Consider the following 144179-nt stretch of genomic DNA (forward strand, 5'->3'; position numbering starts at 1 on the left):
ACGCAAAAGGAGGCCCTGACCATACTACAGTGACTTTCCTTGCCAAGCACAAACTGTGCATCAGTGACATCAGCAACTCTTTTGCAGGGATTAGGATATCAAAGTGTCAATCCAGCAGCCTGGCAACATCTTCCACAACAGATGAATTAGAGATTCTGCTTCTACAGTAATAAGACATCTACTAATGGCCAAATGAAAGTCAAGGAAAGTCAACAGTCTTTCTGTGGTGGTCTGCCGATAGACAACATATTCAACGAAGTCATCTGCGGCGTCCCTCAAGGATCCTCGCTGAGCCCCACCCTCTTCAACGTCTACATGAGCCCCCTCGCGGCCATCGCACGCCAACACAACCTCAACATCATCTCCTACGCCGACGACACCCAGCTGATCCTCTCCCTGACCAACGACCCCGCCGCCGCCAGAGCCAACCTGCACGAAGGGATGAAAGAAGTAGCCGAGTGGATGACGACCAGCCGCCTGAAACTGAACTCAGACAAGACGGAAGTCCTCATCCTGGGCTCCTCGCCCTCCGCCTGGGACGGCTCCTGGTGGCCCCCGCCCTGGGCACCGCACCCAAACCGACAGACCACGCACGCAACCTGGGCTTCATCCTGGACTCCTCCCTCTCCATGACCAGACAAGTCAACGCCGTCTCTGCATCCTGCTTTAACATCCTGCGCATGCTACGGAAGATCTTCCGGTGGATCCCCACCGAGACCAGGAAGACGGTCACCCAGGCCCTCGTCACCAGCCGACTGGACTACGGCAACGCCCTCTACACCGGAACCACCGCCAAGCTCCAGAAGAGACTCCAGCGGATCCAGAACGTCTCAGCCAGACTGATCCTCGACATCCACCGACGCAGCCACATCTCAGGACATCTAAGAGACCTGCACTGGCTCCCCGTCAACAAGAGAATCACCTTCCGTCTCCTCACCCACGCACACAAAGCCCTACACGACCAAGGCCCGAGCTACCTCAACAACCGCCTCAACTTCTACGCCCCCAAACGCCACCTCCGATCGACCAACCACGCCCTCGCCGCCGTCCCCCGCATCCGAAGAGCGACAACAGGAGGAAGGTCCTTCTCCTACCTGGCCGCCAAGACCTGGAACTCCCTCCAGACCGACCTGCGCCTGACCCAAGACCACCTCTCCTTCAGGAAGAAGCTCAAGACCTGGCTGTTCGAGCAGTAGCAGCGCCCCACCCCCCCCCCAAGTGCCTTGAGACCCCCCGGGTAAGTAGTGCGCTCTACAAATGTCTTTGATTGATTGATTGATTGATTGTATGTTGCCAACTACATTAGGTAGGCAGTCAATTTCTTATAGAATGTACAAGTTTTGCTACTTGCATTATATAGCTGAAAAATCTTGTCATTTATTTATCCAATATACTTCATGTCATGAAGTATATGGGTGGGCTAGTGGATGTCTGCCAACTGACCCCAAACAATGGCCAGAGATGTGCTCCCATGTGAAGTGTAGTGAAAACATATACTTCCACCTATCTCGGAATCTGACTTCAAGCAGATTGTTGCAACACAACACACTACTCTGGCCTTCTTAGAGCTTCTTACAAACATGTTCCAGAGGAAATCCTTAGCTGTGCTTTCAAAATACACGGCAAACTGCAGTACCAGTTTTGCACTGTTAAGTAAAAATCTGAACTCCTGTATAGCATACAAGTTATAACCTTTATGTATGATAGATTGGATAAGCTCCCTTACAATCTTCTCATGGATTTCTAATGTAGAAGGGCAACCTGAAGGATTTATTGTTGAGTCATTTCCTATATATATTCTCTGGTTATGTACATAACCTGTATAGCTCTTGCTCGGCATGTGCAACTTGATGCCGTAACAAGGTCTTTTGCTGGGCGGTGCACTGCCTGAACAGCAATTACACTTTGTACAGAATCAATGACTCATCAACAACTACATTCTTTTCAGGAGTATAAATCTCTGGAAAAGTGGCATAAAAATCTTCAACAAAAGGCCAAAGTTTGAACAATCTGTCATGATTTGGGTGACCTGGGCGCTATGCAGCAGAATTATCATTCAAATGCATCATACACTGCAAAACCAAAAACCTATCTCTGCTTATGACTAGTGCAAAGTGCAAGAAATATGAGTAGACCAGTATGACTGTTTGGTTGGTTTGTGCTCTGTTTTCATGTTGAGTGCTAGGCCTAGATTGTTTTTCCAACTTCCCTAGTGTAGTGGAAGCCCACAGGTGTGCCCCAGGGTGAGGGCTCCAGAGTGAAGCCATGTTTCCTCAGAACTGTTTTGCACGCAAAATATTGTGATTTAGAATATTTTAAATGTCCTACTACTCAACATAGGTACAGGAATTACAGTATTGACTTTAGTCTGACAGTCAGACATTTGTTTGTTCAGGGTTTTACTCCATTAAACAACACACAAATAAATACAGTCTTTCAATTGTATGTAAGCAAAAAAAGAGATAATATACATATATTATGAAAAGATGTAAGTGTTTAAAATCATAATACTACAATAAAATGTAGGTTTCGACTTTAGTGCAAAATGTCTGTCCTGTATGCCACACAGATGTTGAAAACCTAGCTATACTATGGACTATTGTCTCTCGTGTATCTGATATCAAAATTCCTTCAGTAACACTATACAGTGTCACTCCAATCTATTAAGAAATTGAGACAATTATTTTCTTGTGACTGTGCATGAGAATAAGCCGTGAAGAAAAATAACAAATGAGACACTGTCTCACTTGTAGAATTACTGTGACTGTGCATGAGAATAAGCCGTGAAGAAAAATAACAAATGAGCCACTGTCTCACTTGTAGAATTACAAGTCAAACTACTTTTGACAATTAGAGAGGTGGTCAGTCATCTGGTGCAAAAATTATTTACTAGGAGAATCTCATATCTAAATTTAAGATTGAGATGTTTGGCAAAAGATGGCATCATTTTGTGTACAAACAACTCAAATTCTATTACACACATAAGGGACAGATTTACTCAAATATGATGCAGTACAACACAGCAAGACAGCTTTCTGCATTGTGCTGTGGCAGATGGAAAGGAGAGGATTTCACCATATCTATTAAGATATGGCACATTCCTGCTCTCTCACTGCGCTGGTGCACTATGTGCTGCCTAGCGCCAACACAGTCACCTTTGCGCGAAGTTGCAAGAGTACCTGTGTTGCAGTCAGGATTGTTTTTTAGCAGAAAGGGACACCTTCCATAGCGACATATTCCTCTTTCTAAGTGTGTTATGGAATGCAACACACTTAGAAAGAGGAAATAACGAGGAAAAATAAAGATATTTCTCCTCATTGCACCTCTACCTGGAAGGTGTACAATTTTGACGTATTCCTAGGTTAACTAATCTTTGTAAATCTGGGAATGCACTGAATGCATGGGAACACTGACTCTCCTCTCATGAAATGGCTTCCAAGGGATGAGTAATGCAAGGGAGAGACTTGTGGTGCCTTGTGTTACTCTGGATTTACAAAGCCACGCAAGGTGGCTTTGTGTGGCTTGATACATTTAATTTAAGGATTGTGTTGTGCCTGCATCACCTTGCATGACACAAGGGCAACACAATCCTTTAGTAAATCTGGCCTTTAAAGTCTAGAAATGTATTAGTGAGGGATCAGTATCTCAGGCATCTCTAGGGTTATTCCATAAGACTTCCAGACCTAGTATGTACAATTCCAAGTGTATACATTTCAGCCAATGTAGTCAACCATGGCCATCTGGCTGAGTACTTACTCAAGTGCTTTTATATAAATGGCCAGATTCTCTGTCAGATTCACAGCCACTAGAGTAAAAGTCTAAGATTTAACTACTACAAAATAGGTATAATGCCCATATTGAAATATAAAGGCAATAACTGGGTGCTCTGCAGAAGTTTAACCAAGGCCTAAATGTCCCGACAATTCCACACTCTAGAAGGCTGCCACCACATCTTGGCTATTGTAAATCTGCAATGTAGGTGAAAATTACCTAACTACAGTAAAACTATGTATTACCAATATCCCAGAACTATAGTGTATCTGTTTTGGTACATCTTTTTTCATCTTCATATTCCATGTCACCATAGCTGCCATGTTTCAGATTGCTTATGTGTGATATTACCATTGTTTATGTGTGACATACCATGCTTTATGAGTGACACTATGTATGAAACTACATTGCGAATAAAACCAGGTAAAAAATCCCTGCAAAGATAAATATCAGACATTACCCCACTTGGAGCCATATGAAGTTTTAGAAGTACTTGCTACTTTTTGTTCAAATGTACTTGCACTGAGGCTGTGCTGCTCACTGGTGGAATTCTCGTAAAACAGTGCACAATGTCTCAAGTCTGAGTGTGCATCCATGTTTTGTTGTGCAGCATACCATCTACTACAAAGTCTCATTTAATAAAGTGTGCTGTCTGATACAGCATGTCATCTAGTACTGTATTAATTGGGATGAGTTAGCAGTGCAGTGTTTGGACTCGTGGGCCGGATATGTTGTACCCATGCGTTCGGGCCTGGTGTGGTCTGGGTGTGCCTAATAAACGGGGGCGTGGTCACACGAGGCCAATCGCGACCCAACTGCGATACAGTGTGGAAGTGTATTTTGTCCTGAGTATGCGCAAATGTACTAGGTCTCAGGTGCCCCACAGTGCACTACATTACACTGGCAATGAGTGCGGAGCCGGATTCAGGCTCTTGCCCAATCGCCGCGGAGCCGGCGTCACGCTCTCAACACCGTGCACGTAGTCTGTGCATCAGAGAGGGGCGGGAGTGCTGTCTGCACTCCTCGGCCTACGCCAACCTTGGAATTCACTGAGGAGGTTCCCGCTTGAACAACAACGCACACAAGCAGTCGTCTGCAGCCGGTTAGAGCGCGGCCCCCACAGTATCTTTAGGCCTCCTCCAGCCAGCGCAAGATGCTTGGCTCAGGCCTGCAGAACGACCAGAAGTCAAGACATACAAATGGGGAACTGGCATTGGGCACTACACCCCCAGAAGAAGGGCAGAAGCACAGCAGCTGTGACTGGGGACCCCAGAGATGACACTGTATCCCACAACTGGGTGCAGCCTGAAGCGCCGCCAACCTGGAGAAATTACAAGGGATGCTGCTCCACACAAGGCTCTGGTCCTTCACTGTGGCAAGCCTAAAGCGGAGGAGCTCACCTACACCATGGCCCTGAACCCACAAGGGCAAATAGGCCAACCACCACCAAGCAAGAGCGGCACCCTGGGAGGACAAAATGGGAGTCCCCGATCCCAACACCAATCAGCCACCTGCCTGCGTGATCACGCAACACACCCCAACATGGGTGCTTCCCCATTCAGCGAGGTAGCCGACCCTGCCACTGCGTCCCCATGATGGAAGACATTGTTGGGGTTGCTAGAAAACAGTCTCTATTGCTCCACTACGCAGGAGAAGAGGTTTACCTCCTGTTCAAACATCTCCCGAATACAGGCGTAAGCACCAACTATGAGGCCACTTTGGCAGCGCTCGATGCCCACTTTGACCCACAGTTGAACCCCGACTTCAAGAGCTCAAGATGCACCAGGTCCGGCAGAGGGAAGGAAAATCAATTGATGCATTCTACGGATGACTGAGAGAGCTGGCAGGTACCTACACCACAGATGACCCAGCCACAGAAGAGATTTGTGCCCAAATAATCCAAGGCATCCGCAGAAAGAAACTGCGTGGACTGACATTGAGGCAGCCGAACATACCCCTTAATGACATACTGGTCCTGGCCAGGACACATGACCTCTCGGCAGCCAGAGCTGTACAGATGGACCTAGCCTTGACGAGACTGTCAAAGAAAAACACGACCATCAAGACGGAGAAGGTTAACGCCGTGAGGACGTGAGACAGAGGGAACATGGCCACAGGGCCGTCCACCCCAACCCAAAAGGCCAATGTTGGTACTGCGAACGCAAATAACACCCTGTCCACGCGTGCCCCTTCCAGGGTCAGATATGCTCCCACTGTGGGATCCCAAACCATTTTGCGTCAGTATGTCAGCGTAAGGACAACCGATTGGTAAAACCAATGCGGAAACCAGTGCACCAAATGTCGAGCGCCTCATTGACAACATTGAGCAGAAACGGACAGAACAAGTGACTTACCGAGTAGAAGATATGTCAACTGAAGACGATGAGGTTGAGACTTACCTGGAGATAACCACAGCCCACTTTCACCGTGAGGATAGCCGGATTGGAGGTAAAAGCGGTTATTGACACTGGTGCCTCCGTGAACGTTATGGGGATCCAGCAATATCATAGACTATGACCCAAGACCGAGCTGACACCTTCCAGGACAAAGATCTTTGCGCATGGGAGTGACTCACCTCTGCCGCTGCGTGGCAAGATGACCATGCCAATCCAGTCGGAAGACAATGAAATTATCACAGTCGTCCATGTCATCGACCAAGGGGCCAAAACGCTGCTCAGCAGCCACGATGCTGAGGACCTAAGGCTGGTGAAGTTCTCAAGAAGCGTAAACGCAAACCAGATGGAGGAGCTGCTGGGCCAGTTCGCAGATCTCTTCAAGGGAGACCCCAAGTAAAACTCCACATTGACCAAGCAGTCGCCCTAACAACCTGACGCCACAGGCAGATCGCCTTCCATCGCCGACCGCTCATTGAGCAAGTCCTACAAAAGCTTGAAGACCAAGGGGTCATCAAGAAGGTATCTGGACTGACCCCATGGGTGTCACCTATGGTCACAGCAGAGAAGCCAAGGCAGCCAGGGAAGATCCGATTATGTATTAATATGCACCTCCCCAACAAGGCAATCCGGGGGGGACGCCACATCACGCCAACAATGGACGAAATTGTGGCTGACGTCAATGGATCCCTGTGGTTTTCAAAGTTGGACCTGAACGCAGGAGGCCACCAGCTGGTTCTGGATAAAGAGAGCAGGTACATCACTACATTCAGCACCCTCCTGGGGCTACAACAATACAAGTGCCTCAATTTCAGAATATCCTCAGCAGCGGAGGTGTTCCAGGACACAGTGAAGGAGATCCTGACAGGTCTACCAGGGGTGCTGAATGTAAGTGAAGATGTCCTCATCCACTCCGCCACGCAGATGAGCACTACCAGCATCTAAGGGACACATTGAAGGGGTTCCAGGAGCATGGAGTCACCCTGCACAGCGAAAATGTGTCTTCTTTCAGAGGGAGATAGAGTTCTTCGGCTACCTTTTCAACCAGGAGGGAATACAAGTAGACCAACAAAAGTCCCATGCCATAAAGGACGCACCACGTCCCTCGACAGTGTCGGAGGTCTGAAGCTTCCTTGGAATGGCCACGTACTGTGGCGGATTCATCCCACATCTGGCCACCACAGCAGAACCCCTTTAAAATCTCACTTGCTCCGACGCCACGTGGAAGTGGAAACATCAAGAAGAGGTGGTGTTCCAGAAGGTCAAGAGTGCCCCCCCTCAAAAACACCACATTGGTGTATTTTGACCCTGCCAAGCGTATAGAATTCATTGTTGATGCCAGCCAGGTGGGCATTGGTGTGGTGTTCCTCCAGGAGCAGGAGCCGGAAAGATGGGCCACGTTAGCCTAGGCCAGCAAAGCCCCGCTCACCCATGAAACACTCTATACACAAGTTGAGCTTGAAGCCCTGGCCCTCGGGTGGGCATGTTGGCATTTCCACTTGTACGCCTGCGGCCAACCGTTCAAGGTCAGCACGGACCACCAGCCATTGGTGCCCCTGTTCAAGGTGTCGTGGTGAGCCTTAGCTAGTCCTACCAGTGCTAGGGGTTCGCCCTTCCATGCACAAAGTCCTTAGACCAATGGGAAGAAGTTGGCAGGGAAACTGCAATACAAAACAGAGCTCTTTATTAACCTCAAGAGGTGGAACTACATTCACACAACACCCTTCGGTAGTGTATGAAGTAGCACCCCGAACAGTAGGAACATGGACCTTATATACCCACACAGGGGCTCAAAAGAAGGCGGTATAAGAACAGAAAGAACGTTTTAGGTACATATAAGTTCATACAGAAAATGCACAATCAACAAGTGGGAGGAGTTAACAGTTGCTAATTCTAGTAAACACATCCTGACAGTTACAGACTAATAGCAGCTGCATAGACAGCTGCAAGCTCAACTGAGCATGTGCAAAGCAGAAAAGGCTAAATATAACTTGTCACTAGGCAGAGTACAAGAACAGACGACAGAAAGGTAGGACAGAGCACATGGTGAGCACGTGGTAGCACATGGCATACAAAACGGCTGCCAAATCCAAGATGGCTTCAGCTAGATGCTAACCCCGATCGCTGCCAAATTACAACAGATTACCCTTTTAGCATTAGCTGAAGACATATTTGCAAATTTTCAGTAATTTCTTTATTCAGCATTTGTTGGGCTTCTATTTCTGCACATTTCTCTCAACAGGTGTACAAGCAGTAATGCACGTAGAGCAAAGCATTGGACCACATTGTATACATACACAGCATGTAAATCACCAGCAGTATATATAGGATAGTCAGTAGCTTCCAGCCCCAAGTAACAAACAGTGTCCAGAACCAGCTCGAGAAAGTCCAGGTACCAGTCACTGGGTGAATCTCTGCAGCAATTTTATGCAGTTTTGATATTGCTTCATATACTGAAGGTGAGTGATCGGGAATGTAAACATAACAACTGCTGCCGATCATGCAACATGCACCACCTCTATCAACTAGAACCACATCAAGAACCATACAATTTTGGAGTGCTACAATCCCTGCAACTTGCAGCTCTTCTGTAATGTTCCCAAGTGCCATAGCTGTCTGATTAGTAACAGCTTTCACAACACGAGTCAATCGCCTTATCTTTCTACTGTTCAATGCATCACCCACAAAGAAAAACAAGCCCAAATTAAAGTCTACATATTGTTGCAAAGTGGTGTCAGTGTGATCAACCTCATCTGTACCTATTGTTCTTTTGTATCCGTTCATGGAGATATCATTATATAGTATGAAATCACAGTCATACAATGGAGGTGCCAGGAACACAGGGGGTAACAAAAAAGATACATAACATACTCCGGACCATCCAATTGGGCGTTGATAATATCCCTTATTACCACTTAGAAAATATGTATTATGTGACGATGTAAAACTACTATTATTGGCACCTTCAATGGTTAATGTCACAGTACACCCACTCCTTCCACTGGAATTTTCCCAACGCTTTCTATACATAAATCTGCTTTAGCTCTTGTCACAGAAATTACAAATGGTCCAGTATTCTTTATAGTTCTTTATAGTTCTTGTGTTTGTGAAAACATATGGTACAGAAATATTGTCCGGTTGATACTCTTCCCATTCCCATTTAGTTCCTTTAGCTTGAGGATCACCATCTTCATCAGGGTAACAAACTTTATCAAACTGATAGTTAATCCTTCCAACTGTCGCTTTTTTTGAAGCAATCAGAAGCGCAAACCAAGCTTGAGAAGAACCATTGTGCGAGAAAGGAAGAGCAATAAAGGGTGTTCCCCCTTTCTTCTGGTGAGCAGGTATCATCCCACACACCCAACAGTCGGTGGTATTTGTGGCATTAAGCGTATGATGCAACATCTGAATAAATGTGTTATTTAGGTAGGATTGTCGATGCTTCTGCGTATGGTAGGGAAGCGTAAAGTAATGATGCTCAACTGGAACAGGAGTAGTTGCAATCAGCAATTGTCGAGCAGGAGCCACTTTCTCTACGAACCAAGTTATTACTGCTATAGCCACCATAGCAACAACAAACCCTACAGCATAAATGATCTTTTTGGTATTCATTTTAGCAACAGTTAATCTCTCTGCAGACATGATTTGTCCATTATTGAAGTAATCGTTCGAGCTCTAAAGATCTGGGCAGCCATTGATTTCTTCACCAAGGGTCAAGACGGGTGTCACTACGCAGGACTGATCCCCCCTTGCCACATTGGTGCTCCGTTTCACCAACCCAGGACGGCAGCTCAACCTGTCTTTTTCAGCAAAGCAGATTCTATCCTCGGTCTCAGTTGGTATCGCGATTTTCCAGGGATCGTGTGGTCCGGGAAGACTCCCTTAGATTCGTTAGATGGAATAGCGTGGCTCTTCTCCGTTTCCAGGATCTCTCGATGATCGGTCAACACAGCAGGTTCCACCAAGGCAGGCGACACTCGCTTACAGTGAGTGCTATGGACCCAATTCTTTCTGTTCGTCACTCGAACTGCTGTCCTCGATGCTAGGAGCACCTGCTCCGATCCTCGCCACCTCGGTTCCAAACTGTTCGATCTCTCAAAGGCCTTGACCATCACATGGTCTCCAGGTCAGAGTTCGAGGGCCTCACCTGTAGGAAGAACTTCTCGAACGTGTTGATGAATAGAGATCAAACTATCAGTCAACTGTGCCAAATATTTATTCATCAGAACATATGGCACATCATGTACGGGGCGTGGCTTTGGAACTCCCCAAATATTCATAGGTCTCCCAAATACCACTTCATATGGAGTAAGCCCAGATCGTGAATGTGGCACTGATCTTATGGACAACAATGCCAAGGGTAGTGCATCTGGCCATTTCAAAGACGTGGAAGCAAGTATTTTCGTTAACTTCAATTTCAACGTAGCGTTATACCTCTCCACCAATCCTGCTGATTGTGGGTGGAAAACTGCATGGAATTTCTGTTTGATCCCCAATACTTTCAGAACATGCTCAACAACTTGCCCAATAAAATGAGGTCCGTTGTCACTCCATAAAAGTTTGCAAACACAATATCTAGGAAAAAACTCTTTTAAAAGCACCCAGGCTGTAGTAAGAGCTGTGTTATCCTTTGTAGGGTACTCCTCTATCCATTTACTGAAAGCACATAACACCACTAGAAAATACTTCAAGTTATTGCAACGTTCAAGTTGGATGTAATCCATTTGCAAAACTTCAAAAGGTGCAGTTAGTGTAGCAACCCCTCCTGTAGGAGTTTGTGTCCCTTTTCCAGGATTATACTGCCAACAGATCAAACAGGATTTTAATATCCTTTTAGCTGTACCGGCAATCTCTGGATGCTCCCAAACTTGCGTAAGCAATTTCGTTATCGCTAGAGCTCCAACATGTGCCGGCCCATGTGCCATTTGAACCATAGGCTGTAAATAAGGAGCAGGCAATTTCCACTTATTCATCTCATTGTTACGCCAACAGCCCTCATCATCTAACATTCCTTCTTTAGACCATTGCTCAAGTTCTTCCACAGAGGCAGATCTCTGTATATCAAATACTTCTTGTCTAGCATCATGCCAACGCTCAGCTTGTGATTTCACTACATACATGGATGTAGTGCTTTGTTGCATCGCAGTCTAATGAGCTACGCAGTCTGCGAAGGTGTTGCCTTGTCCTGTCTTATCAATGACTTTCTTGTTCGCTCTACACTTAACAATAGCTATTTTCTTTGGATATGTCAGTGCAGTCAAAAGATTATGCACTAATTCTCCATGCATCATCTGCATCCCGTGGGATGTAAGAAAGCCTCTTTCCTTCCAGAGTAGGCCAAAATCATGAGCCACTCAAAAAGCATAGCGGCTATCTGTATAGATGTTCACACATAAATCAGTGCTAAGTTCACACTCTTGTGTTAAAGCTATTAACTCAACTGCTTGAGCCTACTTTTGTGATATACGAGCTATCTCCACAACTGTCTCAAGTGTCGTAATTGCATATGCAGCTGAAGTCGTGCCATCTGGTAACTTCAAACAGGACCCATCAACCCACAGTTCCCCATCTACATCTAAAAGGGTTGTATCTTGCTAATCGACGCAACCCTTTGTCTGTTCCTCAGTAAGGAAGATACAATCATGAGATTCCTGTGACTGAGCCTGAGTCACTGGATATGGTAACAAAGTAGCTGGGTTAAGTGTCGCACATCTCTTCAGTGTAATGTGAGGTGCTAACAATGTTAATTCGTATCCTGTCAAGCGAGCACTAGTTAAGTGTTGGGTTTTGGTCTAATCAAAAGGGCATCAACCGCATGGGGTACTAGCACCAACAGTTTATGTGACAAAACGATCCCTTCACTCTGACGTATGGACACAGCTGTTGCTGCAACTGAACAGAAGCATCCAGGCAATGCACAAGCAACAGGGTCAAGAACCGCTGAAAAATATGCACAAGGCCGCTGCTTGTCACATTGTGTCTGTACTAAAACTGACAATGCACACCTATCTTTCTCGTGTACATAGAGTGTAAAAGCCTTCGTGTAATCTGGAGTGCCTAACACTGGTGCAGAACAAAGAGCTTGTCTTAGCTGACGAAAAGCATCCTGGTATTCATCTGTCCATGGAAGGGGCATTGGAGTGTCTTTAGTCAAAAGCGCTAGCAAGGGTTTATCAATGTGTGAAAAACCTAATATCCATTGCTGCATAACGAGGTCAAACCAATGAATGCATGGACATCTTTCTGAGTAGAAGGCACTGGTGTGTCTAAAATTGCTTGTATGCGATCTGGTGTAAGTGCACACCCCTCCTTAGACAGAAGATAACCTAAGTAGGTAACCTTTGGTCTACAATATTGCAATTTCTTCCGTGGCACTTTATGGCGGTGTGTAGCAAGAAAAGAAAGTAGAGACAAAGTACATTTTTCACACTGCTCAGGAGTATCGGCTGCCAAGATGTCATCGACATATTGTATGAGAGCCACTCCTTCAGGCAAAGTAAAAGAATTAAGTTGTCGTTTCAGTGCTTGACTGTAAATGCTCGAACTCTCAGTGTACCCTTGAGGAATTCTACAAAATCTGTTCGATCTATTATTCAAAGTGAAACCGAACAAATATCGGCTATCAGGATGAATAGGAATCGAGAAGAAAGCATTCTTCAGATCTATTACAGAAAATGTAGTTGCTGTTGGATGAACTAAGGTAAGCAGCGTTGTTATGTCAGAAACCACAGGGTATTGCGGTACTACAATCTTGTTGACTTCTCGTAAATCAATAATGAATCTGTAAAGCCTAGTGTCAGTGTCTTTTTTCAAAATGGGAAGAATAGGACTATTGCAAACATTATAAGGAACTTCTTCCACAACCCCCACCTTAATCAAATCCTGGACAATGCGTTTAAGTGCTTCTTTGCCTTCTTGAGAAATTTTATATTGAGGCAACCGTGGCAATAAAGTGCCCTCCTTGACACTAATATGTACTGGCAGAATAACCATTTGCCCTACATCGGTATCTGAAGTAGCCCACAAAGTACTAGGGAGTGAAGCTAATGCAATGTCCTCTTTAACAATAAAGGATCTCTCAATCACGGGGTAGTTGTCATTCAAAATGACACGTACTCCTTCCGGAGAACATTGTATCGTAGCCCTGACATATTTGAACATATCAAGACCCACAATATTGTCTGGGGTGTTTGGAGAAAGCAAAAATGGACATGGAGTAGTAAACTTGTCAACATGAAATCCAAGTGGTCATGATAGTGGGCTACGGTAAGGTGTTCCATTGAAACCTATCGAGTTAATAGTTAAGCCAGACAGGGGAGCCCTTGGAACCAAGTTTTTAGATAAGGCGCTACAAATAGCTCCTGTATCAACCAGAAACGGATCAGTAGAACCCAAATCATGTGCTGTAACATAGGGACCCTACTGATCTACTTGAATTTCAACTGATTTCTTACCCCATCCTTGGCAATCCTATGCATAAACTGAATCTTTGAAATCGGACGGCATATAATCTGACATTTGATATTGATTTTGTCTGTCAAAAGTGTTAAACCCATTCTGTCCACGCATATTAGAATCAAACCTAGCACGATCATCCGTGTTCCCTCTAGGCTTTGGATATCCTGAACGATTTCGCGTTTTTCCCCGTCCACGTGGATACTGCTGAGCACGTAGTGCCGGACAATCGGAAGCCCAATGTCCAAATTTCCTGCAGTACGCACACTGGTCAACAGACAAATTTGAACGAGTATAAGAAGGAAAGGACAAAAATAAAATCCATGTACACCTCTATCATTGCCTCTAGAAGGCGGACCAGAAGCCTGAGCCAACATAACCTTTGGTTTGAACTCTTTAGTTTTTTTATCCTCACTGTCCTTTGCTTCTAACTCCTGTCGTTCATGATACTGAGCCATAGTTAAAAGGGAAACCAGAGAAGAGGTAGTCCATGAACTCTCACTGGCCTTTAGGCGACTAGCTATTCCAGGCAACAGGTTGGCGACATATTTATCGACAAACAGATGCCTGCCCATGTCATCTGTCAATGACTGACCACTAAAATCGTGGAATGCCTCCTCAAAGCGTGTGAAGAAATCAGAAACCGATTCATCTACCTTTTGCTTACAAGATGCTAATACTGTTCAGTCTATCTTTTTAGGAGGAATAATCGTCTTCAATTTTACTATAATAGCTGCAGGTAGATCTAAAATTAACTGACATGGTTTCTGTGTGGGTTCCCTTTCTTCATCCATTTGTTCTAAATCTTTCCATTCCGCACCAAAAGCTGTACGATCATTAACTTTACGAACAGTTCTCCACATATCAGGTGGTAATATCAATCCGAAAAACAGGTCAATATCAGGCAGAGTCATAGTACAAGAGCTAAGAGCACTCTCAACTTGCTAATAAAAGGCTGCTGGATTCTTCTGTAGATCAGGTAATGCAGTTTTAAGAGCCATGACATCCGTTCTATTCCAAGGAGTGTAAACCCAATTATAAACAAAATAACCCTTTGTATCTGTAGCATCTTTATCATCACTAGTTCCTGTACCTCTAGGAGGAACATACAAAGGTGCGGCTTCCCGCATAGGTTTCACATGAACTATCATAGTGTTATCTATTCCAAAGATAGAAGCTTGTGTCATGACGGTCTGAGATGTATTTGGAGCTGCTTCTGCTGCCTTTTTCTCCTCTCGCAAACGGACTGAATCAGCACGCAGTTTAACCAAATGTCTGATTGTGTCAGCCACCTGGGATAAGACAAAAATACCATCACGCATTTGCTTACAGTCATTTGCTACATCATTGGGCTCAATTTCCTCAGAATGTCTCCTAAACCGCTCAATGACCTCTGCAGCAAATACCTCGGAAAAATATATTTGCTCCCTTTCAAGACATCTTTCATGTCATCTAAAAGGTCAGTAGCAGGGGTAACACTACAAACGGCTTTACAAGCAGCAGATCTATGTTCAGACGCATGCTCAGCGGACAACATAGAATGAGTTACCCATGCTCTCTCCTGCTCCGTAGAAGAGTCTTGATCTGACTCATGAAGAGCAGAAGGAAGAGTATACGGAGGCGTAGAGCGGTCTAACAAAAGAAAATCATCTTGGGGTTTATTAAGGAAAGGATAGAGAGGTCTACCAACAGCATATTGGCCATTTACCTGTAAATGACGCTCCCTATCTTCTCTCTCTTCAATTTCTTTATTTTTCATTTCTAATGCTTTTGCATGAATGCTCTTACGCTGTTCCTTTTCAATCAAGGCTTGTTCACGCTTCATTCATTCATGCACTTCTTTCTCCCACATTCGTACACAGTCAAACATATCTTGCCTTGCCTTTTGCTTAAACACTCGTTGTTCCCCATACTGAATCTTTTGCAAATCAAATGACCCATGCATAGGCCAACGCAACTCCGGATCCTTACAAGAATATTTATTCCATAACGTGCTGTACATTACAGAAGAAATGCCATATTTAATATACATATCCCTATTAGGCGTTCCTTCCGGGGTGCTGGTTGTGCTTCCTCAATTCCAAAACTGGTACCACTACAAAAGCAACACATTCTACGAAGTGTGATAGAAACAGGCATGCCAAAAATAGTGCAGAATATGCAGTATTATATGCAAAGTAGCACTTAAAGTACTCTTGTACGTTGTGCCATTCAAATCAATTCAAAACAGAGAAAGTTCTCCTCATTATCTGCCTATATAAATTGCAATTCATATATATCAACTATTCACATATCCAAATTGGCCAATACAAATTCCAAAAGCCACAGCAAGCGTCGCAAAAAGACCTTACCAATCCCAGGTGTCTAGATTCCAACTGCCAAGTTCTTGAATCGACCAAATGGTCACTGCACGGCGAATCAACAGAAGAGATCTCAGTCGAGGACCGGCACCATCTGAATGGTCAGATCAGAAAGAGAGGAAAAACGCTGTGGTTTGCCAAGACGCGGGTCTCCTCGGGATATGATCGTCCGTAGCGAGATTCCAATCCTTCGTTTCAACCACTCCTTCGGGCATCCGACTTGGCGATGAGCTCCACTGGTTGGGCGCCAATTTGTTGTGGTGAGCCTCAGCTAGGCCTACCAGTGCTAGAGGTTCATACTTCTCTGCACAAAGTCCTTAGACCAATAGGAAGGAGTTGGCACGGAAACTGCAATACAAAACAGAGCTCTTTATTAACCTCAAGAGGTGGAACTACATTCACACAACACCCTTCGGTAGTGTATGAAGTAGCACCCCGAACAGTAGGAACATGGACCTTTTATACCCACACAGGGGCTCAAAGGAAGGCGGGATAAGAAAAGAAAGAAGGGTTTAGGTACATATAAGGTCATACAGAAAATACACAATCAACAAGTGGGAGGAGTTAACAGTTGCTAATTCTAGTACAGTTACAAACTAATAGCAGCTGCTTAGACAGCTGCAAGCTCAACTGAGCTAGTGCAAAGCAGAAAAGGATAAATATAACTTGTCACTAGGCAGAGTACAAGAGCAGACGACAGAAAGTTAGGACTGAGCATATGGTGAGCACGTGGTAGCACATGGCATACAAAGGGCTGCCAAATCCAAGATGGCTTTAGCTAGATGCTAACCCCGATCGCTGCCAAATTACAACAAAGGGATTGCCACCACACCTACCCCTGATGAACGAACGGTGGGCCATCGGACTTCAACAGTACAAGATGGAGGTAGTGTACTGGCCAGGTGCCAAAAACCTACCCGATTTCCTCTCTTGACACCCAACCCCAAAAGAAGGAGAAGGAAGTCGAAGCACTGGAGGCCCATCCAAACAAGATCTCGATGATCACATGTCCCAAAGCGTTAACCCTGGCAGACATCACAGCGGCAGTTGAGCTGGACCCAGTCTTCACCAGAGTGTGCAGGACGGTCCAAAGAGGCAACTGGAATCAGTTCCTGCAGATGGCCAACGACTGGTTGGGGCCTGACAGGGTATACCTCACAAAAATGTGGAGGATCCGACATGAGCTGATCGTGACCAAGGAGGGGATCCTGCTCCAACGATTTTGCATAGTCATCCCTGCTGTGCTACAACATCAACCAACCCAACTGGCCCACTGGGACATCAGGGGATTGAAAAGATGAAAGCCAGGATGCAGGAGAAGATCTGGTTCCCAGGGCTTGAAGGTCGAGTGGAAGAGATGGTGAAGAAGTGCCTGACGTGCCTGTTAACCAGTGCACCAGAGCAACCTACTCCTGTCCAGACGGAAGAGCATGGGAAGGCCCATGGGAGAAAGTGAGCATCGACTTTGGTAGTTTCCCTTATGTCCGGGCGACCCTGGTCATGGTGGACAGCTAGTCCAAATATCCAATAGTGGAAGTAGTCAGCTCTACTGCCTTCACTGTGATTGCCCCGATACTATAGAAGACATTCGCGATGTTCGGATGTCCGAGCGAGATCAAAATGACAATGGACCCCCATTCCAGGGAGGAGAGTTTCGTGAATTTATGCAACACCATGGGATACAACATCTCCACATCACCGCTCAATGGCCACAGGCCAAGAGAGAAATTGAGAGGTTTAGGAGGACTCTCAACAAGGCCCTGCGCATCGCCGTAGCAGAAAATGCAGACCCTGGACGCCACATGCAGCTGTTACTCCGAGAGTACTGAAGCACACCACATAGTACCACACGTCAAGACCCGTAGGTGCTGTTGTTCAACGGTCCACACTGCGACCCCATCCCTACCTGCCCTGGGTGGACCCCGCCTCCTTACAATGAGGACAAAGCCCTAGGAAGAAGAGAACATCAGAACCAAAGGTTCAGTCACAGGAAGAGAGCCAGGCCCCGTGATCTGATGCCCATCGAGTAATCATGCGAGATCAGAGACCAGAAGGATAGTTCCGGACCCCTTATGAACAGGGATACTGCTCCATGACCAGCGTCAAGAGGAACATGATCAACGTGGAGAGAGGGGCAGAGGAAGTAAACAGAAATGTCTTGTGATTCAAGAAAGTAGACGTAACCACGGGTGAAGAAAGGGACTCTTCTGCAGGAGATGAGTATTCTGAGATGGAATGCCTGGGCCTCCCACCAAGCGACAACCCAGGGGGACTGAGAGAAGCCCATCAGGAGACCAATGTGGCTTCCCTGAACTCAGGAGACCAAGCTGAAACGCCGGTGACAGCCGCGGCTTGGCCCCAGGGTCGGGGCTATCACCCCAGGTACAGACTGAGAGACAATCCTGTCCCGAGCGCCCGACTAAAAGACTTTACATGCCAAGCCAGCACGCGAAGCAAAGAAAAAGAGACTGAGTTAAGATGGGATGTAAGGAGTTAGCAGTGCAGTCATTGGACCCAGCGTGGGCTGGATATGTCGCACCCATGCGCTCGGACCAGGCGTGGACCGGGGGTGCCTAATAAACGGGTGCGTGGTCGCACGGGGCCAGTTGCAACCCAACTGCTATACTGTGTAGTAGTGTATTTTGTCCATGGTAACCGCAAATCTACTAGGCCTCAGTGCCCCACAGTGCACCACATTACATTAACCAGTATACAGTCAGGGTGTAGGAGAGATAAGAGCCCGGCAATCCCATCCCGATTGGACCTATATCAAATGCCCAGGCCTAAGTGAACTGTGCAATCTGTGGCGGCACTGGGTACTCTGAGCATGTGTTCAAAGCCCTGGGAGATGGCACAAGATGGAGGAGAAGAAATGTCAGTGCTGCCCTTGAAACAAGCAAGAACTTTATTAGCAAGTGTGTCCTCGAAAGGCTGCCTTTGGATAAACCTGAGAATTTACAGAGATTATGAATGCATAATCCAGAATATATAATCTACTCACCCGTGCATGACCTCTCTTGCTGCCACAACAACCCCACAAGGTATGGCCCAGCCACTGACTTATGTGGCAGCCATCTCATGTTGTAAGAGACATGCATTTGTTAAAATAACTCACTAAATTAGAAAGGTCTGTGCAACAGCCAAGTGAAACAGACAGATGGGTGATGTTGCCGAATTCTTATGCTTCCTATAGTTTGCCTGTTCCTTTCCCTTGAGCTGTGACGAGCCTTGGAAGACCTTCAACCAAACTGGACAGGGAAACCGGCTACAGCAGAAGTGTGTTGTACTTGTAAGGCGCACGGCTCCCTCAGCAACGGGGCGTCCCGGCGCTTCACTCATACCGCTGTGGAACCCTCCCTGGCTTTCCCCTGTGAAATATCCACTCCTCGGCACCCCCAAGGAGAAGCCAGGCATCCCAGCGCCGTTGGGGCCGTTGTGGAGATTAAGCAAGCTATTGCCCAGAGTTGCAGTGTGGGACCCATGATTAGAATAGGCACCGAAGCGAGAATTGTCCGGTCCGAGGAAATTAGGCCCAAGTCCTGCCGAGGCAGGAATTGAACCCTGGTCCCAGGCCAGACCTCTGCATCAGGGTCTGCCTCTCTAACCATTGAGCCACACTTCTCCACACACTTAACCAGAGGAAAAACAGCCTCACTTGACGACTTTAAATGTAGCTCCCCTGCCTTTGTCGAAAATCCAGCAACCCCCAGGTGTCTCAGAGAGGCCAGGCAGTCAGGGCTGACAGAGGGAGCACAATCTATGTTTGCGGCACGAGAAAGAAATGTATCTCACTGGCAGTTAACCATAACAATGAGTCCTCCACGGCCGGTGCCGGCAGGATGCATTTCTTTGCAGGCAGAGCAGGAGTGCAACGATTAAGTGCCGCACATGGGGCCCCAGAGTGTGTCTGGGACCTATTTATACACGACTAATGCATTTTAATGCAGTGATGCAGACACCAGCATTAAAATGCGTTAGTCTCACCACTGATGCATAGTACTTGACAGGGCTGTGTCATATTATCAGTCAGTTTGACACTCAAATATTCAAATATTTCACCCTCTCAGGCTTTGCCCCTTCCAGTAGTGATGCACCTCTATAGCTTTTATACAAATATAGGACATGACTTTGGTCTTAGCAATGTTCGCCTTCAGCCCTTGCTTCCAGCAGAAATCTCCTAAGTGATCTATCAGTGCTTGTAGGCCATACGTACTAATCACATGCCAGTTATGAAAAAAAGATTTGCTTGTCCTATTTTGTGCATTGACCATGGTGTACTGGCTAACGTGATCAATTTGCCTTTGAAGCCTCTGTTTTATCTGGGGCCTCCTTGATTCTTACCTCTTATTCTATCTCATCCTGAAAGTTTATATCATTTCTATTTTCTTTACCTGGTTTTTCTGCACTCTTTGTGTGCTGTTTTCATTACTTTTGGAAATATATTAACTTGGGCCACTTTAGAGAGCTACAGGATTTTTTTAATTAATATTTCCATTTACAACTTCTGAAGTTACCCAAGCTTTCCTGTCCTCTAGTTGGCTTCTGTCACAATAAGACTGGATGAAGTGATCAATGCCTGCAAGTCATTTACTGGTATATGGGAAAGTCAGTGACTTGAGGTCCCCAGATTTATTAGGGAGTTTATGTTTTCGAATATTAGAAACAAACATGTGGACTTTGCTTTGCTTCCTCCTCTATAGATCTTGAAATTTGCCATGATTTGCTCATTTCAACCTTTTCATTTGACTTTTCCTTGCTTTCATTGACAAAATTGAGATATAGGTGAAAAAATTGATGGGGCAGGAAACCTAAAATATATAAAGACATACGTTTTAACCAATCAAGGTTCAGATGAACAATAAATATTTGTAGACAACTACTAAAAAGTTATATGTCTGTACCTATTACCCCTTAGAAGGGAATAGATAAATACTGAATGTGTTACCAACCATCACCCACACCAAAGACTTCATTCACCACCTATCCCTTGCATCAAATCCCTCCCGACCTCTGTGTGATGGTAGCACAGGCTACATGCATATCTGTACCTTCATTGCAAAATCCACACTACATCTACCAATGGAGTTAAGCTAGAACACAAATTGTGCCCCTTATTTACCTATGATGTGGGATCCTATGCTCTCCAAAATAGGTTTCACACATATAGGATTCAAAATTCTATAAATGGTGAAAGTTATCCCTGCAACACACAAACAACTTCTCTAAGCTACCTCGCCTCCTAGTACCATCACGTTTTCTAAGTATCCTAAGCTGACAATAAAACTACATATATGAATGCAGCCTGTGCTGTGTAAAATCACAGAGGGAAAGATGTGACGGAAGAAATAGGTGGTCAATTAAGTCCTTTGGTGATGGTAAACCGTTGAGTATGTTTTGTAATGTGTGGTGGTGATCTTACTTGGCATGTGATGAGTTAAGTCTTTGGGTTTTGGTGACCATTAGTAACGTTTTGGCCATTTTTCTATAACATGGTGGTGTTTTTTCTAGGCACATGTACTTCTTAGGTGTTATAGGTACACACATGGAACCTTTTAGTTGTTTTTTATCTAGTGCTTAATCATTATTGTTTCGCTGAGCCTTATTTGTTCAAAATGTATGTTTTTATATGTCTCAGGCTCCCCTAGTTTTTTTGTAGTACTTCGCTCATGCCTTTTGATAACATTGATGTCCTAATGGCGCTGAGTGGTCTGGTGACTGTGGCACACCGAAACGTGAGTCAACAAAAAAAGGAGTGACATTAATGAGTGAAATGAATACATTAAAGGACTATTGGTGTGATAAGGAAATGTGACACAACCTATGGCTGTAGTCAACCATGATCAATAACTACTTTCTTCTGATAAGATGCCTTGTGATCTTGAGTTGTTTTTGGAGTGTGCGGAATGCCTGTTGGGAATGAATGACTGAATTTGCACGATTCATTAGATTGTTCCTGTGTGCCAGGATGTTTTCTCATTGATATATAAATAGCAAATATGTAATGCGATTATAAGGTTCTTCTGTACAAAAGTCATGTGATATTAAAGTAGATTTTGAATATTACATGTATGGTATAGTTACAAACAATATGACATTTTGTTTAAATATAATTTACTAATGAGGAATGTTATGAATTTTTGGCTTTGTGAATTTTGATGGTAAAGTTTGGGAACTGTGTACTATTACAAAAGTAATTTAGGATAGTACGTTTGTTTATACTCTAATTTGTTATTTCCCTGTCCAGCAACCCTTGTTAGGAATTTAAGAATCCCTTGGTTTTGCTTAGTAGATGAAAACTCCAACTTGCAGTTAGGCATTCCAAAGGGTGGATGCATTACACAATTTTTCTTTTAAACCCTGGAAGGCCTGGAAACATTCATCTTTAAATGGTATTGGATCTCTGCAGTCACTGTGGGTCAGCCATACTACATGCTTTACAATCAAGGAAAATATTGGAATCCACTGATGACAGTAGCCAACAATTTCCAGAAACATCCTCACCTCCTTCTGGATGGTAGGAGGACCCATCTTCGTAACTGCAGAAAACCAATCTTTTTGGACTTTCCTTGCCCTTTCTCAATGTGATGACCAAGATAAATCACTTCTTTCTTCCAGTACTGTATTTTTGTTGGGGAAACATTGTGACCATTGTCAGCTAAATGATTCATTAGTGCAATTGTGTCAATTTTACAGTTTTCTTTCATCTTAGATGACCCAGGGCTGAGTTACAGGGCAACCGCAAACATTCCAAATCTTTCTTACGATTCTGACATAAAATTGAAGGAATTGCAGTATACCCCTGAAGGATTTAACACCAAACAAAAACTATATTTTGGAACAAGAACCTAAAAAGATATTGGCTATCCTCATGCAGAGGAATAGAAAAGGACACTACATACCATTCTGTATGAGTTGGAATCTGGAACAAGATTACTGCAGGATTTTGTATCACAGGAGAACATAGAATCAATATTTCATTTATTTTTCCAACATCCTGCATAATTTTCTATTTACCACTTGGGTTTTTAATGCCCACCACAAGAGATTTGCAAGGATTACGAAGCACGTTCTGCAAAATTCTTTGTTCAATCATTTTCACAGTGACAGACTTCATTCCTTCTTCTCCCTCTTTTAAAAGTTTGTACTGTTTAATTCTAAAGGAAAGCTGCATTTGGTTTCACATTTATCTTGACACGCTTTGCATATTTTATCGGGTCCTATCTCTTTTCCTGTGAAACCACATACCTCTTGTCTTACAGTATATCTTGAGTCCAGAGGCAAATTCTTTTTGATTACAACTGGAAACAACTAAATCTTGATCTTGGGTCGTAATTGCAACACCATCCGGTGTACAATAAATCACGCAGTTGCTCTTGCAAAGCAGATCCTTGCCCAACAAATTGGCAGGACTCAAATCTCACAATTTGTACTTAAGATCATTTTCCATTGATTCTATTTTTACATGAATATGTGCTGTAACCTGGTTAACAATCTGTTTATTGCTAATACCTATAACTTGAATTTTTCTTCTGGAGATGAGAAGGTTTGGAACCTCTACAGAATGAACTGTAGAGGCGGTAGGTCCTGTATGTATCAAGAAAGACACTGAGAGTGGCCAGTAACTTCACCATCGATGTATAGGACACTTTGGTCTACCTCCGGGACTGCTCCGAGTAAGTAATCCTCCTTGTCCCTCAGGCACTGTCACTGGGAATTCATCTTTCAGAAAAACTGAGGAAAATCATTATTCAGAATCAATGGATTATGCTAGAACCCTCAATTGTGAGGCATTTTATTTATCATGTTTGATGCAACACGTTTGCTGTGGGAATATTCATATAAAACTGCTCTGGAGTTTGCACATTGTGCCCAGACGCTGGCTGGGCTTGTGCCACTGACTACATCTGCACCTGACTCACATTTTGCTTCATCTGTGGAGCAAAATCATTCAGGTTTCTACCTGAATTCTACATCTCGGCTTCCAATGGCTGAAAAATGACAAGCAGTGCTCTTATTTAGCAGATCAATATTTGTATTAATTCCAGAATAATTCACCCCTCTTCCATGTCGTTGCATCTGCACCATCTCATTTCCAGTTCTCACTCCTTTCAGCGGATATATTCCATTTATTCCAGACTTGTCAGACAACACAAAACCCATTGAAATCCATCATCTGATTCATGTAATTTCTCTGAAACTGCTTAAATCAGTGTTGCTTTGTTCTGTTTCTGATTCACATGAAACCAGTCACTATTGTATTTGGCATATTTTAAAATCTCATCAATACATATCTCATCAATACCTTCAGTTTGCCAGTGCATCACACTCTTGTGAATATGAGAAATAAGCTCAGGACACAAGCCAATAAAAAAAGTGGATCCTAAACCGCTAGCGACATCTTTTTCAGCATCTTTGACTCCATTGTGTTTCCTAAAAATGTGCATGACCCTCTTGTAATAAGCATGCACTGACTCCTTCGGCTCTTGTGTAGATCTTAATGTTTTTGTTCAGTTAATTTCTTTCAGTGGCACCTTCTTTTTCAAAAGCTCTATCGCTGCTTTGTATTGATCACTAACCACTTCAGACAGAACATTAATAGCACCTTCGCTGCACTTGTCAACCTCAATTTATACCAAAGCAGACACTGTGCAGTGGCAATCCACCTGTAGAGAGTGTATTTACACATTTGTAAGAGAAGCAAAAGACACTACCCAGGTAAGATATGCAAATCCTTATACAGGAAAATGCGTTAATTCAGAAAAAAACTTGCTGTGTGTATTCAGTACCTCACAAAACACACTACATACAAGTGCAACAAGAATATGTTGAGTTCTTGAATTTGTCAATTCCGATAATCAAATAATAATAAAACTCAAAACTCATTTGACGCAAATTACAATTATAAAAAGCACATCAAAATCATAGGGATGAAACCACCAATTGAACGCAGAATCAACATTGCATAACCAAAAGCCTCATATAGAGCATAGCAAACTATCACATAACACAAGATTCAGCAATTCATTAATACACTAGAACCCCATAACCCTCTAAAGAACACAAATAATGATGTCCTATTCATACTTTCAATCCAATTCAGTGAGGAACAGCAAGTCAGGTACTTAACAAATTGCACGAGAATGATCCACACCAGGAAATCTACTAACACCAGGGTCTGGGCAGAAACAGAGCATTTCTAAAGCAGAAAGTAGAGGCTCCTAACTCACAACCATCCTCCGTTACCGCAAATTTGTGAGCACTGGGACTCCGTCATTTTTACACCCCCAAAATATTACCTCAACAGAATGCCACCAATTCAATGAATCAAAGACAATGTTAAACCCCCATTTCATTAGCAATGTGTCCACCAGGTAAGGCACCTCCCAGCATATCAAAATATCAGAAATACAGTCAATTAAGTAACAGAGCCCCTCAATAGCTGACTTCTAGCTCCATAGAATAGTTTAAAGGATGTATTACAGAAATTGACAGAAAATAAGTTACAGGGATAATTGCCATGAAGGCTCTTCAGCAAATAGAGTATTACAGAGAAGTACATAATCAGAAACAATCTAAATGGTGCATAGCAAAATCAGTAGAGAAACAAACAGCATCCCTAGTAACATAGAAAAGGTTTCTGGCTCACCCCAATATTGAGGGTTTTTATTATTTTAGAATATGAAATTACCAAAACTGCAGAATCACTGTGGTGTGAGCAAATGTATGATTTCATTAGCAAACACGAATACAGTTCTATTAAGATTCATATTGCTTTAGCACCTAATCACTATAGTACTATATGAATTATTACTATGCCCACTCTATGTGAATACCATCCGTAGATAGTGGAACAAGCTAGTTACATGAAAAATAGCAGCCTGCTATGAATGAACAGAGTACAGCGAGCTAATAGAAGTATCTTGAAATGTAATTAAAGTTTGTGACTGAGCTCTGAAAGGTCATCAAAACCAACATTAACGCCTTAACCGCGGCGGTTTTTCCGCCGCTGTGCGGGCGTGCTATAGGGTGGGCGGGGCTGCGTTGGTCGTTGGCCGACGGCAGCACTGGGGAGGGAGTGCTCCCGTCGGCCAATGGCCGACGGGAGCACGGAAGGGGTTAACAATGTAAATAGCAATAACTAATATGGTTCTTTTTGTGTTTGTACAGCAGTAATATTAAGAAATGAGAAGTGCAGGGGAAAGACAAGAGTGATAAGAATGACATCCATTTTGAACAATATGCTATTAGGCCCAAATTGAGGCCTACTTAACAAAGGTTGGGAAAACACACTTCTACAGGTCATAGAAAATTAGTTTAAACAATAACAGTACTGTATTAATGTGTACATGTGTTACCAATTGACAAACTACATTCTGCATATTGTTAATGATTCACAAAGATAAATTAATGCATACAATTCCTCTACAGTATTTTAAAGATTATATTTTCAATCAATCCAGGTGGAGATCAAACACTCTCAAATTAATATACCTTAACTAAATTCCACTCCTATCCCTGATTAGTGGACTTACAATATGAGACCCGTAAAAAATAAATATTTCCCTTGCTTACATAATCAAAGTGCATGATGTATTAAGCCAGTTGAGTAGTTTGGTGCTATATTTGATGGGTGTCCCTAAACTGTAATGTGACCAGTGGGAAAATCAAGCCTCTTTACTAAATACACTTATTTGTGGGTTCAGTTTATACACATAATGCCTCTCATAAATAGAGTAGATATTGCAAAAGTTTTAAAGTTCATCTAAGTGCATTCTTGTAACAACTTCCTTGATGTTTCTATTAGACCTGTCAGCCTTATGGTGGTTGTCACCAAAGTTTTTTTGCCTTACTCCTCCATTTTTGCTGAGCTTGTTTTTGCTGGCCTTAGGACACTGCACATCTTACCAAAGCCAATTAGTGCTAAAGTGCATGTGCCCATTCTTTTATACATGGTAGCATTGGTTTATCCCCAATTGGCATATCTAATTTACTTGCAAGTCCGTAGTAAAGGGACACTACATGTGCCCTGGGCCTGTAAATTAAATGCTACTTAGTGCGGGTGAGTATCTAGGTGTACCCCCTACGCCACCAATGTTAGAACTTTATTTTGAGAAAGCGCCTCACTTTAATTTCCCAAATGATCAAGACATGACCAGTGCCAAATGTTCATGTACTTATGTGTCCTCCCAGATTCAAGAAACAACAAAAGATTGTTTTTGTGATTTGATATTCTTCTTTTTCAATGATATACATAAAGTTTGTTACATATAATTTGGTCAATAAATATGTACGATTAAAAACAAAATTCAAAGGGACATACACATACAAGGATTATGATCAAAACAAATATCAGACAAGAGTTAAACATTTAATGTGTCAAATCAACATGAAGTAAATACAAATTAACAGTAGTTTCCTGTGGCATTTACTTAAACAAAGGATACATGAATTTACTCTCTGAAGTATAGTCCTATTGGTCCTAAGTGGTCCTTGGTTTGGTGGTCGGGAATCTTTAATTACTACTCATAGCTTTTCCTTTTGAAATCACCGTTATAATTAGTTAATTCATTCCGTTATGGTATTAGATATATCCTGGCCACACCAATATGTACGCAGACGCGTTTTGACCTTCCTATAGGGCCTTGTTCATAGTTGATGAAGGTCTTCCTCAGGGCTTGCAGGCTTTTTGTGAGACAAATTCACGTAGGACAAAACTACATCCTCAGATAGGTAGTAGACAGCAACCAGCACATGGCCATCTCATTTAGTGAGTGCACGGATCCGTCGCTGGACCCCTTGTTCATAACAGGGCAGGTAGTGTCAGGTAACGGGTTTCAGATTCTTCTGCGAAGGTTCTGTCCTCCTTATGGTGGTTAATGCTACCGGAAACATGGTCTGTCAGTTCCTCTCTAAACAGCGATAGATCTGTGCACTCACTAAAAGGGATGGCCATGGTGCTTTCATGTCTACTAGCTAACTGAAGATGTAGGATTGTCATATCGTCAAAATCAACCCCATTTTTTTAACCCAAAACTAATCATTCACACACTTCTACTGTTCCCATGTTTACTATTTATCTTCTTTCTATATGGTTTTGTCTAAACTCTTGATTTCTTTGAAGTATATTTATAAAATTGGCATCTGACTTCTTTTTCTCTTCGATCTCGCATTTCTACCTTTCTTACTTGCAACAACTACACTGGTTACCTTTCTCGTTACAATACACATTTAATTTTCTATGTATTGTCTTTAAATACAGCAAGCCCCTCATTTCTTCTCTGATCTGTCCCTATATAACTAGTCATCCACTTCCTCCTGCCTCTGTTATCTGCTGCTACACCCAGCTCTCTCTGTGCTCCTTCTCATTTTGTTCATTTCAATGTATTAGCGCCCTCCAGGTGGAATTACCTTTGTCGAACAGTAAGGTCAGCCCCTACCATGTTATTTTTTATTATTTTGTTAAATGAATGTCTTTTGTCTTTCTGTTCTACTCTTAGCCTTGCATCATGTGACGTGAGTATGTTTTTCTACACTTGCACTTCTTTTGTACAGCACTAAGGATAAAATCACTATAATAAATAATTAGTGCATAAAATGTATAGCAGTGTCAAAGAAGATGCCCTCGCTTGTCCTTCCCTGTACAATCCCTGTCTTGTGGTAGAATTTCATAGATTTTGTCGCTCGGTATCTGTACCCAGTTGAGATGTCGTCTTGTCTGCCTGTAAATTAAGGGAGGGACCTTTGGGTAGAAGGCAGATCCCTAATGATTAGTTTAGTGTGTCTTTGAGATGTTCATGAACATGATGTGCACAGTTTGTGCAGCACAGATTGGGATCCTTGGAATGTGGATGCACGATAAATGTTTGAATGACACTAGCAGTGTACTTTTAAGAATGGTAGGAGAGAATGGACAATGGATGCTGCAAATAGAGAGTGCTAAGGGAAGCATTATCCCTCACTTCTTTTCCCTTTGCTGCTTCATTGTTTTCACGATACAAAAGGGGATGATGGACGGAGCGTTTGAGCAAATCAAACACTCACCCCCAGTCAACTAATCTGGGTTTAATCCATCACCATTCTTTAGCTCACTCGGCCACCCCAGTTCAGACATGGCTATATGCAAATCAGTCTGACCCTGTGCCTCATGGGAACAGTCCAGCCCGAACTGCCAAGCAATGTCTTCCCTGGACCGGAAACAAGCATCCTGGGACCGGTTTCGGATTCATAATCCTCATCAGCCAGGCTATCTTGAATCCAGTGGCCAAGTGAGCAAGGGACTCACGTCTGAGCATACCCTGCCACACTTAGGGCGAACAAAGCGATACCAAAGGGGATGATGGACGGAGCGTTTGAGCAAATCAAACACTCACCCCCAGTCAACTGATCTGGGTTTAATCCATCACCATTCTTTAGCTCACTCGGCCACCCCAGTTCAGACATGGCTATATGCAAATCAGTCTGACCCTGTGCCTCATGGGAACAGTCCAGCCCGAACTGCCAAGCCATGTCTTCCCAGGACCGGAAACAAGCATCCTGGGACCGGTTTCGGATTCATAATCCTCATCAGCCAGGCTATCTTGAATCCAGTGGCCAAGTGGGCAAGGGACTCACGTCTGAGCATACCCTGCCACACTTAGGGCGAACAAAGCGATACAAAAGGGGATGATGGACGGAGCGTTTGAGCAAATCAAACACTCACCCCCAGTCAACTGATCTCGGTTTAATCCATCACCATTCTTTAGCTCACTCGGCCACCCCAGTTCAGACATGGCTATATGCAAATCAGTCTGACCCTGTGCCTTATGGGAACAGTCCAGCCCGAACTGCCAAGCCATGTCTTCCCTGGACCGGAAACAAGCATCCTGGGACCGGTATCGGATTCATAATCCTCATCAGCCAGGCTATCTTGAATCCAGTGGCCAAGTGAGCAAGGGACTCACGTCTGAGCATACCCTGCCACACTTAGGGCGAACAAAGCGATACAAAAGGGGATGATGGACGGAGCGTTTGAACAAATCAAACAATAACCCCCAGTCAACTGATCTGGGTTTAATCCATCACCATTCTTTAGCTCACTCGGCCACCCCTGTTCAGACATGGCTATATGTAAATCAGTCTGACCCTGTGCCTCATGGGAACAGTCCAGCCCAAACTGCCAAGCCATGTCTTCCCTGGACCGGAAACAAGCATCCTGGGACCGGTTTCGGATTCATAATCCTTATCAGCCAGGCTATCTTGAATCCCGTGGCCAAGTGCGCAAGGGACTCACGTCTGAGCATACCCTGCCACACTTAGGGCGAACAAAGCGATACAAAAGGGGATGATGGACGGAGCGTTTGAGCAAATCAAACACTCACCCCCAGTCAACTGATCTGGGTTTAATCCATCACCATTCTTTAGCTCACTCGGCCACCCCAGTTCAGACATGGCTAAATGCAAATCAGTCTGACCCTGTGCCTCAAGACATGGCTGATGGATTAAACCCAGATCAGTTGACTGGGGGTGAGTGTTTGATTTGTTCGAACGCTCCGTCCATCATCCCCTTTTGTATCGCTTTGTTTGCCCTAAGTGTGGCAGGGTATGCTCAGACGTGAGTCCCTTGTTCACTTGGCCACTGGATTCAAGATAGCCTGGCTGATGAGGATTATGAATCCGAAACCGGTCCCAGGATGCTTGTTTCCGGTCCAGGGAAGACATGGCTTGGCAGTTCGGGCTGGACTGTTCCCATGAGGCACAGGGTCAGACTGATTTGCATATAGCCATGTATGAACTGGGGTGGCTGAGTGAACTAAAGAATGGTGATGGATTAAACCCAGATCAGTTGACTGGGGGTGAGTGTTTGATTTGTTCAAACGCTCCGTCCATCATCCCCTTTTGTATCGCTTCATTGTTTTCAGGCATGCCTTATGAGAAATTCCTGATGAGTTAGAATCTGGAAGATGTACCTAGCCACTTGCATGTACACAGATGCAATGACACTATATTCCAGGAAGAGAGTCTATAAAACACCTATCTGATGAGAAAAACTATGCCCAGGCCTCAATGCATGAACCTGCTCTTTATCTTGTAGAATGCACTGTTTGAAAACTGTGGTTCATGGCCTAGTTGCCTGAATTTGTAAATGTAAGGTGGGGCGTCCCTTTGACTTGATGAACAAAAACCTGCCTGGACCCTATTGCTTTTGGTGCCAGAAAGTGACCTGGGCCAGTCTTCTGCTCCCTAGGTTAAAGCTTGATGATGATGCTGAAGCACTCAATTCTGCTGATCTTGCCTTCATTGCAGTCCTGAGCCAGCAGAAGGAGTTAAATGATGCAATCACAGCACCTTTCAGCCCGCTCTGTCAATTATCAGAGACAAGTCCAGGGCTGCCCCAAGAATATTTCTTCTTATGGAGTTCCAGCACCAAGGTGGAATAGCAGCTATGCATAAAGAGAGGTATCTGTGTGCTTGAAAGCTTGCTCTTTTGTGCCTGTTGATTTGGCCAACTGCATAGGTCTGCCCCTGTTCATCATCAACATTGGTCACCTTGACTGAGGAGCTGCTGACCTGGTGCATTTAGGAGCTGCTGAGTTGCCACATTTGGGACCCCAAATCGGGAGATGTCGTTATTTAACTTTAACAGACAAACAGACCCTAAACTAAGAGATATCCTTATGTTCCTGGCTACAGTAACTTACTTTCCTGATGGATTCAAGCGGAGGAGTAACACCCAGGTATTTGCAAAAAGCCTGGAAATTCAATGTTTTTCAGAGCTGGACAAGAATGTTTTTAAAAGATATGAGCATCCAACCTGCCCACTAGGAGTTCAACATTGATCCAAAACTCAAGGGCATTCCCTCCAAGGCAGTCTTGGTGTCATGTGTCTTAGCTGGGCCCTGATAGAAATGCTGCCATTTTGCCATAAACACTTTTCTTAAGTTGCATTCTCTTTCACAAAATGACTTTTGACACACCTTTGCAAGTGTGAAAATACAGGACTAATATCTCTGAAAATACATTGCTTGCGAATGCCTCTTAGTAGGAACTATATCATGACACCTGGAACAGCACGCACAAGGCCTCGACAATTGTACAAATCTCGTTATTCGTTTTCATCCATAAGGAGACTAAGATATCAATAGAGCATAACACTGTCAGCCTCACTAGGGTCTTGGCTCCAGGTCAAGGATGCTGTTCATTTTAAATAAAGAAGCATTTCCAGGTTTGGCCAGAGGAGCACTCGCTGTTGTTTGCAAGGTCACTACATGCTCAAACCTCAAACCAGCTGCTTGCTGATCCCTCTGCGAGCGATGTCCAACTTGTGACCACGATGGGGACCTACATTATTTCCCTTGAGTTATGCGGTTGGATCTTCTCATGAGGATTCCTGGCAGAACACATACAAACACCCTAGGCATCTAGGTTAGGGAGCACATAGCAGGAGTACTATGGTTTTTTCTGTGAATTTCTATGGTGTTTTAAATGCTAATTTCTAACTATAACGTACCTGAAACCTATGTTTTTTTCAGTGAATATAGATATAGATATATATCCGTTATGCCTCCACATTGATCAAATGTTTCTTATTGAATGAGGCAATTTGCCACATTCTCATTTTGACTGTGATCCGCCCCTTTGTAATGGTATAAGACTGGCCAGTGTCAATCATTCTGTATGACCAAGATATTGCAAGTTTTTTTAAATGGACCCTGTGTGAGTAAAAGGTATATTTTATATTATATATTGTTTTGATATACCTGAATCACCACTTGTAACAAGATATATTGGTTCAGGAACAGTACGGTTTCATGTGGTGTATTTCGTTAACATGTACATTTTGGATATTTTAGAGCACTGTAACTTTAAGCCGAATGAAGTTTAGGCCCATGGCTGTGTGTATGAAAACAATAACATGGCGACTTGCAGTTGTTGTGAGAAAGACCGTGATGATGGTCGAAATGCGTCACCGGAGCCACAAATAAAGCCTGCTTGATTGTGAACCCAAGCATGCTGGAGCCTGTTTGCAGATGTTAATGGGCATGTTGAAAAAAACGATATATCTCCCTTTGGCGTCCTCCTCCCGAACACCGAATCCGGCTACACCCAGTTAGCAAAATACAACATCACTGCGTTCCAGGTTGGGTTCTTAAAAGCTCAATGTATTGTTCTTTTTCAATGGTAAATACACACAATCAACTCCATCTGTATGATTGAACCCACACTTTTCGGTGAATTGCCCTCCACTGACTTACCCGGACTAGGAAGAAGGGTCCCTACTTAGAGAAATGTGCAAACCATTGCCAACTAAAGACCCCCATTTCTAAAAATATATAAATATATTATATATTCACTGAAAAAACCATAGGTTTCACACACGTTATAGTTAGCTGGACATTTCACTCATACAAAACCTTTGAAATTCCACCGTTATAGTTAGTTCAGCTAACTATAACTCGCGCGCCCGCAATGCACTGCTGATAACGTCACATATTACATCACTCATGACATGATCAGTGACATCACTCATGACATCACTGATGACATCTCAAATGACATCACTGATGACATCATCCAGTGAATGTGTGTCTTTCTGAAAAATAAATAATTTTTATATATGTATATCTAAAGGTCGATGGGAGAATAAATTGAAAAATGTGTGTAAATGGATTTTTTTTGTAAAATTGATTGTATAACTGAATTATTAAGTGTATCTTAGTGAATAGATGTATTCGCGAGTTATGTTTAAACATTTAAATATCTGTATCAGTGTCTCACTTTGTGTATAAGTGGGTGCATGGGTTGGTGAGTAGCTACATGAGTGTGCATATGGGTTATTAGTTGTTTTTTTGTATCAGTATGAGTTTCTGTATAGTTCAGTGGGGGATATTACTTAGCGTATAGATTAAGTATGGGCGAAATTTGCGAATTCGCGTTCTGCGAATTCGCGCAAAATCAAATTCGCAATCCGCAAAATCCGCGAATTTGTGCGAATTTGCTGATCTTTGTTTTTTTGCGTATTCGCGGGGTTTTTTGCGTGTTCGCGGGGTTTTTTGCGTGTTCGCGGGGCTTTTTGCGTGTTCGCTGGCCGCTTGCATGGAGAAGTTACCCATGCGATCATGTATGGGCACAGCACCCTCTGGTTCATCACAGCACCTCTGGTTCACCATTGCCACCCTCTGGTTCACCACTGCCACCATCTGGTTCACCCCTGCCACCCTCTGGTTCACCCCTGCCACCTTCTGGTTCACCACTGCCACCCTCTGGTTCAGCACTGCCACTCTCTGGTTCACCCCTGCCACCCTCTGGTTCAGCCCTGTCACCCTCTGGTTCACCACTGCCACCCTCTGGTTCACGACTGCCACCCTCTGGTTCATCACAGCACCTCTGGTTCACCACTGCCACCCTCTGGTTAACCACTGTCACCCTCTGGTTCAGCACTGCCACCCTCTGGTTCACCACTGCCACCCACTGGTTCACCCCTGCCACCCTCTGGTTCACCACTGCCACCCTCTGGTTCATCACAGCACCCTCTGGTTCACCCCTGCCACCCTCTGGTTCACCACTGCCACCCTCTGGTTCACGACTGCCACCCGCTGGTTCATCACAGCTCCTCTGGTTCACCACTGCCACCCTCTGGTTAACCACTGTCACCCTCTGGTTCAGCACTGCCATCCTCTGGTTCACCCCTGCCACCCTCTGGTTCAGCACTGCCACCCTCTGGTCCAGCACTGTCACCCTCTGGTTCACCCCTGCCACCCTCTGGTTCATCACTGTCACCCTCTGGTTCATCACTGCCACCCTCTGGTTCACCACTGCAACCCTCTACCGAGACCTTTTGTGACGCAGCGGCAGCACAAAAGATGCGCCATGGTGCTGGGTATTAACAACGTGACGCATCAGAGAGATGCGTCACGTTGTAAAGCCCTGCGCCATCAGGAGGCGTTCCGGCGCAGGGGAGGGCGTTTCTGCGCAGGAACGCCTCCTAAAAGCGGCTGAGTGAAATGTACAAGATTTCACTCAGTCACTTTTAGGCCAATGCTGCGTCAAAACCCTGCGCCTGCTTGAAGCAGGCGCAAGGCTTGATGCAGCATTGGGGAGATAAGGCCCCCCAGAGCATTGCTGGAGCTGCGTCGCAAGCGCGACGCAGCTCCAGCAATGCGCTGCTTTTACAGCACTTACTGATTAGACAGTAGAAAGTACTCCAGTTGAGTAGAGGTATTGCACAAAAAGGTGGCATCTTCGTGGACAAACACGCAGGGCGGGATTCATTCTGCCCCCTGTTAGACTCGTTTTTGTGCCCTTCTGCCCTCTGTTAGACTCGTTTTTCCCTTCTTTTTCTGCCCTTCTGCCCTCTGTTAGACTCCTTTTTCCCTTGTTTTTCTGCCCTCTGCCCCTTGTTAGACTTGTTTTTTGTGCCCTTGTGCCCTCTGTTAGACTCATTTTTCCCTTGTTTTTCTGCCCTTCTGCCCTCTGTCAGACTCGTTTTTTGTGCCCTTCTGCCCTCTGTTATTCCCTTGTTCTTGTGCCCTTCTGCCCTCTGTTAGACTCATTTTTTGTGCCCTTCTGCCCTCTGTTAGACTCGTTTTTGTGCCCTTCTGCCCTCTGTTAGACTCGTTTTTCCCTTGTTGTTCTGCCCTTCTGTCCTCTGTTAGACTGTTTTTTGTGCCCTTCTGCCCTCTATTAGACTCGTTTTTCCCTTGTTTTTCTGCACTTCTGCCCTTTGTTAGACTACTTTTTGTGCCTTTCTGCCCTCTGCTTCACCACCTCATCACTCAGCGCTACCCCAGCATCACTCAGCACCACCACATTATCACTCAGCACCACCACATTATCACTCAGCACCACCACAGCACCACTCAGCACCACCACAGCACCACTCAGTGCCACCACAGCATCACTCAGCGCCACCACATCATCCCTCAGCACCACCACATTATCACTCAGCACCACTCAGCACCACCACAGCATCACTCAGCACCACCACAGCATCACTCAGCACCACCACAGCACCACTCAGCACAACGACAGCACCACTCAGCACAACCACAGCACCACTCAGCGCCACCACAGCATCACTCAGCGCCACCACAGCATCGCTCAGCGCCACCACATTATCACTCAGCACCACCACAGCACCACTCAGCACCACCACAGCATCACTCAGCACCACCACAGCATCACTCAGCACCACCACAGCACCTATCAGCACCACCACAGCACCACTCCGCGCCACCACAGCATCACTCAGCACCACCACAGCATCACTCAGCACCACCACAGCACCACTCAGCACCACCCCAGCATCACTCAGCACCACCCCAGCATCACTCAGCACTATCCCAGTATCACTCCGCACCACCACAGCACCACTCAGCATCACCACAGCACCACTCAGCACCAGCACAGCATCACTCAGCACCACCACAGCACCAATCAGCACCACCACATCACCACTCCGCGCCACCACAGCATCACTCAGCACCACCACAGCATCACTCAGCACCACCACATTATCACTCAGCACCACCACAGCACCACTCAGCACCACCACAGCATCACTCAGCACCTACACAGTATCACTCAGCACCACCACAGCACCACTCAGCACCACCCCAGCATCACTCAGCACTATCCCAGTATCACTCAGCACCACCACAGCACCACTCAGCATCACCACAGCACCACCACAGCACCACTCAGCACCACCCCAGCATCAATCTGCGCAACCATTCAACAACAACTGGTTCAAATATGTTCTCTTAATGTTTCAAACTTTATTACAAATGTCACAAAAAGATGTTAATATTTCACTTCGGTTCTTGGATTTTCGTCACAATAAAATACACTGAACATAATCTTCACAAAAGTTATTTACAAAAGTTTAAGCTATTGCCATTATAAATTAAAATCACTTTTATTTAAGTATTAATTATTTAAAAAAATTAAAAGCCATTGTAATTTGTAATATCAATACAGCTAAGTAACGTAAATACAAAACATGTTGCATTACAAATGCTATAGGTGTCACATTTGCGAAAGTTATAACTATTGGCATTGTATATGACAAAGCTATTAATTTAGCTATTTTCAAAACCAACACATAAATAAAAAAAATTGTCATTTACAAGACCAATAGCTCAAACTTTCCTAATGCGAGACCTATTGCATTGCAAATGCTTGTTTTTATATCTGTCAGTGCTTCCTGTTGAGGTTTAATTTTCGTGACAGGCGCCTCATTGCCTACTTGTAACTATTCTCTAACCCTGCTTCAAGGGTCAGAGCAGGGTCAGAGAACAGTAGGCAACGAGGCGCCAGGAAGCACTTACAGGCTTACAGCAGCAGGTGTCCAAGTTGAAGTTAATTTCTTTGTAACCCTTTTGTAAAAGGTTACAAAAAATTAGCTTCAACTTTTGCACCTGCTGCTGTTACCCTGTAAGTGCTTGGCTGAAAATTCGTCCCCGCTGATTCGCGCATTTTACCGAGATTTCGCTAGATTTGCGGATCGCAAAGTTACGGAAAATCCGCAAATTCCGCGAGCGGAACGAATTTTCAGCCCATGCTTAGTATAGATGCATGAATGAGTGACTCACTGTTTGTATGTGTTTTGAAGAGAGCATGTGTGCAGAACAGTATGGGTGGATGAGTGTGTGTATGGGTATGTTAGAGAGTGAATGACTGTCTCAATAGTGTCTTTATGAGTAACTACATATGTTTTACACTAGTATATGTGCGTATTGATGTATATAAGTGAGTATATGTGAGAGGGAGAGTTTGGAAGAGTTCCTGTATAAATAAGTATGTGTTTCTATAAGTGATTGTTTAAGAGAGTAACTATGTGTACGTTTCTGTAAAAGTAAGTGTAGTGGTGTGTGTATGGCTGTATATGCAAGTAAATGGATGTTTGATAGTTTATTTGCATATGTGAGTTTGAGTGTAAGTAACTCTATGGATGAGTAACGGTGTGTAACAGGATGTATAGGTGTTTGAGTACATATGATGAGTGAGTACATGTATGAGTGAATATATAGAACTGTTGGTGAATGAGTGGATGTGTATGTAGATGTTGGAATTACTGAATAGGTTATTGTAACTGGTATTGGTATCTCCATTTTTTCGAAAATTTTAGTTTCTATTTTTGAATGTGTGTATCAAAGGTTATATTACGCTGAGAGGAGGTCTGCCATTCTGTCACAAGTATGATGTCAAAAGTGATATCATTTGAGATGTCATCAGTGATGTCATGAGTGATGTCACGGACCATGTCATGAGTGATGTAATATGTGACGTCATCAAAAGTGCATTGCGGGCGCACAAGTTATAGTTAGCTGAAGTAACTATAACAGGGGAATTTCAAAGGTTTTGTATGAGTGAAATGTCCAGCTAACTATAACGTGTAAAACCTATGGTTTTTTCAGTGAATTTCTAAGGTTTTTTAAATGCTAATTCCTAACTATAACATGTGTGAAACTTATGGCTTTTTCAGTGAATTTGCAAGGTTTTTTAAATGCTAATTCCTAACTATAACATGTGTGAAACCTATCATTTTTTCAGTGAATTTCAAAGGTTTGGTAAATGATAATTAATAAATGTATTAATTATTGCATTTCTTTCTTTTTATACTAATTTCTTACATTTTTATTATGAATATTTATATTTATTTTATTTTTATAATTATATTTCACATTCTTAATATAAAATAATAACAAAACTAAATTCAAAAATACTTTTTATTGATTACATTTTTAAATAGTATTTTAAAATTAAATTCTATATCATTCCTTTTTTATTGTTTTTTTTGTAATCTTACGGTACGCGTACTGTGATCGCACCTTACTTTGTACAGCAGATTGAACTCTGTGCGTCCCCGCGCATACGTTACGAATGCGCTTTGACGTTATGCATCGCATCAACGCTTCCGTGTGACGTCATGTACGGCGCCCCGTGCGCCTACGGTGCAAAAGTTTCTAATCGTTTAAAAACGTATATTTATGTATTTAATGTACATACTAAGGGAAGACATTCTCTGGGATAATCATGAAAATACTTATTTTAACTTTTAATAAGCGGATATTACTTTTGAAAGCAATTACGAAAATCACAACGGTACGTCGTACGTACTAGCAGCGTAAACGCACCGTAAATGCACCGTAAGCATACGCAAAGCCATGTGACCATAAAAGGAAAGTTTTGATTGGTTCTTAATACTTCCTATTTCAACTGTTGAAAGACCCTTCCCATTATGATCATTCTACTTGGACTTTCTCAGGAGAAGCATCTATCCTGTGGAGCTGTAGTCCTTTAGAGCCAAACTATACAATGGCTGCTCTTTTTGAGACTTCATCAGAACATTCCTCTGAGGAAGAATTTGTTGCTGAGCAACCTTAGAAAAAGAGAAAAGAAGCTTTCATTTGGAAGTTTTTTACATATCCTGATGGACAGAAAAAAGTCAATGCACCGAAAGTAACTTGCAAGATCTGTGAGGTTACTCTTTCCAGGTGTGATCCCACTTAAAAGTACTCTTTCGGTACAGCCAGCATGGTTCGCCATGTCAAAAATTTGCATCCAAATAACTATGCAAGGATGGCACCACAAAGGTCTCAGGAGAATCCTCAACCTGCAGTTCCTAGTACCTCAACTGCACCACCACCTCCTCCGGGCAGTCCGCATCCTATTATTGTGCCACAGTTTGCGGATCTGAAATTTCTTTGTAAATATTGCAACAAATTACTTTGTTACGGTGAGCAGTCTATTGATCTCATTGTGAAGAGGAAAGAAGAACACCGTTGTCCAAAACATTCATTTTATTGTTTACTATTTTGTTCCTGTTCCACAGTTTTTTTGTTTCCAGTTCCATTTTTTTTTTAAACTTGTTGAAAAAATACAAAAAAATAGAAAACTAAAAAGACAAAAAAACAGTTCTTTTCAGAACTACCTTCATTGGTCAAAGAAAGAACTATATTTCTATGTTAGTGTGTAAAAGTTTGTCAAAATGAATGTGTAGTTCATAAATGAATTAATGAATACATTAGTACTGTTTGGTGAATGTGAAAGTGCCAAGTGAGAGTGAAAGTGACAGTGTCTGGCTGAATGTATATCAGCTTCACTTTTAGAACAGTATATACATGAGCACATACTGTTGAATGACTCACTACAACATTGAAACAGTAGTGTGAGAGTGTTTGGTGAAAGTCTAATGATACAGACTGGGGAATAGAAGCTATAAAAGACAAGTTTGCCGGTGCATAAAAAAATACATATGTAGTCTATAAGGGTTTGAAGCAGTCTATATCCTAAGGCCCACTTTCCACCATGAGTACTTGGGTATTAGCTGAATGATTACAATTCTGGAAGCAGAGTGTCTCAAAATGTTATTATTATATAATAATAAATGTATTCTTGTAACATTTCATGATTTAATACAGCTTCTAAAATAATTTCATCAGATATTTCATTTTCCTGGTTATCAATTTCAAAAGTCATCTGATGAATCCTAATCTCATCTAATGCTTCCACAAAAGCATCATCCAAGGTTTCATCAAGAAAATCACAGCTGATATCTCCAGCATTCATTTCTTCCACTTCATTAACGTTGCTTGTAAAAGATATGTTCATCTCTTCTTCGACAGTGTTAGTATTTTCAAAATCGTGTTCCATATTGTTTTCTTGATTTTCCATTGTAAATTTGTTATGCTGAGGTCCTTATACAAAAATATAAACACTTTATTTTATCATTTTTCCTAATATAGAACACAAAACTAACTTTAACAACTAATATGCCCTTTAAAAAACTAATTTATAAATACCATTCTCAACTACTTTATAACATTTTCCAATTATAATTATTTATATGAACGTTCAGTTTTAAAATTTCTTAAATTATCAAACCAGTCACTCCTATCCAAAAAATCCAGGCTGTTATTATAAAATGCAGTACTAAAAAAAAGTACAATATATCTATTCACCTTACCTGGTCCAAACTAGCAGATGTGTTGTAGTAAAATACAAACAATACTGGAACACTCAGTATATTTATATTTTAAGTTTTTCAAATGTATATAAAAGATACAAACCATCTTTGAACACTTATGTACTCCATCCATGTTTTGTTATTTCACCTCTGTAGAAGCACACTCCATTGGCCATTCTTAACAGTTATTTATACTTACCTTAAACATAATAAATAATATTACAATTATATATTAAAAAATGAGCATCTGTGGAAGACAAAAAAATACAGTTACAATATATCCTTTACAACACCAAATAATTTGTAAAACATTTAATTTGCCTTTTTTGCTGTTCTCAGAATATATTGAATTTCACTAGAAATAGTGAATTCAATAGTACTCATCACATAACAGCGGGCAAAAAATAGCCAATCAATAAGATTATCTTAAAAAAAAACAATCAACATTCTCAATAACAATAGAAAAAATTGAAATAAAACATATGTTAAATGTTTTTTTTCAAACAGCAATTTCTTACGTAACTATGAAATATCTCAAAGAATCTTCAAATACCAAAACACTATCATTAATTTTCAAACACTGTAAAGAAAGTTACTTTTAAATATATGCTGAGAAAATAGACAATAAATAGTCCTTAATAGTTTTATACACTTTTCCTCATGGCCAAATAGTGTATCTCAAATTCTTAGTAAAAAAAAAGTCCTCAATAGTAATTCTCACAATCCGTCTCCCACCTTTCTAATGCAAAACCTCTGACATCATTAGCAACATCCCCTAGGGATCATTCTTGAACTTGTCGCTATTCAACATCTACATGGCACCCTTACACAAGTGGCCCACCATCACAACCTCAACATTATCTGCTAAGGCAACAACACCCAACTCATATTCTCCCTCACCAAGGAGCCACACACCACTGAAAGATGTACCCAAATGCATAAGGATCAACTCTCTAAATCTCAACTCAAACAAACACCTACAATGAGTTCAACGAATCCAAAACACCTCCACCCGACTGATCATCAATGTCCCCTGCCGCAGGCACATCCCCACCCACCTGAGAGACCTACACTGGCTGCACGTCAACAAGAGGATCATGTTCAAGCTGCTCACCCTCACTTACAAAGTACTCTAGAACACCAGTCCAACCAACATTAACAGCAGTAATCCTGAAAGGCCAAATTCTGTTCTTAAAATTTTGGCTTTAAAAATATTAGGTAAGAATTTGGTATCTCTTTAGGCAAACGTGGTTTAAAAACCAATCGACTATCATTACAATGTATCCAAACTTTCAATAAACAGTGTAATGTCCACATGTTGTAGAAGGCCCATCATGAAAAATGATTGCAACAGCTACAAAAGTTCTTCCTGATATTGATATTTGACCAGCTACAAAATCTTTAATTAAAGTTTCCAATTTTCTTCCATCAGCTCTACAACATTGCAGCATTAAAATAACATATTGTCCATATCTTTGTATAAATAATGTTGATGACATTTCTGATTTACATTGTCTACACTCCATGTTTTGACTTGCTCGTCTAATTACATTGTTAAAAGACACTGATTCACAGTCAGGTAAAGTCAAATAGGTAAAGTCAAATATATGAACCTTTCACTGTCAATGTTACTTCTACATGTAAACAAACAATTTTCACAGTTATGTTCCCATTTATAAGAAAGGCCAAAAAGATTTTCAATATTTATACCTTCATCTTCCAACACAACAAGCATATACATTAGAAATTCCTGACAATCTTGCTGAATATTCTGCGTAAATTGAGTAGAACCAGAACATATGTCCAAAACAATTCGAATATCAGAAACACTTCCTATTTTACTTTTATCACTACTACATTTCTCATAAACAGAATACAACAACGAACAGAATCTTTCTTTCTGATTTTCAACAATTTGTTGTTGCAAACTTTCAGGAAAAAAAACAACATTAACAACTACATTAGCATTAGCATAGCAGTTGACACCAGAACTATTTTCAAACTGATAACCAACATTCTCTTCAATACTGTCCTTTTGCTTATTTGCCTCCAATCACAACTTCATCTTTTTTTTTTCTTTCTCTACAGCTTCACTACAAATATTCTCAAATCTTCTTTTTCTAACTACCACACACTTTTCAAATATTGGATATTGACCTAGATTGAGTGCATATTCTCTTCTTAACCTATTATACTCTTTCACACAACTTGCATCTGCACTAATCTTTGCTCATCAAAATCAATCAAGTACAATCCAGATACTCAAGACAAAGCAACATATGCCATACCCTCTTTAAAGACAGTACTTCCAATATTCACTAAAGCACTATCTACACTTAAACCTTGAGATTTATGAATGGTCACCGCATACACCAAATTAATAGGAAACTGTTTTCTGCGAACATACAAATCTTTTACAAGCAAAAACCGAGCTGAACAACGACTAAATTGTTGTACTTCTTTAATTTCATCAAATTTGATTTTCAAAAATTCTGTACCAGCTCTATTTACATAAATAACAAAATCAACAATTTTATCCATTGCTCCATTTACTAAACCTTTTTCCACATGCAAATTAGGTCGTAAAATTACCCTACAGTTTACACATGCGTATAAATTATTTTCTAAACCAGCAGTTTTACTTATAGATTTCTCTAAAGAATCCAATTTCCTTTTCAACTTTTCAGTCAAAATAATAGTGATTCCTTCATGTTCTATTTTATCAATAGCTTCCAATTTTATAATTTCTTCATTTTCCAACTTTAACATTTCTTCATTGAATATAGAACATTCACGCAGTGTTGGCATTAAGCAGATTACAGATTTGTTTTCTGCAATTCTCACATATATTTTCTCTGGGACAATATTTTTATTTGGAAACAAATTAGAAAGTAATCTTCTCTGTAAAGCTTCTTTGCCATGTGTAGTCACTTTTTCAATTCTTATATCTTGAAGAATAGTTCCATAATCAACATCATTTGCCTGTCGCATATTTGTAATAAGTTCCTTATACTCCAAATATGACCAAATGTTTACATTTCCAATGCTCCCCAAAGACTTTCTGGTATCTTCATGCGCCAGTGTTTTAAACACTGGTTGTCCTTTTACAGGAGTAAGTTGTAGTAGATTTCCAAAAACTATGACGTGTTTTCCTCCAAATAATACATCATACTCTGTTTTAAGAATTTGCTGCATTCTTAAATGCACAAAGGCAAGCATTAAGTTTGATACCATGCTTACCTCATCAATAATGAGAAGTTTCATTTTCCTCAAGACTCTTGAAACTTCACAACAAGCTTCTCCAGATAGATTGTGGTATTCTAATTTGTTTTCATGCTCTACTGGTAGCATTAATAAATGATGTAAAATAATTCCCTTAATAATGTGGGCTGCTAATCCAGTTGGAGCAGTGACAACACAAGACAAATGCGACTCAGTTGTTTTCTGTAGAAAGGTTGTGATTAATTTAATTAAATAACTTTTCCCTGCCCCAGCTTGTCCACTTACGTACATTCGGATAGGTTCAAATGTTGAGCAAGAACATTCTTTCTTCTTATGAAGTAATCCATGGTGAATCTGTTCTCTCACTTGCTCATATATTTGTTTCTGCTCAACATTTAGTTGTTCTTCCAAGTTTTCTAAGTTTGTTACATCTCCTTGAGCTTGAAACATTGCTGTTTCCACCTCTTCCTTAGCAGTTGCTGCTTCATTTTGAACAATTGGTTCTCCTAGTGGGTCCTGACTCAACGGAGCAGAAGTTTGACCGTCTTGAGAACTGTCTCTAGCAATCTCAGCTGCAATTGTAGCTTCTTTCTCAATTTCGTCGTTCAACATTTTCACATAATTAGCAAAAACAGGACATTCTATAGTATCTTTACTTGCGTTGAAGGAATCTTCATAGCTCTCAAAATCTCCAAGTAATTCCAATTCTGAACGCCATGGCTTGAAAAGTTGCAAAAGAGCTAAGTAGTAAAATTACCTTTTGTCAGGAGTTTCATAACCCAGTTTACGGTGATTAATCAAATGTCCTTTTCTTTGTTTCACCAAACATCCTTCAGAACCAACCACAGTATATATACCATTATTAAAGGTTTTCTGTAACATGCCGTTTAAAAATATACGTTTGAAGCACTTCATAGAGACACATGTTCTCAAGATGATGACTTCTATTTGGATAATATGTATCCAACATATTTGTTTTCACAATATCTGTACTTTCTGGCTCATTTTCAGCTAAATATTCAATATCTTGTACAGATTGAGTACTCGATTTCATGTTGCAGCGAGACCTAGACTCACCCAAATGATTCTTCTAGATTTGGAGTAAAGACTTGCAGATGATAAGCGATCTGAACATTCATACGCTCCAATTTCGCGATGAGATAACATCTTCAAACTGTAACTATATCATTTCTTACTTAGACTCTTCTCGTGGGAAATCTCTTCCCACATCTCCTTCAATTCTGTCTTTTCTGATTTTCTTATGTAGGATGTTACATATCGAGTAACAGCAATTAAATTGTCTGCAACATATTGAATATCCATGTTAGCATTCCACATGGACAAGATGACTGGGTTGTAGTCATTTATGCATTTTGACTCTTCATTTCTTCTTAAGTTGTAGGTATTTTTGGGAGACTTTCTTGTGATAGTAGGTCGCAAAGATGACATAAAACTGTTCACTCTTCCTTTCAATATTACAGGACGTGGAAATCCAAAACGACATTTGGTGTAGAACTTGTCCTTCGATTTGTACTTTCGATGACAGTATTTCCCACAACGATGGCTTTGGAATCGTAAGACTTGTTGTCTTAAGTCCTTATCTTGTGTACTTTTGGGTATATCACATGTAGCATATTCTTCAATAAAAGACAACATAGTATCATCTGAGTCTGTTCCAAATTTGGGAGCATCTTTGATCCATATTAGCAAATGTATGTGAGGAGCACCTCTCGCTTGATACTCCTTTCTCCAAAAGAAATCCAGAACCTCTCCAAGAGGAGGATTTTTTTTATTGGTGATAAAAGACATCATAGCTTTGAATCTATGATTGAAATACTTGCATACATTAACTGGATCCAAAGAGCTCAATTCTCCAGGTGTCTTGTATTCAATATTTAGAATATTCGGATTTGCCTCTCGAAGAAATTGAAGTAAATCATCCCAAGCGTACTCAGCACAGCTTAGAGTAAGGAACCATGTAGGAGTTACTAAGTTCCTTAGCATACATTTCAGTTTTCCATGACGACGGTACCAGTACTCATTAGTACCACGCTGACATGCCATGAGATTAATCAGCTGAGATTCCAAAACATTATCTTTCTGCAGTACTTTATCCATAAATTCCTTTGCCGAAACATTTTGCAGATGTACACCTGTTTTCAATATATGGTTTACTGCATAAGAAAGTCCAGACAAATCACTCTCAAACAAAAGATGAAACAAATATGGAATACATTGTCGAAATCTTGGATCTTCTGCATATAATCTTGATGTCCGGTATTCAGATGCAGGAATCTGCACAGGTCGGTCATCATATCATACCTGTGGGAAACAACTGAGGGAAACAACGAGCTTCCAAGATTTTATCCCATACACTAATGGGACTTCCCTTTGCTTCTTTCATTTGGAATAACTCTATAGTATTCCCTATCACTTCTTTAGAATGAAGTGGATGAACACTGTAATGTTCGTAGATTTCTTCAGTTCTGGACACATCCACTTTTTCAATTTGTCCAGATGGCGACTCACTATCTTCTTCTTCAGTTATTTCTTCTTCTCTCACATACACATTTTTATAATATTGATTATTTTTTAACAGATACAACGTTGCCTTTTTCACTTTCATAACATCCACTAGTTCTTGCCAGATTTTTTTACTCTTTGTAGGAACGCCATTAACAAGAATAACTAGAGGTTCATCTTCTACAATTTCTACACCAATTGTTTTAATATTTTTCTTTAAATCTAGAGGCAAATATACAACTCTTCCCTTTAATCCTCTCTGTAAATCTGAAGGAGTCAATTTTCCTGTTTTAGGCTCCATATGAACAATAGCCTGAAAGGGATGCACACATTGAATAAGAATAGACTCATAGGTATTTAAATCCATCAGTTCAGAAGGAATACTTAACAACTCAAGAATATTATGCACAGCTCTAGCAGACATTTTGTTCTCATCTAATTTATTATAACAATATTTACAAATACGCTGATCAGAACCCAAATCAAAACAATTCTCTACCAACAAATAAGTTTCAAAATCCTTCCACTCATTATTATTTTCCTTTTCACTTTTTAAATACAGATCAACAGTCCTGGTCTGGGGAGGAGCCAAGCTCGCGAGCGAAATGGTCGCCTTGTAGCTCGGCTCCGTCAGCCCTCTGGCCTGACTCAAATATCCTGCTGCATATCCTGCCCAGAGACGACATATTTTTGAAGATATAGAAACGCAACATTACGCTTTCACTCACCGTTTGACCTGGAGGCTCCGGCTTGCGGTGATTCCGGAGTTGTGTCCCCCCGAGGAAACCGGGGCCTTCGTGGAGCTGAGACCGGGGATTCGCCTGTTGGATCCGACCTGGCGCTGTGATGATTGTTGGCCCCGGCCGAGAGACTGCACCACGGGAGAAAGCCACTGTGAGAACTTCCCGGTGATCCCGAACCGGGCCTGTCTTGACGGCCGTGAGGCTGGTGCGGGGCGAGGTGCTCCGTGGACTAACCGTGTGAAGGGGTCCCCCCGCCGCCGCTACGTCCATCGACCCTGGACCCTCGCGCACGGGCTCTACATTTGAGGAGCGCCGGCTCTAATATCGGCGGCCCTCTGCCTCGTGGGGCTCTCCTTCTGCACCGAGGCGACCATTGCTGGGACCCCCCCGGACATCTGTAAAGGCCCACATTTGTGGACTGCTCCGGGGGTGACGGAGAGTGAGGAAGGATCTAAGTCTACAAGAGGGCCGCCGACGACCGGAGAGGTGGATTTCCTCTTGATGGCGGTCTCCGGTTGCAGGATTGCACGGGAGCATGGCCGTGTGGGCGTGAGCCTACGATTGGCGACGTTCTTGCTGCTTTGCGATCTTTACAAGCGACCTTGGCCCCCGGTGCTCCTGAAGACTCGTCGCGATCCACCGCCATCTTGAGTGGGCGCTTCTTCATGGTCACCTCTTGCCTCGGTGATATCGTTGACTCGCCCCCCTCGGTGGCTCCGCAGGATGGTGCTGCTGTCCATCGACGGATTTGCAGGCCGGCGGCTTTGGAACCTTCTGCTCGATGTTTGGAAATTGGGGACTTGGATGTTGTGCGAGGGCCCGATCATCCCCGGGTGCTTGAGAAAGATGGCGGACTATTGCTTGTTTCTGCCTTGATGAGGTCTTGTTTCTATTTTGCCAGTACACCCCCGCCTTTTCGAACGGCGAGACTGACCTCCTGTCACTTACTGCCCCTGTTGCTGTTGTTGAGACACTTGGACTAAATACAAATAATAGTGGTGGGTCAAAAAGTGAAGCGAATTTCTATGCAATCGACTATGTGTAGAAAGGAATATTTAGTGACTGTAGTCCACTAATCAGGGTACCTCATTCATGATTGATGAAAATACCCATCAGTAGCTGTTCCTTGGCGCCCTTTTCATCATATGGGTTCCTTCAAACCATGAAGGATGGTTGTTTTACTCCAGTATGAGTTATTTTTTGCTGGACAAGGACCAATGATAGTCTAACTGGGTCTCAGGGAGCTACTGTAAAGCAGTGCGTTGGATGTGTGGTTAAGTGCAAACAGTGCAAGATTGTGATTTCTGTGAGTATAAAATTAGATAAGCATGAGGAAAAATTATTTATTACAGACCTCAATGTTTCTAAAGATTAAAAAAGTAGTGCGAAGTTGGTAGTTTCAACTAATAGCTACCAACAGATTTCGGTCGACATGTTTCAGCAGATTTAAGGATCACAATGGTTTCCACTGCATTCCTCAGGACCTGTGTCGCTACTGCTTGTGATACGTGAGAATTTAAAAAAAGGAAATTTTTCACCTGGGTTCTATTGAAGAATCATTCTCCCAGCTGGAAATTCAGATTCAGACAAACATACATAGTCGAAAACAAGGAAAGACATAAAATTAGTATATGTTCGATATCCAAAAAACACATTAATTGGTATATCATATCTACATAGAGAATGTATTATTCAATTCTCTTTCTCGTACTGTTATTACTAGTTTTTACAAAGATACCTCATCGTGATATTTGAGCTCTCACTTACCATTTAATGCAGGAGAGTACCGCCTCACCTCACCTGGCTCACAGCGCAGGTAATTGAAGCACCGCTCTATAGTAAAAGGAAGACATACAAAGACATGTCAGCTACAGCTGACTTCACACTTAATCACTACCTTCTCCGGTATGTTTAAAAATTTGCGGACCATTGAATAATTTAACTCTGTACAAAAGCAAAGCAGCATTTCTCGGCATGACAAGAGAAACCTTTTGGTTATAGAAGAAACAGCTTTCTATCATCCGTATCCTCCTAGTATTTCTGGGGTTTGATATGGAGCTTGTATTTGTAAGAAAAGCTCGTGTTTTGCGAACGGTTTCAAACAATCCGTAGTCACTAGTGAGCAAAACGTTAAAAACGTTCTCGTGCTGTCTAGCATTTCTGCATGTAGGAGACAGTCGTTTCTAGATTTCGATTGTCCACTATTTTAATGTACATGGACATACGTCACAGAATTTCTTATCACGCATAATTTCTCAACCCATCAGGGCGGCAGGAAACCCAATAACTTTGTCGAATCAACAATAATACACTAGACAGTGATGCATTCAATCTTAAAGGTTAGATCGCTTTCAGGCACCCACACGATCATCCATTGCATCACAATATGTGACTGAACGCGCGTCCTAGATCAAGTAACAGCGTGTGTTACCGCTAACTGACAAACAGGCAGAGAGATGTGTTCTCCTACCTGTCCGTCGGTACTTCCAGCGTCCCTCTGGCTGCATGGGGAGGTATCGAGCGCGTGAAACGCCACAGATTTTACTTCCTTGGTTAGGCGTGTCTTGCGGTATCATGTGACTGCAAGTATTATGGGGCATGTAGTTCACATTACTAGATCAGCTATATCTATAGCGACCACATAATTAAATGCGTGTGGTAAATAATGATGACTCTAAATGGCTAAAGACGAATGTAGTCCAGCATAGCCTGTATCATACCGGTGCTCTTCGTGTATAGAAGGGGTATTGTGGGATACGTAGTTCGCATACCTGATTTCGCCATTTCCATAGTCTAAAATAATCATGAGTGATGTCATGTCCATACAGTCGAAATGGACAATATTAACTCTTTGTTCACTCTTTGAATAATACCCTCGACTGCGGGTGGCAATCCATTTAAATCACACTAGTGTCCTACGTGTGCTAGAGGTCACCTCGATTCCAACGATTGTCTAGTAAGGTTGGAGTGGTGTTTATTATAGTTTCATCATTATTTGTAGGTCTGTGACTAATCCTGTTTGTTAGGGACAGAAAAGTAGGTTATCTACTGGGAGTGTATATATATATACACCCTCTCATTGAGGGAGACAGTTGTATTTACATATATATACATATCTCTGGCCAGAACTATATCCAAGCCCTCTGTGAGGGTAAATCATCATGATATTATGCCATGACGCATGTCAATATAGGGGAATTGTATTCAGAGAGACATCCAGGGTATGTCATCGTTCAACCCGTCCTTATCAGAATTGAGGGTATACACCCATTTCTGCTCTTTCTTAAACAGAAACTTGTTTACATCTGTGACATGGCTTGGTATCAGAGGTTGTTCGATTACAGTCCAACGGAAATCATTTGGGCCATGTCCCACCTCCAGAAAATGGTTGGTCATTTTTGTGGATTGTTTCCGACATCTGATGGTGCTTTTATGTTCAGAAATGCGTGTCTTCACCTTTCTTGTGGTCATTCCCACATATTTAGAGTCACAAGGACAGACTATCAGGTAAATGACATTTCGACTGTTGCAATTGGTGAAGCGCCTTTGTTCCCACGGACGCCTGCTCCCAATGTCGATTGTTGTTGATTTGGCAGTCTGGGGGCATGCAGCACAGTTCCCACAAGGATGATGGCCTGTAACAGCTGGCATGTCCCAAAGAGTACCTACTGCCCTGGGAATTACTGATCGTGGTCTAGTATGGACCAGTTGGTCTTTCAAGTTTTTACCACACGCATTTAATTATGTGGTCGCTATAGATATAGCTGATCTAGTAATGTGAACTACATGCCCCATAATACCTGCAGTCACATGATACCGCAAGACACGCCTAACCAAGGAAGTAAAATCTGTGGCGTTTCACGCGCTCGATACCTCCCCATACAGCCAGAGGGACGCTGGAAGTACCGACGGACAGGTAGGAGAACACATCTCTCTGCCTGTTTGTCAGTTAGTGGTAACACACGCTGTTACTTGATCTAGGACGCGCGTTCAGTCACATATTGTGATGCAATGGATGATCGTGTGGGTGCCTGAAAGCGATCTAACCTTTAAGATTGAATGCATCACTGTCTAGTGTATTATTGTTGATTCGACAAAGTTATTGGGTTTCCTGCCGCCCTGATGGGTTGAGAAATTATGCGTGATAAGAAATTCTGTGACGTATGTCCATGTACATTAAAATAGTGGACAATCGAAATCTAGAAACGACTGTCTCCTACATGCAGAAATGCTAGACAGCACGAGAACGTTTTTAACGTTTTGCTCACTAGTGACTACGGATTGTTTGAAACCGTTCGCAAAACACGAGCTTTTCTTACAAATACAAGCTCCATATCAAACCCCAGAAATACTAGGGGGATACGGATGATAGAAAGCTGTTTCTTCTATAACCAAAAGGTTTCTCTTGTCATGCCGAGAAATGCTGCTTTGCTTTTGTACAGAGTTAAATTATTCAATGGTCCGCAAATTTTTAAACATACCGGAGAGGTAGTGATTAAGTGTGAAGTCAGCTGTAGCTGACATGTCTTTGTATGTCTTCCTTTTACTATAGAGCGGTGCTTCAATTACCTGCGCTGTGAGCCAGGTGAGGTGAGGCGGTACTCTCCTGCATTAAATGGTAAGTGAGAGCTCAAATATCACGATGAGGTATCTTTGTAAAAACTAGTAATAACAGTACGAGAAAGAGAATTGAATAATACATTCTCTATGTAGATATGATATACCAATTAATGTTTTTTTTGGATATCGAACATATACTAATTTTATGTCTTTCCTTGTTTTCGACTATGTATGTTTGTCTGAATCTGAATTTCCAGCTGGGAGAATGATTCTTCAATAGAACCCAGGTGAAAAATTTCCTTTTTTTAAATTCTCACGTATCACAAGCAGTAGCGACACAGGTCCTGAGGAATGCAGTGGATACCATTGTGATCCTTAAATCTGCTGAAACATGTCGACCGAAATCTGTTGGTAGCTATTAGTTGAAACTACCAACTTCGCACTACTTTTTTAATCTTTAGAAACATTGAGGTCTGTAATAAATAATTTTTCCTCATGCTTATCTAATTTTATACTCACAGAAATCACAATCTTGCACTGTTTGCACTTAACCACACATCCAATGCACTGCTTTACAGTAGCTCCCTGAGACCCAGTTAGACTATCATTGGTCCTTGTCCAGCAAAAAATAACTCATACTGGAGTAAAACAACCATCCTTCATGGTTTGAAGGAACCCATATGATGAAAAGGGCGCCAAGGAACAGCTACTGATGGGTATTTTTATCAATCATGAATGAGGTACCCTGATTAGTGGACTACAGTCACTAAATATTCCTTTCTACACATAGTCGATTGCATAGAAATTCGCTTAACTTTTTGACCCACCACTATTATTTGTATTTAGCTTGTTTACCCCCGGGGAGTATAGTGGTGAGTGGTCGTTAAAAATATTCCCTGAGACCCAAAAACCCCCTTTTTTCATTAAAGAGACACTTGGACTACCTATTTGTGGGGTATGTAATGTCGCTGTTCTTCTTCTTAAAATTCTGCTGCTTTCCATTGCGACTTCCATGCCCTCCCCGCTGCTATTATGTCTGTTCTTCTATATGTTCATTGCTACGGGGCGCTTGTTCCGACGCGGCATTCTTCTCTTTTAGTCTGTATTTTCCTTCCCTTTCTTCTTTCTTCTTCTCTCTCCCCCCCCCCTTTTTTCCTTTTTCCCAAGGTTAGTATGGCGGGCTAGTTTTGACGAAGTCGCTATTCCGGCCCCCCTGTTTTGTATCCAATGTGCCATTGGGTCGTGGGTATGTAAAGTTGTTACCAATTGCATATTGCTCTGTGTTTACCACATTTGTTCTTATACTGCTGTATACAGTGCTGATACTTCTGCGTTGCTGCCCTTTACCCTTTTTGTTGTTAATGATTTGTGTTGGGAATCCGGATACTATTTTGTTGTTGCTGAGCCTGTCATACGCCCTATCGTTATAATATAAAAATAACCTCATATTGCTCCTGATTTCTGGCCGTTTAAATCCTCGTATTTCCCCCCCCCTTTTTCTACGACTATATTGAATGTGCTTCTTTACGTCTGATTCTGTGTCTTTTACTTTGGACTTTTTAACTGTTTTATCATATTGTGGCCGGCCAGATCGGTTGTAGGCCCAGCTTTGTATCTCCTTTCTGTACGAATAAAGGTTTTTAAAAAAAAACAAAAAAAAAAAAACAGTCCTGGTCTGATTTTTATAATGAGTTCGTCAACAACAAATACAAAAATATTTTGGCCTTTCACCTGAAATCACCTTAAACTTTGTAATTTCTTGCTCAAAATTTTCTACAGTACAACATTGTACATTCTCTTCCACATTTTCTTCTATTAATATCTTCCTGAGGACCAAAGTAACTAAGCTGAATTTCATCACAAACATTTGTTACATCTGATACAGATCCACGCAAAAGAGCACTGTTCAACTTTTTTAACAGTAGTGCTGGACTTTTTGCAAAATACAATGTTCTGACTAATTTCCTCGTTTGAGTATGATGAACTGCTAACATCCTGAAATGGTGAAAAACACTTCGACATACTTTTTTAGAAAGACAAGCCAGAGAATGACCTGGTAACCAGTATTTTCTCTCACTCTGCAAGGGTCTAGTCCTTGCAACATCTTAATCTTTTGTTTAACACTTTTCTTACTATAGTTACGTAAGAAATTGCGTAAAAAATCAATAGATTCTTGACGTATACTACAAATACTACTACAATTCCAAGTGTACACTGGAGCTTTAGGACGTCTCCCTAAAACTTCATCAGCTAACACCTCTTCTGCATTTCTAGGAACAATTTTCTCTTTCTCAATAGCACAACCATTTCTAACCTCATAAGCACGACCACTAGTGTCAACTGCATGCAACAAATCATTACTTTGAAGATAACTCTCTTCATTAAAAAAAGGCTCACAACTTGAACTATGTTTCCATTCACTCAAAAAAACCTTAGAAAAATTACTTCTGTTAATTAGTCTTCTCCACTTACTTTTGGCCTTCATTAAATGGATTGGCTTATCTAGTGATCGAATTCTATTGATTACTAAAAAAAACAATTTTCTTTTCAATTCGAAAGCTTTCTCAACTACATTTTCTATATGTTTTTTTCTTATAAAAAGCAGTTTTTTTTACATTTCTTGACTTCTTTCAACAAGTTCGACAAAACTCTATTATAAAACATTCTTTTTCTAATTTCCTGAAATTGATTCTTCCTCCTTTTACTATACACTTCTTTTTTACAAGATGAATTCGCATGGCTGTGCTCTTTCTTCTTGCTTTTCTTTTTATTTGCAGATACACAATTTGTATTTTTCACATTGTGCACACTACTTCTAGGGTCTGATTCCGATTCGGGAAAGAAAACCGTCCGACGATATGACTCCCAGCAGTGCCCAGACATATGAGGGGTGGGTGCAGAAGACTCCCAGCAGTGCCAAGACATATGAGGGGTGGGTGGATATGACTCCCAGCACTGCCCAGGCATATGAGTGGTGGGTGGATATGACTCCCAGCAGTGCCCAGACATACGAGGGGTGAGTGCAGAAGACTCCCAGCAGTGCCCAGACATAAGAGGGGTGGGTGGAAATGACTCCCAGCAGTGCCCAGACATATGAGGGGTGGGTGGATATGACTCCCAGCAGTGCCCACACATAAGAGGGGTGGGTGGATATGACTCCCAGCAGTGCCCAGACATATGAGGGATGGGTGGATATGACTCCCAGCACTGCCCAGACATATGAGGGGTGGGTGGGTATGACTCCCCGCAGTGCCCAGACATATGAGGGGTGTGTGCAGAGGGCTCCCAGCAGTGCCCAGACATATGAGGCGTGGGTGGATATGACTCCCAGCACTGCCCAGACATATGAGGGGTGGGTAGATATGACTCCCAGCAGTGCACAGACACATGAGGGGTGTGTGCAAAGGACTCCCAGTAGTGCACACACATATGCGGGGTGGGTGGATATGACTCCCAGCAGTGCCCAGTCATATGAGGGGTGGGTGGAGACGACTCCCAGCAGTGCCAAGACATAGGAGGGGTGGATGGATATGACTCACAGCAGTGCACAGACATAAGAGGGGTGGGTGCAGAGGACTCTTAGCACTTCCCAATACAATGGGGGGGGTGGATATGACTCCTAGCAGTGTCCAACAGTATGGGAGTGGGTTCAAGTGGTAGGGCCAGAAGGGTGCAACAGGGATGGTGAAGAAACTAAAAATGTGGCCACTCCTATCAACAATACTGTGTACACACATGCCCAATTGCACTCATCCTATATGGCCCAGGTACACACCCATGCACCATGCTCAATGTACAGGGAGTGTGAAAGTACTGACAACATAGCTGACCCGGGCCCTGGTGTAGGCAGCACAAGGCCCACATGTGACCAGCGCAAACACTAACAGCAGGACAACAAGGTCAGATATCTTGGACAGTAACTCACAACCACTGTCATGGCAGCATGCTCCAGGGGGGGACAGCCACACCACGAGGGACTCCCAGTTGCAAATCTGACTCAAGCTACCAGCATGGCCTGTCACACACACCCCTTACATAAACATAGCCACCTGGGACAGGCAATGGAGTGCCCCACTGTCACAATCGTCATGTAAGACAACAAATACAGATCTGATGAAGCATCCAAGAAAAAAATGCACGTGCTGATTCACAAGTCCTTTGCGCTTATATCACGACGCCGTAGCTTCACCTTTGTGACGCCGCGGACGCACAAAATTTGCCCTATGGTGCAGGGCATTGACAAGGTGATGCATCTGGGAGATGTGCCACGTTCTAAAGCCCTGCGCCAGTAGGTGTACTGGTCGTGGTGTGGTCGTGGTGTGGTGGGTGGTGGCTGCCCGTCACGGTGCAGCAACACCTCCCAAAAGTGGCTGAGTGAAATCTAAAACATTTCACTCAGTCACTTTTATGCACACGCTGCCTCAAAACCCTGTGCATGCCTACAGCAGATGTAAGGATTGACACAGCATTGTGCAGATAGGGTCACACAGAGCATTGCTGTATCTGCGTTGCGCCTGCGACACAACTCCAGCAATGTGCCACTTCCATGGCACAGATGTGTGAGGCAGCTGTTCTGTTTTCACACTATGGTTATCCACAGTGTTAATGTGTTGCATCCATGCTGGCATAGCTGTGGTGCACAATGACTGGCAAATACCTGCTGATATGCCTGGCTGTGCCAGTCATTGTAAATAGACCCTCACATGTCAATGACTCATGAGCACAGATCAATCTGACACCACAAGTGAACATAGAGAAAAATCCTAAGCAGGTGGAACAGTGATAACGACAAAGTATATGAAATTGGATGTTGCATTAAATGGCATTAACATTGTCTGTTTCTCACACCCACAGGGCAACGTGCGCAATCTACCCCCAACCAGGGGGGAGATGGATCACAGTCCCAGGCTTCACAAGACCCTGATCCCACCAACAGCTACGCCTCTCACCACTCCGTGGATGAATGCAACCAACCTGGCACCTCTGGATCCCAAACCCGTGCAGCAGCTGGATCAGGGACATCTGCGCCAACCATCACACCCATTCCTGCCACATCCCAGCAGACAGCTCGGAGCCCTGCCCACAATCCACAACTGAGCCGGTCTGACAATGAGGGACAAGGTTCGCCGGGCACCCAAGAGGTGGCAGACAACACCACCACTGTCAACCCTCAGGGGTCCCGTCGACCCGATGTGCCCACAACAGCAGGCCAGGCTCATGTGGGCAGGGGTGTTGGGAGTGGCACAAGGCGGAGGCGAGAACCTGACCACCAAGCTGCAGGGCCCGGTATAGCTGAACTCAGAAACATCATGAAGGAATACCGGCGGGACACCAAGGAGTTCAGCCAGGGAGTGGGGGCCCTCATCGAATTAAAAAACCAGGAGGCCGAGCAAAATGCCAGTCAACAACGACACCAAGGACGAATGGAAGGAAGACTGGCTGAGCTCTTGGAGGTGCAGAGGAACATAAGCCATTCACTCCGTCGGATCGCTGACAACATGCAACACCCTCCCTGTGTCACCAGGCCAGAAACATCGAGGCAAAGACTGCCAAAAGGCACAGGGAGGGAGCAGGAGGTGGAATCATCCGACGGAGCATCCCAGGCATCGTCAAGGCCTGCATATGAGGGTCCCCCAAGGAAGGTGGGTCGTCCACGGAGAAGACGTTGAGAGGCAGTGGGCCATGCGCATCTCCCAGGTCCCCGGGTCTGGCATCTTGCCTTTGTGTGCAACAGCATCACCTTATTGACTGTAGGACTCTCCCACATGGACTTGCTGGTCACAGTGTGACCAATGATGCCAAGTACTGTGGTCTGGACTCTGTTGACTCAAACTGCAAGGCATCACATCTCCCTCTGTGAACTTTGGATTCCCAGCATTTTTGTACAGCACCTACCACATACTCACATTTCACTCACAAGATGGATAAATAAATATAACTAACACAATATGTTTTGATGTTGAAGTCTTTTTCCCAGCTTAAACAACATACGTGTGGGGATATGTCAATGTATGCCAGAGTGTTGAACAAACTCAAGCCATCCATACACTGGGATCTGAGTCCGGTTGAGGACACACATAGGTCACAATGTATCATCAACTACATACATGGAGGGCAAAAGTCACCCGTGATGCTTACTATCTGCTGAGGGGGGTGAGGGGTGGCTTGCCATACTGCTCTGACAGACAGATACGGAACAGTCTCATGAAGGAGTACAGGTCATGTGTAGGTGTCTAGGGAGGGAGTACTAGGTCTGTTACTTGATGTGGGAGAACTATCACCCGCATGCAGTTGTACTGTGTATGTGATGAATGTTGCCCATGGCAAGGGTGGCTGGACGGACTTCGGTCAACGGGGTGTTGGATGGGAGACGTCCATATTTGTTTTTTGGGCTGTGTTTGTGGAGTGCCTACTGAGTGTGGCTGAGGAGTATGAAGGTGATTCTGCAGTTGACAGTGGGACTATTGTAGGTATCTCAGGTGGACGTTCATGTGGCTGTGGCAGGGGATGTTGAGGATGAGGTGTGCGCATGCACCCTGGATGTGCACAAGCACTCCTGGAGTCTGGCTCTTGTCCCTGTGGAGAGATTGTTGCTGTAGTTGAGCCAGCTGATGTTGATCTGATGATCTTCAGCTTCTAATCACCTAAAATCCAGTCTGAGCAGCAAATTTTGACCCTCTCCAAAATTGTCTCAAATTTGCGGCCTGGATGGACCACATTTTCTTTAAACTTAATCCAGATAACACCTAGGTCCTATACTCTTAAACCAACCTTCTGCCCTCTCTTACTATCTTTGGTGGCCAGAGTAAGTGGCCATTGCTCCGGCACACAAGGACTTGGTCAGGGATCTGCGAGTCAGATGGGACAATCAGCTATCCTATCGCACACAGGTGTCACGGTTCGCGGCGTTGCCGCGGCCGGCCACTCCCGCACACACACACGGGAGCCGGGATACTCACTTCCGGCCGGAAGTAGAGTTCCCGGTCTAGTCCCAGGCAGCGACCTGGGAGCACAGAAGCACTTCCGGGGGAAACGCTTAAACCACGCGTTTCCCGCCGGCACTGTGCTTCAGATTCCTACCGGATTCCTGCTTGCCGAGACCTGCCTGACGAGCCGCGCTGGAGCGCTGCATAGCTGTCACGGCAGCCGCCAGTAGGAAACCTTTTGATCCTCGGCTGATTCCAAGGAGGCAAGACGCGCAGGAGCGCTTTCCTTGCCTCATGACTGCGCCATTCAGGAGCGCTTGTTTGTTCCTTCACCTGGGGGGTCCCAGGACTGTGCTAGTTTTTGTTGGTCTTAACCCTTGATGCGCAGGAGCGCCGGAGGGTGTTTAGAAGACCTGGATTGTGTTTTGGGGGTGTTGTGTTTTCGGTTTCCCACTGCGCAGGAGCGCTAGGGAAACAACTTAGCTGTACTTCTGGTTTCCTTATTCGGGGATACCACAGGTTGACTGCTTCCAGCATTCAGCTACACGCGCAGGAGCACTTTCTTTTGTTTTAGCTTGGGTGAAACGCGCAGGAGCGCTTTCGTTAGTTTGTCCTTACCGGTAACGCGCAGGAGCGCCTTATCTTCACTATTCCCTTCCGGAGCTGTTCTCATTTGGAGGCCCTTCTTCCCGGGAACATTGGTGAGTCCTCAAGGGGTGACAAGTCCTGTGTGTGTGTGTGGGGGGGGTGGTTCCTGTTCGGGTCTGCTCAGTCTCTGATCTATCTTCTGTGGTTTCCAGCTGACACCGGGACGCTCCGCCAGCTCCACGCCTTTAACCCTACACCCTGGCTCCCATCCCTGCGTCCATCTCATCCCTGCTGGGTATTGTCTTCCACGAGGGTTAGGTGGGTACAGGGACGGGTGCTCTTGTCGTCTCTGCGGAATCGCGTCACAAGCAAGGTAAGACTTGTGGGGCACCCGACAGAATCTGAAGCCCACGATAACCATTCCGCCCAGACGACATGGGCGACCCGGAGGTCACTCTGCAAGATATCGCAGTCATGCTGGCTGCCATGCAAACAGAGAACCTCGCCTTACGTCAGGACCTAACGGCCCTACAGGGTCAAGTAGCAGCAGGGGTCACTAATCCGTGGGGTACCACTCCCAGCCCCAGAGTTAGACAAGACGGCCTGTTAAGACAACCTACGTTCACCTTTGGGGGGCTCTCCGCCGCCACCAACCAAGACACAGCCATCCAGGTTGTCACTCCCCACCCTGTGCAGTGGCACCACCCGAACGCTTCTACGGTGATAGCGCTAAGTATGGAATATTCATCCATCAATGTCAACTGCATTTCATGGCTAGGATCGCGGCTTTTCCTGATGATGCTTCCAAGGTCGCCTGCATACTGTCGTACATGGGCGGGGATGCTGCACAGTGGTCCATTTCCTTGGTAGAGAACGACGATCCCATGCTTAACCACCTGCCAACGTTTAAGGAAACCATGCAGCGTATGTTCGCTCGCCATACCTTCGTGCAGGCCGCAGACAACGAGTTGCTCAGCCTCAAACAAGGCAATCAGGACTTGCTCCATTACATCACCATGTTCAACAGGCTGGTAATCGAGGCCCACTGGCCAGAGGACAAGAAGGTATCCGTGTTCTATCGGGGGTTACGGGATGACCTGAAGGACCTCATCTCGGAGTATCCTGATCCGCCCGAAGCTATAGGACCTTTCATTGACATGGTGGTGAAAATGAACTTCCGACTACAGGAAAGAAAGACCGACAGGGGAAAAGGCAACGACAACCATCTCTTGCCCATCGGGGACAAGGGCGTCGAGAAAACCAAAGAGGAATCTACTCCCCAGGGGGAATCGTCCGAACCCATGCAGATCGGAGGCATAAGAGGACCCTTGTCCAGTCAAGAAAGGGAAAAAAGGAGGAAGCAGAACCAGTGCCTATATTGCGGTAAAAGCGGCCACTTCGCGAGGGAATGTCCAGCAAAGCCCTCCAGACCGCGAGGCAGAAGGCCGTACGCGTTGCCCATCAGCAAGGGCGACAAGACGGGAAACGAGACAACCCAGTAGACACAGGGGTCCGTCCTCTGGGTTCTTCTTCATGTACATCTGCGATCCCTGCGGTAGACGACGGTAGTCATCACGTCGGCTTGGAAGTGTCCTTACGGAATCTGGCGGGTAGAACCTGGGTGGTGACCGCCATGTTGGATTCCGGGGCGACAGGCTGCTTCATCGATACAGCGTTTTCCCGCGCCTTGGGCATTGATACGGTGACGAAGGCCCAAACTGAACCCGTCAAGGCTGTCGATGGAACGGACCTAACTTCCGGCCCCATCCGACACCGAACTGAGACCATGACGATGTCCTTCTCAAACAACCACACCGAGTCCGTCAGTTTTGACGTCATAGATGCCCCACAATTTAAGGTGATCTTGGGTTTGCCGTGGTTGGTGAAGCACAATCCCCGCATCGATTGGGCGACCAGAACCGTCCACCTAGAATCGGAGCACTGCAGCAGCACCTGTTATGCAAAGGTCGATCTGGCAGGTCCTCGTTTCATACAGGCACATTCGTTGCCTGTGGTAGGCATAGGAATGGTTTCCCAAGGAACCATACCGAAAGAATATCTGGACTTAGCGGCAGTGTTCGATAAGAAGGGAGCCAACACTCTGCCACCTCACCGATCATTCGACTGCCACATAGACCTGATTCCCGGCTCCACGTTGCCATGCAGCAGGATCTACTCACTCACGGAAAAAGAAAACATCCACCTCCGCTCCTATCTGGATGAATACCTGGACAACGGTTTTATACGACACTCCAGATCTCTGGTTTCCTCTCCTCTTTTCTTCGTGTCAAAGAAGGAAGGGGATCTGAGGACCTGTATAGACTTTCGCGCAATGAATTCCATCACCGTGAAAAACCGGTACCCGCTACCGTTGATCTCCAATCTCTTGGACCAGGTCAAGAACGCCACCATATACACTAAACTGGACCTACGGGGTGCTTACCACCTTGTCAGAGTCCGGAAGGGTGACGAATGGAAGACCACCTTCCGGACGAAGTTCGGCCTGTTCGAATACCAGGTCATGCCTTTCGGACTCTGCAACGCCCCCGCCACATTCCAGTTCTTCATTGATGAAGTGTTGAGAGACTTCATGGACGTCTTTTGTATCGTCTACATCGACGACATTCTGATTTACTCTCAGACCACCGGAGAGCACGTACAACACGTGCGTTCCGTCCTGCAGCGATTGGAGAAACACCGTCTGTACGTGAAATTGGAGAAGAGCGTGTTTCACGTCACATCAGTTGAGTTCCTGGGGCACATCATCTCTCCGGCGGGCATCCAAATGGACAACAAAAAAGTAGAAGCCATCCTGTCTTGGCCCGCACCGGAGTCCGTGAGAGGCGTCCAAAGGTTCCTCGGTTTTTCCAACTATTACCGTCGTTTCATCACCGGATTCTCCGAGATGGTGGCTCCCATCATGCGCTTGTTGCGCAAGGGGGTTCGTTTTGGTTGGGACCAAAAAGCAGACAACGCCTTCCAGGAACTGAAGAGACGGTTCACCGTAGCCCCAGTACTGGTGCACCCCGACACCGAGCAACCCTTCGTTGTAGAGGCAGACGCCTCAAAGGACGCCATAGGCGGAGTACTCTCACAACGAAACATCGAGAGGGGACAACTGCATCCTGTGGCCTTTTACTCAAAGAAACTCCAACCCGCTGAACGCAACTACACCGTGTCTGATCGGGAACTCTTGGCCATCAAGACTGCGTTTGAGGAGTGGCGTCACTTCTTGAAGGACTCAAAACACAAGGTGACCATCTACACAGACCACAGAACCTGCAGTTTCTACGATCAGCACGTGCCCTCACAGCCCGACAGCTCCGATGGACCCTATTCTTCAACGAGTACGACTTCGTGATCACGTTCCGGCCAGGGAAAGACAACGCCAAGGCTGATGCGCTGTCACGGTTGGCTGAATCCGAAGAAGACGCCAAAGACCACGAGCCTGCCTCCATCTTACCGGAGAAACACTTCCAGGGCATAGTCGCTTCTATGGATTCCGTCGGCCAGTCAGAACCAGACAAGAAACGGTCCGATCCCGTTGTCCCGACTGGGGACGAAGAAGGCGGGACAAGCGGGAGCGGTTCAGGGCGCTTGGGAGACCAAAAACATCTTCCAGGGGTACCCGAACAGAAGAAGGCCCTTTATGCGTGTCACGATCATGTCCTCTCCGGCCATCCTGGTTACCACAAGACGCTTGATCTCGTGCGAAGGCTGTTTTGGTGGCCAACGATGGTGACCGATACAAAGACACACGTGACGAACTGCGCAGTTTGCCTGCTCGGCAAGAACAGATCCGAACCATCGGTTGGCCTTTTGCAGTCCATACCTGTGCCTCCTTTCCCATGGCATACCATCTCCATGGATTTCGTGGTTGAGCTCCCGCTCACCAAGACAGGTCACACCACGGTACTCACTATAGTGGACCACCTCACCAAGATGGCACATTTCGTTCCCTTGACGAAGCTGCCCACGGCGGCCGAACTGGCCTTGATCTTCGAACAGGAGGTGGTTCGCCTCCATGGCATCCCGTCTGTGGTCATAACAGATCGGGGATCGCAATTCGTGTCCCGTTCTGGAAAGAGGTATGCAGGATACTCGAAATGGACGTTCGTCTCTCCTCAGCGTACCACCCCCAGACCGACGGTCAAGCCGAAAGAACAAATCACACCATGGAACAATACCTCCGCTGTCTGCTACTTACGGTCGAGAAGGAATGGTCCGAAGTGCTTTGGATGGCAGAGTATGCGTACAACAACAGCAAACATTCGGCCATCGGCATGTCCCTTTTCTTTTGCCTCCATGGACGTCATCCCCGCACTTCGGCATGGGAGGTGCCTAGGGATAGCCGCTTGTCCACCGTGCGATCTTATCATGAGACACTACGCGAACTCTGGCAACAGGCTCGGTTCGAGCTGGCCAAGGCGAAGGACACCTACAAGGAGCATGCGGACGCTCACAGACAAGAAGAACCCGCTTATCGCACTGGTGATCGTGTTTGGCTTTCTATTCGACACCTGAATGTGCATGGGCCCAAGAAGCTGTTGCCTCGCTTTGTGGGTCCCTTTGTTATCGAGAAGGTGGTCAACCCTGTGGCCATGAAACTGTTGCTTCCTCCGCACATGAAGATCCATCCGGTCTTCCATGTCTCCCTTCTGCGGGCGGCCCAGTCTGGAGGCTCCCTTCCGTCTCCTCCGTCTCCGGTGGTGGTGGAGGGCCATGTTGAGTATGAGGTCAGGGCTATCTTGGGGTCCCGTCGTACCAGGGGCAAGCTGTTCTACCTTGTGGACTGGAAGGGGTACGGTCCCGATGAACGGTCCTGGGAGCCCTTGTCACATGTGCGCCATGCTCCTGTCCTGGTTCGTGCTTTCCATCTGAGTCATCCCTTGTGCCCTCGCCCTGTCTCTCTTTTCTGACTTCCTTGGGTGACTGGGGGGGGGGTTCTGTTCTAGGGGGGGTGCTGTCACGGTTCGCGGCATTGCCGCGGCCGGCCATCTCGCACACACACAAGGGAGCCGGGATACTCACTTCCGGCCGGAAGTAGAGTTCCCGGTCTAGTCCCGGGCAGCGACCTGGGAGCACAGAAGCACTTCCGGGGGAAACGCTTAAACCTCGCGTTTCCCGCCGGCACTGTGCTTCAGATTCCTACCGGATTCCTGCTTGCCGAGACCTGCCTGACGAGCCGCGCTGGAGCGCTGCATAGCTGTCACGGCAGCCGCCAGTAGGAAACCTTTTGATCCTCGGCTGATTCCAAGGAGGCAAGACGCGCAGGAGCGCTTTCCTTACCTCATGACTGCGCCATTCAGGAGCGCTTGTTTGTTCCTTCACCTGGGGGGTCCCAGGACTGTGCTCGTTTTTGTTGGTCTTAACCCTTGATGCGCAGGAGCGCCGGAGGGTGTTTAGAAGACCTGGATTGTGTTTTGGGGGTGTTGTGTTTTCGGTTTCCCACTGCGCAGGAGCGCTAGGGAAACAACTTAGCTGTACTTCTGGTTTCCTTATTCGAGGATACCACAGGTTGACTGCTTCCAGCATTCAGCTATACGCGCAGGAGCGCTTTCTTTTGTTTTAGCTTGGGTGAAACGCGCAGGAGCGCTTTCTTTAGTTTGTCCTTACCGGTAACGCGCAGGAGCGCCTTATCTTCACTATTCCCTTCCGGAGCTGTTCTCATCTGGAGGCCCTTCTTCCCGGGAACATTTGTGAGTCCTCAAGGGGTGACAAGTCCTGTGTGTGTGTGTGGGGGGGTGGTTCCTGTTCGGGTCTGCTCAGTCTCTGATCTATCTTCTTTGGTTTCCAGCTGACACCGGGACTCCCCACCAGCTCCACGCCATCCTTTAACCCTACACCCTGGCTCCCATCCCTGCGTCCATCTCATCCCTGCTGGGTATTGTCTTCCATGAGGGTTAGGTGGGTACAGGGATGGGTGCTCTTGTCATCTCTGCGGAATCGCGTCACAAGCAAGGTAAGACTTGTGGGGCAACCGACAACAGGTACAATAGGCGGGTGCCGCTTCTTTAGGCTAAATTTAAATCAGCTACAGATCTATTAGCTATCTGCACAATGTGCCCCAGAAAAAGGTGGTTCATGCACTGATCACCTCCCATTTTGACTACGCAAAATGCCCATCCGTGTGTCTCACATTAGGCTTGATACGTGTACTGCAGACGCTCAAAAATGCGGCTGACCGCCTGACATGTGGAGTCTCAGTGTGACAACATATCTCCCCATTTCTTCAACTAGTCCATTGGCTGACCATGGCTACACAAATTGATTTAAATGCGCTGACACACGCCTTCAGGGCAAGACAAGGCCGTGGGCCAGTCTACCTTAGGAGGAGCCTCTGTCCCTATTGTCAATCACTATCTCTACGTTCCAATGACAAGCACTTGCTCATTGGTCCTTGGTTTGATAAACCAAGATCAGGAGGTGAAACCTAACAGGTAGGAACTACCCAATGTTGGACTAAGCCACCTCTTCCGCTGCGTATAATTCTGTCTGAATGTGAGTGTTGCAAAGCCCTTAAAACCTGGTAATTTTGCCTGCTTGATTACTTGCTCCTCCGCATGCTGCCTCCTTACCTGCGCACTACAGCGCTGGAACACCCCATTGGGTTAAAAGTGCGCACAATAAATGACTATTAACATAATTGTAGATGACTTAGCAGAATTGTATGTGTAGGCTTGGAGATCTGTAGATGATAGTTACACTGAGGGTGGTCAGGGTGTTGGTGTGAAACCTTAAGTGCAGATGTTTGACAATGCTGAGTGTGTCCTTGGTGTTGTATGTGACTCTGAGGGTGTACCTCATAAAGTATTGCTAATCATACTCCTGGATTGTTGGTGTGGTCTCTGCGGGTGATCTAGTATCCGTCTGTGATGGCAATGTAGAAGTAGTGTGCTGAGGTTACGTACAACCATAACCATGTCACAGTAATGAAGGTGATGTTGTGTTGATGATGTAACAGAGTCCAATGGGGTGCTGGTGGAAGTAGCGTGTGCGCAGTACGAGGCACATGACCTGGTTGTACGGACATGCACTGTTATGTGGGGCAGCACGGTGCTGGCAGTATGAGTTGCACACACAGCCTACGAAGCTGTCATGGGTGCGCTTAGGGGTTGCCAGATACCAGGTGGATGATTGTTTGGTGTTCACTGTGTGGAGGGTGGCAGGAGCATGAGTCTGTTGTGTTACCTGCATCATGGAATGGCCAGAGGGTCTTGCACTGTGCATGTTGCAGGCACTGACGGTCCTGCCTTTGGCACGGAGGTGGTGCAACAGTGGCACTGACAAGCTGCAGCCTGCCTTGAGAATTGATGGATGGATGGAGGAGCATCTTGGAGGCGTGTGTGTTGCAGAATCAGGGCACTCGGTGTTGCGGTGTCACTGGGGAGGCAGCAGCAGGAATGTGTGAACACATGACGGCAGAAGGGGTGAGACACCATGCAAAACTAGCACACAAAGACAAGAATTTTTGCAAGGCACTATGTTACATGTGTATGGAAAGGAAGGAGTGTCTGGTTACTCATGGGTCACTGCAAGAAAACGGGTGAACTATCATCAAATATGACGGACACAGGATCAGGCACCAAAAGGCCAAGTGGGGCACAGGCACACACAGCATCAGCAGGTGTTGCCTGCCCGTTGGGGTATCAAGCTAAAACAATACATATACAACCATGTACGTCATGCACAATATGGACCATTATCTATTACAAACAGCATGCATGTTGCCACAGTACACATAACCACATATGCACAATCATTGTAAAGTATGCCATAGATGACACATGCAGACTGGCAAGAGATCTGCGGTGACAGTAATGAGGCACAATGTACTGTTGGGAACATATTTTCCACACAAAAGGATCAACTTAGTTTTGAGGCCATGCTGCCTTAGCCAGTGGACATGGCCAGTGGCATTGCTCTGAAGACAATAACAGTCATGTTTCCTGTAATGCTGGTGAAACAATCTCCACACGACTGCCAGGGACTGTCGGTACCTTTGATCCTCAGAGTCGTGCGATGCTAAAAGGGGTCCATCTCCAGATAGCCCCTTGGTCTGACTATAAATGGCAGACTCAAAAAGGTGATCAGGCGAGGGAAGGAGAGGATGGGAACAGCAGGGAGGGAGATCTGAAACAAAGGTAAACAAGCATAACAATTCAACACTTCTTGTCACTGATTCACCAAATACATTATGACCTATACTGTAACAGTTACACCTGTGAAGTTTAACCACAGCCACTGTATCCTATTTGGGATCACAGTTTTTAAAATTATACTAGATCTGAGGATTTAACACGGACACATAAAAGGTTGCAGATTTTCTCACCTAAATGAAGGGGGTGTTACTCTCACCAGGCTGCTTCAATGCAATTAGATCCATGCGGTCATCAACTAAGTCACAGTGTATGAATGAGGCTCAAAATTACAGTAAGTTGAATGTGTAGCAGTGCTACTCACACAAAGCAAACAATCCGTAGTTAGTCCTGGGAATTAGTGAGGGTCATGAAGGTAAATTACACATCACCCGTAAGAGCCGTAATAAGCTCATTCAACGAGGAAGGAATTATCTAAACACAAGGAAGCCCCGCAAGAGCCAGTCATTGGCTCTTCAAATTTTGCCTTACAATACCAAACATGACAAGCAGGTGGGACCAAACTCAACAGAGAGTAATGAGGAACAAAGTCACTAAACCACCCCTACCGTGACTAGGATATGCAGCACGGCACAAGAGAATCCTGGGATTAACGTCACTCGACTGGTGTCACGAAAGTGTTCACATTTGCAACAGCACAACGTTGGGACGTCATCAGCGTAACATTCCTGGCATCATGGGAATATAAAGTTAACACCAACACAGAGAAGGCTTGCAAAGCAGTGTTCTCCACCGGCACTGATGTAGCGACATGACAGTGACATGGCATACTGACACAAGGGGCAATGCATCCATACGAACAGACTCACCGGACAGTTGTCAGAACATGTGGGGCATACACTGGCCCACACCTTCACAACATGTTTTTTTGAAGATCAAACTGTACTGGCCCACAAGATTAACGGGATGAGCCAGACTAATCCTGCTGCACACAGTGAGGCTGCAATTCCACACAGAGCCTGTGGTTGTGATGTCCCACACAATGTCAACCGGTGTTATCCGCAATGTGTCAGGGTCAAGGTTTACACACATTAATGCATTCACCAGAGTCAAAACTCCACAACAGATGACTGTCAAGAAGGGTGACTGTCCTGTCATGGGAGTGGTACAACATGCAATTTGCTCCATGGTAATCAGACATGTATGTATGGTTCTAAACATGCACAGATACAATTCCCACACATTCCCAAACCATACCAACACAAAACAGCCTGTTTGGATTGCTTACCCGATCTGACATTTCCACATGTCCGTTAATGGAACGCTGATTCGGCACACGTTGCAATCTTCATGAGGAATAGCAGGGGGACTAAGATGACATGAACAGACAACAGGCAGAGTAACCTGGGAATGACAGGCACACAAGGAGTCATGTTCAAAACATTTCCCTACAGACATGGTCATGTATAAAAAAATCATAATGTAGTACACATGTACATTCCAAGATCACTCATTGTGCATATGTTTGTGGCATGACATCATCACTTGTCACAACAAACATCAAGGTAACTTTGCATACAGTCAGCTGGACACACAGTATGCCACACATGTCATTCTATGCCACAAGCTTGCACACTAATTCCCAGTAACTCACCATTAAGAGAAGAAGTTGCGAATGAGCTGACTCAAGATATCATCCTCATCCTCCTCATCACTTTCATCGTGGCCAAGCCCTGCTTCCTCAATGGGTGGATGTTCCAGCTCCTCAGGATCCAGGATGAGTGGTACCGCCTTCTCAACTGCCATGTTGTGCAGCAGGCAGCACACGATGAAGATGTTACACACCTTGACCGGGGCGTTTGGGAGTGATCCACCGGTCTTATCGAGGCATCGGAATTGGCTCTTCAGGAGTCCAAACGTCCGCTCAATCACTCGCCTGGTCTGCTCGTGTGCATTATTGTACCGCTGGTCTGCAGCTGTTCTTGGGTTGCGAGTGGTGTCATGAGCCATGGCATGTTGGGATATCCTGCGTCTCCTACAAATATACATCATGTAAAGAATTGTGTAATGAGATGCCGTCAGAGCAAAAAAAATGAGACATACAGGACAAACAGACACCACCAACAAGACATGCCTGATCGTTGCGCAGCTGAAGCATCATCTATGGTACCCCGCTACGCCTCATGATGAATGCATCATGGCACGATCCTGGAAAACGTGCACAAACATGGGAAATCAGCATGTTAGCAAGACACACCACCAGGGCATTTATTGAGTGGTAATGTTTCCTATTGTGGTAGGCCTGCTCCTGAGCCTGTGGTGGCACCAAAGCCACATGTGTTCCATGAATGGACCCAATGACACGTGGCATCCCTCCCAGGGCATAGATTTCACCCTTTACATCTGGCAACTCTTCAGGAGCTGGAAATTTGATGAATTCATCAATGTGCTCCAACATTGCAGATAAAACATCACGTAGCACACGGCTGAACATGGTTTGTACATACCCCCCACATCAGCTATGGTAAATTGTAACGTGCCTGTAGCAAAAAAATGTAGGGCTGCTATCACCTTTAGCTTTGTTGTCAGCGCATTCGGATACCTGTGTAGCGGTTGGAGATGTGGTTCCAGCCTGTACGTCAAGTCCTGAATCAACTCTCGAGTAAATCTGTAATGTCGGATGCAATCACGTCCCCTCATGGTCTCCAAGTCTGGAAAAGGCCTTGTTAAAAGCGGTGCCCTACAGGACATATTTGGGAAGAATGGAGAACAACTGTCAGACAACAACGCTACCAATGTACATAGCACATGCAACACTGCTATTACATATCAAGTCACTATGGGGCCTGGCGTGTACAATACGTCCAGGACACATATGCCAGCTTGCAGGCACTCCAACAAAAACCCAGATACACCTGCAGTTTGTGAAATGTACATTACATACACACAAAAGAGCTGCTGGGCTGGTCTGAGGGAGCAGACCAAGATGTCACTGGAGTGACACACGTCACCAGACCTGCATTAGAAGGTTGTCATCCCATCCAGACAGCTGACTGAAAGGCACACATCCAGGTCACATGGTATATCTATTGTACATATTCGAAAAATTGCTAATATTGTGTGCATGTGACAGCGCAGCACCACAGCCATTTTCACGATGCAGACATGTATGCCTAGGAATAAATGATGTATGATGCCATCAGACACAAAAGCAGTGGAAATGCACATGTGGCATGGTGTGCGTACATGTTAAACCATTTCAATCACAACACAGACCCATTATTGATGCACCAACAGCAGATGCAGTATATGGAACACAAACAGCAAGCTCAATCTTTCACATGACACACACATTACATTGTCACATAGGGTCATGCTGAGCGTCAAATTGTCAAGTGAGAAAGTGCCCCGGTCCCTGGCATCATGAGACAGGTGCCCGTAGTGATGACTGTGCCATCCCAGTGTTGCTGTGCATGACAACATGTGCATAATGATACATATGGGACAAGTATAAAGGTGATGTGTACCACATAGTGCCCCATCACACATGACATGTGTCAACAGGTTATCACACATCGATTGTGCAACAAGATCAGATGCCCTGTGCTATATCACTGCCTGCCACACCTAGGGCCTGCTCATGTAAGTATGCAATGACAAGAACTTGATAGACCTCCTTGTTTTACCCGTACCCGTACATGCCTGCCATGTGTGTGCCTCGTATCACTATGGTAATGGTGCCATACGTGAGCGTGTGCAAAGTTCCATCCCCCTGCTTTGACATCAGCGTGTGAAACGTACCGTGTAAAACGCACCGTACCCCTGCACTCACTACAGCGTGTGAAATGCACCATGTAAAACGCACCGTACCCCTGCACTCACTACGTGTGAGACGCACCGTGTACAACGCATCGTACCCCTGCACTCACTACAGCATGTGAGACTCACTGTGTACAATGCACCGTTCCCCTGCACTCACTATAGCGTGTGAGATGCACCGTGTACAACGCACCGTACCCCTGCATTCACTACAGCGTGTGAAACGCACCGTGTACAACGCACCGTACCCCTGCACTCACTACAGCGTGTGAGACGCACTGTGTACAACGCACCGTACCCCTGCACTCACTACAGCGTGTGAGACGCACCGTGTACAACGCACTGTACCCCTGCACTCACTACAGCATGTGAGACGCACCATGTACAACGCACCGTACCCTTGCACTCACTACAGCGTGTGAGACGCACCGTTTACAATGCACCGTACCCCTGCATTCACTACAGCATGTGAGCCGCACCGTACCACGACATTACGAGCGTGTGTGCGCCTCATTTCACCATTGTCATCGTGCCATATGCAAGCGAACCGTACCTCGACATCCCGTGCGTCTGTGCGCCTCGTTTCACAATTGAAATGGTGCCATACGCGAGCAAACCGTACCCGACATTACAGTGCGTGTGTGTGCCTCGTTTCACAATTGAAATGGTACCATACGCGAGCGAACCGTACCCAACATTACAGTGTGTGTGTGCACCTCGTTTCACAATTGTCATCGTGCCATACGCGAGCGAACCGTACCCCGACATTACGTGCGTGTGTGCGCTTCATTTCACAATTGAAATGGTGCCATACGCGAGCGAACCGTACCCGACATTACAGTGTGTGTGTGCACTTCATTTCACAATTGAAATGGTGCCATACACGAGCTTGAATGCACAATAGATGTGTGTTGATCTAAAAAATACTTAGGGGACACATATAGGACACGTAGTAGGCCCTGAATGCTGCCTGGTTGTCATGGATACTGAGATTTGAGTGTGTGCTACAGGTGGCCTGCAAAAGTCAGTTGGGCAAAAATATACAATGTTGCAATATGTATTGGGAGCTGGAGCTCACATTTTAAACCATGCAAATGTGTGTCAGGGCCTTAAGTTTAATGGGATTGGATGAAACGTAGGATGCAAAGTAATCTGGCCTATCACACTGTACTCCAGAAACTAAAAGCCCCTCAGCAGCACAGATTTAAGGCTGCATGTGTCTGTGAGAGAGCACTTGCCTGCACAACATTGGAGTGGACCACACTGCTGCTGTCTCTGCATTCCCTGGACTCTGGTTTTGCTTACCATGGAGAAGGGCACCAGCATTCACTGATGAGGAAAACCAGGCCCTGCTGGATGCCCTCCTACCACAGTACAGCAAGCTGTATGGGAGACCAGGGGAGCAGGTGACTGATGACTGCACTAGCTTTGACTGTGCACCTGTTGTGTGATTGTCACAACAGGCATTGTGTATTGGTGAAACTGACATGCAATGTGGTTTGGAGTGAGTGACGGGTGTGTACATTGTGGTGTCTCCCATGCAGAGCATGATGTAGTTCAAGTGTGTTCACTCCTCACTTGCATTATGCTAACTATGACATTAAATGCATAGTCAATTACACATTCTGCTGTGCCACACCTTGCTGGTTTTATTTCCCTAATTGGTGTAACAGTATTCCCCCCGGAGTGACAGCTGAATGCACTCACTGATGTTTATGACTTTTGGGAACCAGTAGTGATATTGTACAAATGCTGTGTTTAAACTCATGGACATTGAAGAGTGTGAATTTTCCTTGTCACCTGGACGAGTGTGTATGTGATGTTTTGCACCACAGCTGCATGGGGTATGCAGCAGCTCTAGCCATCTGATGTGACAAGTATGAAGTGTTGTGTACCTGACTTGCACAGTTAGCCCAACACCTGTGGCACCTCTTTGTCAAGTGGCACATGTGCAAAGTGAGGATTGTATACACTGTTGACACTGACAGGCGAGTGATCTGTGCCAGGGTGTGTATGTGTGGTCTGCTGAGGGTTCTTAGGTGGAGTGGGTTATGTGATAGCTTGTCACGTGCTGTCCCACACCCTGCAGTTGCATGTGTTGTACAGTGTGTGCCATGATCAGTGAGTGTGTTGCACCCCTTATGCCATCTGTTGACTTTCAAAGGCATGTAGTGCATTGGGGTTTGCCCACAGGCCAAATTCACATGGACAATAATGCAAGTCCTGTTAGCATCCTATGCCCTGTTCACATCATCAATGTAGTGCAAGTGTGTGTCTCTGGGACATGGAGCAGGTGTAGTGATGTTGTTTCACTTTGTCTTCCTGACAGGTAACTGCCTACGAGAAGGGGGGGATCTGGTTGGACGTTGTCAGGGCTGTCAGGTCTGTGGGGGGCCCTCGCCGGCGGCTGAGCAACATCAGGAAAAGGTGGCAGGACATCCGGTGCTGGACCCCGCGTATCGCTCGGGTCCAGCTGAAGCTGTCACCTCCATGCCAGCATGGTGGAAGCCGTCACCTCACCCCCACATGCTCCGTGTCCTGGAAATAGTCTTTCCAGACCTCCATAGGCAGTTGCAGGAGAGACAGCAGCAAGGAGGGGGTAGGTACATGGCTGTTTGTAGTGTTGTGTGTCACCTGCTACTTGAGGTGCTCTGAAGTCTGGAAACACTCCCACAGTTGGGGTGTCTGGTCAGACAGGCTATTTTTGCATTGTAGTTTCAATTCCCCATATTCAGCTGGTGCTCTTTTTCATCCCTTCCTCTCCTCCACATGTGTCCCCTGGTCTGTGTTTTTTTACTTTGGCACATGTTCTTCTAGGTTGCAAAGTAATTAGACTGCACATTGATAAGCGCATCATGTGGGAGGGAGGTCTGTGACATGTGTTGGTACCTTGCCTGTGCCATGACCTGTGCACTGTGTTTGGCCTTCATATTTGTTTGCACTGATGATGAGCCTCAACATAGGAGTGTGAGGTTTAAACTGCACGCCCTTGCAGCATGCATGACCCATGTTGCGTTCTCAGACATGATGTACATCATTTGCGAGATATGCATAGTGCCATGACGGTTAATCATGAGACAGTCAGCAATTTCTAGACCCATGAATCAGTGTGCCCACTACAGTCCCTGCAAAACCCTGGCCTCCTAATCATGTGTGTCATCCAACACTGTGCCGATTCTATGTGGGTTCAGCATGGGTCCGCCTCAGTGGCATTTCTCCCTGGCATAGTTTGTATTTATCATGTGTCAGCTACATGTGCACACTGGCCATGGATACAAGATTTGGCTTGTGCATACTCACACTGGCCAGTGCCTGTGTGCCTATTCAAAAGAATCTGTTGTTGGTTGTTTGTGGGTAATATGTATTGCAAGCCCCACGAGGTGACCTCAATTTACTTTTTAAAAAGTTGCTGCACTATTTTTGTTACCCTGATTCTGAGATTTCACTTCTTGAGCTGTATCAATCACATTGACTAAGTGATGGCGTGTTGTGCAGGAGAGGTGTGATGGGCCTGCCTGTTTGGCCTTGGCAGTTGTGAGCTATGGATGTAAATTGGGAGGTATATTTTTCACCATGCACTTCCCCTGTGATGGTGGACACAGCTTTCATTAGGGGCTTTACCGGCTATGTCGTTTGCTTCCAGAGATGATTGTGCCTCAATAAATTTTGCCAAATGTATGTAGTTCTGTTGCAACGCTGTTTTTTCTTTGGGTGCACACTACTGTGTTGACATTTTGCATGTGGATAAGGGTGTGTCCACGATGCAGCAATGATTTGTTCTTCACAATTGCAGGCACATTAGCTTAAGCATTGTCCGGATTTGGGACATGTGGGCCACTTCACATGACAGCCAGTGGGTCTTATGTAAGCATGGGCGGATTTTGCGGATCCACGATTCGCGGATTTGCGTACTTACGGATCGTGGATCCGCAAAATCCGCGGATTTTGCTGATTTGCGGATCCACGGATTTGGGGCGGGGCTTCCATGCGAGTGCACATGCCTCTTGTGTGTATAAAAGGTCAGAGACCGTTCAGAGCAGCAAATGAAGATACAGAAGCTCCTGGCCACAGGAACAGCACGAGGATTGCGCTCGTGAAAGTCAAGGATGCAAAGGCCTCTGTCCAGCATCACAGCTGATTTTCGATGGTATATTTGGGAAGAAGGCACATCTGCCCAGCCTTGACAACGCTCACGATTGTTTTTGGGCTGATGAATGAGTCACTGAATTTAAGCTTCAACTAGGGCACATGCTTCATTGATATCTGTAAGTGCCTCCGGTTGAGGTTTAATTTTTGTGCCAGGACCATCGTGCCAGAATGAACCCTGCCCTTCATATTTATTCAAGAAGACGCCACGGTTTTGTGCCATACCTCTACTCAACTGGAGTACTTTCTACTGGATAATCAGTAAGTGCTACCTCTTTGGGTAGATGTATAGTGCTTTTACTACACTACAGCTGCCTAAAGTGCCAGAGAGTTGTCTACAGCGACCAGGTGTGTGTTACTATGCAATCGCGCCGAAGGGCGCAGGGGTCCCTTGAGTGAGCTGTCCATCATAGTGGGTAAATGGCGGGAAGACGGTGCACACCGCGAGTGTGTGGGCGGGGCCAAACGGACGGGGCTTCCATGCGAGTGCACATGCCTCTTGTGTGTATAAAAGGTCAGAGAACGATCAGAGCAGCAGATGAAGATACAGAAGCTCCTGGCCACAGGAACAGCACGAGGATTGCGCTTGTGAAAGTCAAGGATGCAAAGGCCTCTGTCCAGCATCACAGCTGATTTTCGATGGTATATTTGGGAAGAAGGCACATCTGCCCAGCCTTGACAACGCTGACGATTGTTTTTGGGCTGATGAATGAGTCGCTGAATTTAAGCTTCAACTAGGGCACATGCTTAATTGATCTCTGTAAGTGCCTCCGGTTGAGGTTTAATTTTTGTGCCAGGACCATCGTGCCAGAATGAAGCCTGCCCTTCATATTTATTCAAGAAGACGCCACGGTTTTGTGCCATACCTCTACTCAACTGGAGTACTTTCTACTGGATAATCAGTAAGTGCTACCTCGTTGGGTAGATGTATAATGCTTTTACTACACTACAGCTGCCTTAAGTGCCAGAGAGTTGTCTACAGCGACCAGGTGTGTGTTACTATGCAATCGCGCCGAAGGGCGCAGGGGTCCCTTGAGTGAGCTGTCCATCATAGTGGGTAAATGGCGGGAAGACGGTGCACACCGCAAGTGTGTGGGCGGGGCCAAACGGACGGGGCTTCCATGCGAGTGCACATGCCTCTTGTGTGTATAAAAGGTCAGAGACCGATCAGAGCAGCAGATGAAGATACAGAAGCTCCTGGCCACTGGAACAGCACGAGGATTGCGCTTGTGAAAGTCAAGGATGCAAAGGCCTCTCTATCCAGCATCACAGCTGATTTTCGACGGTAGATTTGGGAAGAAGGCACACCTTCCTGGCCTGTTGTAACTATTTTACGATGGCGCCGGCAAGCTGCCAGCGCCATCCTAAAATAGTTACTAAATTAGCTTCAACAGGAAGCTCTAATAGATAAAATAAAGCAGGTGCTCGAGCACCTGCTTTATTTTATCTATTAGAGCTTCCTGTTGAAGCTAACTTAGTAACTATTTTAGGATGGCGCTGGCAGCTTGCCGGCGCCATCGTAAAATAGTTACAACAGGCTTGAACTTTTGCCCCCGGAATCCGCCGCTCGCGGATTTGCGAATTCGCGGCAAATTCGCGGGAGTTCGCGGATCGCGAATTTGCAGAAAATTCGCAAAATCCGCGAGCGTAACGGATTTTCCGCCCATGCTTAGTCTTATGTGCTAGCAACTGTAGGATCAGGTGATAGATGCCCCTGTGAGTACTGACACATTTGAAGTGGTCTCACATTGATGAATGTACCTTGGCACTCCCAACACTTGTTGAGAGTTGTTTATGTTTTGAATGTGTTCATATGACAATTTGTGTAGGTTACACTTATGCGTCTGCATTATAGTTGTCTCACAAGGTATTGCACACCAAACAACATTTGCAATGTTTTGGAATAAGCAGGCAGCTTTTGAAGGAGGCCAGTGTTAGTGAATAATGGTGTGCCTTGATCTCCATAAACATGTCCCCACAGAGGTCTTGAGTGCTTGAGACTCCTTTGGTGTCAATTGTACAGACTAATGTGTGTTAAGCCATCAAGACCTCCGTTGGAGCAGGTATATGGTATATGGTCCACACCATTTGTTTCTAACAGTGTTTCATCTTAAAGTGTGCCAGCTGTTTCAATGAATGTGTCTATGTTTTTGGTGTGCATTTCCTTGTGAGAGATCTTTCATGCAGGCACATACGTGTTATCTTCACAAGATGGCTAATTTACACATTCAATACATGTAGAATGTGTGAAGTATGGTGAGTCCCAAGATGCCAACAATTTGTGACATTAGTTTTCACCAAAATGTACTTACAGGGCTCTGGGTGTGGTGTCACCTTGGGGAGTGAGGTGCGATAGTTTGCCCTGAGGGACAACACAACTGTTTAATTATTTGTGAACTTGAGGTGGCATCACTTCATTGTATAGATCTGCTCTCCTGTAAACAAACAGAAGCTCCTCAATGTGACTCTCATTCAAGTTGTGGCCTGATCTGTTCTTTGGATCCTTGTGTCCAAGTAGCATTGTGTCTATACCAACTGTGCAGTACTACTCTCAAATATGTGCAGAGCTATCTGGCTGTTACTCATAATGCATGCCTTGATTTGCAGGTGACTGATGCATTTTTGTTTCTTCTCCTTGCCAACAGCATTGTCAACCGACACAGGAGGAGACATGAGCACGGACCAGGAGGAGGGACCCAGCCGCAGTGCCACCAGTGCTGAGGAGTCGGAGGGAGCCAGTGGCACGGAGGGTGAGGGGAGTCAGGCGGCCGGACCTTTGGAAGGCGACACTTCGTACCATGCGGACGGCTCAGCTTCTGACTCCCAGGAGGAGAGGGAATACGCGGCGACACAATCTTCCATCACTGTGTCCGTCCCAGCCTCCTCCAGACCCATCTCCACCCTCCCAGTTGCTAGAGTCCCTTCTGTCCGTGCTGCCCCATGTCTCCTTTGTCCCCGACACCGCAGCCCCTACCCCTGTCTCACCTGCTTCCCTCAGTGCCGAGTCTGTGGACCTACTCCGGCAGATTCATGTTGGTCAGACATCAATGCTGACTGTCCTCCATGGCCACACTACAATACTGACACAGTTGTCATTCATGGAGGGCATGTCAGCTACGATGTCTGAGCAACGTCGGATTCTATCGTCCATGGACTCCTCACTGACGGCAGCAGTTGCCCTCCTGCAGCGGTCCATCCCCCCTCCTTCAGTCCCATCCACACCCCCCTCTCCCATACCTGTCCAGAGCACACGCAGACACACAAGATCACGCACACCAACAGAGACAACCACCACACCACCACCAAAGTGTAAGCGCAGATCTCCTGGCACGCAATCTCGGAGGGATGCAGGCACACCCACAGGGACTGGGGACAGACGCAGGCACGCAGCAACAGACACAGTCCGCAAGACTCACAGCCCTCTACCTCCACTCCCATTGTGTCCCCGGGTGCAGGTTGTGGTCTGGCTGAACTGGCAGCAGTGTGCAGCTCTGAATTTGTTTCCACCCTTGGCACTGCACAAGCCACTGAGGAGGATTCCTCCCTCCCTGCACCCACAACACCTACCCTTCCCTCTACTTTCCCTACGGTGCCGGTCCCTGACTCAGATGATGCCCCCCACGGGTTAACAACCCTTTAGCTCCATTATGTGCAGGCAAGTTTGGGGCCGCAACCTCCCCAATGTCCCCAACACAAACTTTTATATGGACTGGCCATTGGCCTTGTTTGAGCCTGGACTCATTTTTTAAATCATTTTCCTTTGAAGCTGAATAAAACATTTTATTTTTCATTCTAAACTATTGCATTTCAGGTACTTGCTTTAGGTGCTGTGTGCCTAGGAGTTGGTGTCATGGTAATGTTTTGGGATTATGAAATATGTCTATTTTATGATGGTAATGAGGTTGACCATGGTATCTATGTGCCATCACAATGTTGCAGCAATTAATCTTTGTTTGTGTGTGTTCAGTTTACCTACAGACATTGTCCCAAAGAGTGTCCCTTCCTCAGTGACACATGAGATCTTCACTACAGGCAGTTGCACAATAGTTGTGCTGACATGTGTGCAGATTTACTATTTTGTTTAACATTCCCTTCAGCAATGGCCATGCCTGCTCACAGATGAGTACTGCTTATTAGTCTGTGCCATTCATGCTACTCACTGTACTTGTGTTTTTTATATGTAGAAATGCCTTCATGGACACATTCACCCTTTTTCACACTATGCAGATGTGTAATCACAGCCTTACCCTTATGATTGGATTTGTTATGCAGGTTATTTGTGCACACGACTCACATTTTTGTGCTTTGTATCTAAGGGGTTTCTACCCTGTTCCTTCCATGAGAGAGTACATGTTTCACCACCTGGACATTCGGATTCAGATTCCGAAAATCTTTATTTCGGCTGTTTTAGCCATAAAAGATGCATACATAAAAACACAAAACCATATCATTTTACACATACAAGTCTAAAAACAGTAAAAAACTATCCATGAATTATAAGAGTCTTAAATCATCTTTGACAATAAATACATGCAAGAATGCCATCATCATAAAAAGCAGCTATGACGCTATGAACCAAGAGAAAAAGAAGTTTAACAACTCAAAGTAATTGACCAGTCTTCATGCGAACAATATACACAGAGTAAAGAAATTTACTAATACTGAATACAATAGATTGGGAAGTGTTTGTTTTAATAATTCTATATGCCATAGCGCAAGATCTTATTCCTAAAAGGTTACACAAGGGTTTGATCCACCTTTTTCTTGCTTTAGTATATGCTTGGCAAAAGAATAGTATGTGGGCCTCATCCTCTTTATGAGAACCTGAGCACATAATACACTTCCCCTGTATAGCATTAGACCCTTCTATTTTTCTCTTGGACCAACGATCCAGGTTAGAATTAGTCATAAGATTCCCATACCTGAACTTCAAAAATAAAGACTTCGCCAAAGGAGGCTCTATCTCATCGAGAAATACCTCAAAGAAAGGTTCATCTTTAAAGCCTAGAAAATTGTAAGTAAGAGACCCAATTCTATTTCCATTTGCTAACTGATTAGTCATGAACGACCAGAATTCCCGTTTTACCATAAATTTCGCATAGTGCGGTTGCCTTTCCGGATTCTCCCATAGCTGTGGCAGGCCCAGAATTGAAAACCATTTTTTAATGTGTTTGAGCCAGAAAATAGAATTAAAAGAGTCCAAACCCAATATTTCCTGGAGACCATTCCTATAATCAATCAGTTCTGGAGTAGACCATATTCTTATCCAGAACATTAATGGTCTAATACTTGTATGATTATCAGTTCTTTTAAGGTTCAAATCAAATTGAAGAGGTATTAGGGGTGTACTAGTAGGAACCCTTACAATGGATCTCATAAATTTATTATCCAAACCGTGAAAGCTGTCCCTTGCCCAAGGCCCCCATATCTCCGCCCCGTAAAGGGCAGCAGATTGAATTTTAAATTTAAAAAGCTCAAGCACGGGAGTCACACATTTACTTGTACTAGCATTAAGTTTGCTAATAATTGGCTTCACGTTTTGGGCATATGACACCTTGCTTTTCTCAATTTGTGCCTTCCATGAAAGGTTAGAGTCTAGCACCACTCCCAGATAGGAAAAATTATCAACCATTTCTAGCACTTGGCCGTCCAGGCTTAAGGTCCCCCTATCCGGCCTACAGGGATTCAATGCCATGCACTTAGTTGTGTCAACATTTATCTCTAATCCTTTCTTCGCACAGTACGTACTGAATGAGTTCAGGAGTTCCTGGAGACCCTTCTTAGTTTGGGATATCAAGATGATCAGGGATATCGTTGACAAATAATGAAAATAAGGTAGGGGCCAAGACGCATCCTTGGCGGACGCCACGCTCTATGGGGATGTTGTGCGTCAATTCCCCGTTAGGACCCCACCTGATGTTGGCATAATTCTTAGCGTGCAGCTCGACTATTTGAGCCAGCAAGCACCCTAGTAGTCCAACCTCACTAAGGGACCTCCAAAGCAGGTTACGTGGAACGAGGCCAAATGCCGCTCTCAAATCTACGAAAGCGGCATACAAGTGCCCCTTCCTAATAAGTACATATTTCCAATATATGCAACAGAATCTGAAGACCTGGTCTATGGTGCTGACCTTACCCCTGAACCCAGCTTGAAGTTTAGTGAGTATAGCTTTTTCCTCTATCCAATCCTTAATCCGAAATAGAAGGTGCTTGCCATACAGTTTTTGCAAAATGTCCATCAAACTAATCGTTTGATGGAACAAACCTGCTACCCTTTTTAAAAATTAAAACAACCTCTGCAGCACGCCAGCTATCTGGAAATTGGCAATTGCTAGATAAGGCGTTAAACAAGTGATTTATATATGGGGCCCAGACTTCGATCTCATGCTTATACAGGTCGCCAGGTATCTTGTCAGGCCCTGGAGCTTTGCTACTTTTTAATTCACTAATTGCCCTTATGGTTTCACCAATTGAGAAATCAAGTCCCTCAATCGGGGGTGGCGACCATGAAGTCTCATCCAAACCACTATCGTATTTTTTGTATAGGGTACTGAAGTGCATCACCCAGGTCAATTCGTCTAGAAAGACGTCCTTCACTACTCTACCTGCATGACACCCATTAGCAACCAGTCTCCAAAACCCAACATTATCCTTGGATTTGGCAGCAGCCAGCATGTCCGCCCAATTTGACTCCTCCCATTTCTTTTTTGAAATCCGTTGGATATGCTTGTATGACTCCCTGGCAGCTCTGACATCATCTTTCGTTTTGTTTTTGATTGCCAACAAAAGCTCCCTCTTGGCCAATTTGCATGACTGGTCATACCATAGTATGTCTTATGTAGTGCAATGAATTGATCATAGCAGTTGGGTAATAAAGGGTATCCAACTAAAGGCTCAAAAGTTGTGTCAAATAATGAATATACAGTTGCAAGAGCCTTACCATTTGCAAGAACGTGCGACCATTTCAATGCACGTCTGTTATTACTAACTTGTACCACATCACACAAAGGGAGATTAGTAACCTCAGGGGCTGATAATAGGGAAGGTTCGCTAAACATAATTACATCAATGGACAGTTCCAATGGATAGTGATCACTCTCAACCCTATTTGCCACCACGAGGTCAACCATGTGGTGCCAAACATTCAATGAAACAAATATAAAGTCCAAGTTGCTTTTGATATCGGACCTCGCAAAGGTGTTTTTTTTTAAAGATCAGAGGGCAAGCGACCATTACACGCCCTAAGACCATGGTCTGCCATTAACCTCACCAATTGCAAAACCAATGCCGAACACTTGACGAAGTTTGTGGTCTCAAGCTGGGGAATGTTATTAGCTTGATCTTCTTCCTCAAAAATGTCTACAAGCCCTAGAACGGGTTCAAAATTAGTTCATGTCACCACCCAAGATAACTGCAACATCACCAACCACCCTTTTCAAAAAACTGTCCAAGATTTCAAGAATCGGAGAGTCTTTAGAGTGAACTAGGGGTCTATTATAGACATTAATTATGTAATATTCTGCCCCATTCATATTTGTAAGTTTTAGGGCCAAGATGTCAGGTGAACCTGCTTCCATTACTTCAACCTTGATCTTCAGTGTGATTTTGACCCATGTAATGAGTCTCCCGGAAGGCCTACCCCTGTTCGACTGTGCTGCCCCAATGCCAAATGTTTTAAACCCTATCCTGTGAGGTATGTCTATTGCCCATGTTTCTTGCAATAGACAAAAATCACTGGAATCAATATAATCAGCCCACTCTGGGTCCTTTAAGTTTTTGTTTACCCCCGCAATATTCCAGGAGATCAGGAGCAGTGGTTTGTTTTTCCCGCTACCAGGACAAGTTGACTTTGCAGTGCCCAATATAGGTGCCACTAGAGATATCACATTATCCTGCATCGTACCATCTATAGTGTGTGGTTCCATTTGGGAAACCAGACCCACTGCACCGTTGTCGACTCTACCACCCGAACATCCTTCTTCATTTTCTGGGTTCATAAGGGTTGCTTCTAAAAAGCGCTCCTTAGCTAGGGCATCCCCATTATTACAATGGTCATTTCCCCCCTCTCCATTTACCCATAATTCCTCACTATTGGCATACTTAATAGAAATGTTCTCATCACAAGATAGGTGTTGAATCCCATTGGAATTAATGGAGCTGCTAAGCGAGGGCACGAGTCAATCGACACCGTCTAAACAGCTATACCTATTGTAGGTAGGGACTCCATTCCACACATTGTGATTACCCTGCCTGCCCAATTCAGTGCCACGCCTAGAATAATGATTAGTCATAGTCCAATTACCCCCATAGTTGGTACGCCTCAGTGGGGGATAAAAGAATGTTAGGGGTCTAACTTCAATGGATGATGTACCTGCATAAGTATTCCATGTACATATATGTTGGGCAGTGTGTGGGTCCTCAAATGAGACTACAATACAGTCACCTGGTATTGATTTGTTTATGGGGCCAATCCATGGCACCCGTCGTACCATAAGAATTCTGCTTTTCATATGATTAGGAACAGGCTTGTTCTCATTCAGCCAATATATCACCTTGTTTTTCAAGGACAAGAATGTTTCCTCATATTGATTACTTAATTCAGGAACCCCAGAAAGTACAACTACAAAAGGCCTTGCATCAGGCGGAAGATCTATAAATCCTCCCCTTGGGTTATCTCTAACATAGGGTGTATGGTAGTTGTGATTGTTAGGTTTATTTACAGAGGTTTTCTGAGCTGAGGACTCATTTAATACAGAAGCAGTGTGCACAGGAGGATGAGTATTGGCAACTCTCACTGTTTGAGTATTAAGATTTGGTATTAAAACTTTAGAGAGTTATTTATTAGAGGTGAATCCTTTAGGTGGTGCCAAAGTGGTCGCAATAGAAATATCGACGTCGCTAACAATCTGATCGATTAAATTTGATACGTCCTTCTTCGGATGTGGTTTGTCAGAAGGATTTACATTCATTGGCGCCAAGGGGGTCGCAGTAGGAGCCATTGAGGGGCTAACAACTACATCAGTTATTGCAAGCTCACTGCCACTTAAACTTAAGCTGGACAGGGTAATGATACTTTTCTCCACCTCAAGGAGCTGATTTTCAATACTAGTTAACCTTGCTTCCAACGTTCTAAGAAGTTTCTTTAATGTCTCCCACACAATTATCAGAAACTCTTCTTTACCCCCCTCTGTCTCTACTACGGGTGTGGTAATCTTCTCTTCCCCAAAAACAGGGGACCCTACTATTATATCTAAATTTGACGCTTCCAATTTATCACTAGTATTTAACATTTGCATAGTTGTGGGTGTCCGATGTTGCAAACTACTTATGCACCCCATTTTCATAACCCCCCCTGTAAAACACTGGCTTTTGGCCACTTTCGCCTTTTTTCTGGCGTGCACTGACATAGCTTTACGTTTCCTCTTTTGTTTAGGCTCTACCTTGTTTACACCCTGTTTGCTCTTAGTCTCTTCTTTCCCCATAGCTTTATCCTCTTTAGCATCCTCCAACGACATGTCCACTTTAATAGTATTTTCAATTAGTTTGCTATTAACTGGGTGATGAGGTGAATCTAGTATGACATCAACAGAAGTGGCTGTTTCCTCAGGGGCAGAGTGCACATCGGCCACTATGATAATAGGAGTGGGGCCAGTAGAACGCTCAGGAGTTTTAGCTAGGGCTATGCTACCCAGAGAGGATTTTTTACCCAGTGCAAGGTCTGAGGACAGTCTTCTAGCTGCCTCCAGCTCCAAGGATACTCTGTGCTGTAATTTAGTGATCTCAATGTCAATGGTCGTATTGGTCCTTGTAATGAAATCATCCAATGTCCCTGTAACCTTTTTCACAGGTTTAACAGATTTAACCGCCCTGCTCCTACTTTCACGTGAAGACATTGTTAAACAATATCCCAGGACTAGAGAGTGCAAAAGGAAATATTACCAGGGTTATCTAGCTCTACCACACAACCAAGAGGGGTGGCCCGGTCCGGTCTTGTCCGGGCTGTAACGGGCTAGAACAGGCCCGCTCTTGGCCCGGTCTTCGCCCGGTCTTCGCCCGTGCGCGTACGCGCGCGTCCCATGGGCCGAGAATGAGGGTCCACCAAAATAGATCCGTTGATGAAAACCACGCCCCTGATTTCTAGTCACAGGGAGGAGGAGGCGGCGGGAAGAGGACCAGCTGTGGCAGGTTAGCGCACTGCCCGCTGGTCCTCGCAGTCCCGCGGCAAGCCTGAGATGGAATACAGCCACAATCCTCAACTCGCTGTTCCTGGTGATGTCCAAATACACGAGCGGCGCCCGCGAAGCGGGTGCCGCGAGGCGTGGGTCAGGGTCCGTGAAGACAGCAAGTAAGGCAGGGGTGAGACCGCAGTGCAGCCCGTTCCTCATAGAAAGCACACCTGGACATTCATATCAGGCCAGGGATGTACATGACAGTGTGTTTTTCATTTATGCTCTATTTGTTTGTTGGGCTGTTACATGACTATACACTATTGTGTCATGATGGTAGGGTGTGTAGGTAGCCTGCAACCTCCATGGGTGGATATGCATGTGGGATCTGACATCACACCCACATGTGGTGTGTCACGCAGTGTGTGACAGAAATCCATGCTCCGTGTAGTGGGACACTGCTGTAAGTGATGTGTTGCTATGGCACTATCATGACTCTCACATGTTAGGGATGTAAACATACACCCATGTAGTTGTGTTATGATGATGAAAATGCCCCCCTATATCTGAGCACTACTGGGAGTCCTCTGCACCCTCCCCCCATATGTCTGGGCATTGCTGGAAGTCATATCCACCCACACCTCATATGTCTGGGCACTGCTGGGAGTCCTCTGCACCCACCACTCTTATGTCTGGGCACTGCTGGGAGTCATATCCACCCACCCCTCATATGTATGGGCACTGCTGGGAGTCCTCTGCACACACACCTCATATGTCTGAGTACTGCTGGGAGTTATATTCACCCACCCCTCATATTTCTGGGCACTGCTGGGAGTCGTCTGCACCCACCCCTCTTATGTCTGGGCACTGCTGGGAGTCATATCCACTCACCCCTCATATGTCTGGGCACTGATGGAAGTCCTCTGCACACACACCTCATATGTCTGGGCACTGCTGGGAGTCATATCCACCCCCCCATACTGTTGGGCACTGCTGGGAGTCCTCTGCACCCACCCCTCATATGTGTGGGTACTGCTGGAAGTCCTCTGCCCCACCCCTCATATGTCTGGGCACTGCTGGGAGTCATATCCACCCACCCCATACTGTTGGGCAGTGCTGGGAGTCCTCTGCACCCACCCCTCATATGTCTGGGCACTGCTGGGAGTCATATCCACCCACCCCTCTTATGTCTGGGCACTGCTGGGAGTCATATCCACCCACCCCTCACATGTCTGGGCACTGCTGGGAGTCATATCCATTCACCCCTCAAATGTGTGGGCACTGCTGAGAGTCATATCCACCCACCCCTCTTATGTCTGGGCACTGCTGGGAGTCCTCTGCGTCCATCCCTCATATGTCGGGGCACTGCTGGGAGTCCTATCCCCACACCCCCATACTGTTGGGCACTGCTGGGAGTCCTCTGCACCCACCCCTCATATGTCTGGGCACTGCTGGGAGTCATATCCACCCACCCCTCTTATGTCTGGGTACTTCTGGGAGTCATATCCACCCACCCCCATACTGTTGGGCACTGCTGGGAGTCACATCAACCCACCCCCTTATGTCTGGGCTCTGCTGGGAGTCATATCCACCCACCCCCATACTGTTGGGCAGTGCTGGGAGTCCTCTGCACCCACCCCTCCTATGTATGGGCACTGCTGGGAGTCATTTCCACCCACCCATCTTATCTCTGGGCACTGCTGGGAGTCATGTCCACCCACCCCTCATATGTCTGGGCACTGCTGGGAGTCATAGCCATCTACCCCCATACTGATGGGCACTGCTGGGAGTCCTCTGCACCCACTCCTCATATGTGTGAGCACTGCTGGGAGTCCTCTGCACCCACCCCTCATATGTCTGGGCACTGCTGGGAGTCATAACGACCCACCGCCATTCTGTTGGGCACTGCTGGGAGTCATATCCACCCACCCCTCAGATGTCACGCACCGTACCCCGACATTCATGGCGAGTGTGCGGCTCGTATCACTATTGCAATGGTGGTATATGCGAGCGTGTGACGCACCGTACCCCAATATTCATGACGTGTGTACAGATCGTATCACTATTGCAATGGTGGTATATGCAAGCGTGTGACGCACCGTACCCCAATATTCATGACGTGTGTGCGGCTCATATCAGTATTGCAATGGTGGTATACGTGAGCGTGTGATGTACCGTACAGTACACTTCCATTGTTGCGGTACGTTGTACTCACCGTCTGCGCCGTCGTCGATTTCTGTGCACTAGGTCGTAGGCGTACAGGACTGGGATGTCACAGCCGATGGGGTTCATGGTGTGTCTGTCGCGTACCGGGGTGTGGTTCGGGCCTGACTCTGCTTTTACGGACGTTTTCAGCTCCCGTAGCAATAGGGTCACACGGAGTATCCTCGACACGAATCGTACTTGCTGGGCCGGAAACTGCTGCCTGTTTACGGACAGACGGCGCGTATTGCGTGACCCGGATATGAATTGTATGTATTTTTTTGTCGTATGGTCTTTGGTACGGTTCGTATGGAGATGTGCTTTGGGTATGGATTGTACTTGATCGTACGTACGGAGACGTTGAAGCTGTATACATCGTACGGGAAAAACGCTGCGTACGGCGAATCGTAGGGGATTTTAACGGATCAGAATCGACCCCTTAGTGTTTGGTAATTTCCTCAGAAAAGTCTTCATTCTCTTACCAGGACTTTTTTTCTTACTCTTAACACATTGTTCTTCATGTAAATCTTGTGGCTACCTTCTCTTTAAATAAACACCTTTCTTTCGTCGTTTCCTCTTTTAACCTTTCGTAGGCATGATGAATTTTTTTCAGTGTTGATAAATAGAATCTATTATAAAAAATATATATAACATTACAAAAATAAATATATGAAATATACTGCTATATTACTTATAAGAAGAGAAGGAGGATTATAAGGACAAAGATGGGACTATGAAAATAAAAGGACTTACAACAAAAGAAGAAGGAGTATGACAAGTGAAAATATGAGGAGAAAGGAGAGTATAAGCAGACACTGCAATATAAAGAGATAAAGGAAAAGAAAAGAGAGAAAAAGTGTGAGCAGAGAGAGGGGAGTATGAGAAGAAAAAGAAAAGTATGTGAAAAGAATCGGGAGTATGAGCGAAGAAGAGCGAGAATAAAAGGAAAAAGAGAATATAAGAAGAGAAGTGTATATATGAAGAAAGAGGAAAGAATATAAAGAGAGAGAGGGACAAACATGCTGTGAAAAGACAAATATAAGAGAAGACTTAGTGTATAAGGAGAGAGGAAGTACTATGAGGAGAGGGGTGAATATAAAGACAAGAAAGAATATAAAGAGTAGGGGAAGTATGCAAAAAGAGGAGCATGTATGAAGAGAAAAGAAAAGTATAAGAAGAGAGGGATAATATAAGAAAAAGGAAGTAGTATGATGAGAGAGGAAGGAGTAAGAGGAGAGAGGAGGGAGTATGACAAGAGAGTGTAGAAAATATGGAAAAAGGGGCGAATATAATTCCTTAATGTACACAGACGCACAGTTTGATATTAGACAAAAAAATATGAGACCATGCATATTACTATTTACAACTGAAAAACGTTTAAGTGACTATACACATTCAATATATATAATTACTACATTTCAGTGAACAACCCTGACTCATTTTGCAAATACATATGGAATTTACTACATTATTTCTGCCAACATTGCATCAAAAAAACTGACACAATAAAACAACAAAGACGCACAAGGGGCTTGTAAATCTGCCCAGAGTGTATACAGAGGGAGAGAAAGGAAAAAAAGGACAGAACAGGGAGTATCGACAGAAAAATGAAAAATAAAGAGAGAAGGAAGAAAATGAGGAGACAGAAGGAATATGAGCAGAGACAGGGAAATATAAACACAAACAAGGGCAGTATGAGGACAGAGGAGAATATAAGAAAAAGAGGGTAGTACCAGGAGAGGAAGAAGTAAGAGGAGAGAGGGTAGAAAATATGGAAAAAGGGTCAAATATAATTCCTTAATGTACACAGACGCACAGTGTGATATTAAACAAAACAATTTAACACCATGCATTATACCAAAACACATTTACTACTGTAAAACCTTTAAAAAGAGGCAAATATAATTCCTTAATGTACACAGATGCACCGTGTGATACTAGACAAAAAAAATATCAGACCATGCATTTTACTATTTACTACTGAAAATCGTTTAACTTACGATACACATTCCATGTATAGAATTACTACACTTCAGTAAACAACCCTGACTCATTTTGCAAATAGATGTGCAATTTACATTATTTTCGCCAACATTACATTAAAAAAATGACACAATAAAATAACAAAAACGCACAAGGGGCTTGTAAATCTGCCCAGAGTGTATACAGAGAGAGAGAAAGGGGAAAGAGGAAAGAGCAGAGATTATGAACAGAAAAATGAAGTATAAAAAGAGAGGGAAGAAAATGAGATGACAGCTGGAATATGAGGAGAGATAGGGAAAAATAAACACAAAGAAGGACAGTATGAAGACAGAGAAGAATATAAGAAAAAGAGGGTAGTACCAGGAGAGAGGACGAAATAAGAGTAGAGAGGGGGAAGTATGACAAGAGACGTTAGAAAATATGGAAAAAGGGGCAAATATACTTCCTTAATGTACACAGACGCACAGTGTCATATTAGACAAAAAAAATGAGACCATGCATTATACCAAACATATTTATGAATGAAAAACGTTCAAGTAACTATACACATTCCATGTATATAACGACTACATTTCAGTGAACAACCCTGACTTATTTTGCAATTTACTACATTACCTTTGCCAACATTACATCAAAAAAAGTGACACAATAGAACAACAAACACGCACAAGGGGCTTGAAAATCTGCCCCACAATGTATGAAGGGAGAAAGGAAACAATAAGAAGACAGATCAGAGAGTATGAAGAGAAAAATGAAATATGAAAAGACAGGGAAGAAAATAAGGAGACAGAAAGAATATGAGGAGACACAGGGAAATACAAACACAAAGAAGGGCAGTATGAAGACAGAAGAGAATATAACAATACAAAGCAGTGTCTTGTGTTGCTCTAACTTTTGCCACGCCTTTTGGATCCTACTCACGCTATTTACCATGGCCAACGATTCCAAATTATCTCAAACAGGTACCAAACCTAAAAGACTTAAAAATGATCCGCCCTCCCCCATTAAGTCATCCTCGAATCCTGTTCTGGACTCCATCCTTGAGGAGGTGCGTGGACTACAACCATTTATGGTTGCTACTAATGACAGACTTAAACAAATTGAAGACCGTTGGGTTCTTATGGAAGGCAAAGTCTTAAATTTGGAGCAAAGGGTTAGTGACATTCAGGATGCCTCAAACAAAATCCCACTATTAGAGCAAGAAATCCACAAACTTAAGTTGCACACGGAGGATTTGGAAAGTCGTAATCGCCGAAACAACCTACGCGTTTATGGTATTCCGGAAAATTTGGAAGGTCCTGACATGGTGTCTTTCCTGCAAAACATTTTACGAGAACTTTTGGATCTCCAACCTTCGTCTCACCCCCTTAACATTCAAAGGGCTCACCGCCTCGGCCGTCTTAACTCTGCTTCTAACAAACCTCGTGGAATTATTATGCTCTTTTTGGAATTCACGGAGTTAATGGCTGTTCTGAAAGCTGCCAGAATCAAACGAGGTCTCCAGTGGTCTGGTCACACCATCTTTATCTCACAAGACCTCTCCTCTGCGACGAATGCACTAAGGAAAGAATTCTTGAATCTACGGCCTCTTATGCGTCAACTCAACATTCAATATGGCATCCTTCATCCTTGCTTTTGCAAGATCACTCATAATGGTCGGACCAGATCATTTGATGATCCTCAAAAACTTCATGCTTATTTACAGCCTCTTTCTCCTTCAACGATGGATGCTGCTTCCTAATATGGCATACTGCTCCTTCTCACCATTGTCTTACCTATAGCTCTTTTCCTTTTAACTGTGGTTCCCTCTCTCTCTTTTCTGCCGTCCTTTGACTCTTAACTCTATTCCTTCGAATTTTTTATTCATCTGCTACTTCTTTTGCTCTTACATTCTTTTCTATGTCCCTATATTTGTCCACTTTTCGGTAGCTCGTGGGGATATGTCCCCTATCTGGTGTATCCTTGCCCCTGATGTCTTGGTTGTTTTCTGCTTCTCCGATCAGGCTTCTGTGCCTTGATCTGTTTCCTCTTTTCTCTGTTCTCTTTTCTTTCCCCCCTCTTTTTTCTGTTTTTTTGTTTCCTTTTTCTGTTTTTCTTTTCCTATTCTATTTTGCTCTATATTTTTATTTCCCTCTGCAGTCTCTTTCTCGTTTACTCTTTTCTGTGCTGTATTTTGTTCTCTTGATCAGATTTTGCATTTGCGCTGTATGTATTTTGAGAGCTGTCTTCACTCGTATTTTTTGTCTTTACTGTTTCCTTTCCTGTAGTGATTCCCTTGCCATGTGTCTTCTCCACATGTCGCCCATCGCCCCTTACCTCAATGGTGTGTAATTTTGTCTCATGGAATGTGTGTGGTCTTGGTCACCCTGTCAAGCGTCAAAAGGTATTGTCTCATTTATCCAAACTTAACTCTCAAGTTGTTTTTCTTCAAGAAACGCATTGTTCTGATGTTGAATCACTCAAGTTAAAGAGACAGTGGGTTGGTCAGGTTGTTTTTTCTCCTGCTCTTCATAAAAAGGGAGGGGTTGCTATTTTATTTCACAAGGCATTGAATGTACAAATTATCTCCTCCCAACATGATGATGAAAGACGTTGGGCAATGGTTAAGGTTGTTATCCATAACAAGACTCTGGTGCTTCTAAATATTTATGGCCTGGTACGTCCTGACCCTAAGTTTTGGACTACCATTAAAACCCTGATCTCTACCATTGATTGCCCCAATTTTATTGTTGCAGGTGATTTTAACCAATGGTTAGATCCTTTCTCTGACAGATTATCCTCCAGTAAATTCCAACCTGACAAATCGCACAAGAGTTTCCAATCTGCCCTTGCCTCACGTCCTTTGTATGATTCTTGGAAATTGTGTAATCCTGATGTGTTGGAATATACCTTTTTCTCTAATGTTCACCACACCCGTTCCAGGATTGATTATATCATGGTTAGCAAACCTCTCCTCCCCTCCATTCAGAAATCTGAAATAGGTTCCATGTTCATTTCTGACCATGCCCCTGTTTACACCACACTTGATCTCTCCCTTACTTCCTCTAAATTTAATCGTTGGAAATTTAACACATTTCTTTTATCTGATTCAGTTTTTTTGAAGGAAAGTGTCCAATTTTTCAATGCATTTTTTTCTTTTAATAATCCCTCTGATACCTCTATTCCAAATAATTGGGATGCATTTAAAGCTGCTTTTCGTGCTTTTACCATATCCTATGTTGCTAAGAAAAAGAAACTTAATCGGAAACAATACGATGACAAACTTCGAACAATCAAAAACCTTGAACATATGTATTTCTCCTCTAAATCCTCCTCTTCCCTTCATGATTTAATTTTTGCCAAAACAGAACTCAATAAACTTATTACTAATGAGGCATGTAATACTCTACTTAAAATTAAATCCAAATTTCATGGTGGCCAGAATAAAGCGGGGAAAATGCTGGCTAACTATCTAAAAATTAACACTGAACGTAAAAATGTAGGCCCAATTTTCAATGATTCTCTAAATAAATTGGTCTCGGCAGATGAGGACATCGCTGACGTTTTTCTTTCCTACTATCAATCCTTGTATACTGATGATACACACCCCTCTGATGTAAACTTATCATCCTTTTTTGACAACCTTCCGGCTCCCCCTTCCTTGCCGGATGATTTGCTCTCCTGGAAAACGATATTACTCTTCAAGAAGTAACTCATGCCATTAACTCACTCAAAAGATCAAAGGCCCCGGGTCCGGATGGTCTACCTGTAGAATTTTATTCCTCATTTCATAATATTTTTGCTCCTAAACTCCTCCAACTCTTCAATTCCTTTATTTCTGCTGCAAAGGCCTCTGGGTCATTTTTAGATGCTCTAATTATCATAATCCCGAAACCCGATAAAGACCATACCCAGTGTAAAAATTATCGCCCTATATCCCTAATCAATTACGACTGCAAAATTTTTGCTAAAATTCTTGCTTCACGCCTTGATTCCCTTATCCCTCGTCTAATCAACACGAATCAAGTGGGTTTTGTGAAGGGCAGACTTGCTGCGGACAATGCGCGTATGTTCTCTAATGTCATTGCTCACAGCAAGCATCTTAAAGTCCCTTTAGCAGCACTTTCCTTAGATGCTGAAAAAGCTTTTGACCGTATCAATTGGCAGTTCTTATTTCGTACCCTCCAATGGTTTGGCTTTGGTCCCTCCTTTATTTTAATGGTCAAACTTCTCTATTCCTCTCCTCATGCCAGTATTTTTGTTAACAACCAATTTTCCAAGTCTTTCCCCTTATCCAGAGGCACTCGTCAAGGATGTCCCCTTTCTCCCCTATTATTTATTCTCTGTCTAGAACCCTTCCTAGAAAGAATTCGATCCAATCCTAAAATTACTGGCTTTCAAATGTCTTCCACTGAAATTAAACTGTCTGCTTATGCGGATGATGTGTTGGTATATATGTCGAATCCTGAATCCTCCCTTCTCCCATTTTTGGATGAGGTCCAGTTATATTCCTCTGTGTCGGGATATAAATTAAATCTCTCAAAAACTGAAGTCCTCCCACTTAATTCGCTTTGTTATCAATTCATGTTCAATAATACTGCTTTTGTATGGTGTCCCTCTAAAATTAAATATCTTGGTATTTGGTTTGCCCCATCCTTGAGAGATACCCTTAAACTTACCTTTGATTCTCTCATAAAGAAAATCAATTCCCTTCTTCAATTGTGGTCCCCAATATTTTTGTCTTGGTGGGGTAGATTAGATACGATTAAAATGATGATTACCTCCCATGTTCTGTATATTGTTTCTATGCTTCCATTTAAAATTCCCATTTCATATTTCTCCCATATAAATGCTATTTGCTCCAAAGTTTTATGGAATGACAAACATCCTAGAATAGCTCTGCATAAGTTGATTCGCCCTAAGTCTAAGGGTGGAGTCCGCTTTCCCAACTTTAAAACGTATCACTCCGCCTTCCTCATTAAACAATCCTTTTCTTTGGCCTATGATTTTAATGATACTCCTATACCTACATGGGTTCTTTTAGAACGCTCTCTACTGAAAGATTTTCCCTTTCAACATATTGTTTTTATGTCCAAATGTTCTTTCTTGACCAAATTCCCTATTTTGCAATATTCCCAAACAGTATTACATAATGTCTTCTCCTCCAACTTGTCCCCTTTACAATGTTTTTTATTATCGGTTGTATGGTATAACAAGTTTCTTAGATATAAAGGCAAGACATTTTACTTTAAGCACTGGAAAGAAAAGAATATTTTATTATTTCATCAATTTTTTGATAATGTTTCTCTCATTCCGTTTCCGAAATTGCAAACACTATTTAACTTACCTATGTCTTATATTACTGAATATGTTATTCTTACGTCTGCTATTCAATCACACCTAACTTCCCTCTCAATGCCTGACGTTTTACATTCCCTTGTTCCTACCTCTTCACTGTACCCCTTATTCTCACATCAACAACCTAAGGCTGCCCTTGTTTATACATTGTTAATGTCCTTGGATATTGACCGTCCTAAATCAATTGTTGAGACTGCATGGGAAACTGACCTTGATATTACTTTCCCTATCTCACTGTGGGATCGTATCTGGTCTAAATTGTTTAAAGTATCTCCTGCTGCGCGTATTACTCAATCCCTACTTTTCCTATATCATAGAGTCCTTCTTACCCCTGTAAGTATTCATAAGTTTTCCCATACATCTTCCTTACTATGCTGGTCTTGTTCTAAAGAAACTGGGTCACTTAAACACCTATTGTATGACTGTCTCCCTGTTTTATCTTTTTGGAAGAAAATTTGGAAGATATGTATGCGAATATTTTGTTGTTCTACTATGTTATCTTTTCAGAATATTTTCTTAGGTTCGTTGTCATCTGAAGTGGATATTATCTCTTCTTCTGCAGGACTGTTGGACTTGTTTATTTCCCTTGCATTTAAAGTTATTTTATTATGTTGGAAAGATAATTCTAAAATCTCAGTTCACACTTGGTGGAATTTTGTTTGCGACAAACATAGGATTGCTATTGCTTCATCCTCTTCTGTTCCCCTGAAAATTAAATCCGATCTTCTTTGGCTCCCTTTTACCTCTTATCTTTCTTCCAACCGATTTCCTAACTGATTCTTAGTCATCCCACTTATTCTTATTCTTCTCTTCCCCTCTCTTTCTTTTTCTTTCTCCTTCTCCTCTTTTGCCTTTCCCTTTTTCTTTTCTATTTCGCTTGTATCTTCCTTTTTCTTTCTCTTCTTTCTTCCCCTTTCTATATCCTTATTATTATTGGTTTATTTCTCATTGCATATGTTTTGTAAATTCTTTTTATATTATTAGTTTTCCATTTTCTTATGCAATATGTTTGTATTTAATTCAAAATGCTAATAAAAACTTTCTTAAACAAAAAAAAACATTTCAAAAGTTTCCAACTGACATAACTGTCCACCCTACCCCCAACAGATCATGCAAAAGTCAACTGTCAACAAAGGTCAAAAGTTTAGCGCTCTATAAAACACTGCTCCTCAACAAATTTACACTATGCATAAGCATTTACTTATAAGTACCAATAAAGAGAAAAGGTCTCATTAGAACCAACCAACATATAAACTTGATGCATATCTGTAAAATATATATTTTTTAGTTGATTTTTTCTTGCCTACGTACGGTTATGGAACGACTTAGAGAATTTGCACTGTACGTCGTATGTACGTGCATGGTATGTGTATGATAAATCTACCGTAAAAAAATATAGCCTCTATCACAAATTTTTTATAGTCCCCGGGAACCCTATCACCCGGGGCTCAAATATAACGTTGGGCACCGTGGGGGGAGCCCCACAGCCCCCACGATCCCAGCCAGCTCTGTGCATCCTTCGGGAGACGGCATTGCTTTTCATCAGAGAGAGCAGCTTACATGCTGCTCTCTCTCACGAAAAGTAATCTGCTTTCATACTTGAAAGACAGAACAGCCCTAGGGGGTCAGGAAGTCCTATAGCAAATAGGAAACTTTTCCTCTCAATCTACACTCTCAATCTACAAACAAATAAAAAAAATAACAAATCACCTTTATTCCCAAATTAAATCAAAATGAAACACACTTTTATATTGCTTGAACTTTTTAACCTTTTCCAACTGACAAAACTTTCAACCCTTCCCCCATTACACATTCTGCCAGTTACCATAGAAACACTTCAGGGAACACCTAACTGAGTGAGAACACAGGTGAAAAGTTCATCAAACATGTCGTAAATAAAAACAGCAAGTGTGCTTGAGTAGTCAATATAGCAGCTTATCTAAAGTAACGTTCTTTTCTATCACTTTTTCTTAACCAATACATTTCAGGCTTTTAAAAAACCGATAATTGCACCCTAGTTTCTGTGTAAATGTTTTTCAAACATCCAATCATTTCTTTACTTTTTCCAAAACTACATCTTATCCACCATTTTACAAACATCTTAATTTTCAAACTGCCATTTCATGTACAAAGAGTGCATCCAAACCTCTCTTCAAGCTGCTTAAGGTGTGGATTGTGGGACACAGCTATACTTTCTGGAGGCAAAGGTACGCAGAACAGAAAGGACATCAGAAAGACCTAGGTTTACCAAATGTAGACGTTAAATGGATTGGACAGAGAGGGTTAAAGTGGCACCAATTGATGCCATTGGTGAAATCCTTTTTGCATATCCAACACCCTGACCTCATAATTATGCACTGTGGTGGCAATGACCTAGGCACTTTGACAAGGGTAGGTCTGGAAATGCTTATGAAGGACACCGTTCAACAATTGATGACACTTTTCCCCAAAACTACCTTTGTCTATTTTAATATATACCAAAGGCAGAAATGGAACTGGTCCAACCACCATTGTCCACAGAGTAAGAAAGCTAGGAAACTTGTGAATAAATCTGTTTCTGCCTTTCTCCAAAACTATAGAATGGGGTCCATCTACCACAACAATCTGCGTTTCAATATGCATGACATCAATAGGAGAGACGGTGTACATTTTACAGATGAAGGGAACAGAGTCTTCCTCATGACCTTAAGACTCTGCATCGGTACTTACTTGTATCGGTACTAAAATCTCCCAATAAAGATAAGGGTTCTTTTTTATGCCCAGAGCCGTTGAAGGTTCTGGAGACTGCCACGCCTCAGCGTCAGCTCCTGCAGTGTCCCAGAGCTGCGCTGCCCTTCTCCCAACATTTGAAAGCCCTCGGGGGAGATGGTAAATTAATCGAGACTAAATACGTTAGTACAGGCCACTCTCATGCTACCAGGAAAACACAACAACAGTATAAGGCCCAGATTTCCATTGTACTAATTTCTTAGTTGCAGGTCTAGTTGTCAAATTGGCACACAAAATCCTTCATGGCTGGTACACACCCACACCACACCCATCCAGCAAATTCGTCACTACACACGTGACCCTATGTATAAAAAAGACGGAGCGCACGTGTTGTACGCCATTTTAGAGTTGTTCCCAAAGTATCGAACAAGGGGCCCACTACTACATGCGTGGCCTCTTTGGTCACTGAGTTAGTGGTGCCCGAAGCACTGAGCCGGTGAAGAACCTGCGATGATGATGATGATGGGAGCACAAGAATGTTGTTAGCCATAGAGATATCAAGACTCTGCACCATATATGAGACTTCTTTGTTGGACATCGGGACTACATCATGCATAAGGTGTCTATTCCACGAAAAGGTGAGCTGTGAGGCTTGAGTATGCATCGGAGGGAGTCACGGTTGTAGCAGACTAGATACAAAAACGTGACTTACCGTTTTAGATGAACGCACTCCTATATAGTGTATTCATTTACATGTATACTTTTTTTACCAATTGCAGAAACGTTTTTATAATCGCTGAAATGTCCGGAATATTACCAATACAAACAGTTCATAGAAATGTGAGAAGGAACGTGTATACAAGTGCGATGTTATCTAACTCCAAATTAATATAGTAACAATCATAACATCTTTCCTTTAATATCTTTTAGATGTAGTGCTTCACGATGCATTATGTAACAAGGACGATGGCAACGGCACAAGGTGAGCAAACAAGCTTGTTTCCGAAAGAACGACAAGTTATCTGTGAAATGAGAGAATGTGTAGTATGCAGCAGGCGCGCAAAACACACATTGGGCTAACGGGGCTTCAGCTAAGATCAGATAGTTTCCTGGGCCCACACACAGTCGCACCCGAGTACTTCACAGGTCTTTTAAAGACATTTTGCTTGTTAATGAGGCTTTGATGTCCCCCCACTTACAGCCCCTGCAGCTCCACTCTTCTTTTTGCTAGAAGTTAAGCCCCCCCCTGATATTTTTGACTGTGGTTGCGCCTCTGGCTTCAGGCCCTCTCCTGTCATGTGTGTCTCTCCCACATTTTAATGTCCTATTTTCTCTCTTTCTCTTTCTTACTCTCTCACATCGTTTCTCTTTCTTTTTAAAAGTTTTGGACGCTGCTATCTCCAGTCTGCTATATACAACCTTATCTGAGTTGAAGTGGTGAACTCTCTTGATTACACTGAAGGCTTCTCCGACACGTAGAGCACCCTCTTTCAATCACGCCAATAGCACTAGGTGAGCAAAGAATTTTTTTTCCGAAACAACAACAAAATATTTGTGAAAAGAGAGACTGGGTACTGTGCAGCAGCTTCACTGTGTAGAACTATATAATTACCTCCAAGCAGTGACAACAGATAGGTTACAACAGTCCAAAAAACAGATCTACAAGCTTATTACGCCACTTTTGTGTCACTTTTAACATGGGAAAAATGGCGCAAGGAGCTTGTAAATCTGCGTCTGACTTTTCAAGAAAGAATCTCAACTCCAGACTCTGCGAGCCAGTTTTAATGTTGTTTTCTCTCTCTTTCTCTCTCTCACTCTCTATGACATCATTTCTCTTTCTCTTTTAAAGTTATAGACACTTCTGTCCACTTTGACGTGTAGAAGCAGAGTTGTATTGAAGTTGTGAACTCCGGTGGCCAAAGTGATTGGCCGCAGTGTTTATACAAGGTAAGCACAGCGGCCTAGATATACAATGCCTCCATTGCAATGCATTAGAAATAAGTCGGCGTATTTACAATCCCGTTGTGCCACTTTTGTGTCAGTAACGCAGTAGGCACTTCCATATAGACACCACTTGAACGTGGGATTATAACAGAAGTGAAATGTACTAGGCACACCGCACACGTAAGATCGTAGTGTTACCTTCACTTGTAATGCTTCACCTTATTTAGTCACATCTACATAACTTTAAACTCTTTTTTTCTTTTTTGTTTTGCAGATTACCTACCCAACATCTTTTGGAGTCCACATCACAATTTGTTTATAATACTGTTTTATTAAAGTTATTTTTCGAGTTGTTTATAACATTATCTTTAAGTTACGTTTACAGTTATTGTTGTTTTAATAAAAGTTAATAAAAAAACGATATACTTTTTTTTTGAGGGGGGGGGGGCAGTCCACAACAAAAATATTTATAATTTGAAATACTATAGTGAGATGTTTGACAGTAGGGTTGAAAAGTACTGGCTGTACAATAAGTTATATTTTCTCTGGATGGACTACAACATAGAAAGGAAATCAAAGTTAAACAATGTGTACCACATTTACAAACCTCTTGCGACATTTTCACGTGCAAACCTACCCCCTACAAAATGAACCATGTGGGCCTCAATGACGCCCCTCAAACCCCGAAAACGACCACCCCCGTGATTTCTATATTGTGTGAGGGAGGCTGCGTGGCCCACCGCCTGATGCCCTGGAGTCCGCCACACCAAGACCCGGTTCCTGCAGTGTCCTGGGGGAAAACAGCCATTACAACTCGGTCATAACCATGCGTGATCGTCACCACCTTTACCATGCATGCTTTTACAACTAGTATACATTTACCACGCATGATAAAGCCATAAGCATGATAATGGCTTTGTGGAGACGGACACGCGTTGTAATGGCTGTGGCTTACGTGCTTCAAATTAGTTTTTAGGTATGGTGTGACCAAGTCTGATAACATCAGAAGCCAAGGACAAACACCTTGGTGGTGGTGTCTGTGGCAGGAAATCTCATCGATCACAAAGAAGATAGGCGGAGGGTAAAATGAAAGTAACAAGTATAATAAAAATAACGGAGGAAAACTACTAAAATGGCGGTGGATGGAGTATGTAATCAACGTTTGGCGTAATTATTAATATATTACAAAAGTATAGCAGCGGATTACACACACGGCCCGGGAAAAGAAAGCGGCAAATTTAATACCTGAAACGAGGAGAGGTTTGCTTGGCGAACTTGAAGAAAAAGAATCAAACGTGGGTTTGGAAACGAGGCTGCGCATGCGTTGAGAGTACAACTGTTGCACCAAAAAAACCTGAAAGTTTTACAGACTATCATAGAAATATAGGCACCCCGAGACACTGCAAGAGCCGGCCCTGGGAGGTGGGTGGTCCCCAGGGCCATCAAGGGCTCCAGGAGGGGGGCCTCGTGACCCCCTCCCAACATTAAAAAGCCCCGGGGAGTACAGGTTCCCGGGCTGGGAGGTATTTTTACATATTACTGCCCCAGGAAGGTGGCGGTCCCAGGTACGTGTACGGGGGGAGACGGAGGGGGAGCTGAAAACATTCTTTTATAAAAAAAAAATATTTTAAAAAAAGCCCTGAGGGGGTGCCGGTCCCAGGGGCTGCGGGGAGGGGGGGCATGAGCCCCCCACATACATCAAAATAAAACCCCAGGGGATGGCTTTCCCCGGGTCTCGGGAGGTCTTACAAGCCCCCCATTAGGGAAAAAAATGCCCCCGGGGGCTAATTGGGAATAAAATGGACTTCTAGTTTTTTTCCTTTTCCACCGTGTATGCGTACGATACACATACCCCGCGATTTCTTATTTGAAAAATAAATAGATAAATTGGGCCTAAAGACTATGTGGGACCCCCCTGAGCAGGCCCAGAGTGTCAGGATGTTTCTACCCTGCCCCCTTTTCTTATTTTTCAACTTTGTTTTACTGTTTTCTTGTGACTTGGTCCTACCGAGGCACAAGATGGCTGCCAACACTTCCTGGTTTGGAGAGTTGACAGACAGTTAACATCCAATCAGCATGCAGCTCATGCTCATAATTGAACGGATTTCCGTGCGTGAGCAGTACTTCATCTATAGATATCACTATGATTTTACTTTTGATTTTCTCAGGAATTACTGAACGGATTTACACCGAACTCTACCTCTCTGTCAAATTTGATGTAATTCCATTCAGCCGTTCGGGCTGTAGCCCTGGCTAAAGGCCCCTATGGAAAATTGCATGGGGAGGGACCCTTCTTCGTAGTCAGGGTAAGGGGGTTGCACTTCTAAAATAACCCCTGCTCACCCCCTTGGTAGCTTCACATGAGCAGACAGGTTTATCTCAGAGGCAGTGTGTAAAGCATTTGTGCATCCATAAAGTAATACAGTGCAAACACTACAAATGGACACCACGCCAGTTTAGAAAAGTAATCTTTATCTAAACCAAACAAGACCAAAAATGAATAAAAGAATCCAACATACAATATTGTAAAAATAGTTACTTTGCAAGATTACCTTTAAATTGCAGAAATAGCTAAAGAACACAGGGGCATATGACCACGGGTGGCGATAGGCAATTCTCGCCGGTTTAGCGGCCGTTTTCGTCCGCTAAGCGGCGATAATTCGATCGCTCTATTAGCAAGCTGTCGCTAACTGATGTTAGCGACAGCTTTTAGGCGATAGCGAGCGGTTTGGGGCCCACTTTGCATGTCAGCGATATTTATCGCTAATGACATGCAAAGTGGGCGTACCCAACCTGTTAGCGACTGAAAGCAGTCGCTAACGTCGCTATCGCCTATTAGCAAGGCAGGCATAGCGATGGAAATATTTCCACTATCGCCAAAAACTAACACCTGCTCAGACCAGTACTTAGCCATGTTATCCAATGGGAGGTGGATAACATGGCTAAGAGCATTTCGTCGCTAATGCGTGAATATCGCTGTATTCTCAGCGATATTCACGCATTTCGCCTGCTCAGACCAGTTCTTAGCCATGTTATCCAATGGGAGGTGGATAACATGGCTAAGAGCATTTAGTCGCTAATGCGTGAATATCGCTGTATTCTCAGCGATATTCACGCATTTCGCCGCTATCGCTGGATATTTTAGCACAATGGAGAAAAACGTTGCTAATAGCATGTTTTCTCCGCTAACATATCCAGCGATACGCATCGATAAAAAAATCGTCGCTAAACCTATTTAGCGATAATTATCGGTTTTGTTGGTAATATGCCCCACAGTTCCTCTGAATCGGTAGCTCCATCCGGGGCTACCGCGATGCTGAAAACGACAGGGTTTAACAATTCAAACTGATCGCGTCGGTGCAGGGTCCGCTAAAGCAAAGACAGACTCGAAAAGAGTACCTTTCTCATTGAAGCCGACACAATGTTATGAGCATGTTGGGGAAACCACTGCAGTTCCATTGCAAAAATGGAAGCAGTTCAGGGTGCGGTGCCCTCATGATGTGGTGTAGGCTAACCCTGGACAACGAACTTAGCTCCGCTAGCAGAAGTTGCAGAGATTTGGTAACTACGCATTTCATTGAAAACATGGAATTCATGCAAGAATTCCCATTCCGCAATGCAATGGAGTAACCTAATGTACCCACAACCCTTTGGTAAATCAACTTTACCTTTACGCACAAAAAGACGTATAACAATTCAGGCAATAAGAGAGGTGAAGATTTTGGGGTCACCCCTTACCTAGGGGGGGGCAAGCAGATGCCTTGAACATAGGGAGCATATCAAGCTGAACGCTTTGGTGGTGGTCCCAACCTCCTAGGAACACCCCAAGCAAAGTTATGGGCAAAAATACAATGCCAGCTAAAGGCCCAGCAACGCGGGGCGAGATTCTAGAGTTTAGTGAATATTATAGTATTAGCTCTCAGCTGGGCCCGAGAGCCTGCCCCTGGAGGAATGTTTTGATATTGGATACTATAATATAATATAATATTCACTGCATACGATATATATTACCTACTGGCGGTCGCCAGTAGGTATATATAGTTAGGATTTTTTCTCTATGGGTTTTTTGAAAATTCTATGTCTAATAACTTTGGCGTTTGTGGACGGAATCGGCTGAAATTTTCAGGAAAATGGCACATTTTGTTTCTGAGCAGCCCTTGAAAATTTGGGGGGGGTTCGTCCAGTGGGGGCCGAGAAAAAAGGGGGGTCCCAAAACGTGTTTTTAACATTGAGTTTTCCATAGGGCGGTTGGCCTCACTTTTAGCCCGAACGGCTGAATGGATTTGCACGAAACTTGGCAAAATTGTAGGGACTAGTAGCCCGATGTGCCTTTTGTAGGTCTCAATATATGTGCTCCAGTGGATTTTGAGAAATTAACGTTTAAAAAAAGATATATATCTGTAACAGCGGACCGGTTAGCGCTCTGGTTCGCGGACTTTTCGCGCAACGGAGCTTTGTGAAGCGAAGCTGATTGGTTCTCCGGCGTCTGTCAACATTCCAAACAGTCCGTAGCGGCCGCCATCTTGTCTCTCGGTAGGATCGAGAGACAAGAGGAGGTCAAAACAAAGGGGGAAATAACTATAAGGGGGCATAGTAGATCCTCGCTGACCCCCTAGGTTTGATGTGGAGGTTTTAAAAGGGCCCCGCGGGGCAAAAAAAAAACAAAATAATAATAATCGAACGGCTGAATGGATTTGCACGAAACTTGGCAAAATATTAGGGACTGGTAGCCCGATGTGCCTTTGCTAGGTCTCAATATATGTGCTCCAGTGGATTTTGAGAAATTAACGTTGAAAAAAAGATATATATCTGTAACAGCGCTCCGCTTCGCGTACTTTTCGCGTTACGGAGCTTTGCGAAGCTGATTGGTTCTCCGGCGTCTGTCAACATTCCAAACAGTCCGTAGCGGCCGCCATCTTGTCCCTCGGTAGGATTGAGAGACAAGAGGAGGCCAAAGCGAAGGGGGAAATGACCATAAGGGGGCATAGTAGATCATTCCTGACCTCTTAGGTTTGATGTACCATTTTGCCAAGTTTGGTGTAATTCCGTTCAGCCATTCAGGCTGTAGACGTATGTAAATGTCCTATGGAAAATTGCATGGGGAAAACACATTTGAAAGTGTTGAAATTTAGAACCAATTAAAATGTTACTTTGGTTTTGTATTTGTGTGTGATGAAAGTTAATTGGTTATGTATATATGTCAAATGAGAGGAAACCACAGCCATTTTGTGATACTACTGTCTGAGGTACATTTGTGAGGAATTTTTGGTGGTGAATTTCTGGTGTTTGATTTACACAGTACTAACACTTCTGCTACTTTTAAAAAGGTGAGTTGTTAATTTGTAAGGGGAACTATGTTGTACACTTGAAGATAATTTGAAAAATGTTTTCTGTTATTTATTTGCAGTCCTTCTGTTATACTAAATACTTGATGAAGTTAGTTTTATATTATGTATTACTAAAAACGATAAATGAAAGTGATTATTTTTTTCTGCAATTTACAGCAAGCAATTTCAAAATAAAATGGCTCACAATGAAGAGACCGTGGCAATTTCTTTTGAATTGTCCACTACATTGATTGAAATTGAGAGCACCAATAATGAAATATTGTCACAAGGAGGACATGACTTGTATGATTCCATTAGATTGATTGAAATGGACAGCACCAAGAATGAAATATTGTCACAAGGAGATGACTTGAATGATTCCACTACATTGATTGAAATTGAGAGCACCAATAATGAAATATTGTCACAAGGAGGAGATGGCTTGTATGATTCCATTAGATTGATTGAAATGGACAGCACCAATAATGAAATATTGTCACAAGGAGGAGATGACTTGAATGATTCCACTACATTGATTGAAATTGAGAGCACCAATAATGAAATATTGTCACGAGGAGATGACTTGAATGATTCCACTACATTGATTGAAATGGACAGCACCAATAATGAAATTTTGTCAGAAGGAGGAGATGACTTGAATGATTTTTTTGATCAATCTCTTGATGGCGAATTTATCGAGTGTTTGGAGACCATAGAGTTACAAGAATCATCATTGCAGACTTTTAATGAGGAGATTCCAGATGAGATGATTGAAGAGGAAATTACTGATGAGGACATGTTACTAGTTGTTTCAAATTTAGAAAATTCTGAAGAATAAATTTATATTTAGAAATCAAAAATTGTTTGAGACATTATTTATTTTTATTTTTAATTTATGAGGTTGTAGCGAAGTGATTGTAGTATAAAATGAGACTTATAGTATAGAGTGCAACATTTTTATGTTACATGGTAAGTTTACTCATATTTACTTCCCTTCTGCCACTATATTATCTCCAATGTGTATTTGACATGTCTTCTTCATCTCCGGCCTCCTTTCTCTCACTGTGTGTCTCCGATGCATCTTATCGCTGGTATTTTGTGTAATTACAGAAGAGAGTAAAATAAAATAGTTCGGAACGTGAAAAGGGGGCAAAGTAGAGTACTCCTCACCCCCTAGGCCTTTTTAGGCGGTCCCAAAAGGATCAGTTTCTGCTTTCCTGAGAGATTATGGTATGAGTTCCATATACCACAATAACTTGCATTACAACATGCAAGATATCTATCTCCTATTACCAACTTTTGGAGATATTCGCGCTAAGCGCGAATATCTCCAAAAAGTAACACCTGCCCTGAGCAGTTCTTAGCCATGTTATCCAATGGGAGGTGGATAACATGGCTAAGAGTATTAGCTCGGTAATGCATGAATATCGCTGACTTTTTAGCGATATTCATGCATTGCGGCCGTTTATTATCGCATTTGCGATAAACCTTGATAATAGTAAGGTTTATCTTCGATAATTTCTGACGATGCTTAGTGGTAAAAAATTGGTTGGTAAGCATCGTTAGCGATAAATATCGCTTAACTTTGGTAATATGCCCCAACGTCTGTTAACGTTCGATTCGAAGGAAATGAGGAAGTGTTGAAAAACATTGTCTGCGCCATCTTGCCTTTTTTGAAATGCCACACTTTTGTCGTGCACGGCAGCCATTTTAGATGTCTTGACCAGACCCACTCTCTGCACGCTGTCGATTCGTAGCATGGCTCCTCACCCTCGTAAGCATCTCCCCCAGGCACTGGTCACCACCGCTCTCTGTCTTATGCATGGGCAATAAACCTTCCCCCATCTGCGCTGCTCTTCCCTGAGAATCACACTCTGTGCCCGCCCGACACCTCCCTTTCGCCCTATTCACTACCGCACCCTCTGACACTCCTCTTCCTCTGTGTCCGAATGTCCAGGCCGGTCCTAGGCTATCAGCTAGCCCTGCAGATGTAGTTTATGGCCCCAGCTGTAAAGAATCACCCCTCTTCAAAGGAGTTATAGTAGATCAAGGCCCACACCCGATGTGATCCGTCACAGCACACGCGTTCCTACTATCTGAAAACCATCCTGTATTGTGATTGGGGAGGGGACCGAGCCTGAAGCGGAAGATTCCAGGAATGACTCTTTGTACATCAAAGTTTTTACAATTATGTGTCACATTAAAAATATATAGCACTCCAACAAAGTAGTAGGAATATAAAACTTTAATAACATATAAATATATACAACAAAACAAAAACAGTAAAAACATTTAAACAACGAAGAGACCGTGGCAATTTCTTTTTAATTATCCAATAGATTTATTGAAATTGACAGCACCAATAATGAAATATTCTTGTCAGTAGCGGTCTGTTGTGCGAATAGTTCCAAGGCAGCAGAACGCGCTGAAATCTAGATGGCACGAAAGTGATGTCTAGTAAGTTGCCGCCCAGCAAAAAACGGCGTGGGGCGCCGCGGGGGTGAGTGAGTCCAGTAGGCACCACAGCTATTCTTACCGGCATTGCAGAATTACTGCTGGGGACAATGCCTGTGCTGTAGCAGGGTCACAGCAGAAACAAAAAGGATTCTGTTGAAGATGTTGTTGGTTTTCAATTTGAAAACAGTTCTGGTGTCAACTGCTATGCTAATGTAGTGGTTAATGTTTTGTTTTCTCTAGAAAATGTAAAAGAGGGGGAGGCAGTCCAAAGTTCCGTTAAAAGGGCAAAGGAAAGGATCGGTGGTTTGAACTATCAGTCAAAAAGGGGAGGGGGTGCAATAATTTTTCCTACCGGGTCACACTGTGCTTTCACCGGAAGTAAGGTCTGCAGGATTGTAGTAATTCAAAGTGAGGCTGGCGCCAGCATGGGAGCGCCGACGTCCCGCGGATACAGTTTCGTCACTCCACGGGCGATCATGGCAGTCATTCCCCATCGGGGGTCGGAGACTCCCGCGGCTCCTCTAGAATCTTCAAGGTCGTGGAGGACTACGGTGGTGGAGTCAACCAGTGACCGGGCCATTTCTTTATGTTGGGCCCGCTCTTGCCAGGTCGACCGCCATTTTGAGAGTTCGGCAGCTACCGGCGATCGCGGGGTCACATGAGCGGACGGGCTCCACCCTGCCGGGCGAGACGTTGCAGCATGGCCACAGTGGAAGAACCGTTATCTAGGTCGTTCCGAAACTGTGCAGCACTGTAGTTGTTAGGATGCCACCGCCTGGAGCGCTGAGGGTGCAGCTGGGAAGCCTCCACCTGGGGAGGCGGGAGAGGCCTGTTCGCACCGTCTCTCCCTCCCAGTGCACCCCACGGCGTCTCGCTTGAGATTTGTTATGGCCGGACCAGGCGATGAGGACGAGGGGGGGGTCGGAGGCATGTGCAAGACATCCCCCTCCAGTGTTGTCGCAGCCATTATAAAAGAAAGAAGTGTCCCGTCCGTCTTCGGGCCGGGCTTCCGGTGGATGTCGGCCGGACGCCCCTGGCTCTGGCCCCATGAACGGGTTTCTTGGTTTATCGGCTGCAGCCGGATCCCGTCGGCCTCGGCCCCCCGACCGTTGGTGGTCGGACCGGAAGAGCATGTGGCGGGACTACCTGCAACTCTCAAGGGCCACCGCGGCCGGACTGGGAGAGAGAGGGGAGGGTCGAGGAGACATTCCCCCCCCCTGCAACTGTTCAGCGTTGTAAAGGCAATCCCCTGGCCGGGTCCCGCTGGTCTCGGCCTCTCCTCCGGCTACACCCTACGTTAGGATCTCCTGGCCGAGGCGTGGCAGCAGGACCTGCCTTATATGGGCTGCTCCCGGCTGGGCGTAGCCGGAACCCTGCCCCACCTTGGAAGTTTCCAGAGTGGGGGTGGATGTTCTACTGACTTGCATTTTCCCTAGTCTATCGATTTTTTTGGCGTGGCAGGCGGTGGGACAGCGAGGGGTGATTTGGTTTCTCTTACTGTTTTTCTGGTCTCTCACCACTGGCATATTTTAACGTTTTCTTGTTTCTAGGACATTAATAGGTTTTATCATTACGTTATGTTATCGTTTCTTTGTTCGTTGTTTAATAAAAGTTCATGTTCATCAGTGGCCTACTGATTTTCGTTTTCCTATTTTTTTCTTTCCAGGTTGTTTCATGGTAAAGTTTCTGTTAACAGGATACAGTGATCACTTCGTTATTATTGCATATGTCCTTTTCACTAGGGGTGCTCTCTGGTCGGGCCAGATGACGTATCTCTAGTAAATGGTCCGGGTGAAAAAGGTGCATCAATCAGTGGGGAGTAGATAGGCATGACAGATTACAACGGGGGAGAACGGTCCGCATTACGTACCCTTTCACTACTTGCAAAGATTTTCCTACGTTTATTTGCAAACAGGGAATACCTCCAAAAAGAACTAATTCCCAAACAGTCAATGTTCGGACAATCAATCAATCAATGAGGAATGAAATAGGTACGACGTGTTAAAGGCTTGCGTTACCTACCCTTCACTATCTGCAAAGGGAGATAGAATATTCCTATTCTTCCTCGTTTGCAGGTAGAGAAGATCGTTAAGAGAATTAACTTCGAACAATTCAATGCTCGATTGAAACAATCAACAAGGGGTACTGTGAACACAAATGAACGCCGCTTATATACATACGCATTGCTATTTTCAACAGGTTGTTCCTAATGTTTCTATTTTAGCGAGGTCAAAAGAGATCCCATTAGTGGCCTACTGATTTTGCTCGATTCCTTTTGTTTTTTTACACGATTTTTCGCTATCTGCAAAGACTAAACAGAGTATTGCGACTCTGTGCTTGTTTGTAAATAGAGAATGAACCAAAGAGAACAATCAATCAAATGGAGAGAGAAGCAGGCACGACGGATTACAAAGGGGGAAAGGGCTGCGTTAACTACCCTTCACTATCTGCAAAGAGAGAGTACTCCTAATAGAAATGAGGGGTGGGGGGCAGCAATCAAAGCAGATCAGTGTGCATAAACACGAAAAAAAAAAATCTTACCACGTACTTGACATTCGACAGCTTATGATATTTGCTATTAAAAAACCATTGAAATTCACTGAAAAAACCATAGGTTATAGACCATATATAGTTAGGAATTAGCATTTACAAAACCTTGAAAATTCACTGAAAAAACCATAGGTTATAGACCATATATAGTTAGGAATTAGCATTTAAAAAACCTTATTTTACTCACACAAAACCATTGAAATTCCATATATAGTTAGTTGCACTAACTATATATTGCGCACCCGCAATCCACTGCTGATGATGTCACATATTACATCATTCATGACATGGTCAGTGACATCACTGATGACATCACTGATGACATCTCAAATGACATCACTGATGACATCACTGATGACAACATCCAGTGACTATGTTTCTGTAAAGTTAAAATATGTCTTACATATTGAAGAATGAGTGGATGTATAAGTGTCTGGACGAAGGATTTAGTAGGTGCATGACTGAATGTATGAGTGAGTGATTAAATGTGTCTCACTGAGTGCATGGGTTAGTGACTAAACTGTCTTAATTTGTGCATCATTATGTCTGTTGTTCTGTAAACTGCTGCATGTGTTGATCAGTAGCTATATGAGTAACTATATGGGTTATTGATTGATTGCCCAAGTATTTGCATGGGAGACTGAGTGTGTGTGTGGCTGGATGGGAGGTGTGTGACTCTGTACAGATCAATGTGTACTTGTATCAATGATTGTATAAGAGAGTAAGTATGTGTTAGTATATGGTTGAAAACGTAAGGTGCTCTATGTTTAACTGTATAGAGTAGAAAATGGAAGTGTGATTGATTCTTTACAGGACTGACTAGGTGTGTGAGTAACTCCATGGATGAGTGGCAGAGTGTGAGTGTCTGTATAGGTGTATGAGTGCATATGATTGTGTTGTAAACATGAGTGATTGTATGTATGAATGATTGTATGGGTGAATGAGTGAATGTGTGTGTAGACGTAGGAATCAGTGAGTACGTATGTAGTAACTAGTATTGGTGTGTCAATGGTTTCAAAAATTATACTCTGTTTTTAACACTGGGTGAAACAGAGGTTATATTAAAATGTGAGGAGATGCATTGTATTGTCACATGAATGATATCATCAGTGATGTGATCATTGATGTCAAGTGAGATGTCATCAGTGATGTCATTTGAGATGTCATCAGTGATGTCATCAGTGATGTCACTGACCATGTCATGAATGATGTAATATGTGACATCATCAGCAGTGGATTGCGGGTGCGCAATATATAGTTAGTGCAACTAACTATATATGGAATTTCAATGGTTTTGTGTGAGTAAAATAAGGTTTTTTAAATGCTAATTCCTAACTATATATGGTCTATAACCTATGGTTTTTTCAGTGAATATATATATATATATATATATATATATATATATATATATATATATATATATATATATATATATATATATATATTATATATATATATATATATATATATATATATTTATTTATTTTTTTCTGAAAAAAACACAGGTTTCTGGGGTGTTATAGTTAGTTGGACATTTCACTCTCACAAAACCATTGAAATTCCCCCATTATAGTTAGCTCACGCGCACGCAATCCACTGATGATGATGTCACATATTACATCATATTATATGGTCAGTGACATCACTGATGACATCTCAAATGACATCACTGCTGACATCACTGATCACATCATCCAGTGAATGTGGTTTGCTTCGATATTTAAATAAATATTATATATATATATATATATATATATATATATATATAGGAATCTGCCTTGAACACTGAGTGGATGTATAAGTGTCTTAATGGAGGATTTAGTAGCAAAGTAATTGAGTGTCTAAGTGACGAATTTAAACTGTCTCACTAAATACATGGGATAGTGATTAAACTTTGTGAATACCTGTATCACTCTATCTCTTGTTATGTAAACTACTACATTAGTTGGTTACTAGGTATGTGAAAGTCTACATTAGTTATTAATTAGTTAAGTGAGTATTTGTATTGGATAGTGAATGAATGTGTGTGTGGTTGGATGGGACGTGTGTGACTGTCGAAAGATGTGTAAATAGTTGATTTACTAGGTATATGAGGTTAAGACTGTATGTGGAAACGGTTGTTTGGGTGAGTGAATCTCTTTATGGGTGTGGTGATGAGTAAATATATTTCTCAATTATATATGTCCATCAAACTAAAAATATTAAAGGCAGTGTATGTGACAATTGTTGTATATAAATAAGTATACATAAGACTCAGTGATTGTATGTGCGAGATATGGACAACTGTATAGTTGTAAGAGTGATTTTTAAAGCACACTAAGTATGAGTTACTATCTATATGAATAAATAAAGTGGCGTTTGTGTAAGTGTGCAGCTTAGTAAATATAAGTATGATCAATAATTTGCATAAGTGAGTAGGATGTCTGCATAAGTGAATAGGATATGTGCTGGTATGTAATGTTGATGTAGGTGTCTAAGTAAATTTAATAGTGTTCTATTGATCTTTGTTAGCATGTATGAGTGAATCTATAGGTAAGTGTTTAGATGTGTGTGTGGATCTAGGAATCACAGTGGTTTTTTTTAAACTTGTACTGGTGTGTCAATGGTTTCAAATATGGTACTTCATATTTTATAATGAGTTTTGAAAGGTTATGCTACTGTGTGATGAGGTGTATCAGTTTGTCACATGGATGATGCTAACAGTGATGTCATCAGTGATGCCATTTTAGATGTCATCAGTGATGTCACTGACCATGTCATGAATGATGTAATATGTGACATCATCAGCAGTGGATTGCGTGTGCGTGAGTTATAGTTAGTACAACTAACTATAACGGGGAATTTCAATGGTTTTGTAAGAGTGAAATGTTCAACTAACTAGAACACCCCTGAAACCTGTGTTTTTTTCAGTGAATTTCTGTTTTTTTTAAAATGCTAATTCCTAACTATAACACCCCTGAAACCTATGTTTTTTTCAGTGAATTTCTGAGGTTTTTTAAATGCTAATTCCTAACTATAACATGTCTGAAACCTAGGTTTTTTTCAGTGAATTTTAAAGGTTTTGTAAATGACAATTTTTAAATATATTTATTCTTATATTTATTTTTTTGATACTGATTTGCTAATTTTATTTTAAACTATTTATTTTTAGATATTTTATTTTTTAAATTACATTACATTGTTTGTCCCCCTTCTTTTTATTTTTTTTGGGCCCTGGACCCCATCCCGTAGAGCCTGACCCGCAAATCTAAATGTTTTCATTTTTTTTATAGGAATGGGATTCCTATAGAAGGAAATACAAGTTACTTGTAAGTATGCTTGGAACTACTTTTCAGGGTCAGTGCTGGGCTAAAAGATGCAGCACTGGTTTCTCTCCTGATAACAAATAAATAAATCAGAATTCGTTCTTCGGATGACTTAAGGTGAATATTTTAAAGCTCGAAAACTGCACACTTAGAAGAATTTGCAACTGAAACCAGTCACTGTCAACCTATGAAAGGAAATTCACTTAGCAGGTAAATAGAGTTAATATTACTTTTTCTTACTCAGGGGTGGATCCTGAATCCAGCACTGCTGCATCACCTCTAAACAGTTGAAAGAATTGAAATTATCAAAGGCGCAGAAGCCCACGTCTCTTTTATATTGCTAGAATGCGTGGATCATACGCGCACCCCGCGATTTTACCAACAAAACAAAATTGGGGCCAAAGGGGTCCTTGTGGAAGCACCTGAGCAGACCTAGAAGGTCAGGGTGTGTCTACCCTCCCCCTTTTCCCGTTTTAAACTCACATTTCACACGCTTCTTCAGCCTCCCTTCTACCGAGGCATAAAATGGCTGCCAACAGTTTCAAGTTTCGAATGCTGACAAGGACATGACAGCCAATTAGCGTTCAGCGCGTGATCGGAAGGCTGCGCTTATGGTACGTTGACAATAAGCGGAGAATCCGTGTTAAATTTTTTTATGGGAAGGGGGCCATGTGCTCCCCTCCCGTGGCCAATTGCGGGCACCAAGGTCCCCACCCCCGGGGCATGGCTAATTATATATTATTATTTTATGGAGGAGGGCTGCATAGCCCCCCTACGGAAGCCATTTGAAGGCCCCGGGGACCGCAGTCCCCGGGGACGGCCTTTTTTTCAAATGTATTATGGCCGTCACTGTTGGGGACCGTGCGAGGGTCTTCAATTCCCCCACTGTTCCACCGGCTCCCCGCCTCCTGCGGGAGCCAGTATTCTATCGACATCCAAAGTCCATCTGTGTATGTACCACCTAGGAGTTGCCTTCACTTTGCGCATGCATGTTTGTGGTAGCGCATCTGTGTTAATATTACGTATGCGCACAATACGTCCCACCGTCTGGCTATGTACCCCTAATGTATTTAATTTTATTTGTGCATGCTCAATTACAACATGCCCAATCACAGCTCTCACACCCAGTGATATCATGTTGAACCAATCATCCTTCTGCAAAGCATTTATAACCTGCCAACCTTCTCGAACTTTTCCTATTCTGTAGTCACAGCCATTGATAGTGTTCGTATCCACTTCCTCATAGGTGAGCACTTTTTTTAAAGAATAATTAAATTAATTAATCTGAATGATATTTAAATACCACGTAAATGCACATTTTCATTCGATTTGAAAATGTTGTTTTTAAGCAGGCTTTCCTACTTTTTTATATCGTTGAAGTTGACTTTGTAACTTTTGTTTCTGAGCAAATCACTTAATCCTGCCGCCTTCAATTTTTTAAGTAGTGCGCCACGTGCTGCTTCCTCCCCATGCAGTGCACATGTAATCGATTGGCCAATGTTGTATTTTAGCATGCTCTCCTTGTTTTTTAATAACGTTAAACTTGATTTCTTATTGTTTGTTCTGTGCAAATCAGTTACTCCTTCCACGTTTCTTTAATTTGCCAAGCGCCACGTGGCCGTTCCCGCAACAGTGTGCTACATGCTTTTCAACTTAATGCGATGTAGTTTTTCTCGTGTATGTTTTGCGTTACGTGCCCCATGCATTGCAAAAGTAATGTTTTCGGCAATAGTGTAGCACGATTTCCAGCTCTTACACCTCAAATATCTTACCTTGGTAGGCGATGTTCTAGGCACATCACTTAATCCTGCCGCCTTTACTTTTGTAAGTAGTGCGCCAAGTGCTGCTTCCTCCTCATGCAATGCACATGTAATAAATTGACCAGTGTTGAATTTAAGCACGCTCTTCATGTTTTTTAATAACGTTAAACTTGATTTGCTATCCTTTGTACTGTGTAAATCACTTAATCCTGCCACGTTTCTTTAATTTTCCAAGTGCCACGTGGCCATTCCCGCAACAGTGTGCTACATGCTTTTCAACTTAATGCGATGTAGTTTTTCTCGTGTAAGTAGTGCATCACGTGCCCCATGCATTGCAAAAGTAATGTTTTCGGCAATAGTGTATTTTAGCACGGTTTCCAGCTCTTATACCTCCAATTTCTTACCTTGGTAGGCGATGTTTCTAGGCAAATCTCTTTATCCTGCCGCCTTCAATTTTGTAAGTAGTGCCCCAAGTGCTACTTCCTCCCCATGCACTGCACGTGTAATTGATTGGTCAATGTTGTATTTTAGCACGCTCTCCAAGTTTTTTAATAACCTTAAACTTGATTTGTCCCCTGTTCTATCTCATTATACAGATATTTCAACCATGAGACGTACTGGTCAACACAAGCTGTTTATTCCTGCCCATGCACTATACCAGATGGTGGTCAACCACTCAACATACCAAATCCACTGACTGCTCTCCATATGCTATCAGATCAAGGCCAGGAGTTTGTAAATGAAGTGAGTGACCAATCTCGGCCCAACATTTGTATAATGCAATGATATTTCCTATTGAGAACAAATGTTTTTATGTACATTAAAATTAATCTTGGACATATGTACAATATATACATTTTTAACTCTATTTTCAGTTTGCAGAATGTTACATAAATCAGCAGCAAATTGCCAAGGTTGAAAAAAAGTATATCCTCCTCTTCCAGCTGATTACACCAATGTCTCAAATATGGCATTTACTAGTTGTCTGAACCATGCAGATTTACAAATGTTTAACGGATAATGTTAAGGTAAATACTCTCAATATGACTAGTCGACGAAGTTAAAAAATAATAGATATAAGTACTTGAGGTTTTTTTGGTATCCGATAATGTCCAACTTACACTTGTACGGATGAGTCTGATACAGGGTGGATCTCTGTATAACTAATGGATGATTAGGTATTAGGATGGCATACAAAGCTCCCAACCTTCTTACTTTTTCTCTTAAAGGGTTCCAAATTGGGGATGAATATTAGGCTGTACAGTAGAGGTTGACTGTGTTGCTCCACTGGTACTTGGGCCTTCTCATGAAGCAGAAGGAGCCTCTCAATATCCTTAACTCTTCCCTTCCAAAGTTGACCAAGTTCTTAGTCTGCAAGTCTTTCCGCATACTTGCAGTTGCACACCAGTACTCTTTATTGGGGCCTCCTCTTGAAAGCAGTCTTGCATATCCTGCCAGTAACAAACCAAAGCGGAGTTCAAGTTCGGAACTCTGTTGGCCACAGTGTTTACACAAGGTAAGCAGAGCGGCCTAGATATTCAATACTCCCAATTAAATGCATTAGAAATAAAAGAGCTTATTTACAAACTCCTTGTGCCACTTTTGCGTCACTTTCAACATGAGAAAAGTAACAAAAAAGTAGCACAACGGTTTTGTAAATAAGCCCTAAAAAATATTGTCCTGCATAATGACTTCATCTCTCACCTAATTCTGTCTCATCTGTGAATCATTTTAAAGACTTGTTCATCTGTAATATAAATATGATGCACTAGGCACTTCTATACAGACACCGTTTGAATGCAAGCCTATAAGATAAGTGAAATCTATCAGGAACACTGCACACATTAAAAAAATAGAAAATATGGTCAAGTGTTACTTTGACTTGTAATGTGTGACCTCATTTAGTCACATCGATCTAATTTTAAACACTAATTTTCTTTTTTGTTTTGCGGATTAACTATACTACTTCTATTGGAGTACATATTACATGTTGTTTATTATATTGTTTTGTTAAAGTTATGGTTCTAGTTATTTATTGTATTGTTATCATGTAGTTATACTTCTAGTTATTTATTGTTTTAACAAAAGTTAATTAAAAAAGTACATATGGTTTTTTTTTGTGGGTGTAGCAGTCCACAATAGAAATTATATTTATAATTTGAAGTATAATTCTGAGGCTAGCTCTTCACCAGATCTTTACCAGAGTGTATAGCTACAACTTACGGTTCCAATTCAAAAGAAGAAAAAGTACAACGCCACTAGCAACATAGTAAGGTGAACTTATAACCTCTGTGCTCACGTAAGTGTTCCAAGAACTGTTACTATAGTAACAGGCAGAAAGCCATTTGGGGGTAGAGTTAAAAGTTACTGGCTGTACAGAAACCGTTATATTTACCCTGGACCGTCTACATGACTGAAAGGAAAGCAAAGTAAAACAAAACACTGTGTACCAGATTTACAACCCCCTTGCACCACTTTCGCATCCACTCCCGCCTACAAAATTACAAGTCTGTGAGCCTCAACAACTCCCCTCAAGCTCAGGGAATCACCACCCCCGGGAATTTGTATATTACGGGAGGCAGACTGCGTGGCCCTCTGCCTGGTGCCCTCGAGGGCCCTGGAAACTACTACGACCGGCTCCTGCAGTGTCCCTGGGTGCCTACCCACTCTATATTGCGGTTTGCTTTGACAGAGCGGGACTTTCACGACTCCCGCCCTCCCGTAGCAAACATAGTTTGCATTTTGAAAGACAGAGCAGTGAAATCTATTCTCACTTTCAAAATCCAAAGCAGATTGCATTTCCATATACAAATTACCATCTACCTATGCAAAAAAGCAATACTGGCTCCCGAAGAACACAAAAGTTCATCACACAATGTTGCTAAAAAAACCAGCAAGTGTGCTCGACTTCTCAATATATACTACTTAATGTTATTTTCAATCACGTTCTGATAACCAATAATAATCATGCTTTTAAAAAACAAAAACATGCACCCTAGTTTTCTGTATAGAATGTTGTCAAACAACCAATCATTTCTTTTCTGTTTTAATTTCACTCTTCCCCCAAACTCCCTTTTTCTATTGTAACATATGCCAAAAGCAGAAATGGAACTACTCCTAACTATTTTTTTCACAGATTGAGAAAGCTAGGAAAAAATTTGAATACATCTGTTTCTACTTTTCTCCGAGACTATAGAATGGTGTCCATATATCACAAAAAACTGCGTTTTAATATGCATGGCATCTATAGGAGAGATGTTGTACATTATACAGATGAAGGGAACAGAGTCTTTCTCATGAACTTTAGACTCTGCATCGGTCCCTACTTGTTAGTACTAAAATATCTCAATAAAAACAAGGGCTCTTTTTAGAGCCACCCAACATCTATACACATAAGCTAGATGTATATATCAAAAATACATGCTTCTTTTTTTTGGCGGTGAAATGCGCGGATCGTACGCGCATCCCACGACTTTTTTTAAAAAGAAAAATACTATCTTACTTTTTTGGCCCTATGGGTCCTTATGTGACCTCCTGAGCAGGCCTAGGGGGTCAGGGTGTATCTACCCTGCCCCCTTTTCACACGTTCCACACATATTTCAATGACTTCCTCAGCCTCGCTTCTACCGAGGCACAAAATGGCTGCAAACAGTTCCTGATTTTGAATGTTTACAACCGCTTGACAGACAATTAGAATTGAGCACGTGATCAGGACGGTGTGCTTATCCTACGAGGCCAATCCTCGCACAATCAGCAGATCCGTGGATCCTCCGTGCCCACAGATATATAAATGATACGTTTCGGGACCCCCTTTTTTCTCAGCCCCTCATCACCAATCACCCCCAAACTTTCAGGGAAGGAGCAGAACTGAGCTGGCCAAAAGTTTGGAAGATTTCAAGAAGATTCATCAATCGACGCCAAAGTTATTGCCAATAGAATGTTGCAGATTTTCTATGGATAATAGGTCCCAACTATAACTACCTACTACCATATATATATATATATATATATATATATATATATATATATATATATATATATATATACTCCCGCTACTTCCAACCTTCGGCGGCGGCAAAGAAGGAGACTCAGACTCCACAGAACTTCAGGCAAGATGTTTTATTCTTTTATCACAACCCACGCACGACGCGGTTGCCAGGTGGTAGTTGTAGTTAGAACCTAGTTTCCTTAGGATTTGCTAAAAACCTTGGTATTGTTTGACTAATGTTCACACAATACTAAAAAAAATGATCTATCCTGGTCAGCTCCTATCCTTAAAGTTTGGGGGTGATTCGTCAAGCGGCGGCTGAGAAAAAAGAGGCGTCCCAAAAAGTGTTTTCTCCATCTTAATTTCCCTAGGAAATTTTATTACAGGATGCAGCCTGAACAGCTGAACGGAATTACACCAAATTTGGCAAAAAGGTAGAGCATGGTTCAGAAAGCGACCTTTTTTTAAAATGGTGTAAATCCGTTCTGTAGTTGTTGAGAAACTCAACAAATAAAAGTAAAAAAATCAATTTCCCATAGGAAACTTCAGCCAAGGCCACAGCCCGAACTGCTTAACGGAATTACACCAAATTTTGCAAATAGGTGATGCTTGATTCAGAAAGCGACTTTTTACTTTTTTTTTTTAATGGTGTAAATCCGTTCTGTAGTTGCTGAGAAATAAAAAAAATAAAAGTTTTGATATCTGGGGCAGTGGTGGGTTCGCGCATCCTCCCGACCACCAGCTTCACTGTGATTGGCTGCCACGACCACGAGCTTCACTTATGATTGGCTGCCAACACTCCAAACCAGGAAGTGTTGGCAGCCATCTTGTGACTCGGTTCTATCAAAAAAAGATTAAAAAAGAAGAAAAGAGGGCATGGTAGAAACACCCTGACCCCCTACGCCTGCTATGGGGTCAGGGTGTTTAAAAAACATCTGAATGCGGGCCGGGTGCCTGAATCCGGACAAATAAATTTGAATAAAATGAAGCAGGGGCTCCCCCACTTCATTTAAATTAGCCCCTGGGTGGGCCAGGTTCCGGGGGCAATCCTATAATTATATTGCGGGGCCTGTGGGGCCTCCGCAGCCCCGGGGACTGCCACCTCCCTGGGGCTATGTAAATTAGGTGCTGGAGAGCACAGGGCCCACCCGCAGCCCTGGGGAACGCCACCTCCCCGGGGCTTGTTTTGTCAGTATTGGGGGGCCTCCGAGACCACCAGAAGCCCTGGGGATCGCAACCCCAATATGCAGGGGGGCCTTGCGGGCCCTCTGAAGCACCGGGGACTGCCACCTCATCAGGGTTTTGAAAATAGTGGGAGCCCTTGATGGCCCTGGGGACCGCCACCCCCCAGGGCCGGCTCATATAATGTCCCGGGGAGCCCACCCCGGGATATTTTTGTTTGCTATGAAAGGGAGGATGCATGTCTCCCACCCTGTCATACCAAACCCTGGTTTGCTTTGTTGAAGCGAGAGGAGGAAAACCTGCTCTCGCTTCAATAAAGCAAAGCAGGATTGCTTTTGGGCAAGGGGAGCTGTATGTTAGCAGCTCCCCTTGGCCAAAAGCAATGCCAGTTCCCACAGGGGGTGGGAAACCGGTGGGACCGTGGGGGCATTAGGGCTCCTCCCTCTGTCCCCAAACAAGATGCCAGGCCCCAGGGGATGGGGTCCCCAGGGTAAGAAGTGGACAAGGGATGGGGGACCCGCGCCCCCCATTCCTTATGAATAATAAAAACACTCAAGAATTGGGCATGGAGCGAATATAAATTAATGGAAGTGGGTAATTTTTTTTAGAAAAGTTTGGAGTGGCGATCCTAACGCGGCACTCAGCACGGCCCCCTAGTGTGAATGTGCTGGGTGCGCGGCTCTCAGCACGGCCCCCCAGTGTGAACGCACTGGGTGCGCGGCTGTCAGCGTGGCACCTGAGTAATTCATTGGTCTTTAAAAGACCATTTACCTGTAAATGAGATTTTGTTGTGTTTTCACCCCTTCTTGGAGCCCCTGCAGCTCCACTCTGCCTATGACTGGAAGAATTAGCTCCCCACAAAATTCTTTGCAGCCTTCCCTAAAATGTGGCTCTACTTGCGCCCCTGACTGGCGTACGCCGGCTCTGCCCACTCCGCTTACGTTTCCAGAATTCCGCAGATTCTATCCATCGTATGTCAATGATCCAGCTGTGGGACTGGTAATATCTTGCAGACTGGATTCTGGGCCTTTTATTACTGGTGCTCCACAAACCCAGCTGCTCGGTTGAGGGGATCCAGTGGAAGGGACTCCGGGGATCCAACAGTCAGAATTCCTTGATCTAGAGATTAACGACCTGGGCGGGTATCTACTGAATGAGAATGCAGTATACCACAATGAGAATTCCAAGCTCCTGGACTTGGTTTTCCAGGCATCCATGCAGTATTCCCGCTAGCCAGCGGCCCAGATTTTAGTGGGCGGGACCTCAGGGTACTAGAGCAAAGGCTGTGGAGATCCCGTAGCCGGCGAGTGCCTACTCACTCTCCGTGCATAGCGGCGGCTCTCCTGAGGCTTGTTTTTGCAATCCTGACGCTCCGCCAGGGTTACCACTGGTTGGCAGCCAATTAGAGCCAAGCTTGTGCTTGGGGGTTAGGCTCCGCCAACATATGTACTCATCCAATCACTCCGCCAATCCCCATGCACTTATAAATTCACCATACACTCTCCTTGCAGTACTCTAATCATGCAGTCTCTACCCATGTACTCATAGAATGACCCAGACAGAGTTACATAACTGAGGCCTTCCCACTGTCAGAGGTAACATGGTTGCGTGGGCAGTCAGCAGCACAATGTAATGTGGTAGGGACCAGGGCCATCATGCATACATAATGAACACACGGACATAGTTAGATAGATAATGGAACTGGCTTCGAGCACGTGCGCTCGGCCCATTTTTATTACCAGGGTCACATGTCCAGTGACATCTGTGCTGGATGCGTGTGGGCTGAGTGTAAGCCAGCCCTCAGGGAATGGTTGGTGCTGGCAACAACTGCAACAGTGATCATCGGATCACACACACAGATTCAATCATAAAGGGTCCATGACTTCTGGTGCACTGAGGTAGGGGTACCAGATCTTAAATCACGCACAAAAGATTGTATCGTAAAGGGTCCATGACTTGTGGTGCACTGAGGTAGAGGCACCAGAGATGAGCGTGCTGATGTGAAGAAATTGTTAATGTCCCTTCGGGATATTCCTGCTGCCTGAGGTGACATTGTTGTATCCGGTGCCAACAGCACAAAAGTCAATCATAAAAGGTCCATGAGTTGTGCTGCACAGAGTTTGTGGCACCTGAAGAGCTCAGCATGTGCGCAGCCAGCGATGATAGCATGTCCTTGCAGAACTGGATTAGATTGGATATGTATGAGACCTGCTGACTGCAGTGTAGGCAGGAGGCAGCAGTCAGCAAGGGCCCAAAGGCATGTGGTGTTGACTTGTGGTGCACTGAGTTAGTGGCAACAGTGGCGCTCAGTGTGTGCGCAGCCAGAGATGATGCGTGGTTTGGGCGGGCCACACTGGGAGCAATGTCTTTTACCTAATGAAATCTGCCTCAATTGGGCCACGTGGCGGTGGCTTGTGGTGCACTGGGTTAGTGACATAAGAAGCATTCAGCGTGTGCGTAGCCAGCGATGATGCGTGGTGCGGGCGGGCTGTACTTTGAGCAATGTCTGTTGCCTACTGGACTGTGTAATCTGCAATTGTGACTCAATCTGAATTGTAAGCCCTGCTTTTCGCAGTGTAGATTGAAGGCAGCATTGGTAGCAATGTCTGATGCCTACTGGATTGTGTCATCTGCAATTGTGACTCTATCTGAATTGTCAGCCATGCTGACCGCAGTGAGTAGGCCGAATGCAGCGGTCAGCAATGGCACACAGGCATGTGGCATCGAGTTGAGCTGCACAGTTAGTGGCACCTGAAGCACTCAGCATGTGTACAGCCAGCAATTATGCGTGGTCTGGGAGGGCCGCACTGGGAGCAATGTTTGTTGCCTCCTGGACTGCGTCATCTGTAATCGCGACACAATCTGAATTGTGAGCCCTGCTATCCGTATGTGTAGGCTGGAGGCAGTAGTCAGCAAGGGCCCACAGCCACGTGGCATTGAGTGGAGCTGCACACTTAGTGGCACCAGAAGCATTCAGCGTGTGCACAGCCTGCTATGATGCATGTGTCGGTAAGGCTATGTGGCAATGTCTTTTGGTGCACTGAGTTAGTGGTACCTGAAGCACTCAGCATGTGGCAGCCTGCGATGATGCATGGTCTGGGCGGGCTGCACTGGGAGCAATGTCTGTTGCCTACTGGATTTCGTCATCTGCAATCATGACTCGATCCAAATTGTGAGCCCTGCTGTCTGCAGTGTGCATCGAAGGCAGTAGTCTGTACAGACATAACTCTGCAGTGCTGTGCCACTGGGTTTGCAGGGGGCCTGTGTCTAGGAGGCCGCACGACGGCAGCCTCGTGGCAGGGTGAGGGCCGCCGCTCTGGCAGACGCGTTGGCCTTCCCAGAAGTGAACTACACCCAGAGCCCCGGCCTATTTATTCACACTACTATGCTGGAGTGGCGTACGTTGGACCAGCCCACTCCACTTCTGCTTACAGGGTGGGGGACAGCTACATGACCAAGATCTTCCCCACTGCCTGAGGTAACATGGTTGCATCCACTGTCCACAACACTACAAGCACCAGCAGTATATGTACCTATATGGAGGGGTCTGTGCTCTGCATAGTGACGTCTGTCCAGTACATCACCGCTACTGTTGGCATTGTGTGCATTGTTATTGATGGGTGACTTGCCTCCTTCACACATACTTGGTTCCCACGTCTCCAAACATTCAGCTATTGTGTGGCTGAGGGGCCGTGCCGTTATGGAAAGGTATGCTGTCCTGTTCTGCGCTGCCTCAGTGGTAGTGCGGGTGGGGTCCGGGGGGGAGATCCTGGGGGTGGTGGCGGTGGGTGTTGTGGCCTTCTTGGGTGTCGGAGTTGCATTATCAGTAGCTCTATGACATGTGTTGGTCTTCAGATGTGGCTCCGTCCTGGTCTCTCTTTCATACTGTAAGTAATCATCCTGCTTTACGCCAGTGAAAGGCAGATATTAAATTGTTACTGCTAACGCGGCTTATGGCCTGTATTTGGACTGCATCGCAGATTTTGCTGTTCGTTGAAAATATCGGGAAGTGGTGTTTTTGTGTTTCTTTTTGCATGGGAACGCCTATTCTGCACATCAGTAGCGTTAGTTGTCGCTCTCATTCGTGGCAATGTTTTTTGCGGAAACTATCCCTGTAAAACTGGCAATATCTGCAGTTTTCACCAGGTTGAGAATGGAATGACAATTCTTTTGCTACGCTAAAGTGCTGATAACTCAGCTGTAAGTTTTTTTTATTTTTCCGTCTGGATTCATGCACCCAGCTGCTTAAAAAAAAAAAGTAGTCATTTTTTGGCCCTGGGGCTTTTTGTGGGATCCCCTGAGCAGGCCTAGGGGGTCAGGGTGTTTGTACCCTGCCCACTTTTCTTGTTTTTTCATCTTTTTTCTTGTGATGTAGCTACAACAAAGTCCTAATAAACACAAGGGCTCGTTTTAGAGTCACCCTATAACCCAACAGTGGGGACTTATCACCGGGTTATCTGCCCTTTTAGTGCAGCAAAAGTAGCGAAAGAATGATCGCCCCATTCTCAAGTTGGCGCACACTGCCACATTGCCCACAGGCTGACGGTACCAACACAGCGGACAATCAACATCCTCACGCAGACAAAGCTGCTGGCTGTGCTACACCCGTTGGCCTCTTGTACCTTCCAACTAACAACTGCGAAAGACGGAGGAGTCTCACAGCCAGCCCTATTAAACGTCCTCACTCGTCTTGGATGCATGTCTACAAAAGCAACGTAGGGCCGCTGTATCCGCACCACCCACTCGTCCCAATTCATAGTATTCCTACACAACCAACCCCAGCCGTTGCTTGATGCCTCTGAGCTCCAGATCCAAGATTGTAGTCACTGAAATGGGTGTGCGCCAGGTCATAAAGTCTACTAGTCAACAGTAGTGGAAAAACAGTACTTTATTTGAAAAACATAAATTAACAACACAAAAACATCAAACAACAAGTGACATTGCCAACGGGGAACATCAACTTGTGGATCGAAATAACTGTAGATTGTCCTGGAAAAATCTCTGTATACAAAAACCTGTTGGATAAATGACAATGGTCAAATGTTAGTATGGTCACAAACGTAATATGGTACAATGTATTGCACTTGGACAAATCGGAATGCTTACAGGTATGATCAATCGTAAACAAAATGACCATAACTGAAGTTTGTGTGGTCCTAACCTTCATAGAAAAGAAAAGGAATGTTACAACCACAAGAACTTCAGTTACGGTCTCATTATGCAGGGTTTATCACACCTAAAAGCATCACTGTTCGTTTCAGCTTGATACACCTGCATGTTCACTTCACCGACACTGCACAGGAACAGCTGGGGACCAAGCAAGGGAACCATGCCATAGCAGGCTTCCTGCACGTGTTGGGGGCAACTGACTGCACACATGTACTACTTCTGCCCCCTGCAGACACTGTACACAATCACTGCAACAGAAACCACACGCATTCCAACAATGTGGAGGCAAAACTGGACCACCGGGGCCTGTACACTAATGTCGTCACAAACTTCTCAGGCATTGTACATGATTCTTACATCTTTCGCAAGCATCCCAGGCCTGGTCCCCAGACCAATCCACCACCCAGTGATGACTGCCCGACCCTGCACACCCAGACCTCAATGCTCACCTGCTGCCACCGGCATGTCTCCAAGAGGGCGCACCACGTGCCGGAGCAACCTCCTCAGCTGTCCCTGGAATACACGGCACAGGCCCCCAGCGCATCCTGCTGCACCGCGCTGAGGAGTCATGTCTGTACAGCCAGCTGCCTTTGGCGTACACGCGGTCTTGCCGAGCTCACAATTCAAATTGTGTCTTCATTGCCAGGATGATGTATCGAGGCCTATGCTTCATCGCAGGCTCCACACCCGTTTAGCTCTGGTGGAACTAACTCAGTGCAGCTCAAGTCATCGACACGTGGCGGGAGGCCTGTGTCGGCCAAAATGCCTTGGCTGCCACCAACTCTGTGCACCTCAAGTCATCGCCACGTGGCAGGAGGTCAGTGTCCGGCAAAGTGCTTTGGCTACCACCAACTCTGTGCACCTCAAGTCATCGCCACATTGCGGGAGGCCCGTGTCGGCCAAAGTGCCTCGGCTGCCACCAACATATTAAGCACATGAATAGGTAGTGGAAATGGTGTAGAGCATGTGTGCCTGGCTCTTTTTATTGGCAGCATGTGACGCCTGTGCTGCATGGGTGTGGTGTGGGTGTAAACCAGCCACGAGGGAGTGGCTGTGGCATGCTCACAACTAGACCTGTGATCGGCAGATCGCTACAGGGAAGACCTGGGACATGTAGCATTGTAGTTCCCTCCCTGTAAGCGTAAGCGGAGTGGGCTGGCTGAAACACGCATCCTTCAGGACTTTACCAATATGGCAGTTTGAATCCACACACCCACCGAGATAGGTACACGATGGGTGCGCGACTCCATATTTTTCTCCCCAAAAAATATATATCTATTAATATTTAAGAAAACAGAAGGCATTATATTATTCTAATAACAAACAAAAAAAATGACAAAAACTATTTTTAGGATATTAAAGTTACAAGATATCAACGACCAAAAAAATTCTAAATTACTGAAAAAACCAAAGGTGTAATGAACATTATAATTCGAAATTATCATTTAAGAAACCTTTGAAATTCACTGAAAAAAACCATAGGTTTCAGGCACATTATAGTTAGAAATTAGCATTAAAAACCTTGGAAATTCACTGGAAAAAACAAAGGTTTCAAGGACGTTATATTTAGTTGGAGATTTCTCTTGTACAAAACCATAGAAATTCCCCTGTTATAGTTAGTTCACCTAACTATAACACGTGCCCCCGCAATGCACTGCTGATGACGTCACATATTACATCATTCATGACATGGTCAGTGACATCACTGAGGACATGGAAAATGTGAAAAGCGTTACACATCCTTGGTTTTTTCACATAACACCTGGACTAGGACTAGTTAATTCGCCCAAAACTTCATTTGCACATTATCATGTGCTCCCTTAGCTTATATTTTTTCTTTTTCCCCGATGTGTATTCTCGCCCTGATTTTTAGCATTAAATAATGTAGGGTAGTGTTTTGCCTTTTGTTGGCCACTACGTCTTCATCGAATTACCACAAAAAACACTGGTGGTTTGCAGGGATGTTTTTTGTATTTCCCGGCATAGAAACGTATGGAGTCCCTCTGTTGCCCACACGGGCACAGTCTTTCAGAGAGAGAGTAAAGGGTACACAACGTATGGAGTCCCACTCTTTCCCACTTGGGCACAATGTGTCAGACAGCGTTGTGAAGGTTTTAAGTCATACCAACATCATTGTGATTAGAGTAAATTTTGGGTACATTTGGTGTAATTAGTCCCCCTTGCCCACGGGGGCTTATGGGCATGGCTGTGAATCTAACAGCTTTCAGATGTTTAGGAAACAATCGCCATAGCCCGAATCCTGGACAGCATTATTGAACCAGGGTGTACACACTAAGTGGGACAATAAAGTTACGGAGAAATTGAATTCACGTAACAATTATGTATTCAACATTCCTCACGGCACTGCAATATGTAAAACAAATTTTTGTCATTTAACGAAATCTGTTTTGAATTAAGAAGCATAATTTTGTTGTTTTCGCAAGTGACGGAACTTGAAAACATGAAGTCTGTGCACTATGTTTATCGTATTTATGATCACATGGTGTTTTATTTAAATCAATTTAAAACTGACACAAGTTTGCTTGTGAGCAAGGGGTGAGGTTCTGTAAATTAGGAATTTGTTTGTGCTCAGCCTCCATTTTGTAATCGCCGCCATTTTGTGTTGCCCTCACTCAGGCAGCGCGGCGAACGCGATGTTTTTGTCATTTCTGCATTCACGTGTCAGGTGGCTTCTTTGCTCATGTTTTCTAACAAGTGTCAGGGTCTGGCCGAGTACACTAATTCCTGTCTGAGCTCATTAATCCCCGTCCGGACTATTGTTGGCTCACACCATTCTTTCCTCCAGGTTATCTTATCTGCTGTCCTTCGCTACATGTCTCATGTATTCTCTTGTTTCACGACTATTCTTCTAACACATACAGCTGTGTTTTCGCTGCTTGTAAACCAAATTGTGTGGATTCACTCGATGTTTTACTTAAGGGGTCGGGTAACAAACACAACCGGGAAACTTCAGTTACTTTGGGCTTAAGGCATTGTTTATAACATTTGTTTATGTCTCCTGCTCTTGTGTGATTGCATTTTGCATTGTATTGTACCATATATAAACCTGTGCGCCACGGAGTTAAGTGGCAGTCTCTTTTGAACCTTGTTGTACTGACGACTTCTAAGACCACTGTGCTAGCTGCAGCTAATAAATATCATCTTCTACGCCAGACGAAGAGTCTGTGTCTCTGTATTTGACAAGGCAGGTTAATCCCGGAGATCTTAGGCGTACCCTGTGCCACCGGGCCCTAAGGCTGCGGTTCTCCAACTGGCGCCCAACGTGGGGCGACTTCAGAGGTAGCGGTTAAGCCCGAGGGTCGTGAGGAGCCCCGCAAGAAAATTCTGGAGAATGCGCACCACGTGATCGACCCCTGTATGTCGTAAGTGGACCGAAGGTCTTTGACAGCACGGCTACTCCTTTCCGACGGCTACTGAAGACTGCTGCCCTGACTGTCGCCCTGCCTTGGACCCTTCTGATGATGTTTGGTAAAGCGAGACGATAGACGGACCATCGCTGGTGTAGGACGATCCTTAGTTAAGTATTTTGTGGGTCGCTCCCACAATCCTTTGTTTTGCTTTGTTTTTGGGTTTTTGATTCAGTCATTGCAATAACTGAAGCCAAGGGGTAAGTGCGTTTGTACTGTTTCTTATTGATCTATACCCCTTGTTGTTTGTAATAGCCTAGAGAATTAACGATGCCTGGGTTAAGTAAGTTCAAAAGAATTTGTTGTTTAGGTTGTACGAGGGATTCCCAGTTGGAAGATTCATGTCCGATTCCTCCAGTTGGAACTCCCACTTATGAGCTCTATTCTAAACACGGTATTGGTCCCATTACCTTTATTGAAACATGGGTTCGATATACGAAAAATAGTGGAGTTTTGAAATGGCCCCAAAATGGTAGTTTTGACTCCGCCATACTAGATAATTTGGAAACGATTCTGTTTAGACGAAAAGCCCGGCCGGCGATCTTTGACTCTTTTCGCCTTTGGCGTAAGGAAGCCAAACAGAAAGAAATTAAGCAAGCAAAAAAGGATAAGAAAGCTCAAAATATGTCAATTATAGAGGTCGCGCAGCAGTTTACAAATAATGAAACGGACGATGCGAATGAAATTTCAGAAAGACAACATCGCATGGCGATAGATAGATGCTATCCGGTGTTGCCTACTTCCTCCTCGGATAAAAGTAAGGAATTAGAAGAAGATTCTTTAATGTCTTGTTTATTGAATTCGCCTCCGCCTAATGCCCAAAATCCTACTGCACCTTTGTTGCCCCCTCCTATTGCTCAACCAGTGGTTGCTCAATTACCGATTATTCAGCAACCGGCTCAGCCCATTAATGCTTCCCTGCTTATTTCTGCTTCTACAATACAGCCCCCACCTCTACAAACGCTCACTCCTGTTCCTCCGTTGTCTCCATTTCAGTCTCCCTTACCTTCTGTGTCTGTATTGCCTCCCATTCTCTCGAGGGATTCCCCTATGTCGCGCAGGAGATTAGCTGATGCTGTCTCCAATTACTTTTCTCCTCTTCTCGGTTCCTTGAATCTGTCTCCAGCTTTCTGTAGATGACAGTCTCGTTGTCAACTTCCTATGACAGACGAGAAGGTAGCTTTAGGTTCCCTTGCTCGTAAATGGATTGAGAGAGTTCAGTTCAGTTTTTTTTCAATCCCAAAAAAGATATTAAACTAAGGTTTTTAAGTCATAATAAAGAAGGTCGTGCAAAGGTGTCTGGAAAACTGCAAACCGTGATGACCTACCGGGACTACAATCTACCCACTGGTTTCCAACCTTATCTTTCTGGTGTCACTCGTAACTCTCACCGGTTTGTTTTAACAAGCTTACGATTGGGAATCGTCCATCATCTTGTTGCATTTCCTACAATGAATTTTAGATCTGATATAGCATGCCCTTGTGACTATGTTTCTCGCCAGAGCTGCTGCCATTTTTTACTGTTTTGCTAATTTTATCATTTTTTTAGGGTAACATATTTAAAACCCGTCTTTTCAAAACACAATGTTCGTTCCACGAGGAATGCTTTACGGCTACTTAGTTCCTTAGAGGATATGGATATCTGCTTCTTTGTAGCGACATATATATTAAAATGTACAGCTGCCAGGAAAGCCATAGTTTTATGATATTTCGGACTGTGTCCGGTTTCTACCATGGCCTCCTGTCTGTACATTTTATTAATGTACAGCTGCCAGGAAAACCATAGTTTTATGATATTCCTGTCTGTATATTTGTTTATTTATTCCTGTGCAATATATCATGTATATAGTATACTGTATGAACTTTAAATGAATTTAGTCTTTTGGCTTACAGCTTTTGTCTAGTAGAAATTTAACTTTGGTTATATTATGTTCTTAGAATCCCCTCTTGTTGTGTCCTTGATGCCTTTTATCCATGCATGTTATTATGTATATAATGGTTCCCCCGTGATTGTTTCTTATTGCTGTGTCCTTGACGGCTTTTTAGCAATGTATGTTGTATACGTATGTGTTCTGCTTGTATGGTTTGTTTTACAAATCGAATAAAGCTTTTGAACTGAACTGAACTGGATTGAGAGAGGATTAGACTATAGTACAGAAGATATTGTGAGTTCTTTTCACCAATGGGTAGAGCCCACACAGAGATATGTTTTTAATGTTATGTGTCAGACTCTTATTAAAGGTTGGGAAGATATGAAGCTAGATATAGTCCCCTCTGAGGTATTGAAGTTGCAAGCCGACTTTGATAAAGGTTTTATTGTAGGGCCGCAAGTCGAAGACGCGGTAAATAAACTCATTGCGTTTCGAACGATGTTCTTGTCTTTATCCCTCTCCGAGACTTGTCCTGCCAAAACGAAAGGCGTTAAGAATTATCCGATGGTGAAGTTCCTCCCGTATGGAGGGACGCAATAGTTGCACCGCCTGCTATCCCTGCTCATTTCCAGCGTATATGGGTCCACGAGCCCTGGAAAAGGTCTGAAGTATTAGCGCTTAAACAAACTCTTCCAGACCCGCGTAAAAACCTGGCTGGATATTATAAAGAACTGTCTCAGACAGTTGACGCTTGTATTATGAATTTGGCCAATATTGATATGTTGTTTGGGAATGTTGTTCCACAAGCGCTAGGGGCACGGATTCGTAAGGAAAATCATAATGCTGAATTAGGTGGTGATTGGGCTGCTATTAGAGCCGCTGATGCAGGTCAAGTGGGTGGTGCGAAACCCGACGATCTGATTACGGCCCTACCAGGCAGAATAATTGAATTGATTAAAACTATGATGCCCGCGATACGAGTTAATTGGGATAAGTTGGCCGCGTGCAAGCAAAAGAAAGACGAAAGTGTTTCGGATTTCTTCACCCGTTTTGAAGAGACGTTTATTGATCATAGTGGTCAGGATTTGAGTACAGAGGGTGGCCAACGGTTGTTTGTGGACAAGTTTGTATACAACTTGCTTCCTGAATTATCGAATAAATTGAAGAGTTCTGAGAGTGCATGGGCTGTCTCTTCCCCTGCTAAACTACTGGCTACCGCACAGTATTATGAAAATAGAGATAAGGAGGAGAAAGAGAAGCAAGAGAAGAAAAATAAAGATTTGAAAACAAAGGTTCTTTTACAGCAAGCTTATCCTCCGCGTTCTGCGCAGCCTCAGTTTTCTCAGCCCCTGCAGTTTCAGAAAGTGTTTCAGAAACCTGAGTATTCTACGCCACGTCTTCCGTTGGGTCCTAATCAATGTGCGTATTGTAGAGAAGAGGGACATTTCAAGAATAATTGTCCGGTTTTATTACAGCGTAATAATGGGATGTCTGTTCCACGAGGACGTGGAAATTCTCAGTCAGGATCTAGAGGTAGAGGACGAAGTGTGCCCTCTCAGAAACAGCGTTCTACTGTTCCATCTACTACAAATTATTTTGATCAACAGAGAGTTCAGTCCGCGCAGTATTATAATGACAATTATTGCGAAGACAGGGTTGACAATTTTCAGATCGAATAGGACAGCCATGGACGAAGTGAGGGAGTTGTGTCGATTCTAGTAGATCAAAATGGGCCATATGTCACGATCAATACTATGGGTGTTTCGGAACCGTTTCTTTTGGATACTGGTGCGATGAGAAGTTCTATCATGCGTAATAAACTCCCTGGGGCACCTTTGTCTGGCTTAATAAATACTTCTGTAGGATTTTCTGGCGCCCCAGTTCGTAATCCGGTTTCTTGTCCCTTGCCTGTTTCGATTGGTCCCTATGATTTGAATGCTCCGCTTATTCTGACAACTGGTTGTGGCGAGAACCTGCTAGGTTTGGATTTGTTGAAAAGATTACATGAAACGTTGTACTGTTCCCCTTCGGGTGTGCAGCTCACATTAGGAAAGAAAATGACTTCTTCTGTGTATCTGTCCCGAGACGGATTCCCATCTGAGTTGCTTTCTCTTCCCGAAAGTCTTTGGGCTACAGGCCCGAATGACGTGGGTTGTCTTGCGATCCAACCGTATGTTGTCAAAATTAAGGAAAATGTGAGAATGCCACGAATTCCCCAATACCGTATCTCCAGTGATGGAGAGAGAGCACTTTTGGCTATTGTTGATGATTTCATTCAGAAAGGTGTGGTTGAAGAGACGAGAGGCAATGTCTGTAACAGTCCTATTCTTTCGATCCTTAAAAGAACTGATCCTTCACAGCCTCCTGTCTATCGATTTGTTGTGCCACAGTTTCCTGTTGTTCCGGATATTACAGCTTTGCTAATGATGATTCCTGCTTCAGCAGTATGGTTTTCAGTTATTGACCGCAAAAATGCTTTCTTTAGTATTCCTATTGCTGAAGAAAGTAGGGATATCTTTGGTTTCTCTCTCGGTGGTTGAAGCTTTGGATTTAAGAGAGCTCCCAGAGGCTATTGTGAAAGTCATTCTATCTATAGTAAGGCCCTTAAGTCACAACTGGATGTTTTTTCCTTGCCCCCTGGTGCTACGCTTGTTCAGTATGTGGATGATTTGTTGGTGGCTGCTGATACGGAAGAAGTGTGTAAGGAAGTGACTGTTGCGTTGTTGCATCATTTGTCTACTCTACATCATAAGATGTCTCCCTCTAAGTTGCAATATGCCCGCCAAGAGGTTACCTATTTAGGTCATCTCTTGTCGAAGGAGGGAAGGCGATTGACCCCAGAACGTATTCACGCTATTTCACAGATATCTGTACCCACCACACAGAGAGAAGTGCGTGCCTTTTTGGGTATCACTTCCTACTGTAGACAATGGATTCCTAATTTTTCACTTTTGGCTAAACCGTTGTTGGCATTAACGTTGAAAGATACGCCACATCCGCTCCCTTGGACGGATGAATGTCAGAAAAGCTTTGTCGACCTACGTGCTGCTCTGTGTTCTGCTCCAGTGTTGGGTACACCAGATTAAAGCAAGTCCTTTACATTGTATGTCCATGAGAGAGAGGGTTGCGCATTGTCAGTTTTGACACAATTATTTGGAGATAAACAGACACCACGTGCCTACTTTTCCGTTACATTAGACCCAGTAGCTAAAGCTTTGCCCAGTTGTCTCAGAGCCACAGCAGCTGCAGCGACTTCTATCAGACAATCTGCCGGATTAGTGTTGGATAACACACTAAGGGCCAGATGTAGGTAATTTTATTTTACCACTTCTTAAATACCGAATCATACCGATTCGGTATTTAAGAAGTGGTAAAATAGATGGGGGGAGATGTAGGTATTTCTGAATCGGTAAATACCGAATCGTTAAGATTCGGTATTTACCGATTCTGTAAATACCAAATCGGTAATGCCCATTGATTCCTATGGGCATTGAAGCCCATAGGAATCAATGGGCATTACCGATTTGGTATTTACAGATTCGGTAAATACTGATTACAGCAAGGGTGCAGGGGGTGTCACTTTGACACCCTCTAGCACCCCAAATACAGGCATGTGTGCCATGTGGCACACAGACATGCCCTAAGGGCATGTCTGTGTGTCACATGGCACAGGTGTGCATGCACAGATGTGCATGCACACCTGTATTCGGTATTTTACCACCCAATTGGATTGGGTGGTAAAATACCGAATTCTGAAGGCCTGTAGCACTGTCAACAGTGCTACCTACATCTGGGTCTTACCGAATCGGTAAAATTACCGATTCGGTATTTTACAGATTCGGTAAATTTACCGTTTCGGTAAATTTACCGAATCTGTAAAATATTTGTCCCTACATCTCGAAAACCAATTACCGGTCGGTAACGGCTGAAATCGGACGTTACCGACCGGTAATTGGCGACCTACATCTGGCCCTAATTGTCATGGTTCCACATGCGGTGGATACCTTGTTGAACAGAACCAGAACACAGCATCTTACAAGTGCTCGTTTGTCTGGATACGAGCTGACACTTCTAGCGAGTCATATACACATCAGAAGATGTAACACGTTAAATCCAGCTACGTTGTTGCCATTGCCAGACGAGAAAGATGGTCAGGAAAAGCATGATTGTTTTCTCCGAACGGAAGAAGAAACGAAGGGTAGGATTGATTTAAAGGACACTCCGCTCAAGGACCCGGATGGGATCCTATGGGTAGACGGTTCCTGTTTGAAGCTTCCTAACGGGGAGACTACTTATGCCTATGCTGTTACCACTTTATGTACAATTGTTGAGACGGCACGTATCGGACATAATTCAGCCCAAACAGCTGAATTGATAGCTTTGACTAGAGCATGTGTGCCACCGGGAGTGAAGCCACGCCCCTTTTTCTTCTGTTCCCTCCCCGCTCCCGCCTCCCAGCTGCTCCTCCTCCCAGCACTTGGCCATATATGGCGGCCGTGCGACACAGGTGAGCGTGTTCCTCGTGAGGACGCTCCCTGCACCACACGGCCACCAGCCGCCGAGTGCTCTCCCCGCCTGCCGCTTCACAGGAGTGACCAAGCCCTTGGCTGGCCACGCCCCCCGCCGCTCGTCGCTGCGTCGCTGCCTCTTGCCCTCTGCTAGTTAGTAGCCCAAGTGTTGTTTAGCTTATTGTTACTGTCTGCACTGTCTGTTTTTACCACTGTTTTTCTCCACTGCTTTGTTTTTGCCCTGTGCCCCTGTGCCTCGCCGCCCACGCGCCCACCAGCTCCGGTCCCCTCCTCCCGCCGCCGGGAGTGAAGCCACGCCCCTTTTTCTTCTGTTCCCTCCCCGCTCCCGCCTCCCAGCTGCTCCTCCTCCCCGCACCTGGCCATATATGGCGGCCGTGCGACACAGGTGAGCGTGTTCCTCGTGAGGACGCTCCCTGCACCACACGGCCACCAGCCGCCGAGTGCTCTCCCCGCCTGCCGCTTCACAGGAGTGACCAAGCCCTTGGCTGGCCACGCCGCCCGCCGCTCGTCGCTGCCTCGCTGCCTCTTGCCCTCTGCTAGTTAGTAGCCCAAGTGTTGTTTAGCTTATTGTTACTGTCTGCACTGTCTGTTTTTTCCACTGTTTTTCTCCACTGCTTTGTTTTTGCCCTGTGCCCCTGTGCCTCGCCGCCCACGCGCCCACCAGCTCCGGTCCCCTCCTCCCGCCGCCGGGAGTGAAGCCACGCCCCTTTTTCTTCTGTTCCCTCCCCGCTCCCGCCTCCCAGCTGCTCCTCCTCCCCGCACTTGGCCATATATGGCGGCCGTGCGACACAGGTGAGCGTGTTCCTCGTGAGGACGCTCCCTGCACCACACGGCCACCAGCCGCCGAGTGCTCTCCCCGCCTGCCGCTTCACAGGAGTGACCAAGCCCTTGGCTGGCCACGCCCCCCGCCGCTCGTCGCTGCCTCGCTGCCTCTTGCCCTCTGCTAGTTAGTAGCCCAAGTGTTGTTTAGCTTATTGTTACTGTCTGCACTGTCTGTTTTTTCCACTGTTTTTCTCCACTGCTTTGTTTTTGCCCTGTGCCCCTGTGCCTCGCCGCCCACGCGCCCACCAGCTCCGGTCCCCTCCTCCCGCCGCCGGGAGTGAAGCCACGCCCCTTTTTCTTCTGTTCCCTCCCCGCTCCCGCCTCCCAGCTGCTCCTCCTCCCCGCACTTCGCCATATATGGCGGCCGTGCGTACGCGCAGCGTTGACGCGCAGCGGGCGCGCCGATTGTGCGCCGAAGGCGCGCCAAAGGTAAGCCCGTCTGCGCCCGTCCGCACCTGGACCGCGCCCAGGGCCAGGACCCCTGGCTCCCGCAGACCCCAGCCCACCCGCCGGACGTACGACGCCGCCACCCTCAACGCACTCAACACCGGCCGAATCCCCGGATGCTATCGAGCCACCCCGAGACTAACCCACGGACCCTTCAGCTGTCACGCCTGCACGTTCTCCTGCAACCGGACCTGCCCCGCTCCAGCACCCGCCAAGCCGAACACCAGCAGCAACCACCTCAAGTGCATCCTACTCAACACCCGCTCCGTCCACAGACACACAATCGAACTCTGGAACCTCCTCGACACCACGGCTCCTGACGTCGCCTTCCTCACGGAAACCTGGATGAACGACTCCTCAGCGCCCGACATCGCCATCGCCATCCCAGAGGGCTACAAGATCACCCGAAGAGACCGCGGCAACCAGACTGGAGGAGGCATCGCCATCATCTACAGGGACACCATCCGCATCACGACCAACACCGACGACACCCTGAAAACCGCCGAACACCTGCACTTCCAGATCCACACGGACCCAAAAACCACCCTCAGAGGCACCCTCATCTACCGACCCCCGGGACCACGCACACAATTCAGCGAAGACATCGCCGACTTCATCTGCCCGCATGCCCTCCCCTCCGCTGACTACATCCTCCTGGGGGACATCAACTTCCACCTGGAGAACAACAACGACCGCAACACCACCACCCTGCTGGACAACCTCGCCAACCTGGGACTCAAGCAGCTGGTGACCACCCCCACCCACCTCGCCGGACACACACTCGACGCTGTCTTCTCATCCAGCAAGAACATCATCTTCAGCCACGCCACCGGACTCCACTGGACGGACCACAGCTGCGTCCACTTCAGCTTCAGAAGGACCACGATCCACCACCACCAGCAACAGGTTGCTCGAAGAAACTGGAACAAGATCACGGCAGACCAGCTCGCCGCTTCCCTGAGCCAGCACCCTCCCGCCAGCTCAGCAAACCCCAGCCAGGCCGCCGACAACCTCACGAAGTGGATCAGCAACTGCGCAGATGACCTCGCCCCACTGAGGACCCCGCCTAGCAGACCCGGCAGCAAGAAGGCCCCATGGTTCACCGACGAACTCAAGAGCTCCAAGAAGAACTGCCGAGCCCTCGAGAAAGCCTGGAGAAGGGAGCCAACACCGGACAACATGACCACCCTCAAGCTCGCCACCCGGAAGCACCATCAACTGATCCACGCCACCAAGAAAACAGCATTCAAGGACCGACTGGACAACAACGCACACAACTGCAAGGAGCTCTTCACCATCGTGAAAGAGCTCTCCAACCCCAACGCCGGAAACAACGACATCACCCCTTCGCAAGACCTCTGCAACTCCCTCGCCTCCTACTTCCACAGCAAGATCGCTGACATACACAACAGCTTCAGCCCACAAACAACGCTCCCCACGACCGCACCAATGCCCCCCACCACCACCCTCAGCGCCTGGACCCAGATCAACACAGAAGACACCATCTGCACGATGAACTCTATCCACTCCGGATCTCCGACCGACCCCTGCCCCCACCACGTCTTCAACAAGGCCGACGCTGTCATCGCACCCCACCTGCGGGACATCATCAACACCTCCTTCGACACAGCCACCTTCCCTGAGAGCTGGAAGCACGCCGAACTCAGCGCTCTACTAAAGAAACCAACAGCGAACCCCACCGAACTCAAGAATTACCGCCCCATCTCGCTCCTCCCGTTCCCAGCCAAAGTCATCGAGAAGACCGTCAACAAGCAGCTGGCCGCCTTCCTCGAGACGAATGGATCCCTCGACCCCTCACAGTCTGGCTTCCGAGCCAACCACAGCACCGAGACCGCCCTCATCGCTGCCACCGATGACATCCGAGCCCTGCTGGACAACGGTGAAACAGCAGCCCTCATCCTCCTAGACCTCTCCGCGGCGTTCGACACTGTTTGCCACCGCACCCTAGTGCAGCGCCTCAGCAACATCGGAATCCAGGAGAAGGCACTGGAGTGGATCATCTCCTTCCTCGCTGGAAGGACACAGAGAGTCCGCCTACCACTGTTCAGATCGGCAGCCACGGAAGTCATCTGCGGCGTTCCTCAGGGCTCCTCGCTCAGCCCCACCCTCTTCAACGTCTACATGAGCCCCCTGGCGGCCATCGCACGCCAGCACAACCTCAACATCATCTCCTACGCCGACGACACCCAGCTGATCCTCTCCCTGACCAACGACCCCGCCGCCGCCAGAACCAACCTCCATGAAGGGATGAAAGACGTAGCCGAGTGGATGACGACCAGCCGCCTGAAACTGAACTCAGACAAGACGGAAGTCCTCATCCTGGGATCCTCACCCGCCGCCTGGGACGACTCCTGGTGGCCCCCCGCCCTGGGCACCGCACCCAAACCGACAGACCACGCACGCAACCTGGGCTTCATCCTGGACTCCTCCCTCTCCATGACCAGACAAGTCAACGCCGTCTCCGCGTCCTGTTTCAACATCCTGCGCATGCTACGAAAGATCTTCCGGTGGATCCCCACCGAGACCAGGAAGACGGTCACCCAGGCCCTCGTCACCAGCCGACTAGACTACGGCAACGCCCTCTACGCCGGAACCACCGCCAAGCTCCAGAAGAGACTACAGCGGATCCAGAACGCCTCAGCCAGACTCATCCTCAACATCCCCCGTCGCAGCCACATCTCCGGACACCTGAGAGACCTGCACTGGCTCCCCGTCAACAAGAGAATCACCTTCCGTCTCCTCACCCACGCACACAAAGCCCTACACGACCAAGGCCCGAGCTACCTCAACAACCGCCTCAACTTCTACGCTCCCAAACGCCACCTCCGATCGACCAACCACGCCCTCGCCGCCGTCCCCCGCATCCGAAGAGCGACAACAGGAGGAAGGTCCTTCTCCTACCTGGCCGCCAAGACCTGGAACACCCTCCCTACCGACCTCCGCCTGACCCAAGATCACCTCTCCTTCAGGAAGAAGCTCAAGACCTGGCTGTTCGAGCAGTAGCGTCACCCCACCCCCCCAAGCGCCTTGAGACCCTCTGGGTGAGTAGTGCGCTCTATAAATGCCTTGATTGATTGATTGAATGTGTACACAGATAGTCCGTATGCTTTTGGTGTTGCACATCATTTTGGCAGGTTATGGAGGGAGAGAGGATTCTTTACCTCTCACGGCACGAAGATTCAGCATGGCCAGTTGGTGACTGATCTTCTTGAGTCACTTATTTTACCTGCGCAAATAGCGATCATAAAGTGCAGCGCACATAAGAAAGTTACAGATGATGTGGGTCGTGGAAATGCGTTTGCAGACGAAGTAGTAAGAGCTACAGCTAGAGATACAGTTAGTCGAATGTACGTGGCAGGTCCTGCAAACTGGGTTAGGGAAATTGGAATGTGTGAAGACACGATTGAGAGTGTGAAAACGATTCAGGGAGAAGCAACTGAGACAGAATTAAGAACGTGGAAAGAAAGTACAGGAATGTTAGATTTGGCGGGTTGTTGGCCGGAATTGTCAGAACATCAGCGATGGTAACTACCGGACGCTTATGTATTGCCGGTTGTAACTATGGCTCATGGTCCAGCTCACATCAATGCGAAAGGCATTTGTAAGCTCTTGGCTCCAGTATGGCAGAATGAGGGAATTCCAAAATGTGAAGAGAACATGGTTAAGCATTGTATTGTTTGTCTAATGCATAACCCAGGAAAGGGTACCCCAACTCCGGCAGGTCATTTTTCTCCCCCGTCATATCCTTTTGAAGTGTTGCAAATCGACTACATTCATATGGATCGATGCAATAACCTTAAGTATGTTCTGGTGGTGGTGTGTGCCTCGATGGATAGAGGCCTATCCCTTGAAATATAACACTGCTCTGTCGACTGCTAAGGTGTTACTTAAAGAGTTCTTCCCCAGATTTGGTTTGCTGCGAATTGTCTGGAGTGACAATGGCTGTGAATTCGTGGGTCAAATTATGCAGAAAGTATGTTCTGGTCTTGGGATCAGACAAAAATTTCATGCGGCAAACCATCCACAGTCAGCAGGTTTGGTTGAGTGCTATAATGGTGCACTCAAACTTAAACTAGCCAAGATTCAAGCCAGTACGGGTCTTGCTTGGCCAGATGCCTTGCCCCTAGCTCTCTTGTCAACCAGAACTACTGTACACTCTCGTATGGGACTTAGCCCATATGAAGTGGTATTTGGACGCCCAGCAAACGTTTGGGGTGTCCCCCGCCCCAAGAAGTATTCTGATATACCATATCCTTTGCTAATTGACTATTTGCATGATTTGACTACTAAATTAAGTGTTATTCGTCAACAGGTACAGAGTGCTTTGCCAGAGGCCTCCAAGGACCCAGGTCACACCATCCTGCCCGGTGACTGGGTCTGCATTAAAACTTTCCAACGGACTAAGAACTTGGAGCCTCGTTGGTCTACGCCTAGGCAAGTTTTGCTCGTCACCCGCACGGCTGTGAAAGTGGTCGGCAAGCGAAATTGGGTGCATGGTGTGCACTGTAAGAAAGTGCCATTACCATTACCCTCTGACCAGTGGATTCGTAGTGGTATAAGAGAATCAGATACTGCAGCAGTCCCTTGTTTTGTGCCCTTCAGTGATGCTCAAAGTTATGGAACTCAGTCTGAAAAAGCAGATGACGACATTCTTCAAGCTGCTGTGCCTGCGCACCTTCGAATAGACACTACGGATCCAGAGACATTGTTTAAGGATCAGACAGTGCCGAGCAAAACTCGCTACTACCTAAGGTCAAGAGCTGACCAGAAAATCTGATTATCTTGAACACCTTTTCTCTTTGGTACTCAAAAACATTTTTTTTAATGAACGGATCTCTTGCCTTCTTGTTTTTTGCGTGATATTTAATATTAGATGTGCCATCCGTCTCCATCGCAGGGTCACAGTAGGAGACTCAGATTGTGACCTGGTTTTTGTTCTTTTAGTAAGTGGCTAGCACCTCAGGATATACAGAAGTACATAGCTGAGTGATTGAAGAAGATTGCTGTGAGCGACATTTTTTTTAGATAAAGATCGATGGTACAACAACGATAGGTAGGGAAAATAGGAAACAAGAAATGAGATTAAAATATTGCAAATCATTGCGTAGTCGATTTGGCGTAACTTTGTGTATTTTTATGTTTTTGTGTATTTTATTAGCTTGTATCGGTTGGGTTGTCCATGTTCTACACCCAAAGAATGATGTTAACTCTACAACTTCTTTGCCCTCTCGTCTTTCTGTCCTTTCACATAAAATGCATGCTTTACCCCCTCATGAACAGATAAGGAGAGTTGAATACATGAATAATACATTCATTCAGTTGTTGCACCAACACCAGTTGGCCATCAATATAACTGACTGTTGGGTGTGCGGTCTTATGCCACATAATACGCAGAGGGGAATGCCTTATTTGGTCCTCCCTTTATCATATGACGGTTCAGCTTGGGCCTATCCGACTATGTTTTCGGCCGCATACCACAACAAGCTTAGAAATCCTGTAAAAACTTCCGGGACTGGATTGGATTTCAGCTACAGCTCCTTAATAAAAGGTATAGTTGTGATGGCTAAGATTGTAGAAAAGGGAAAAATTCCGGTAGATGAGAAGAGAGCTTATGATGGATGGAATGTCACGCACTATGTTTCGAGTCTTGGTGACAAAAGTAAAAAGGGTGAGTCCTCTCCTGTATGGACTGTACCCCATCAAGGTAATCTTTGTCTCCAAGTAAACAGTAAGAAAGTTGACAATAAGCAGAGTTGTTTACACACTTACATTTTCTCGTCCTCTGATTTCCCTCCATTGGTTCCATCTCAAGGAACCTATTTTGTCTGTAAAGGCAGAGCTTACACCTGGCTCCCTTCCAACTTTTCTGGAACCTGTTATGTAGCTCTCCTTCTTCCCCCTACATATTCGGCTCCGTCAGACCACCACAGAAGCAGATATAGCAGAGGTATATTTGACCCCAAGGACACGGCAGCCCAAGAAGGAGGGGATTTCCTTAAAGGATTCCTCCCCTTTTGGGGTTCGATGATTAACAGCAGACACATCAGGCAATTGGTTCGAGTGGTCGAGAATTCAGCATTTGTGCCGTATATTGTGAGATTCGCCATCCCGCAGTGGAATGCCGTCGTTGGAGGCTGGGGTAAGGTGAATGCTGTGAGCTGTACCGCTTTGCTGTGGTATATATATATATATATATATATATATATATATATATATATATATATATATATATTGCGATCCAAGGATTCCACAGGAAAGGAATTCAGGCGAACCCACAGCAGTTGCAGCAAGTAAGTTTTATTTTCGACAGAAAAGACGACGCGTTTCGACCACGTCCGTGGTCTTGGTCACATATATATATATATATATATATATATATAAATATCAAACAAAGTGCCCTGAAGCTTGGAAGCACACTCGAAGTTACTCGACCATACGGCTTTTTCACGTGCAGCCTGCGCTCTGTTCCACGTTTTATTTAGGATGCCTACGCGTTTCAGGGTTTCCACGACCCCTTCTTCCTGGGCTAAACAAACAACAGGATTTCAACTTCTCATGCTTGCATTTCCGGTTTTATTCATTTGCAGGTAACGTATGCATTTTCACTATCATTACAATGCATGATGGGATATAGAGTTCCTTTACTGAGTTCAAATGCGCAGTCCGTAATTTTAAGTTTATCATTACCTATAGTAGGTTTGTGTCACAGATTGGCAGGTTTCATTTGGCACCGAGTGACTTTCAGATCCAATTTTGATAAGTTCAAACTTGCTGCCTCGCCAGCTGGTTGCAGATTCTTTTCCAACTGGCAATGGTGCTGCTTCCCACGGCCGGACCGCCTTGTAGAAATGTATAAAACAAAGTGCCCTGAAGCTTGGAAGCACACTCGAAGTTACTCGACCATCCGGCTTTTTCACGTGCAGCCTGCGCTCTGTTCCACGTTTTATTTAGGATGCCTACGCGTTTCAGGGTTTCCACTACCCCTTCTTCCTGGGCTAAACAAACAACAGCATTTCAACTTCTCATGCTTGCATTTCCGGTTTTATTCATTTGCAGGTTACTTATGCATTTTCACTATCATTACAATGCATGATGGGATATAGAGATCCTTTACTGAGTTCAAATGCGCAGTCCGTAATTTTAAGTTTATCATTACCTATAGTAGGTTTGTGTCACAGATTGGCAGGTTTCATTTGGCACCGAGTGACTTGCAGATCCAATTTTGATAAGTTCAAACTTGCAGCCTCGCCAGCTGGTTGCAGATTCTTTTGCAACTGGTAATGGTGCTGCTTCCCACGGCCGGACCGCCTTGTAGAAATGTATCAAACAAAGTGCCCTGAAGCTTGGAAGCACACTCGAAGTTACTCGACCACCCGGCTTTTTCACGTGCAGCCTGCGCTCTGTTCCACGTTTTATTTAGGATGCCTACGC

Source organism: Lissotriton helveticus, chromosome 10, assembly GCF_964261635.1.
Source record: "Lissotriton helveticus chromosome 10, aLisHel1.1, whole genome shotgun sequence".
Lineage (NCBI taxonomy): Eukaryota > Metazoa > Chordata > Amphibia > Caudata > Salamandridae > Lissotriton > Lissotriton helveticus.